Below are 123,703 nucleotides of genomic sequence, written 5' to 3' on the forward strand. Positions count from 1 at the left end.
GGGTTAAAAAAAACTTTCTGGGGGGGGGCGTGCCCGGAAGCGGATGAGAGTGGCGGCATAGGCACAGAGCTCCGCTCCTGACTGCTCGATAAAACGGTTTAACGACCAGTACACGGCGACCTACTCACCCACGATGCGCACTAAAGGACCCTCGAAAGCTGCAGGGAAGCAATCGGCCCCTGCCACCCGTCCGCCGAGCACCCTGGACTCGTTTTTGGCGTCCGCGCCACAGGCCGGCGCATCCAAGATGGCGCCGACTCCCGGGAGAAGAGCGCGGAGAGCCTCTGACCCAGGATCCCCTCTTCTATACCAGCATCCGGAACCTCCAGAAAGGGTCACCCGGAGAGATGAAGAGGAGGCGGACTGGATATTGGCTACTCCAGAGGTGCTGCGGGATGGAGGCCTTCGTCCTGACGCTGCCCCGTTCCAGCCCCCTCTGACTACGTCATCAGGTACAGGCCGCCAGGCCCAGCAGCCACCAAGTCTTGGCCAGGACCGGCTTCCCGCTGCTCCTGTTGTGCTACAGGGTCCCGAGCACACCCCGACTAATGTGCCCAAGCCACAGCGGCAACCTCTGAAGCCCACAGGCCCTGCAACTACTGCCACTCCGGGTACCTCCCAGCCCTCCCCGGCCCAGAAAGATGCTGATCGGTTTCTGCACGTGGCGAAATCACCTCAGCGCGACTGTATGGACTGGTGGTCCTCCCAATCCTCTGCCTCAGACAGAGATGAGCAAGGGGGCTTGGCTGATAAAAATTGGTCCCGTTTTCTGCAAAATATGCCGACTAAGGAGGACTTTCGCTTATTAATCACAGAGGTCAGAGAGGTCTGTAAAGCCGAAACAGCTATGGTTAGACAAGATCTGCATTCCATGACACAGCGTATGGAAACTTTGGAAACAGATCATGATGATACACGTTATTATATTAAGGACCTGCAGTCTGCTGTTAGTGCGCAACACCAGGATCTATGCGAGTATCAGAGGCACCTAAAAGACCTCGATAATAGGGGACGTAGGCACAACATAAGGGTCTGAACAATACCGTGATCCAGACCTAAAATCGATTCTAGAGACACTTTTCAACAACATCTTGGGGGCGCCTAGTGACCATAAGATTCAACTAGATCGTGCTCATAGGGCCTTGAGACCTAAAGATGCCTCTCCCCTTCCGCGCGATGTGATCTGCTGTGTGACAGACTATACTCTAATGGAAGCTATTATTAACAAGGCTAGAGATATCCGAGACATTGACTTTGAGGGAACACCCATCCAACTTCTATTAGATCTTTCCTGGGTGACACTCCAAAAATGGAGGCGGCTCCGTCCCTTGCTGCAAATGCTTCGTGACTCTAATATACCGTACAGGTGGGGCTTCCCGTTCAGCCTGAATGCCCGGAGAGATGGGAGATCTGCCACCGTTCGCTCTGCTGATGATCTGGAAAAGTTCTGCGAGTTCTGCTCCCACATGCAAGATGTTGCCTCCCCCTCCCCCGCCTGTTTGGACACCCGTGCGGAATAAGAAAAGGAGACCTGCCCCGTCCTCTTCTCCTGCTAGGTCAAGGAGAAAGGACTCTCCGTCCCTATGAGAAATCTCCCGTGAAATCGGACAGTGTGCCCTTCAGATCTGTCTGCACTTACTTGCCATCTTGTAGTTAGACTTTATTCACCGGATATACCTTGAATATATACCACATACTCTGTTGTAATGTTGCATACCAAGCAGTTGCCGAGTGGTGACAATAGAGATGTTCTGTTCAAGAGTGATATTCCTTTGCTCTCTGTGCCTTTTCATTTCCACTTTCACCTTTTTTTCTCTTTTCTTTTTCTCAAACCTCTGGTCTGTTTCTGGCTCTACCCCCTGATCGACTGCTGAGTATATTACCATTCACCCCTATGGCTCAGCCGTGCGGGTGGGGTTTTCACTATTTTATTCTCCTATGTTTCCTCTCTCAGCAGTTCTTAGTAGGGTCCTGGTGGCCCTGCTGGATTATGGCTAGTTTCTTTTATGTTATGTTTTATGTTTGGTCCTTGTCTTGTCTGCCCCCCCCCCCCCTCTTGTGTTCCCTGATTATAGTTTATTGTAGGACTCAGTTCAGTGATGTTTTTTTTATTTCTCCAAAACAGGATGAAGGCAGTCTGGCCGTATGTTTGCTGTCCGGGTTTTGCTGCCATATTTCTCCCCGCTTTGTGATAGGGGCTCGCTGGGACCCCGACACAGATCCCCTCTTGCTCTGCGTGGCAGAGCCCAGGTATTTTACTATTCTAACCACCCCTACATTGCCCTGTCATGGTGCGCTTCCTGACACTTAATGTAAAAGGCCTCAATTCAAACCTGAAATGGCGCATGCTACTCAGGGAACTGACGCAAAAGCAGGTGGACATTGCTTTCGTACAGGAGACACACCATGACAGCTCTGGATCTTTTAAATTTTCCCTGCATAAGTTCCCCACTATCATATCAGCTCATACCGATCGAAAAAAAGCAGGGGTCGCTATTATGTTTAGTCGCATGTGCCCGTTCCTTTAAGAAACAACAGTTTTAGACCCTCAAGGGCGCTACATTATTCTGACTGGGAAACTAGAGTGGTCGCAAGTGACATTGTGTAATATATATGCCCCAAACGACCGCCAAATTCCCTTTTTGCGACAAATACTCGCTAAATTGGCTAAATTACCTCCCTCTGTCCTCCTTATGGGAGGTGACTTTAATATTCCACCCTCGGAGGCGATGGACCGCCTCGCACTGCCCCCCTCAACCCCTCTGAAATCCACGATCCGTCTCTCTACTGAGCTACAGAAATTAATCCGCACTCATCAATTGTTTGATTTATGGCGCACCTCTCACCCCTCTGATAAAGAGTATACCTTCTTTTCTCACCCCCATTCCACCCACACACGAATAGACCTCTTCTTAGGGAATATTCTAGGGCTCCGCTCGGCCACATCCTCTGAAATACACCCTATTACATGGTCAGATCACGCCCCGGTGTCTCTTGACCTTACACTATTGTGGCGACCACGGAGGATCTGTCACTGGAGGTTAAATGAATCCTTACTAAAACACCCCCCACACAAGGAGATACTGGCTACGGGTCTACGGGACTATTTTAATCTGAATAAGGATAGTGTCTCCTCCCCTTCTGTGCTTTGGGAGGCTCATAAAGCGGTCTTTAGGGGCAACTGTATATCCCTCTCCCCTCATATTAAAAAGAATGCTGCTTTACAGGCTGAGTTATGCTCCTCCCAACTGAAGGTCAAGGAGTCCCTACTATTTCAGAAACCCACTATCCCTCTGCTCCGAGAGGTGGTGGCTTTGCGGAATCAGCTTAAAGGGGTATTCCCCCAAAAATTATTTTTGCATTAATACGCTGCCCACCCGTAGCTTTCCATCTTTCCAATATAAAGTTATTACGGATTCTGCACAGTTTTTCTGTTACCCAGCTGCACTCACCGCCACGGATTGCATAGAATCATCAGACCTCAGTCCACACCGACACGCTCCCTGCTCCTGGCCCCCACCCTTCGTGTCGGCATCACGTGTCCTCAGTCCCAGCACAGTGAAGTGACTGAGAACACTGATGGGGCGGCTGCTGTTACAGAGGGAGACAGTGATCAGCGCAGCTATGACAGCATCCCTCTCTAACAGCAGCCAGGGCCGGGACAAAGGGTAGGCCAAGGTAGGCGATGGCCTAGGGCGCCATCTAGTGGTAATATACAAGGGGCGCAATTGTGGTCTCTGAATTTTTTTTTTAACTACTGGCTACTGTATTCTGCCTCCTGGTGGCTGCCCCTGCGCGCTCACATTCCACCAGCGCCCTCATATCCCCCTCACCTGCAGCAGCATCAGCTCTGAAGCTGCTGTGGGGCTCACATGCCAACGGGCAGGCCGGGATCCGGCCGCCAGCAGCGCCCTCTGCAGGACACAAGATCTAACCCCCACACACACACCTAACATGTGCGGGGGAGCAGGCTCTAGTCCCGCGGCGGCAGTCATAGCCGCTCCTCCTCCTGACTACTACTCCGGATCCTTCAGACTCCAGGAGAAGGAAGACGCTGGGGAGGAAGGTGAATATGCTGCTGGGCCTCCTCACCACTTACTGCCTGGCTGCACTAACAGGCTGCCTCACCCTGCCATCTAGGGTCCTGCTCCCTCCACATCACATGTTTCCTGCTCTGCTCTCATACACAGACAGACAGGCACACAGAGGAGGTGGGGGGAGGGGCGTAAGAACCCGGTGCCGGCTCCAGGAAGGAGATGGAAGCAGGAGGAAGCAAGGAGCTGCTGAAAGTAAAGTTTCCTTATGATAAGTGTGTGTGTGTGTGTGTTTGAGCTGTGTGTGTGTGTGTGTGTGAGTGAAGTGTGTGTGTGTGTGTGTGTGTGAGAGTTGTGTGTGTGTGTGTGTGTGTGTGTGTGTGAGCTGTGTGTGTGAACTGTGTGTGTGTGAGCTGTGTGTGTGTGAACTGTGTGTGAACTGTGTGTGTGTGTGTGTGTGTGTGAGCTGTATGTGTGTGTGAGCTGTGTGTGTGTGTGAGCTGTGTGTGTGAACTGTGTGTGTGTGTGTGTGTGAGCAGTGTGTGTGAACTGTGTGTGAGCTCTGTGTGTGTGTGTGCCTGTCAGTCTGTGTATGAGAATTGTGGATGTAAATATGACTACTACAACCACCATCATCTCCCTGGTAGCTGAAGTGTGTTACATGACTACAATCCCCATCATCCCCCTGATAGCTGAAGTGTGTGTTACATTACTACAATCCCCATCATCCGCTTATAGCTGGTGTTCCATGACTACAACCCCCATCATGTCCCTAATAGTATGTGTGTGTTTCATGACTACAATCCCCATCATCCCCCTGATAGCAGTGTGTGTTACATGACTACAGTCGTCATCATCCCATTGATAGCTGAAGTGTTACATGAATACAATCCCCATCGTCCCCCTGATATCTGAAGTGTTATTGTCCATACTACAAAATGATCACCTTCCTGATCACGCACGGTAAACAGAGCAAGCGCAGAAACCCAACAAATTTAGTACCACACAAAAACGTTGGAGGAGGCAGTGGTACAGTACATGAGGGGGAGGCAGTGGTGTGTGTGTGTGTGTGTGTGTGTGTGTGTGTGAAGTGGGTTTATTCTAAATGGGAATGCTGGAATGTGTGTGTGTGTGTGTATTCTATATAGGAATGCTGCACATCAAGTGGGACTATTCTACATGGGGATGCTACACATCAGGGAGGCCTATTCTATTTGGTGATGCTTCACGGGGGGGGCATATATTATATGGGGATGCTGCACAGCAGGAGGGGTTATTCTATATGTGGAAGCTGCATGGCGGACCCACATACTATGGAGACTGCTGCACAGGGGGCCTATACTATACAGGTGCACAGAAGGGGTCCATATTTTATACAGGCACAGAGGGGGTCTAATACTATGCAGGCGTAGAGAAGAGGTCTATACTACATAGGAGTACAGAGGGGACTATATTACTATATATGTGTTGGAGCAAGGATCCTAAAGTGTCTCTCTGGCAGATTCTGCAAAGAGGAATCGTGGCTCAGGGTGAGTGGAAAAGAAAAAGAATAATGTAATGTAATTTGTAATGCACAAAGTGGTATGCTGGGAGTTGTTGTGTCGGGAGGTTGCTGCTGCACAACTACAACTCCCAGCATACCTTCTTGTGCACAAATAGGTATGCTGGAGGTTGTAGTGCACAAGAAGGTATGTTGGGAGTTGTAGGGCGCTGTATTAAGTATCGAAATGGTATTGAGTATCAAAAGTTATGAAGCACTTTATTGATGTCGAAGATACCTCTTATTGTTTGCACTAGCTACAGGGGAAAAAACTATTTACATTAATTTATGATCATGCTATACTAAGTGTGTTTAAAAGTGTGTATACATGTCTTTTTTATGCAGATACAGTATATACGGGGTTTTTTTTTGTCTTTTTTCGGGGGGGGGGGGGGGGCGGGGGCCACGTGCCCCTGCCCTGGCCATTAACCCCTTAACCTCCAGCTGCCTCCATCACCCCCTACTGCCCTCACAGTCATGTCCGGGCTGCCACTAGGCTGCGCCCGTTCGCGCCCTCCCTTGAACTGGTGTATTGCAGATTACGGGGGTGTAAACTTACCCATACACCCCATACCTAAGGTAGCTCCCGCCCTCCACCGAAAACAGACACTGATACCCATTAAATTGGAAAATTGGCCACAGCAGCCTCTTTATTAAATATACAAATGTCCAACCAGAACAATTAACAATGAAAATCAAACTTTATATGTATAACATATATATAACTCTAACCATACCCTGGGAGGTAGAGGATGGCACTTCTGGCAGTATGAAAAACAAGTTCCCATGTCGCAACGCGCCGACTCAGGGAGGGGCAAATGTGCCACAATACTGCCAACCCCGTTCCAAGGACCATGTGATAACCACTGCCTGAGCAGTAACCAGTAGCAACCCCTCCCCGCTTCCACGCCCTGTAACCAACAAGGGGTTGCTACTCCTCCAAGTTACATCCAAACTCCTCCTTAATCTGCGCCATCCCCGACCTCCCCTCCGCCACAGCGAGCAAGCCCGACACCTTGAGCTTGCGAGTCCCGCCACACCTTGACTCCTTTCTCGATCCCATCCTGCAGATCGGAAGTCCATAAATCAAAACCCACCTCATTCAGGTGAACGCCATCACCGTCCATGAAACCCCAGCCCGGCACTTCGAGTTCCCTGTGCCGCACCACAATGCCCCCATTGCGTGCAACAAACCGAGACACCTCCCGGTTCACTCTGCCCCGAGCTCTATTCAGCCTGTCCACAGACCGAGCGTGCCTCCATACAAATCGAGCCACCATCTCCGACCATACTACTATCAGGCCCGGGAACATTGACCATAGACGGAGCATGTCATTTTTAATATCCCTGATCAGGTCCCGTGAGGAACGCACACCGAGGTCATTACCCCCCACGTGCAACACCAACACGTCAGGCGACCTGTCCAATCGGGAGTAAAAATTAATTTCTGGCAAAACGCCGCTCCATAACAAGCCCCCGATTCCCATCCATCGGACACTCACGTCCCCCCGAAGGAAACCCAACTGCCTGCCTTCGGGCCTAACCTCCACTCTGGCTGCCCCCCGACGGACGTAGGAATGGCCCAGGATCCACACCAAGCAGGCATCTTAAAAACAAAAAAGGAAGGCAAAACACATAACAATGACCCACCACCCAGGCAACACAGAAACTCACAACAACTCCAAACGCACATAAGATCTGAACCTCTCAGACTCCCAACTCCCAATCTGACGCACCATCTGCTCCCCCAACCCCCATCGTACCGCCTCAGTTGCTGCGCCAATGCGAAAAGAGTGAGAGGCAAACTCTCGCAGGGAACCCCAGCCTGTCCAGTCCGCCGCGGAAAACGGCAATAAATTGAAAGCGCGACAACGAGCGCCCATCACGATGTATCAAAAAGGAACCGTCCGGCAAGTCGGGACGAACTGCCAAAAAACGTTGGACGCAGCGAACCGGACAGGCCACCGACCCCGGCCCCGCATACAACATAATACGCTTCCCCCTCCCCGCCTGATCGGTCTTTGACCGCCGCAAAAAACAAGACACACAATCAATCCCCAACACAACATCCCCAAACTGCAGGTCCCCACTCGCAGCACAAGAGTGGCTGACCAGCTCCCCCACCCGGAACGCCCAAAAAAACGCCAACGCAAACGCCGCTCCAAAAAGCACCGCCTCATACTCACTGCTACACCTATCACCCAACACCCCAAATAATTTAACCAACAAGTCAAAGGACACAGGCCTCCTGCCATCTCGCGCTACCCTGGACTTCCTATACCCTATCACTGCTTGCCTTACCACAAAATCCATGGTAGCATCCCCGACCCCAAACCACTTGAACCAATAAGCCAAACCCGCCAGCTTCTTAACCAACCCCGCCACTGACACGCCCTCTTCAAATGCTATCCCCACAAAGCACAACAAAGCCGGCACTAAATCCCCATGGAGACCATCCACATCCAAACCGCTGCAAAAATTCCGCCACTCGCGCCACACCGCCTCACGTCCCCTCCAAGTCCCCTCTGTCACTGAACGCTCCATCAAGGAAAAAGCCGTCCGGAGACCACTTCCCACAGCAGGGCGGGAACTGGCTTCCCCTGCCGCTCCGCCTCCGGGGCCAACCGTCGAAAATGCTCCCACTGAAAACGAGAAAGGGAGTCTGCAATCGAATTACTCACTCCTGGCACATGCCGTGCAGACACCCACGCGTTCAGTTCTAAACCCTTCCAAACCAAACATCGCAACAGATTCACCACTGGGGGGGAAGAAGCCGACAAACTGTTCACCGCTTGCACCACAGCCATATTGTCACAGCAAAAACTAACACGCTTGTTCCGGAACCGTTCACCCCAAACATACAAGGCCGCCACAATCGGAAACAACTCCAACAGGGCCAAGTTCCGCACCAAACCCGCCTCCACCCAGGCCTCCGGCCACTGCCCTGCGAACCATTCACCACCAAAGTACGCCCCATATCCCAAGGCCCCCGATGCATCCGTAAACAATTCCAGGTCCGCATTCTCGACCCAGTCTTCCATCCACACAGACCGCCCATTGTAGTGATCCAAAAATCGCGCCCACACCAGCAAATCCGCCCGATGAGCCGCTGACAACCGAACAAAATGCAACGGCGACCGCACCCCCGCCGTCGCCTGCGCCATCCGCCGGCAAAAAATTCTGCCCATGGGCATTATGCGGCATGCAAAATTGAGCTTACCCAAAAGCGACTGCAACTGCCGCAGGCGCACCTTCCGCAGGCCCAGAAACCCACGTACCAACCCCCTGAGCTCCTCCAGTTTGTCCCCTGGCAGCCGGCATTCCATTGCCACCGAATCCAACTCAATGCCGAGAAATCGCATCACAGTAGCCGGGCCCTCCGTCTTATCCGGAGCCAATGGAATGCCAAACCTGCCCGCAATTTGCTCAACCGAGTGTAACAAAACTGAACAGACCGAAGAACCAGCCGGACCGATGCACAAAAAATCGTCGAGGTAGTGCAAAATGGACTGCAGACCCGTCTCCCTGCGAACTACCCACTCCACGAAAGTGCTAAATGTCTCAAAATAAGAGCACGAAATTGAGCACCCCATGGGCAGGCAGCAATCCACATAAAAACCGTCTCCCCACCTGCAACCCAACAGATGAAAACAATCGGGATGTACGGGCAGCAGTCGAAAAGCCGCCTCGATGTCGGTCTTAGCCATCAAAGCGCCCGGTCCGCAACGCCGCAACCAATCCACCGCCCTGTCGAATGATACGTATGAGACCGAGCAAAGCTCTTGCTCGATCCCGTCGTTTACCGATCCCCCCTGCCGGATAGGATAAGTGGTGTATCAAACGAAACTTATTAGGTTCCTTCTTAGGAACCAAACCCAAAGGAGAGACCCGCAGGTGAGGCCACGGCGGTTCCGCAAACGGCCCCGCCATACGCCCCAGAGCCACCTCCTTATTCAATTTTTCGCCCACCACATCAGGCCGCAACCGCGCGGATTTTAGATTAGCCGGGCGAAAAACGGGGGCCTCAGGCAAATATGGGATGCGGAAACCCCACCGAAACCCGTCCCACAAGAGCCGTGCTGCCTCCTGAACCGGGTACTCATTTAGAAAAGGAAGCATCGCCTCTAGGTTCACCGGCGTCCGCCCCTTTACTCCCAGACTCAGCGGCACGCCCCCCTTTGTGTTTTTTAAAGCACTTGGACTGCGGATGACTCCCGCCGCAAGTTCCGCATTCGTGCTTGAACTTGCAGGTGGACCCAAACCTGCAATGCCCCTCATTAAACTGCCAGCAACACCCCGGGCGCTGGCTGGCCGAAGTCCCGGCAGTAGCTGCTGAGCCCTCGGCCCCCCCGCGAAACGGCTGCGACGGCGCCCGCGGGGCCGACATGAGCCGCATCCACAAGGCAATATCCTTGTGGTCCCAGCGCAACGATGGTCTAACCGCCTTACGCTGTCTAAACTGTTCGTCGTACCGTAACCATGCCGTGCCACCGTAGACCCGATAAGCCTCGCTTACCGAATCCAGGTAGCAGAACAAGGCCGAACAGTTCTGCGGAGCCCTCTCCCCCACTACACTCGCCAGGATGGAAAACGCTTGGAGCCAGTTGGTGAATGTCCGCGGGATCAGCCGATACCGCCGCTTCTCCTCCTCCTCCTTCTTGCTCTCGTCTGGCTTACCCTTGTCCAAGTTAAACTTTTCCAAGGGTAAGAGAGAAAAGATCTCCACATACTCGTCCCGCCATATCTTTTCCCGTACGTCCTGCTTCAGGTGGGCCCCCAAGGGCCCCTCAAAGCACACATATACTTCGCCTCTCGCCCTATCGTCCAAATGCAACGCCGCCCCCCCACTCGTCGCGCCAGTGCTACCGCTCGCCGCCACAGCCACCGTTCCCCCCGCCGACGATGAGGGCCCCCCCGCAGAGCCACCCACCGCCCCCAGTGGCCCTAAAGCTAAAGCCGCGACTGGCGCAGCGCCACTACCCAACCACGCCGCCACTGGCGACCCCTGGCTCGCTTGCGCCGCAGCACCTTGCCCAACCAGCTCACTCACCCCACTCAGGAACCGCATCACCAGCTCACCCATACCCCCAAACGGACTCCCCCCCGACTCACACCGTCCCCCAGCCCCTGGCACGACCCCACCACTCACACCAGACAAAACAGGGGACAAGACAGCAGGCACCACAGACATAGAGGGTAACTCACCGGGCTGACTCATGGCGGGTGCCCGAACAGCCGCGACGGCGGATCCACGAACTGCTGCAGACCGGGCGCTGATCTCTCCCTCCTCAATCTCCTCCATCTCAGCTTCAGACGAAGAGGCCCCCACCTCACCGGATGCAGCTACAGCTCCAGGGCCCCCCCTGCCACCCTGAGCAGCCTTCCGAGCAGGGCCGGCGACGACAGGGGAGCTGGCCGCAGATGGCTTGTGTGCAGGACTGCCCCGGGCCCGGGACAGTCTGGCCTCCCCCCGCTGGACTCTCGACGTCGCCCCCCCGGCCCCCGCAGTGCGGGACCTCGCTCCAGGCCCGCGGCGGGCCCCGCACTCTCTCCCCCGATCTTCCATCCTTCTTAGGGGCCTAACCCCAGGCCTCACGCGCCGGGCCGCCCCCCGCTGCTGCCGGGATGAGGGGCCGGCCGCATCACTTCCGGTTCCGGCCGCCGGGCAGGAGGAGGAGGAAGCTGCAGTTGGGGCCTCCCCTCCCGCTCCGGACCTACGCCGCGCTGCGGGATTCCTCCCAGCCGACCCCCCAGGCCGAGGAGGTGAGGACCGGCCGGGAGACGCTGGAGGGTCCTGGGAAGGGCTCCCTACACGGCGGGAGCGGCGGGGCATATCGGGGCTGAGCCGCTCCGGCGGGCGCCGGCGGCGTGCTTGCGGGCGAGCCTGAGAGGGGCCTGCCTCCCCCCCCGCTTCCCCTATTGCTGTACCTAGCTGCTCCTGCAGCCAAGCCGCCCCATGTTGCGCCGCTGCCTCCCTGAAGAAGGCCAACATCTGGTCTCGCTCCATCCCGTCAGGAGAAGATTGCAGCAGCCTGACGTCCGTTCGCTGGTCCGGATAAGGAGCAAGTGAGTAACTCCTCCCCTCCCCTCCTTTTACATCCCATCCAAAAACCCTCCCCCTGTCTCCTCTAATTGGCTACCCCCATCTAACCACCCGACTTTAACCCCCCCCCCTATCCCAACTGACATACAGCCACGTGCCCCTGCCCTGGCCATTAACCCCTTAACCTCCAGCTGCCTCCATCACCCCCTACTGCCCTCACAGTCATGTCCGGGCTGCCACTAGGCTGCGCCCGTTCGCGCCCTCCCTAAAAGGGAGTACTGCATTATGATCCTAGTCGCATTGCCACCATATTCTCGGAGTATTATTTATCTCTATACTCTCTTCCTGATTCGCTACCGGATGATCCTGCCTCCCGTGCAGCCCTGTTATGAGACTATCTTGAGGAACGCCAACTCCCCCGAATCTCGGCGGACGACCTTAGCTCCCTGAATGGGCCTATCTCTAAGGGAGGAATTGGCTGACGTCCTGAAGGGACTCCCCAATGGGAAGTCCCCGGGACCTGATGGTCTTCCTTACTTGTATTATAAGGAGTTTTCCCCGTTACTAAAATCCTACCTCCTTTCCATGTTTAACTCATTCCTCACAGATAACCCCATTCCATCCACTATGCTGGCTTCATTCATCACTGTAGTCCCTAAAGAGGTTAAAGACCCCTCTGATCCTGCAAGCTACAGGCCTATATCGTTGCTGAACTCAGATCTGAAAATATTCACTAAGATTTTGGCCCTAAGGCTGGGGGTGCTCCTGCTGGGCCTGGTACATGCGGATCAAGTGGGTTTTGTTCTCCAACGCCAAGCGGGGGACAACACTAGGAGGACGATTGACTTAATTGAGGTGTTGAACAGGACAGAAGCGCAGGGGCTGCTGTTAAGTCTCGATGCTGAGAAAGCATTTGATAGGCTGAGTTGGCCCTTTTTATTTAAGACTCTGGAGAGTTATGAAATCTCTGGTCCTTTTCTGAGGGCGGTGAGGTCCCTGTACTCCTCTCCTATGGCACATGTTAAATTGCCCCATGCTACCTCCACATCTATCCCTATTAGGAACGGGACAAGGCAGGGGTGCCCCCTGTCACCCCTTTTATTTGTTTTAAGTATAGAATCCCTAGCAGCACATGTCCGCTTATCCCAAGATGTCCAGGGGGTGCGAGTGAGGGACAGAGAATTCAAACTGTCCCTTTTTGCGGATGACGTCCTCCTTACACTCACTAACCCGCTTATCTCCCTCCCTAACTTGCACTCACTGATTGACTCTTATGGCGCCCTCTCTGGATATAAAATAAACTCCAACAAAACTGAAGCCCTAGCGGTTAATCTTCCCTCTGCCATGATAACATCCCTTAAAGCGGCCTTCCCATATAGATGGACAGATGGCTCCATCCGTTACCTTGGTGTGAAGGTTAGCTCCACGTACCGCAGTTTGTATGGTAACAACTTTCCCCATTTCTTCCAAGAGGTTAAAACGCAACTGGATAAATGGTCTTCTCTGCCCTTATCTTTTTTGGGTCGCATCAGTGCTGTTAAAATGACAATTTTACCCTGTTTTCTTTATCTTGTGGAAACACTGCCCATCCCTATCCCCCGTATGACCCTGCGTAGATTCCAGAGAGATATCTTAAAGGTTTATTTGGCGTCAGGGGCGCCACAGGATCTCTCAAGATGTCTTCTTTGCCAGTAGGACGAATGGAGGCCTGGCGGTACCTAATGTTTATAAATATTACTTGGCTGTCCACCTAAGGAGAATCCCCTTCTGGACCTCTCTTTTGTCCTATAACAAATGGACCGAAATTGAAAAACTATGGATAGCACCCATACACCCTTGTGAACTTGTTTGGTCACCTGGCCCTCCCGAGCCTCCTCTTGCCTTGCTGGGTCCTATGAAACATACTAGAGACGTTTGGCTGTCGACGGGAACAACACATTCCCAAAAATCTGCCCCCTCATTGCTCACACCCTTTCTATACACTAGCTTAGTGGAGGGGAGTTGCACTAGAGATCCTATTGCACCATGGCAAGATGCACGACTGTTTTATTACACTGATATAGTGGATCCCTTTACTAGGAAGGTCCTTCCTTTCTCCACTCTTAGACAGCGTAGGCGCCTTCCTTTGAGGGCGGCCCATTTTCATGAGTCAATCTCTTACATAGCCTCGGAAATTACGAATCATAGATCCTTCCGTAAGCCTACGCCCTTTGAACAGCTCTGTAAGAGCAGTCCCTCTACAAAAGGGCTGATAACTTCTATATATTCCTTACTTAAATCACCACCTACCAATACTGAGGTGAAACATCCCTATATGAGTAAATGGGAAGCCTACCTGCATAGACCTATCTCCAAGAAATTATGGGAAATAATATGGTCCCAGGCATCTAAGTCGTCCACCTGTGTTTCCTATAGAGAAAACCAATATAAACTCCTCTTTCATTGGTACCACACCCCTGACCTTCTCCACAAAATATACCCTGCCACCCCCTTGACTTGTTGGAGGTGCCTTACGAGAATAGGGACTTTACCCCACATTTTCTGGGATTGCTCTGCCCTGCAGCCCTACTGGAAGGGTAGTCAAGGTCTTAGCGGTAGTGATTGGGAAACTTCTTCCTCTGGATCCCTTACACTATCTCCTTAATGTACCGCCCAAAGGTATGCGTAGGCATACGGCTAGACTGCTTCTCCACATCCTGACGGCAGCCAAATGCCTTATTGCTAAATACTGGAAGCAACAGAATATACCTACGGCTGTGGAACTGTTTAACCGCATTCAAGAGATTAGGCGTATGGAGTATATGTCGGCGCAGCAGGAAAACCGAATAGAGATCTTTAACAAAATTTGGACAGACTGGGATTCATATTGAGATACCTCCCGGACTGCTTAGTCTCTCCTTGTTCAGTACGTTCGGAGATTTTCCCCTTATACGATACTTGTCTTTGTTTGTCTTGGTTTTCCCCCCGTTGCCTATTTTCATTGTAATCTATGGGTCCAGTTTTGGGTTAATAGTCCTTCTGCCATTTTGTTAGTAAGGCTCTACCTTACCTCCAGATGGACAATCTATTAAGTGTTCAGCTTCCACTGACTTGAGGGTCCCTTTGGGGTCTCCCAATGCCCGGTGGGCATGCAATATTAAGGGCCCCGCTGTCAGTATTAACCTTGCTGGACCTTTCTTCAGCTATATTTTGAGATGTTTCTGTTAGAGATTGGCTACTGTTGGACAAAAGTGTTATGTTATTTTCGTTTCTTCTGTTATAAAAACTGAAAATAAACAATTATTTAAAAAAAAAAAATTCTGGATGTGGTTTTGCAGAGTGTGCGGGGTGCAGTTTCTGAAATGGAGTGCTTTGTGGGACTTTCTAACATACAGTTAGAACCTGAACAGGTCCCTAAAATAATCTGATTTTGAAATTTTACTGAAAATTTGGAAATTTGCTGGTAATGTTTTAAGCTTTCTATTGTCTAAAAAAAATGAAATATAGTTTAATAAATGCCGCCAACATAAAGTAGACATAATGCTTATGCTATTTAATATATAATTTATGTGGCATAACCATTTTCTGTACAAGCAGAAAAGTTTCAAAGTTGGAAAAATGCAATTTTTCCCAATTTTTTGTTATTTTTTATTTTTTTTTTTCATGAAGATTTGTTATAAGTATCGACTCCAATTTACCAGCAATGTGAAGTACCATATGTCACGAGAAAACAATCTCAGAATCAGACGGATAGGTAAAAGCATTGCCAAGTTATTAATGAATAAAGTGACACAGGTCATATTCATAAAATTTGCCTCGGTCCTTAAGGCCATTTTAGGCCCGGTCCTTAAGGGGTTAAACATTACGAAGAAGTCAACAAAACCTGTAAAAATGTAATAAAAGCAGCAAAAAATCACAATGAAGTGCAGGTGGCCATAAATAGCAAAATAAACTCCAAAATTCTTAAATATTAATGCAACCAAGGTCAGAGCATGTAGGACCCCTAAATAATGGTGACGGCGAGTTAATAACTGGGAATCAGGAGAAAGCTGAGTTATTTAATGAGCTCTTTAGCTTCGTATATACAAAAGAAGAGGATGGAGCTGAGGGGGGCGGGGCCAGTGCTGAGGTGGGCAGGGCCAGTGCTGCTAACATGTGTAGAACACTAAACTGGCTTACTATAGAAATGGTCCAAGATAAATTAAACTCAATGTAACCAAAGCTCCAGGGCCCGATGGATTACTTTGGTGACTGGTATTGTGCTGAGTGACTGGTGTAAGGCAAATGTAGTGCAAATCTTCAAAAAGGGCTCTAGGTCTTCTCCAGGTAACTATACACCAGTAAACTTAACGTCCATTGTCGGGAAACTTTTTGAGGGGCTTATAAGGGACTACATCCAGGAATATGTAGTAGGTAATAGTATTATACAGTAAGTGATAACCAGCATGGTTTTACTACAGATAGAAGCTGTCAAACCAACCTAATATGTTTCTATGAAGAGGTGAGTAGAAGCCTGGATAGGGGGGCGGCTGTAGATATAGTGTACCTAAATTTTGCAAAAGCCTTTGACACAGTCACTCATGGGTATCTGATGGGCAAGTTAAGATCTATGAATAGGGAAGTTTAGTCTTTAACTGGATTGAAAACTGGCTTAATAATACCCATAGAGTAGTGGTTAATGATTCCTATTCTGAATGGTCCCCGGTCATAAGTGATGTACCCCAATGGTCAGTACTGGGCTTCCTTCTGTTTAAGTTGTTTATTAATAATATTGAGGATGGAATTAACAGCAATGTTTCTATCTTTGCAAATGACACCAAACTCTGAAGTACAATATAGTCTATGGAGAATGTGCAGATTTTACAGGCTGACTAAGACACACTGAGTGTTTGGGCATCTACTTGGAAAATGGGGCACCAGGGCATGGACTCTTGGGACAGGGAAATAATTTTACTGCTTTGTATGAGGTCTCAGAGAAGATCATCACGGCCAATACTGCAGTACCGGCCGGATGACCTTTAGTGCTGCTGAATTCTGATGCAGGTACATCCGTGCTCACACAAATCAGAATACCCCAATGCACACTATGGAGCAAGTGTCCGGAGCCGCTCGCTCCACTGTGTGCACTGACAGGGTTTTCTGTGGCTGCTATTCAATGAATAGAAGCTGCAGAAAACTGTCATTTTAGTTTCTCGCAGTGCTGCTTGGGATCCCAGCTGGAGTGTATACTATGGGGAAATTTATTAAAAAGCCAAAATGCCTTTTTTAGGCGCAGATGGACCCAATTGGCGTAAAAATATTTGTAAATGGTCTGCTTGAAAATATTTTATTCGCATCAGGCCCATCTGCGCCTCCTGCGCCAGTGAGGAGGGGGCGTTACTGGGGGTGCGGAAGCACGCAAAGGCTGCATATATAGTTTTTCCGGCTGTAAAATAATATTAAACCTACGCCAGCTCTGAGCTGGTACAGGTTTTACTTTGTTCGCACAGATGGGCTCCGTGCACTCGGGATTTATGTGGAGGCAGTGCGCCTATACATAAATCTTCTGAGCTCCGGAGCTGCGGGGGACATTTGTAAGCCCAGCGTAAAAACGCGGGACTTAATAAATGTCCCCTTATGTGTATACACTCCGGGCCGGGGTTCCTCAGAAGGCAGCACTACGTAAGTGCCGTAGAAATCACGGCTGTTGTAACAACGGTTGTGATTACTATGGAACTTATGTAGTGTGAACATAGCCTTATAAAGCTTTGGTGCAGCCTCATCTGGAGTATGCTGTTCAGTTTTGGAAACCGATTCATAGAAAAAATTCATAATAAAAAATATAGAGCTGAAAAAGGTACAAAGGAGGGCAACTAAACTAATAAGGGGAATGGAGCATCTTAGTTATGAGGATAGATTAATAGAATTAATTTAGTTTAGTCTCGAGAAGAGGGGAGATATGATACATTTATTTAAATATATAAATGGCCCCTACAAGAAATATGGGGAAAAGATGTTCCAGGTAAAACCCCCTCAAAGGACAAGAGGGCACTGCCTCCGCCTGGAGAAAAAAAGGTTCAATCTCCGGAGGCGACAAGCCTTCTTTACCATGAGAACTGTGAATCTGTGGAACAGTCCACCACAGGATCTGGTCACAGCAAAAACAGTGGAGGGCCTCAAAATAGGCTTTAACAAGTTTTCAATAACAAAATGACATTAATGCATATGTATAAAACATATCCTTCATCCCTCCCCCTTCACTCCATCCATCCCCTCCTCGATTGAACTTGATGGACATGTGTCTTTTTTAAACCATACTAACTATGTAAGGCTATGTTCACACAATGTATATTTTCGTAAAACCACGGCCATTGTACAACGGCCGTGATTATTTCGAAAATATATATTACCTTGCTGTCTATGGTATCCTGGCTGGAGCGTATACACATAGTATACCCTCCGTCAGGGATCCCAAGCGGCGCGGCAAACAAGCTCGATTTCAGGGGTGCCAACAACCTGATCAGGATTTGTGAGGGAAACAAATAGAAGACCGCTTTTAACATCGCAGAGCAAGCTTTCACTAAGTTAAAGTCCGTGTTTGCTTCTACTGCCATTCTGACTTGCCCAGACCCTACCAGGGCATTGTCCTTGGAAGTGGATGCTTCTTTGGTGGTAGCTGGATCCATCCTTAAGCAGAAGGACTGTCTGGGAAGATTCAAACTTGCGGCTTCTTCTCGAAGACCTTTTCTCCGGCCGAGAGTAATTATACCATTGGAGATTTGGAGCTGTTAGCGATCACGTTGGCTCTAGAAGAGTGGCATCACCTTCTGGAAATGGCAAGACATCCAATTAACATCTTCAGGGACCACAAGAATCTTCTTTACCTCCAGTCAGCCCAGTGACTTAATCCCAGGCAGGGAAGGTGGTCCCTCTTCTTCTCCCGTTTCAATTTCGTCATTCACTTTTATCCAACAGAAAAGAATATGAAAGCCAATGCACTCTCTCAAGCCTCTGATGTTGTCGGTCAGGAGACTCTCCTCTTCATATCATACCACAAGAATGTCTGACGCTAGTGGCCACCTCAGATCTTTAGAAGCTCCCCCCTGGCAAGATCTATGTGGGGGCCAAGTCTTTGTAAAGACTTCAAGGACTTTGTGGCCTCTGTGCCCAAAAGAAGGCCTCTTGACTAAAGCCAGACGGTCTACTTTGGGCTCTGCCCATTCCAGATCGTCCTTGGGCACATATTGCCATGGACTTCGCTACCAACCTCTGTCATCTGAGTGGTCACAGATTAGTTTTCGAAGATGTCTCATTTTGTGCCTCTGCCCAGTTTACCTTCCGCTGCTTGTCTGGCAAGCCTTTTCCTCCAACATGTCTTCCATCTGCATGGCCCGCCTCAACATATTGTTTCTGACCAAGGACAGCAATTTGTTTCCAATCTTTGGCATGCTCTTTGTTCCCAGCTCCAGGTGAAGTTCTACTTTTCCTTGGCCTATCAACCTGAGACCAACGGGCAAGTAAGCAGAGTAAACCAGGTCCTGGGGAATTATCTCCACCATTTTGTCTCAGCACGTCAGGACAACTGGTCTTGTCTTCTTTCCTGGGCAAAATTCTCCTATAATCATCTGCACTCAAGTTTGATTGGTATGTCACCATTCTTCATCGTTGTCTCTGCCACCCTTTTTAGAGGTACCTGCCGTGGATTACCTGGTCAAAGATTTTGCCTCCTTTTGGGAACAGACACACCAATCCCAGTTGCAGGCCACAGATTAGATGGAGTCCTAGGTGGACAAAAAGAGGCGATCACCCTCCTGGATGACCTTTGGACAGGGTGACAAAATCTTGTCGTCCGCTAAGTACATGCTTCTGAAATTTGCAAGTTGGGACCATTCACGGCCCTGAAGCACATCAACCCTACAAGCTCCGTCTGCCTCCCACCATGCGGATTTCGAACACCTTCCACGTCTCTCTTCTAAAACCGGTGGTCCTTAGCGGCCCATTCGGTCCTTACCGTCAACAGTCTCATCTGATGTCTACGCTGTTAAGGACATTCTGGCCTTGAAGATGGTTAGAGGGAGACTGTTTTTTCTGGTGGACTGGACAGGTTTCGATCCTGAAGAAAGGTCCTGGAAGCCTAAAGTGTGCTTATCGAGAACTTCTTACAAGCAAGAAGGAGGGGATGCCAATGGGGGGTAGTGTCACGGCTGCGGCAGCGTCCTGTGCTCTTGCCCGCTGACACAACTTCTCCCCCTACGCTTCTCTGTTGGCGGGCGCTGGACCCCAGGTGCAGGGGCCTGGCACCGCCATCTCTTTGGCCCAGCTCAACACTTCTCTCTCCTCTGCCGCCGCCTAGGGCGCGCACGCCCATTCAGGTAAATTTTAAGAAGTACATTGCTAAATGGTGGTTTAACACTGACACTCCTCTATGACCCCTCTGTAGGGGCCTTTGCATGCTTCCCGTGATTCCTGCCCGCGGTTCATGCCCTTTGCCTACTATTCCTGGTTTCTGATGCCTCTGGTTCAAGCTTGTGTCTGCTATCCTGTTTCCAGCCATGAGTTCTGCTATGTGTCTTCAGCAGCACCTCACCCGCTGGCAAGCCAAGCCAGGGGTAGCAACCTGGAGGTCACCTGCCACAGCAAGTCCATCCCACCTTGCGGTGGGCACTGGTGAAGACCAGCATCCCTTTAGACTCCACTTCACTCCTGGTGCGGCTTAGGCCATCGCTAGTGGTGATACAGTGTATTCATAACTCCAGTCATTACAACACGTTATACAGCCACTGCCAAAAAAATTTTTCACATTCCTGATTTTGGAAAAGGTTACAAAGGGCTTATTGGAATGCTAAGAGCTTCAACAGTGGAAGTAAAGTGTAAACAAGCAGTTCAGGCAAACAAGCATGTGTTTAAACCCCTTAACGACCGCGGGCGTATATTTACGCCCTGCGGTCGTTAAGGATGTTCAGAGCGGGGCCGCGCGGCGGCCGCCCTCTGAACCGCAGCGGTCCCGGCTGCCGCTTGCAGCCCGGGACTGCAGGTATTAGCGGGCACGGTCCGATCGCCGTGCCCGTTAATACAGTAATCGGATGCAGCTGTCAAAGTTGACAGCTGCATCCGATTACCGTTTGCAGCGTCATCCCTGGTGTCTAGTGGGGAGATCGCTCCTCCGGGACGTTGTCCCGGAGGAGCGATCTCCGTTTCTGAAGCCAGCCGGGGACCGCTCCAAGATGGCGCCGTCCCCGGCTCGGCACTCGTTTACTTCCGGCTGCAGCAGCCGGAAGTAAACGAGTGCCTATCTCATGGATCTCTGCAGCATATCTATGCTGCAGAGATCTCTATGAGAGATCAAAGCACTTATACTAGAAGTTTCCTAGGGGGGCTTCTAGTATAAGTGTAAAAGTAAAAAAAAAAGTGTTGTTATTAATAAAAAGCCCCCTCCCCTAATAAAAGTCTGAATCCCCCCCTTTTCCCAGGTTATTAATAAAAGTAAATAAATAAACAAACATGTTTGGTATCGCCGCGTGCGTAATCGCCCGAACTATTAATTAATCACATTCCTGATCTCGCACGGTAAACTGCGTAAGCGCCAAAAAATCCCAAAGTGCAAAATTGCGCATTTTTGGTCGCATCAAATCAAGAAAAATGTCAATAAAAAGCGATCAAAAAGTCGTATATCAAGGTATCAATAGAAAGAACACATCATGGTGCAAAAAATGACACCTCACACAGCCCCATAGACCAAAGGATAAAAGTGCTAAAAGCCTGGGAATGGAGCGATTTTAACCCTTTGAGGACCAGGCCCAAAATGACCCAGTGGACCGCGCAAATTTTGATCTTAGTGTTTTCGTTTTCCCCTCCTCCCCTTCTAAGAGCTCTAGCACTCTCAGTTTTCTATCTACAAGCCATGTAAGTGCTTGTTTTTTACAGGAATAGTTGTACTGTGTAATGGCGTCATTCATTTTACCATAACATGTATGATGGAATTCCAAATATATTATTTATGAAGATATAAATAGGTGAAATCGTAAATAAGAATGCAATATGGTAACGTTTGGGGGGTTCCTGTGTCTACGTAATGCAATATATGGTAACAGCGACATGAGACTATTATTCTATAGGTCAGCCGGAACACAACCATATGCAGGTTACACAGATTCTCTGATGTTATATATGTATTTTTTAATTAAATCCTTTTTTTTGGCAATTAAATATTAATAAAATGGGCCTATTGTGACGCTTATAACGGTTTTATTTTTTCACCTACGGGGCTGTATGGGGTGGCATTTTTTCCGCCATGATCTCTAGTTTTTATTAATACCAAATTTGTGAAGATCGGACGTTTTGATCACTTTTTATTGATTTTTTTAATATATAATGTAACATAAAATCAGTAATCTGCGCACTTTTTCCCCTCTTTTCGTGTACGCCGCTAACCGATCACAATGACGCTTGTTATATTTTAATAGATCGGACAATTATGCACGCTACGGTATATTATGTGTTTATCTATTTATTTATTTTTATATGTTTTATTTATATAATGGGAAAGGGCGGTGATTTTAGACTTTTATTGGGGGAGGGGCTTTGGGGTAGTGTAATAGTGATTTGAACTTTTTTTTTTTTACACTTTTGAAGTCCCTTTGGGGGACTTCTACATTCACTACTTTGATTTTTACACTGATCATTGCTATGCCATAGGCATAGCATTGATCAGTGTTATCAGCGATCTGCTCATTGAGCCTGCCTGTGCAGGCTCAGTGTAGCAGATCGCCGATCGGACCGCACGGAGGCAGGTAAGAGACCTCCGGCAGTCCGTTTCAACGATCCGGCCCCCACCTGCTATGAAGCGCGCTCCGCTCCCGAGCACGCTTCATAGCGGGAGAAACACCCAGGACGTAAGGTTACATCATGGGTCGTCTGGGGACAGACTTCCATGACGTAACCCTACGTCCAGGGTCGTCTAGGGGTTAAGGAACTTATATTTGTAAACAATGGTTTTAATTTTTTACAGGCCATCAGATACAAGAAAAGTTATACTTGTTAAATATCATTTTAATCGTAACGACTTGTGGAACATATATAACAAGTCAGTTTAAACCCAGGGCGAACGGCGTAAAAACACATATCCACTAAAAACACAAAATGTGTTGTTGTTTTTTTCAATTTCACCACACATTGAATTTTTTCCTGCTTTTGCAGTGTACTTTATGCAAAAATTCAGGCTGTCAGTGCAAAGTACAATTAGTGGCGCAAAAAATAAGGGCTCATGTGGGTTTCTAGGTGAAAAAATGCAACTGCTATGGCCTTTTATGCACAAGGAGGAAAAAACGAAAACACAAAAATCAAAATTGCCCCGGTCCTTAAGGGGTTAAGAGGAAGTAAGTAAGCTTCTTCTAGGATCTTTATTTTCCAAAACCTTATTCCTGTTGGTACTGAGTTCTGCTGTGGAGTTTTCGATTTTATCCCCCCTCCTGTAAAGAAACTGCTGGATTTTTTTCTTTTCTCTGGTTGCACAATTATACATAGCCTGTGTGATTCCCCTCTCTCTCCCTGATCACAGCATCTGGCTGTAATTTACCCCTCCACACCTTATAGAGAACACAGGAATGCTCAGCCATGCCAAATGTTCTTGTGTATGGGGAGGGGGGGGGAGGGGGTTGACAGAAGGAAAACTGAAGGCCGAATGATGATTCGACTGTCAGTTATTGAAGATGTATAGGAACCTTTAGTCTGTACTACATATGTACTACTGCTGACATATGGCATCATCACTAGAGATGAGCGAACCTGGAGCATGCTCGAGTCGATCCGAACTCAAACTTTCGGTATTCGATTAGCGGTGGCTGCTGAACTTGGATAAAGCCCTAAGCCTATGTGGAAATCATGGATATAGTCATTGGCTGTATCCATGTTTTCCAGACAACCTTAGAGCTTTATCCAAGTTCAGCAGCCCCAGCTAATCAAATACTGAACGTTCGGGTTCGGATCGACTCAAACCCGAACCCGGTTTGCTCATCTCTAATCATAACCTTTCTGCAAATACTATTTGGTTTAGTATCAGAAATCTACTTCTGACATATGGCATCATAACCTTTCTGCAAATACTATTTGGTTTAGTATCAGAAATCTTATATATAATGAGGAAACAGAACAAAGGGAATTATCTCATCCCACTATTTTGCACTATAGATTTTTTTTTTATTTTTGACTAAGAAAGGGTAAAAGAAAAGTGGCACTCATCCAATTTAAAAATGTGAATGCTCAGCATATCCATTCCATTTAAGCTTTGTTTGCTCTAAAATATTTGGTCAGATGCCACTTCCTTCTGCAACTTTTAGACTGTAAAGTCCAGTACAGAAGGATTGCTTAGCCTTAGCTCGGGATCTAACTTACTCCGTGTTCTTTTCTGTAGTTCATAAAGAATATTGCAAAAATGGAGACAGCCTTTACCGACAAAGATACTTATCAAGATATCTTTGATCCAGAAGGATACTTAAATACTTATTATAACCCTAAATCCGGAATTCTTGTGGTCGATGGATTTCTAGATTTTGCACTAAAGAAGCTTCATGAGTCTTTCACTACAAGTAAGTTCAATGAATGTTATTATATTGGTGTAATTTATAAGTTGGTCAAAATCCTAATTATACAAACTGTACCATGCCTGTAGTTTATCGGCTAATTTGTTCTGTTGATAATTGCACCAGGAGATATTGCCTGGGTCAGTAAAACCCATAAAGTAATGATTAAGGGCTAGCAATAATGTAGTACTGGGACTCTCTTAGTATGCTGTGTGATCACACAAATAGTAAGACATTGCTAGAGTCATTGCTAATGTTTCTACTTGTATCTAAACATGTTAGATAATAATTTGCTACAGTACTCCCCTTCTTCAGGAGTAATAAGAATAAAAAGTAAGGAATAAAAGCTTGTTCTAAGTGAATAGTGTTGAGCTGTAATACCACTCTTGGACAACTTTTAAATCTGGACAAAATGGACAAAAATACATTCCAATTCCACCAACCAGTGCAACTTGTAACTTCAAACATCAATGGGATAATTTATACTATCTTTTGTCTATAGGAGGTGTAAAGGGTAAAACATTGATTGATATTGGGCATGGACCTACCATTTTTCAGGACCTCTCAGCTTGTGAAGCTTTTGATGAGATCATTGGTGCCGACTATACTGATCGCAACCGAGAATACTATGAAAGAAGCCTGAGAAATGAACCTGGAACATTTGACTGGACCAACGTGATTCAAAAAGTCTGTGACATGGAAGGGAAAGGGTACGTTCAATGAATCTATTATCTTAGACTCAATAAAAAAAATATTAAAAGGAAAATGTCACACTGAACACTCATACAATCTGAGAGCAGTATGTTATAGAACATAAATGGGTTGATTTAATTTGTGTGTGTTTGTGGGGGGGGAGCAACATTTTTAATTTATTCATGTAAATTCTTGCTCTCTCTGGGACGAGGAGTCCAGTTGGTAGTCCTAGTCATTGACTGGCAGTGACATCTTTACGCTTCGGGGCCTATTCCACAGAGCGATAATCGGCTGAATCGGCCTGATTCGGCCGATTATTGCTCCAGGAAATAGAGACAATGATCAGCCGATGTCATCGGTTGATCGTTTATTTAGAGTCAAACCTAAAATCATTAGGCACCGACTGCGCATGGGCAACCGACGATTCCACAAGCACAATACTTTACCTAATCATGTTGCAGGGCTTCTCCTGCACTCCTTCTTCCTCCCAGTCGCGCGCGCACTAGCAGCTCAGACCACTCAGCCAATCACTGGCAAGGACTGCCGCGGCCAGTGATTGGCTGAGCGGTCTGTCAGCTCAGACAGGCCGCACCAAAGCTGCTGCTGCATGCAGGACTGGGAGGAAGAAGGAGCACAGAAGAAGCCCTGCAACATGGTTAGGTAAAGCATTGTGTTTAAACCAGGGCTACAAGGACATTGTTAACAATGTCCCTGCAGCCCTCACTAAACGATTATCGGGCCGTGTAATAGGCCCAGTAAACAAGCGCCAATTTAGCAGATCAGAGCTCATTTACATTATTGATCGGGCCCCCATCTGCCCATGGAATAGGAACCTTACTCATGCAAATAGACTGTCACTCATTAAGTCACGCAGAAGCGTGCACTCTGCCTCTTCATCTCCCTCTTAGTGCTAAAGTAGCAGTCGACTGAATTATAATTATATGTACCGGAAGTTACATAGCGCTCTATTATAATTCCATCCACCGTTACTTTGCATCTGCACCTTCATTCTAACATTTGGTGGGAGTCCCCCGGACCCCGATACAAACCTCTGACATGTCATTATGACATATCAGAAGTTTGTTTAAATGATAGGTACCCGTTAAATAATATGTTAATTTTGAGTTTACCGTAATCTTTCTGTGACAGGACATCAGTGGAAGAGAAGAAAGAGAAGCTTAAAAACACAGTGAAGAAAACTCTGAAATGTGATGTCCTCAAGAGCCACCCACTAGAGCCATTGGTTTTGCCCAAGGTTGACTGCGTGATAACTCTTGGCTGTCTGGAGTGTGCTTGCAGTGATCTGGACACCTATCGAAATGTTCTTAAAAATGTCTCTTCTTTGTTAAAAATAGGAGGTCACATAATCATAACTGAGATTCTTAACTGTAGCTCATACTTATCAGGAGGTAAAAGGTTCTCATGTCTGGTGCTAACAGAGGAGTTTATGAGAAGTGCAATGACAGAGACGGGTTTTGAGATTGTAGATCTGGAAGTCATCTACAGAAAGTATGACAAGGATCAGTTTGAGCTTTGCAACCATGACTCAAGTTTGTTTGTTCTGGCTCGCAAGGTAAGAGAGGTTTAGTTTAGTGGGAAAAAGGGGTATTCCAGTACATTAGAATACCCCTTTAATCTTATCCTACATGGACCTTCAAACCCATATTGGATTCAACTGAGGATTCGGATCAGGTGGAGTTAAGTGGCAATGCATAATATCACCACTTACCTTCATAGGCCATACAGTAAGTACTGGTGCCTAGCATATCGGGTAACATGGAAACTACCTATTGTTCAGTTAACATGGGGGACATGTATCCATTTAGGATTAATGGCTTCAGTAATTTACCATATAGCTGCCCACTCCAGACTGTGGTGCCCTATGTTAGAACTTTATCTATGTGCTGTACAGGAGGCATACACAGAACACTCATTGGGCCACTTATCGCAGGTAATCCACTACCAACACACGGGCCTACATAAGTCCCGACACATCTGATGGTGACCGTGCATCCTTACTGAAATCTCTTCTAGTTGGAAGTTGGCATAGATTTCTGTTACAATTTATGCCTGTTTGTGAGGTATACTTAAGTAAATCTGATGCACTTGTGATGCCAATACCTCGCCTCATGTTGCCAAGCTTTGACCACTTGGTAAGCTTAGCACAAAGTGTCAAAAAGCAACAAGATTTTTTTTGCAATCACTTTGCACAAAAAATGTTGTGACTTTTTGACAAGTACCAAGCGTTTTGTACCAAAATTTGCAACCTCTTCCCTAAGTATGCCCTGCTTCCCTAAGGGGCCTGCAGGGGGTGTGGCAAGGCGGGGAGAAGGCGCGGTCTACTCTGCGCCTACAAGCATGCTAAAAATCCACACCTAAACTGGTGTAGGACTCTGTGACTGCCCTATGACAGCCTCAGATTCACCAGATTTACTAAGAGGCATACGCCTTATTAAATCTGGCGTGAGGTATGGGGGCAGGGCTTTGTGTTGGATCAGTGTACCTCCAAGCCAAATTTAAAAATGCCACCCATGTGTATAGATATTGGGATATATTTACCAAGACTGGCCTACTCGTACCCCCCCCTCTTTCCCATAGCCAAATTTACTAAGCATGCCACTTAGTGCTGGCCAGCCCTGCACCTGGCCCAGGCATTACGCAGAAATCTGCATCTGCTCAGGGCAGGTTTAGATTTTTGCCTGGTTTACGTCTGGAATTTTTTTGTCTCTAACACAATCATCAACTTTTAGAACTGATTAATTTCTTACTAGGAAATGTATGTTATCATTGTCACCTGTCAGTTGTTATATATTTTAGGTGATTGGTATATATACACATATATGGTATATCTTATAATATATATGATAACATGTAATACTGCACAAATTACTACATCTAAAATAAAGCATACAGAAGATTGCTGCTGGAGACTCTGCTCTGAGAGAGGTTCCCTTTTACATATTCTATGGTCGTGCCCAGTTATTATTTCATATTGGCAAAAATGCAGAGACCTCTTGCAATCAGTAATACCTATTCCCCTTTCCTGGTCCCCCCAATTTGCTTTACTGTTAATTAATATGGAGAGCCTACCACAACGTTTTAGACCCTTTAGTTGTAAATTCCTGATTATATCAAAAATCGTATTGGTCAGGCATTGGAAAAACCCTGGATCTCCTAAACTGAACGAAGTTATTGACTCCATCAATAATACCTTTATCTATGAACGTATCATTGCCTTGGGCTCAATACGATACTACAAATTTGTAGAGGAATGGTCCCCATGGATGAACTCCACTCATTGCATAAACCCTCCTCCATAGGTAGACTCAGAATTTACTATTTATACCCTCTCTAACGCATGACATATAATATTTCAACAATATCCTAATATTGTTGCGCCAGATAAGACCTTATTAACCGATGCTCAACAATAACTTCTTACTGCATACCACTGTTGGCTATACAGCCATTGTTTTTTTTTTTCTGTTTTATGTTTTCACTGTAACTAATTTGTTCATTCAAAGACATGTAACGAAATCTATTAACCACTGATTCTATGAAAGAACTACTCTAAATCTAAGAGATGTACCACATCTTTGTATGTAAACTTGTGAACTGAAATTTATGTTATAGTAAGATTGTACCTCTCTGCTCAATATTCTCAAAATATTCTCAAACTATTGAAACTAAAATAAAGCATACATTTTATATGGCAATTGGATTTTCTTGCATGTTTAAGAAAAAAAAAAAAAAAGGTTTGCCAAAAACAAAAAAGACCTTCCTTTAGAATCATTCATTAGAGATTATGCCAAATACAATTGTGTAGTTATTGAGTCTCACAAGATACTACTGCATCCTCGGTTATTTAAGATCTAGTAAACACAGAAGCGTTTGAAAGTTTATGAACCCATCAGAATTACAAAACTTTTTCAACCCACCTACTGCTAGGCTGCTGCTAGGTTTGTACCTGGCTGCATATGAAAAAGAGAGCGACGTCAACTCTTTTCTTATTACACTTCATTTATTTTAAATATACTGCAGTACCGGCCAGGATGATCTTTCTGAGACCAGCCAATCTGTGACCCGGCCATGTAAGTGTGAACATAGCCTATATCTGTATATAGTGCAACATAGAGTCTTATTAAAGGATAATGTAGAGGTTCCCTTGTATGTCTTAGTGATAACTATTTTATTTGATGGGCCACTTATGGGTTTGCAACAGTACCATCTTGACACCTTCTATCCCTCTGACACGTTGCAGCTTTATTCTCATAATGCCTCTGACGTTGCGATATCCAGCGAGTCCAGTGAGTGATAAATCGGTAACATAAACCTTTGTGTATTCCTATGTGATGCAACTTCAACCTTTCTCCTTGTGATTAGGTTATCACTGTGAGTTTTTATCAGCAGGAGACAGGGAAGCTGCATCTCATAGGAATACAGTGGACTCTCAGCATACAGCAGATTGCAGAAACAGGCAGTGTAATTAAAGGGAACCAATCACGTTAAAGATGGCTATTAAGCTCAGGATGTGTGCTGGTAAACCACTCAGCACCCTTCCCATGCATGTCCTTATATCCCCTGTCCAGTGGCAGAACCCGATCCTGAAATGGATTGGGCCCCCTGACCAGACACTAGCAGCACTCGGCCGCCGAGCGGGCCTCCCGGGTGCTGCAAATGCCCAGCTGCAATGTGCCCGGCGTCCCCCGTCCGGAGGCCCCTCCCTGTCAGCGTCCCCTGCGTCCGTCCGGCATCCCCTGCGTCCCCCTGTCCAGCATAACATGCAGCCCCCACCTCCATCCAGCATACCTTGCAGCCCCGCCCCTGTACGGTATCTCCTGTGTCCCCCGACCGGCGGTCCAGTGCCCTCTGTGGCTCCCGTCCTGCGACCCCACCATCATCCAGCGGCCCCAGCCCCCCTCCCCCTCACATAGTGTGTCCCCAGCAGCCCCAGCCCCCCTACCACACAGTGTGGCCCCAGCCCCCCCACACACACACATAGTATGTCCCCAGCAGCCCCAGCCCCCCCACACACACACATAGTATGTCCCCAGCAGCCCCAGCCCCCCACACACACATAGTATGTCCCCAGCAGCCCCAGCCCCCCCACACACACATAGTATGTCCCCAGCAGCCCCAGCCCCCCCACACACACATAGTATGTCCCCAGCAGCCCCAGCCCCCCCCACACACACATAGTATGTCCCCAGCAGACCCAGCCTGCCCCCCTCCCACAGTGTGTCCCCAGGAGCACCCACCCTCCATACAGTGTCCCCAAAGTCCCCCTCCCCCGCAGTGTCCCAGGGACAACTCCCCCCCCCCCCCAGTGTCCCAGCATCACCCCCACCCTTCCCCACAGTGTCCCAGGGACAACTCCCCACCACCCCTGCATTGTCCTGAAGCCAATACCCACCCACACCCCCACAGTGTCCCAGGGCCAATCCCCCAGCCTGTATTACCCCCCCCCCCCCCCAGACTCAGACCATCACCCCCCCCCCCCCAGACCAGAGAGAAGAGGAAGGCGGGTAGAGCAGACACACAGGACGAAGCAGGAACCAGGACAGGTGAGATTACCGCCAGAAAATTACAACCCCCACTATGTCCTGCTAACAGTGCATGGTGGGAGTTGTAGTTTTGCAGCCTGTGGACATTCAAGTTGCAGAACTACAACCCCATCATGCCCTATTGGCAGTTCATAGTAGGGGATTTACAGGACTACATCTCCCAGCATGGTGTGTGGTAATGTACAGGACTACATCTCCCAGCATGGTGTGGGGGTAATATACAGGACTACATCTCCCAGCATGGTGTGTGGTAATATACAGGACTACATCCCCCAGCATGGTGTGTGGTAATATACAGGACTACATCTCCCAGCACGGTGTGGGGGTAATATACAGGATTACATCTCCCAGCACGGTGTGGGGTTAATATACAGGACTACATCTCCCAGCATGGTGTGGGGTAATATACAGGACTACATCTCCCAGCACGGTGTGGGGGTAAGATACAGGACTACATCTCCCAGCATGGTGTGTGGGGTAATATACAGGACTACATCCCCCAGCATGGTGTGTGTGGTAATATACAGGACTACATCTCCCAGCACGGTGTGTGTGGTAATATACAGGACTACATCTCCCAGCATGGTGTGTGGTAATATACAGGACTACATCCCCCAGCATGGTGTGTGTGGTAATATACAGGACTACATCTCCCAGCATGCAGTGTGGTAATATACAGGACTATATCTCCCAGCATGGTGTGTGGTAATATACAGGACTACATCTCCGAGCATGGTGTGTGGTAATATACAGGACTACATCTCCCAGCAAGGTGTGGGGGTATTATACAGGACTACATCTCCCAGCATGGTGTGTGAGGTAATATATGGGACTACATCTCCCAGCATGGTGTGTGAGGTAATATACAGGACTACATCTCCCAGCATGGTGTGTGGTAATATACAGGACTACATCTCACAGCATGATGTGTGGTAATATACAGGACCACATCTCCCAGCATGGTGTGTGGTAATATACAGGACTACATCTCCCAGCATGCTGTGTGGGGTAATATACAGGACTACATCTCCCAGCACGGTGTGTGTGGTAATATACAGGACTACATCTCCCAGTATGGTGTGTGGTAATATACAGGACTACATCTCCCAGCATGGTGTGTGGGGTAATATACTGGACTACATCTCCCAGCACGGTGTGTGTGGTAATATACAGGACTACATCTCCCAGTATGGTGTGTGGTAATATACAGGACTATATCTCCCAGCATGGTGTGTGAGGTAATATACAGGACTACATCTCCCAGCATGGTGTGTGGTAATATACAGGACTACATCTCACAGCATGATGTGTGGTAATATACAGGACTACATCTCCCAGCATGGTGTGTGGTAATATACAGGACTACATCTCCCAGCATGCTGTGTGGGGTAATATACAGGACTACATCTCCCAGCACGGTGTGTGTGGTAATATACAGGACTACATCTCCCAGTATGGTGTGTGGTAATATACAGGACTACATCTCCCAGCATGGTGTGTGGGGTAATATAGAGGACTATATCTCCCAGCATGGTGTGTGGTAATATACAGGACTATATCTCCCAGCATGGTGTGTGGGGGTAATATACAGGACTACATCTCCCAGCATGGTGTGTGGTAATATACAGGACTACATCTCCCAGCATGCTGTGTGGTAATATACAGGACTACATCTCCCAGCATGGTGTGTGGGGAAATATACTGGACTACATCTCAGCATGGTGTGTGGTAATATACAGGACTACATCTCCCAGCATGGTGTGTGGTAATATACGGGACTACATCTCCCAGCATGGTGTGGGGTAATATACAGGACTACATCTCCCAGCATGGTGTGTGGTAATATACAGGACTACATCTCCCAGCATGGTGTGTGGTAATATACAGGACTACATCTCCCAGCATGCTGTGTGGGGTAATATAGAGGACTATATCTCCCAGCATGGTGTGTGTGGTAATATACAGGACTACATCTCCCAACATGGTGTGTGTGGTAATATACGGGACTACATCTCCCAGCATGGTGTGTAGGGTAATATACAGGACTACATCTTCCAGCATGGTGTGTGGTAATATACAGGACTACATCTCCCAGCATGCAGTGTGGTAATATACAGGACTACATCTCCCAGCATGGTCTGTGGGATAATATGCAGGACAACATCACATAATAGGAGTTGTAGTTCTGCAACAGATGATGACAGTGTACACAAGGGGGAGACGGTGACACAGTACACTAGCGGCCATATGGGTACATGTAGGGCTCACAACACGTTGCCGGAGGCAGCTGTGTACCTCCAGCCATAAGAGCCTCCACACATACAGTAATTATCTTGCCTGACGCAGCGTTTCTTCGTTCTTACAGCTGGGTGGGCCAGTTGAGGATGTTGGGCAAGGGGGGGGCCCCATTCAGTTTTTTGCTATAGGGCCCCATGAATCCTAGTTACACCCCTGCCCCTGTCCCTGCAAAGGAAAACTTATAAACTTACTTTTACAGATTTATCCTTCAATAAAATTATTAGTAGAAGGGCTACAAAAACATTAAATTTCAGGAAGGCTAATTTCCAAAAACTAAGAGAGGACCTTGGGAACATAGACTGGGACAATGCCTTCAGAAATAAAAGTACACAAGAAAAATGGGACATATTTAAGAGCATCCTGGGTAAATTGTGTGAACGACACATTCCATATGGGAATAAACGTAGTAGAAATAAGAGAAATCCAATGTGGTTAACTACAGCTGTAAGGGGTGCAATAAATGATAAGAAACAAGCATTCAGACAACTAAAACAAGAAGGTAGTGGAGAAGCATTGAGCAACTATAGACAGAAGAATAGAATGTGTAAAACGCAAATAAAAGAAGCAAAAATAGTAACTGAAAGAAGGATAGCCACTGAAAGTAAAACAAATCCCAAAATGTTCTTCACCAATATAAATAACAAAAGACTTAAAACCGAAAATGTTGGTCCCCTCAAAAATAATCTGGGTGTAATGGTGGAGGGGGAAGAGGAAAAGGCCAATCTACTAAATACATTCTTCTCTACTGTATTCACAGAGGAGAATCCCATAACAGACGACATGACTAGGGATAATATAAATCCTCCCATAAATCTCACCTGCCTAACACAACAAGAAGTGGGGAAACGCCTTAAAAACATTAAAATCCATAAGTCACCGGGCCCAGAAGGTATCCATCCTAGAGTTTTGCAAGAATTAAATACTGTGTTGGACAGACCGTTATTCCTATTATTTAAAGATTCTATTACGACAGGGATTGTTCCACAGGACTGGCGCATAGCTAATGTGGTACCAATATTCAAGAAGGGGTCAAGGAGTGATCCTGGAAACTACAGGCCCGTAAGTCTAACATCTATAGTAGGTAAAGTATTTGAGGGGATTGTAAGAGATGCTATACTAGAGTATCGTAATGAAAATAATCTTATGACGCAGCACCAGCATGGATTTATGAGGGATCGGTCCTGTCAGACTAATCTGATCGGCTTCTATGAAGAGGTAAGTTATAGACTGGACCTGGGGGAGGCTGTGGATGTTGTGTATCTGGACTTTTCAAAGGCATTTGATACTGTGCCGCATGAAAGGTTGGTCTACAAAATGAGGATGCTGGGACTCGGGGAAAACGTATGCAAATGGGTAAGTAACTGGTTGTGTGATAGAAAACAGAGAGTGGCCATTGATGGAACATATTCAGATTGGGTTTTAGTTACTTGTGGGGTACCACAGGGGTCAGTGTTGGGTCCACTTCTTTTTAATATTTTTTATTAATGATCTTGTAGAGGGGCTACAGAGTAGAATCTCCATTTTTGCAGATGATACTAAACTGGGTAAAGTAATCAGTACAGAGGAGGATAATATCATATTACAGAGGGATTTGGAGAAGCTAGAGGCTTGGGCGGAGAAATGGCAAATGAAGTTTAATGTGGATAAATGTAAGGTTATGCATTTGGGCCATAGAAATAATAAGTACAGTTATGTGCTAAATAATAAAACACTGGGTAAAACTACTTCCGAAAAGGACCTGGGGGTATTGGTGGACAGTAAACTCAACTTTAGTGATCAGTGCCAGGCAGTAGCTGCCAAGGCTAATAAAATAATGGGGTGCATCAAAAGAGGTATAGATGCTAAAGATGAGAACATAGTTTATCCTCTTTATAAATCACTAGTCAGACCACATATGGAATACTGTGTACAGTTCTGGGCACCGGTATATAAGAAGGACACAGCTGAACTAGAGCGGGTGCAGAGGAGGGCAACAAAGGTCATTAAGGGAATGGGTGGGTTACAGTACCAGGACAGGTTATCACGCTTGGGGTTATTTACGCTAGAAAAAAGACGTCTTAGGGGCGATCTGATCACAACGTACAAATATATGAATGGACAGTACAGAGATCTTTGTAGTGGTCTTTTTACTCCTAGATCTGTAACAATGACAAGGGGGCATCCTCTACGTCTAGAAGAAAGAAGATTTCATCATCAGCATCGACGCGGGTTCTTTACTGTACGAGCGGTAAGACTGTGGACCTCTCTGCCACATGATGTTGTCATGGCTGATTCATTAAATAAGTTCAAGGGAGGCCTGGATGCTTTTCTTGAACAATATAATATTACAAGTTATGGGCATTAGATTTCTGGTGATACGTTGATCCGGGGATTGTTCTGGTTGCATTGCAGTCGGGGGGAGGTGGGGGGGAGTTTCTCCCTGTGGTGGGGCGGTTGTCTTCTGCCCCATAGGGGTTTTTCGCCTTCCTGGATCAACACAGTAGGATTTTCCTAGGTTGAACCTGATGGACTCTTGTCTTCTTTCAACCTTATTTACTATGTTACTATGTTACTATGGTAATAATCCCCAAGTAGTCATCTGGGCGTTGGGCTGTGGAACGGTCCCCTGGGTGGTTCGGCGTGGTAGTGTGAGGGGCATGATTCAAACTCCAGTGAAGCTGTGACGTCCTCCAGAGGTGTGCCGTAGGGTCCAGCAGCGCGCCGGCGTTCTCATCATGCTGCCTACAGCACAGAATGGGACTTGCTGTACTGCACATGTGCGTTGTGACAAAGTCGGTGCCCCGCTGGACACTACAGCACGCCTCTGGAGGACGTCACAGGTTCACTGGAGTTTGAATCACGCCCCTCACACCCAGCCTCGGACTGGGCCACAGGGGAGCCAGGGAAACCCCTGGTGGGCCCCTCCCCCATCCTCCCTGTTGGTGGGCCCCTGCAGAGCCGGCATCCAGGCAGAGCTGTGACAGCCTGTAGTAACACTGGCACTACGCAGGGGGCAGTCAGTGTGTGCAGCTGTCATCTGACTGGGCCCTGGGTGATTTTTCCCAGCCAGATGACAGCCAGTGCCAGGGCCCCCTGCAACAGGCAAATACCATGGGCAGCTCTGCTTGGGCCCTCAATGGACCCAAGCACGCTGGTCCCCATCTCCCTACCATAGAGGTGTCAGGATGTGCAGAAGGAGCAGGACGTTGCACAGGTCACATGTCAGGGGCTGTGGCTGCTCACCTCCTCACCCTGCTGGCCTGCAGTCACCTCCTGTCTGCTGATAAGAAGTGTGGCATGGTCCAGCAGAAGTCAGAGGTCACAGAGGTCAGCTCCCTGTTACCCCCCTCCTCTACTGTCCGAGGTCCCAGGAGTCTGAAGAGGAAAAAGCTCCAAGTATACAGCCAAGTATACAGCCAGGTAAGCTTCCATTCTCAGTGGTCAGGCACTATATTGTTTTCTATAACGCGTCTTTTCTTTGCATTCTAAGTAAATCACATTCATTTATTTTATATATTTGATCTATGAACATTCCTCTTGGGCAGCCCTAAATTTTCGGGAGTACCTTCTATTTTTGTTTATTTTCTCTCTCCAATATCTACTATATGGGAGCAAAGAGGATGCCTATACTGTATAAGCAAGAAGATTAAAATGTTTGTCTGGCAGATGACGAGTTGTGGCTGGAAGAAGTCTATATGCTGGCCAAGGCCAAAGAGAAAAAGAGATAGAAAAGTGAACTACTCTGATCAGAGAACATGAGGGGCATGATTAGATCGCCGAACTGCCCAGGGGACCGTGACTACCTTCCCACAGCCTTACGCCCAGATGACTATTTGGGGGTTATTCAGTCAATAATCAGGAAATCGCCAAGTGTCAATCCTCAAACCGGTATTCACACAGGCACTTGTTAACCCTGTTCACAGTCCAATAATCACGTCATACCAGTATATCCTTCAATATTGCAATTTTACAAAAAATACAAGAAACACTTGTTTTCCAAAGGTAACATTCACCCTTTGTGCAGAGTTCAGACAGTTGCGATGCAATGCGGAGGCGGCACAATCTCTTCAGCTCAGCCGAGCTTCACATGGGAAAATCCACCGGGATGATCAGCGTTGGAACAATGCTGCTAGTCTGCGACGTTTCGAGTCCAATCTCTTTGTCAAGCATGAGTTACTTGGGGGTTATTACCATACAGTGCGCCAATCTGTAAAATTAAGTTTATATGTTTTCCTTTGCAGGGACAGGGGATATAGGGACATGTATGGGAAGTGTGCTGAGGGGTTTATCAGCACACTTCCTGAGCTTAATAGCCATTTTAACATGATTGCTTCCCTTTAAGTTTTATAACTATGCAACTATGCAAAAGAAAGAAGACGGTCAGCACATACAAAAATGATTAAAAAAAATTTCCTGGGTACATGATGTTTATGGCTGCAGAACAGATGCAAAAAAAACAACAGCACTCTAAAATTGTTAAGGCACATAAATACAAAATATATAACATTTTAATCTACATTACTGCTGTATTTATTATAGAAGTAAACTTGAGGCACTTAACACAGGTTTGATCAAATAGTCCCCCCCCCCCCCCCCATCCACTATACTCACCTCTCACAGACTATTAAATACAAAATAATAATATAGTAGGCGCCAACATTTACATACCATAACATAAATATAGCAGTAAGGTAGTTAAAATGTTTTTATTTTCTTTGTATATTCTTAGTGTCCTTAGCGTTTTTGTGTGCTATTAGGAACATTGCCTCAGATTTACTAATGTGTCTGTGCCAGAATTTTGGCTGAAAAAGTGGCGCACAGAATTTTTCTCCACATTTATTATGCATTTTGGACACGTTTCCACCAATTACAGACACTTTTTTGCCTTGTACGAAAAAGGGGCGGAGTTTATGCACAACTAGAGCATGGTCAAGTTTGCACTAAAAACTGCACTTAAATATGGCTGAAATAGATGATTTCTCCATTTTGGCTAGGTGGTGTAGGCACCGTAGCTCTAGCAGAATTCTATTACTAAGTAAATGATAAGGGGCAAATAAGGACTTTCCAGGTAACACAGCCAAGTCGTGAGCTTCTTTATTACAATATTATACTACACTGAGCAGAGAAAGAAGAGGGGCAGAGGTAAGAGACACCAAGACACTAATAATATGCCTATATCTATTTGACATATTTTGGTATATCAAAATGTACACTAACTCCTGATCAGAGATGAGTGAATCTGGCTTCACTTCTGCAGAGACTGGTTTGTTTTTGCTTCCTCTCATAGTGAATACTATCCTCAGATTGCACTTTTCCTTCCACCAAAACTAACTCCTCCTACAGGGGCCAAATTAAACCCTCCTGTGAGTGGTGGGGCTGAGAGTGTGTGTGTGTGAGTGAGAAGAGATAGAAGAGAACCAGCACCTGGGATTGGTCTGCATATAACACATGATACAAACAATTTAACCCTTCCACTCCTTCAGCTGTGCAATAGGTTGACTAGAGAAAGTAGTGACACTTAGTGGGGAAAACACAATAATACGTCTCCCACCCATGTGAACCTGAGGGAGTGACTTACTAAGGTGCCATAGACAGCACCCAGTGGTGGGACACAAACTATACTCAACCACCTGACAGAGCCCTAGTTCTCTAGCTACCGGGTTAACGATCTAGTTGGGCAGAAGGTGGTCATATATGCAAAGATGATATATACAGTATAAGTGAGTACAAGGGTTTCTTCTTTTAAGTAACTACACTACAATAAAGTACTGAGCTAACTAGACAAGAGCCCCCACACTACCCTCGCTACACCAAGACTTATTCTACTTCTTCACCTCTACCTAAAATCTACCTTAAGTAATGTCTTTTTTGCACTAGTGCCTGTGAGTGGTCCTGTTCCTGTATTTTAGTTTATAGCACTGAAGCCCTCTACAGTAAAGATTCAACTCTTGTTTATGTGCTGGACTCAGTTTACTTGTGCCACACCCGCACCCACACACCCCACTACCGTTCTACCAAGCACCGTTGCCCGTGTTAATGGGGGTGGGTACTGTCACTCCTGGCCCACCGTGCCTAAGCCACAACATCTGCATACATCTGCAAACAATTCTTCATGCTTCAGCTGAAAAACATGCTATGTTATTTAGTGAGTGAAGCAAAAAGAGGGCTTGCCTTGGCTTTGTTCCAGGAAACACAGTCAAGTCATGCGCTTGTTTGCTATAGTTATATATCTGCACTGACCGCAGAAAGAAGAACAGAGGTAAGAGACACAAAACTAACATTATGCCTATAACAATCTGCCACTACATATAACCTATGACCTTTGGAGGTGTAATACTGCGTGACCAGAAAATAAATAAATATCATGGAGTTTTGCAGTGTACACACACTTTGCAGTGCTAACAGTTTGTGCTATATCCTGAAGAAGACATAGGGCAAACTACAGGCCACAGTCCATTCCCTTCCTCCTTTTATCTGGTTAAAGCTGAGGATAAGAAGGAGAAACGTGCACAAACATATTCCGCCTCCTCGGTCTTTATGACTCTGTACCACAGTCTGCACTGACAGACATTCTTTTCTACTCTGGTGTCTTTGCTGGCTGGCCGCCCCTCTGCATGGATTCAGGATCGAAGTCTTGGTGGGTAGAAAAAATAAAACGCAACAGTGCATGACATAGCTATACTAACATATCATCAGCTTAGGGGAAACTTTACAGCAGTTGATGGGCTGGACTGAGTAGTTTTTTTAACGGCCTTATAAATATTCTAGTCAGGCTTGGTTGATATGTGTAAGAGTCTTTGCTATGTAAAAGGGAACACAGGAAAATATGTCATTTGGGACCATTTCACGTTACATTTATGGCCTATCCATCCACAGGATAGGAAATAAAAATTAGATATGATGTACAGGTGTAACATACATCCAGGCAGTGTCGGACTGTGGTATCTGGGGCCCAAAAGAGGAAATGATCCTGGGGTCCCACCAATGAAGAACCAGTGAGAAACGACAGTGTTTGCGCAGGTTCTAAAGCTGGGGGCCCACTGGAGGATCCTCTGGTGGGCCAGTCTAACACTGCACCCAGGCTCTTGCTGTAATGGTCAGGATCTAAGCTAGCTATGATCCCTGCTATTGCACCCCCTGAATGTCATGATAAATAGAGAGAGGGATTCCTCCAGGATTTTATAGTCAGCTTGTTAGTAATGCACTGCACTACATAAAACATACATGAGATGAGTTTAAAAATGTTGTACTGGCAAGTCCAGTACAAGAGCAAGGACACCTGTCAAAGAAAAGGGTCCCTGTTCCTATTTTTAAGTATTGCTTAGTTGTTGGTAAGACACTGCTCCTGCTTGGTCTTCATTAGCCAAGAGGACTGAAGTGCAAGGACCTGTGTCTGTACTTAGATCAGTGACTGTTGTAAAAAGTATCAGAGACCTATACCAGCAATCACTGGTACAGTGCCAGATTATGCCAGGACTGCCAAAGAGGTGCAAAGAGGTAGACGTTTTGTAAGGCGATTTGCTACTGATCTGGACTGTTCCTGTCACAGACAGAGGTGGCAGTAGAGAGCACTGTGTCAGACTGCAAAGAATACACAACTTCCTGCAGGACAAACGGCAGGTGATAAGTACTGGAATACTTTTAAATAGACATCATTTACAAATCTGTATAACTTTCTGGTGCCAGTTGGAAAAAAAAGTGACATAAAAATGTTCTACCACCATGGACCACTCTGGCCACCACAGATTTCTCTGAACACTGAGACAATGTGCCTCCTGAATGGTCCTCTAAATAGAACAGCAGAGTAAATACAGATCTTTGGTGCACCTCATGGATTTCTTACATTATGAGCAAACTGAAATTGGGTTAAAGCACAAAGAATATAATGAATTATTTTAAATGCAGGATTATATTCTGAAGAACCTAAGTGACAGTCATCCTAAGAATAAAGCGGCATGGAGACTCCCTTTACCTCTCAGCAAACCTACATAGATGAGTTCAGTCCTTTAGATTACCTCCAGACATATTATGTATCAAAGGATGGAAGTACACTTGATGAATGGACGGAATTTGTCGTGAGGAACCTTCATGAGACATTCGCTGCAGGTAAATAATATAAATGATGGATCTAGGTTGAACTTAAGTAGTTGATCTATTAGCAGAGCCGTCGGGTTGGAAAAAAATCGAATTGTTTATCTGTATGGCTGTAGTTTATTTTTTAGTTTGCTGATGTAAAGGAAAATTCCAGTCACTGATGACAAGCAGAGATTCTTGATAGGCCTAACCTGCACAGTTAGGCCATGTTCACACAAGGTAAGTTCAGTATTAACCACAGCAGTTGTTGCCGAGTTTCAACAATGTCCATGACTAATGCTGAACTTACACTGTGCTGCAGCTAGAGGGAATCTTGGCCAGAGTGTATACATAGTATACACTCCGGCCAGGATTGCTAGCGGCCACACAAACTGATGCACCCACATGCACCCGAATTTATTAGTAGTGAAGATCATCCAGCCGGTACTGAGCTTCAGTAACACCGGCCGTTCTGTGATCCGGCCGGGTCACAGAACGGCCGGTGTTATACATAGTGTGAACATGGCTTTACACTGTAACAAATCAAAAGATGTGTGCAAAGGACACGTTCAAGGCAGGTTTACAGCCTTCCAAAGTAAAATAGATACAGTGGTACCTCAGTTCTCAAACTGGTCAGAAATCAAACTGTATTTTCAAGGAAAGTTTGCTTTGGTTCTCAAGCTCTTGCTCGGTTCTCAAACACTTTTCAGGCCCCCAGTCTTGAAGTACAGTAATACCGTGGTATTCAAATGAAAATTTGCCTGGAAGTAATGTTCAGAATTCAAACTTTGCTCGGTATCTGAACGTTTTTGCGAGTGTGGATGGTGGGTTGTACCTGGTGAGTTTAGCACTGATGAGGCTTCACATACAGTACAGTGCTAAATTCACACAACGTAACTTTTCAATAAATAACGTCCGTTGCAACACCGGCCGCTATTTATTGAAAATTAAGTCTATAGGGACCAAGCCCAAAATGACCCAGTGGATGGCACCAATTTTCTTTTTTGCGTTTTTGTTTTTTCCTCCTCCCCTTCAAAGAGCTCTAGCACTTTCAGTTTTCTATCTACAAGGCCATGTAATGGCTTGTTTGTTACAGGAATAGTTGTACTATGTAATGGCGTCTTTCATTTTACCATAACATGTATGATGGAATCCCAAAATATTATTAATGAAAATATAAATTGGTTAAATCGTAAAAAAAGAATGCAATATGGTAACTTTTGAGGGGTTCCTGTGTCTACGTATACCACTATACAGTAAAAGTGACATGATACCATTATTCTATAGGTCAGTCCGAACACAGCCACTTGCAGGTTCACATAGATTTTCAAATGTTATATATATTTTTTTTATGAAATCCTTTTTTTTGCAATTAATTATTAATAAAATGGCCCTATTGTGACGCTTATAACGGTTTTAGTTTTTCACCTACAGGGCTGCATGGGGTGTCATTTTTTACACCATGATCTTTAGTTTTTATTAATACTATATTTGTGTAGATCGGACGTTTTGATCACTTTTTTATAAAAATGTTTTATATATACGATGTAAAAAAAAAAATCTGCAATCCTGGCACTATTTTCCCTCTTTTCGTTTAAGCCATTCGCCGTACGCGATGACGATTGTTATATTTTAATAGATCATGCCGAGATGAGTGTTGAGCAGCTCTGTGTCCTGGGTGTAGAGTCTTTGCTATGTGACCATCACAGGACAAATACTACAGGGGGATAGCTACATAGGGGATCCTCTTTACTGGGCAGGCTAAAAACTAGGGGATGGGAGGCTACCTACTGTACATGGATGCACGGAGGGGCCCAACTTCTATATGGAGGTACAGAAAATATATAGCACAGGGTTACCCTATTACTATTTGGAGGCACATATGGGGAAAAATTGGTTATTTACCCAGGTGATCGCTAGATCTTCCGGGCAGCCCTTAGAAGGTAGCGGGGGACTGCTGCCTCTGTTCCTGTTATGCCCCTATTCCACGGGTCGTTAGAGGATTAAACGAGCGCTGTCAGCGCTCGTTTGCTCCTCGTTCCCCGCTCGCTGCCGCCGCTATTCAACGCGGCGGCAGCGAGCGGGTGACTGCGGGAGGGGGCGGCGGGGAGCTGCGGGGGGGGGGGGCTGCCCGGGTGATCGCTAATCGTCCGGGCAGCCCATAGGATATAGCAGTGTCTGCTGCCGACGCTCCTATTCAACGGAGCGACGGCAGCAGATCGCTGCTATATCAGTCGCTTGTTTTTCAACATGTTGAAAAACAAGCGACTGCAACGGATCGTTGCACTCTATTCCACGGGATGATTATTGTCCGTAGCGGCCGATATCGGCCGAATACGGACAATAATCGTTCCGTGGAATAGGGCCTTTACTTATTGCTGCTATCGTGATCGTTTATTTTTCACTACGTTGTCTTCTATTACATGAGCCAATGTCGTCCGAATGGCCCGGTAATCGCTTTGTGTAATAGGACCTTAAGGCTCTGTCGATCAAGGGCCCACATAAATCTGGAACCGGCCCTGTCTACTATACAGTTAGATTACTTAGTGAAAGATTATTGCTAACCCCACTTAGATTCCTAGGACACGGATTCCTGATACTGTATATGTCCCTTTTTCACCGTCTTTCACCTAAAACATAATAATGTACCAACAGCCGTCATTGCACTGATAGACGGCCAAACAAAGGAATGATAGACGTAATTTTTTATTTTCAAAAACATAGGAAAAACGTGTGAAAATAGCCAAAAAGTCATATTTAGATTTATTACATTTACAATAAAATTTCAGTAACTTACGTATTGTACATTGCTGCTAGGGGTAGCACTGCTGAATATTTTCTTTGTGTCCCTTTACTTTTGCATTAATATTGCAGCTATTTTATCTTCTAAGGTGGAGTGAGAGGAGATACTGTGATAGATTTTGGCGCTGGACCCACCATTTATCACCTTCTCTCTGCTTGTGAAGTGTTTGATAAAATCATCACCTCAGATTTCCTGGCGCAAAACCGAGCTGAACTTGAGAAATGGCTGAAGAAGGATCCCAAGGCTTTTGACTGGACACCAGTTATAAAATATGTATGCGAGCTGGAAGGAAACAGGTAATAAAATGGTTCCTTAGATAGTGTTTTGTTGCAAGTGGTAGCTGCACCTGCAAAGATGAGACTTTTAGGCTCCTATTGTGTTGCTCCACCAATATACTGTATACCCCTTGTTCAAGATGGATAGGAGATGTGGCCTCCTCCCACAACAGAGTTTTTAATGATTTACGCCTACTTGCAGTTGGAACTCATGATACAAATCTACACCAGTATTGGAACAGGTGTAGATTTTTTTCTTCAATGCCTGCACCAGGCGCTGGGACAGCAAGCTGTACTAAGAGGCATACATCTCTTAGTAAATCTGGATGGGGGACAGGGGGAGGGGCTTTATTTAAGACTAACATACTTGTCTGCCACTCTTGATAAATGTTCCCCTAATGCATCTTTACCATATAGCATCAGTGTTTGCTATGCCCTTATAACAATATTTTTAGCACATAAACAGAAGTGGTAATGAAGTAATGTATATGTTTTGCCATTAGATGTCAGTAGTACTGTATGTATATTCATGTATATAAGTCACACAGCTGTAGTCATGTACTAATTGTGCTGCAGCCTGTCATTAACCCTTTAAATGCTGCGATCGCATTGCGATAGCGGCATTTAAGTGTAAGTGATAGGAGTAGCTCCTGTCACTTACCGATCAGTGCCGTGGGTGCCAATTGCTATTCGGACGACGGAGGTCTCTTACCTTCCTTAGTGCGGTCTGGCCAGCGTTCCGCTCATAGAGTCTGCCACAGGCAGAGTCTATGTGCGAAGCACCGATGACAGTTATCAATGCTATGCCTATTGCATAGCATTGAACAGTGCATGCAATCTATTGATTGCATGTAAAAAGTGGTTAAAAAAAAGTAAAAATGTTTTTAAAAAATACCCCAAAATACCTATTCCAAAATACCTAGGGGGTGATAAAAATAAATATGTTATATACCATCGCGTATATAATTGTCCGATCTGATAACATTTTTTGTTACATTGCATATATTAAAAATATTAATAAAAATTGATCAAAACGTCCGATCTACACAAGTACTAGAGATCATGGCGCAAAAAATTACCATTTTATTAATAATTAATTGCGAAAAAAATAAATGATTTCATAAAAAAAAAAATAAAACATTCGAGAATCTGTGTAAATCTGCATATTGTTGTGTTCGGCCGGCCTACAGAATAGCGGTATCATGTCACTTTTACTGTTAAGTCCCTTGTGTAGACAAAGGAACCCCCTAAAAGTTACAATATTGCATTTTATTTTATAAATAATATTTTTGGGGTTCCATCATAAATGTTATGGTAGATTGAAAGCTGCCATTACAAAGTACACATGTTGCTGAAAGAAACAAGCCCTCACATGGCCCTATAGATAGAAAAATACAGGTGCTAGAGCTCTTAGAAGGAGAGCAAACGAAAAATGCAAAAATGAAAACTGGCACGGTCCTATGGGTCATTTTAGGCTGGGTCATGAAGGGGTTAAACAAGAAGTCCAACAAATTGATAAAAAGTAAACAGGCAGCTGATCCGGGGTCCTGTTGACAGCCACCAGTGTCCTGCATCTCTTCTAGCTCCAACCTCATGGCCCGGCTGAATGATTGCCCACTCAGCCAATCAGTGACTTGGGTGGACACTGCCCCAGTCACTGACTGGCTGGTTGGGCAATTGCTGAGCTGGTCTGTGAAGGTGCAGAAGGGAGCGCCAGGTATGTGACGTACCAGGACTCCAGCCAAAGATGAGAGCTGCCAGCTGTCAACAGGGAGTGGTACAACGGAGGCAGGAGGACTTACTTGTTTATTATTTTGTTACACCCCTCTGTCTTTTATACTGTTTTTTAAAAAAAAGGGTTGTTTTTTTTCCCCACTGCAGCTTTGATAATAGTGGCCAATATTAGATCTGTAGAGAACCAATTTCCAATGACAAAAAGTGAATCCCCACTGATTTGATATTAATAGATAGGCCATCAGTATTACAGTGCTGGAAAACCACTTTAAAACGGCTATACATTTATTAATATGGGGTAAAAAAAATTATACTTTTACATATTTTAGGGAGAATTATCAACAAAAGGCAGAGAAACTCCGCAGTAAGGTGAAAGAAGTCCTGAAATGTGATGCTCTGAAAAGAAACCCTTATCACCCCGTCGTTCTGCAACCTGCTGACTGTCTTCTTACATGTCTCTGTCTTGAAGCCCCTTGCGAAGACGTAAAATCATTCTGTAATGTTCTGAAAAATTTTAAGGATTTGATTAAACCCGGAGGTCACTTACTGATTTTAAGTGTACTAAAATCTTCATTTTACTATGTGGGTGACAAGTATTTTACCACTATGTGTGCAACTAGAGAGGAGATCGAAGAAGCTTTTAAAGAGGCAGGTTATGAAATTGCAAAAGCTGTGTATGGTCCGCGTAATGATAAATCAAGGCCGGATATTACTGACTATGATGGTCACTATTACATTCATGCCCGAAAACCAAAGTAAAGTGAACTCTCCAGTCTTTCTAGCAAGTGCCTTACTTCCATACCTACATATACTTAAACGTTAGATACATAAATAATTTTTTAGAGATTGCTTGTTTGCACATTACAGAAATGGGCAGCTTTATAATGTAGCACAAAGCAGTTTGAGAGTAGAAAAGTTGCTGGTAACAGCCACAAAATCATAAACTTTGAACTCTTTTCCAAGTGAATAAAGATCATCCTCAGGTCATGTTCAAGTGCCTTTATGCAATTTGGCATACAGTTAAAGGGAACCATTCAACACATTTGTGCTGATTGGGCTCCCAGAACAGCTGCATGCACCTCGCAGCCGGGTCTCCTGTGGTGTCGGGGGGCCGGGCTCCGTGGGCTTCATGTACAGTGAAATGCATTTTAATTCAACACTTAAGGCGGCGGAAGAGCTGTGAACTAGTCATCTGGGCTGTGACTAGTCATGGCTCTCTGTCCTGTCAGCATGCTTTACCGGGTGAGTGACAGGCAAGGAGACCAGTTAGCAGCCGCTAATCACCCCACAGAGCGCACTGACAGGACAGAGAGCCCTAACCAGTCACAGCACAGATGACTTGTTCTCATCTCTCTCTCCGCCTCAGGTGTGGAATTAGGCGTAGTTCACACACAGTAAGAGACTGTCCGTTACGCTACCCCGTCACGGAACGGCTGGTCTCTGTCCGGATCAACCCGGCCGGTACTTAAGTACCAGCTGGGTGATCTTTCCGGCCGTGGAGCTCTGATGAAGGCGCATCAGCATGCGCCCGCATCAGAGCTTCCCATAGCCCACAGTGAAGCAAGCGTCCAGAGCCGCTTGCTTCACTGTGTGAACTGACATTTTTTTCCGGCGCCGCATGGGATCGCAGCCGGAGCGTATACGATCCCATTGAAAATAAGGCTATGTTCCACCCCTCAAAACTACAGCCGTAGTTCTGCGGCGAGAACTACGGCCGTAGTTTTACATAGTGTGAATATAGCCTTAAAATGTATTTTACCATATGTTTGCATGCCTAGTGTCTTTTTTGATTTCATGTTGTTATGGAAACCTTCAATAGAAAAATAATGAAAATAAAATAAAATGGTTCAAAAAATAAACTTTTTAGGCCTCATTTACTAAGATTGTCTGGTTTTCAACAATCCTACACGTAAACATTTGAGTTTCCCAAACCGATCGATTTATTGATGTGTATCATGGTTTGGTAAATCTGTTGACTAAACTAAAACCGTCCCTCCAGCCTGATTTTTAGAATATAAAAAAAGGTTGTTTGATACAAAGTCAGTTATGGCGGGTTTAACCCCTTAAGGCAGGAGGCTGGGCCTTAAGGCAGGAGGCCGTAAATGTACACCCTGCCGCGGTCCTGGGCTATGGAGCGGGCTCACAAGCTGAACTCGCCCCATTGCGGGTGAGGACCAGCTGCTATCTGCAGCCAGGCCCTCACCCTCAATGGCGGCTAACCGCAATCTCTCGGCCGCCACAATTAACCCCGCGGTGCGTCGCGGCGTTTAAGTGTAAGTGACAGAAGCATTTCCTGTCACTTATCGATCGTTAGAAAACCTAGTAAACATGCGTAACGCTGTTTTCAAACCGACCTATAGAATAAAGAAAAAATGCCAGTTTTACTGTAAAGTGCATTACCTAAACATTGATCCCACCCAAAATTTGCCCCATAAATCCATATTGATAATGATATTTTGGGGGTTTTGTCATTCATTTTATGGCAGATTGAAAAAGGCTATTAAAAGTACACCTGCCCCTGAAAAAACAAGCCCTCACATGGCCCTGAAAGTGAAAAAATAAAATTATGTTATGGGTCTTAAAAGACAAGGAGGAAAAAACGAAAACGCAAGTGACAATTGGCCTTAAAGCTATTTCAGGCCCGGTCTTTAAGGGGTTAATAAGGATATACCTGGGTCACTCCTCCGTTTGGCGCCATTGTAGTTGCCACGTGGGACTACGTTATTTTTTAGTTTGGGACCCACACGTATTAGGAATAGAGATGAGCGAGCATGCTCGTCCGAGCTTGGTACTTCAAGTATTAGGGTACTTGTTAATTGGACGAGCACTTCGCGATAATCGAAACAATGGCATCTTCCTCTTCCTGCATGTTTGGCGGCTTTTTTTCAGCCAATCATCAAGCAGGAGTGTCTTTGGGAGCTCGTAGCATCATGTGGAAACCCTACATGTCGATAGTAGCGATTGGCTGGCCAGATCAGATGACCTGGGCATATAAGAATCAGGTCCCGCGGTGTTCGTGTCAGACGCAGGCTGGAAGAGATTAGGGAGAGAGCTGCTGTCTGTCAGGAAAAGCGTTAGGCAGGGAATTAGTGTGCAGTTAGGCAGGAATCCGACACGAAGAACCCAACAGTTCTTCTAAGGGCTTAACATTTTTAAAACATTTTTTTTGCTACTCCTGGCTGCTGGTTTGGACTTGTAGTGCAGCCGTCAGTAGTCAATTTGTCCTGTTGCTGACATTCTCTTGGCTGGCTGGGAATTGTCACATCAATTCTTTTGGCGGAATCAGCCGGCCCATAGAATGGTGTCTATGGAGCCAGCGGAAAAGCGCGCGGCCTTGAGCGCGTACAGGCGACGGAATTCCGCTGAATTTATCTGCGAGAATTCTGTAGTCTGAACCCACCCTTACAGTGGGAAGGGTAGAATGATCCAATTTGTCCTCCAAAACATGTTTCAACACAGGAAAGACAAGGATGCAGACGGATAAATTGCATTGCACAAGTCTTGTCTAACTCCCATACACTGAATAGTTATACTAAATTGCATAATTCGATTGGGAAACATCTAGCATTGCACAATAAAGATGTCTAGAACAAACACTGCCTCCAGTTTAGTGTAAACATTGAATATCATGGGCTCCAACATAGCCAGATTCTTCTCTCCAATAGGACAAAATACATAGATCTGCATTCAAGTGTACATTAAATATCATATATAGCCTTGGTGCAGATCACATCACTATTATTAGTCATATAAAAGTCAAATTTGCTGCTGAACAGTAAATACATTGACTAGAAAAAAGCCAAATTTACCAGCACAGGAAGGTACAGGTGAAGTATTGGATTCTCAATGTTAGATGGGACAGTAGTTAGATACAGTTGTTGAGAGGAAACATGGATTTGTTGTGCTTAGGAAGGAAAACTATACAAATGTAATATTATTGGTAACAGACAGCATAGGAGAGTACTCTATAAGGCTATGTAATACCTATAGATAATGCACTATGGGGTACCTGGGAGCCACCAATTATAAACCAGTAAGAAACAACATGCTGACCCATTTCCATCATAGATTTCAACTGTATCTGTGATGCTCCCCTGCAATGCTTTAGTAAATGGTGATAACATAAAAAAGTATAGTCATGGTTGTGTTCAACCTCAAGTCCCCCAGCAGGTCATGATTTGAGGATGCCCAATACAGAGGATTGCCAACATATCTTGAGGACTACAGACTGTCAGTAAATGATGGGGGTTGTTATGTTTACAGCTACAACTCCCAGCATGTACTGAAGGTCTGTAGCTGTTGTAGTTGGAGGGTCATACGTGCATTGTACACCGGATGCTTTGTGGAAGATCGGAAAAGCGTTAATAGGGGATATAAAAAAATAAATATATAATATGTCAACATATTATGACCATACATATCACCATATCGTTAGTCACATTATTACTAACCAAATCCAGTAAACCAAGACCAATATTTCCAATAATACCAGTACATAAGTAACAAATATAGTGATTAATACCACTATACCAGTACTAAATAATATTCACTTTACAAAAACCAGTATCCCCCTATACACTAATCCATATAGAACTAGATACAAATGGTAGAAAGGTTCCGCTTACCACATAAGTGATTATATTACAGTTACATCCAGTGACTCACAGGAGGTGTCGTCATCTCTGATCTGATCATTTTTTCGCCATCTGATCTGACTGTCATGAAGACTTCTCCTGGTGACAATTTGTCTCTGTAGAATCTACCAGACAAACATTTTAGGTTCTTTCCTCAAGCATCATCATTACCTCTTTACAAATGCAATATCTTTTGTGTTATTCAACAAATAGCAGTGCCCATTTTGTGCCCGCATTTAGTAGTTAGGTTCCTTTGTGCCCTCATACAGTAGTTAAAAAATACAAATAGCAAAAACTTTTTCTGGAGCGGTACCATTCCTAACTGTGAATATACTGTATACTGAAAAACCTAAAGTCAACCTTCCAATTGGTGAGTGGCAAAACCTCACCGATCCACAACCGACTACGCTCAAATTAATTTCAAACCAGGTTTGCTTCGATCCCTCTGGATCGGCTTTTTTATCCTTCACCCGTATGTATAAAAATTCACAAAATACCAAAATCAGGAGAGTAAACTGATAATCCAGTGTACTAATAAAAAACATATGAAATCTCTGCTACTCACACAACGGAGGAGAGTTGGGCCATACACCCCCCCACCCTTGATGCTCGATACTTCATCACACCCGCAGAATGTAACTCTTTGATCCGCGATTTCCACTCTGTGGGGTGAGTGCAAAGGACTCCAATGTGCAAAGGTCAGTAATTTTATTTATCGCAATCCAAAGTGTATCGGGGGATGTGGAATTGTCCAGTCTATTAAAATATAACAATATTATTCCTGCATGGTAAACGGCAGAAACAAAAAGAGGAGAGAAAAACACCAGGATTGCTGATTTAAAATTATATATATATCAGAAAAATATTAATAAAAAGTGATCATGGTGCAAAAAATTACACCCCCAACCAGCCCTTTTAAGTGAAAAAATAAAAGCTTTATGGCTCTTAGAAGGTGAGGAGAAACACTACTTCAATTTGACCTGGACATCTGTGCATCAATAACCTTTGATCATGAAGGGATTAATATAAGGTATTATGAGGCCAGGTGCATTATATAACTATTTCTATTTGAAACATGATATAATCATTAGAAGGATACTAATCTGAGGCTTCATATTACATGACTAGGTTTATAACAAGCCGTGAGATTTGAAACACAATCTGCTCTGACATCATAGGATCCCAGCCATAAATAGGATGACTTTCCCCAGAACGGCAAGATCCACCACAAGAGCAGGGGGCACTATGAATCCACCATTCACCAAACAGGAAACTTACATTAAGGAATTCAGTTCCATTGATTACTATAACACTTACTATGCTCCAGGGAAAGGTGTTCTTTTTGGAGAATGGACTGATTTTGTTTTGAAAAATCTTCATGAAACTTTTACTTCAGGTAAATATAATAACCCTACAGGAGCCACCCCCTGGCCCGGTCCTTCCCAGAGGGATATCTGGCTAGTCCTGTGTTTCAAGACTCTTAAATAAGGCTCCACAGGCTTTTTTTTTGCATATTCATGTTTCCCAGGGAGCAATGCACGTAGGATTTCACTGCATTGAGCGCTTTAACCAGCACCCGGCAGTGTTATGGCTGGTCTTCCTGAGATCAGTGATCTGTTTCTCTTATAAACCTGTAATGGAAACAGACAAGATACAATTTCTCCTAATAGAAATTTTCATACTTTAATTCACCTAGGTATCTTCCACACCAAGAAAGTGGTAACCACTAGTAATCCTCCACTTCCTGGGACTAACAAAATTTTGTTCTGTATGTGTCTATATTATTCAGTATATCAGTGCTTCAGTACTAGGTTATGTTCACACAATGGATTTCTTATGAAAAGAATGGTTGTTTTTTTTCAATTAAAACAATGTCTGTTCTTGTCATAGAGAAATGTGTTACATTGAAGTCAATGCAAACAGCGGCCGTTGTTCACACAGTGTATTGAACAACAGCTGTTGTTTGCTGTGGAGGTGGAAAAAATTGACATGTCAATTATCTCCGGAGTTGTGCATTGATTTAAATGCAATTTTCAACAGCCATTGTTTATGAGTGGCAACCAACGGCCATTGTCTGTACCTTGTGTGAACATAGCCCTATAGTATGTTCACAGTTACAGTTTACAATGTGTTCTTGTATATTGATTTGCATGTAGCTACATTACTCTATTGGATTTTCCAATATTTAATTTACCATACTTATAAGTTGTACATATATTTACCCAAACCTTTACGGGGCTTTTTCGCCGCCTTCTTGCCCCACAGAAAACCCCTTTAAAGATGCTTTCAGTGACTTTTTTATTGATGGCCTATCATCAGGATGGGTGATGGGTAATCACACCTTTGCTTGAATACTTCCTGCCAGGTTCCCTTGCAGATTAAATTTGATCACTGATGGGTCCTATAAGAATTTTTTTAATAGGCAACCAATAATAGAGTTGTCTTACCCACAAAACCCTTTTTTTAAACAATAGTGGCTGCAGGGAAATGTAACTGAAGCAAGAAGGACAGGAACATTCTGGGAGTGAGAGCATTTCTTAAAGACTGGTTATCCTGGTTTGCAGGGAGGGTCCCAGGTGGGGCATTATCTCCTATGATGTCGATTAGCTTTAACTATATTGATAATGCAAGCAACTACAAAACATTATAAGATATACGATTACTATATCTTATTAATAGACCAGCATATTACTGCTCTGAGCAACTTCTAAGTGACTCTACAGTATGTGGCCTCCCTGTACATGAGCCTGATGTGCATATGGCCTAAAGGGCCTATTACATGGCCCGATTTTTGGGTGCAAGCGAGCGCAGACCTGTCAAGTCAGCGCTCACTTGCTCCTTTTTCCCCGCTCGCTGACTGTGCTATTACACGCACTGACAGCAAGCAGGTAAGAGGGGGTGGGTCATAGGGAGCTGCCAGGGGCTGCCCAGGCAATCTTTAGATCATCTAGGGAGCCCATATGAGATAGCAGCGGTCTGCTGCCTTCGCTCCTATTATGTGGAGCGACAGCCAGCAGACCCCCGCTATCGGCATTGTTTGCTTTGAACTATGTTTTAAGGCACTATTACACCAAGCGATTATCGGCGGCTAATCGCTTTGTGTAATAGCTAGTGTTAAAAGGCAACAATCAGTCGACATGTCGGCTGATCGTTCTTTGTAGGAAGCAAACAATCACTCCATGTAAGAGGCTCTCCAATGGGTAGCCCCCCTGGAAATAACTGCACCCGTCCTTACCCTATCGGAGCTTGTAATAGCGCTGGTGGATAGTGGGGAGGATGAGCAAGCAAGCGCTCACCAGACAGGTCGGCACTCGCTTACTCCCAAAAATCAGGCCATTCTTTATATTAATTCTATTCTTGTTTTCAAATGTGTTTTATCACCAAGGAAATGTGAAAGGAGACATACTAATCGACTTTGGAGCCGGGCCCACAATATACCATCTGCTCTCTGCTTGTGAAGTGTTTAACAACATTATAACCTCTGATTTCCTTGAGCAAAACCGGATTCAGCTAGAGAAGTGGCTGAGAAAAGACCCAGATGCCTTAGACTGGACCCATGTTGTCAAATGTGTTTGTGAATTGGAAAGTAACAGGTACATAAAAGAGAAAACTATAAAAATGTTAATAAAACGTTAAAGATTTAAGTGCATGGATGGACTGGCTTTCTGGCTTGGTACAAGTTGGCCCCCATATCACTCTGTGCTATACCTCTGTATGAATGAACTTTCTTATGGAACTATACAGTAGATGGAATTCATCATGTTCTTTAGATGTCATATTATAGACGTATTCTCCCATAGAAGCACTGCTTATTGGGATAGCTCTGCAATATCGTCCTGTATGAAGACATCACATGGTTGAACACAGATTAACCCCTTAAGGACCCATGACGTAACAGTATGTCATGGAATCCTGTCACTTAAGGACCTATGACGTACCTGTACGCCAGTGGGTCCGACAGCACTATGAAGTGAGCTCATGAGCTGAGCTCACTTCATAGCATGTGGGGACTCACTTTTAATGACGAGCCGCTGCGGCACTTACATCAGTGACAGGAGCTGCAGCTCCTGTCACTGTCCAATCGGTTCCGAGCATTCTATCTGACTGCTGGAGGTCTCTTACCTTTCTCCCGGCATTCAGATCGGCAATCGAGTCTGCTACAGGTAGGCTTTATGCAATGATCGCAGATAACACTAATCAATGCTATGCTGTGACATAGCAGTGATCAATGTTAAAAAAGTAATGTAAAAATGTTAAAGACCCCTAGGGGGACATAAAACGTGTAAAAAAAAAATTCAAACGTTTTAAAAAATTTAAACATTTTAAAAAAACATCATAGCCCCTCCTCCAATAAAAGTTTAAATCACCCCTCTTTCCCATTTTATAAATAAAACACATATAAAAAAGTAAAAAAAAATATATATATATAATATACCGTAGCGTACGTAATCGCCCCAATCTAATAAAATAAATCAATAATGTTCCCACATGGAGAACGGCGTAAACAAAAAGCGTTAAAAAATGCCAGGATTGATGATTTTCATTACATTTTATTTATGCCTCATCTACATAAATATGGTACTAAAAAAAACTAGCAATCATGGAACAAAAAAATGACACCCTATTCAGCCTTGTACGTGAAAAAATAAAAGCATTATAAGAGTGACAATAGGTTAATTGTAATCACACCTATTTGCAAAAAAAAGATTTAGCTGTTAATAAAAATAGTAAAACGTTAGAAAAGCTGTAAACATGCATATTGTTGTATTTAGACTGACCTATAGAATAAAGATATCATGTCAGTTTTACCGTAAAGTGTATCACGTAAACACAGAAACCCCTCAAAATTTGCAGAATTATATTTTTTTTCCCAATTACACCCCATAAATGATACTTCTGGGCACACCTAGCACACCTCGGGGCACACCTACCAAATAAAGTTTGACAAAATACCGAAACAAAACGTAATTCAGTAACTCACAGGTGACGTCTTCTTTGATCTGAGGCGATCGCTCTCCGTTTCCTCTCCATCTGGCCCAGACCACCATGATGATTTCTTCCAGCTACAATTCATCTGTTCAGGACCTGTCAGACAAACATCTTAGGCTCCGCACATTTCCAGCAACTTCCTTCCCTTTTTACCACCCATAGGCTCCTATACAGTAGTAACTCCACTGTTTGGTGTCATGTGCAGTAAAGTAAGGAGGTTTGTGGGTCCCGTGCTGTGCCCCCCATATAGTAATAATGTCCCCATGCTGTGCCCTCTATATAGTAATCATGCCCTCTGCCCCCATAGAAATGCCCCCTGCTCTCCCTCAGCACAAGAAAATAAAAAAATAAAATCATACTCACTAATCCGGGCGGGGGACGCGTCCTCTTCTCCCTTGTGTGCGCCTTGTGGATCCACCAGCAGGCGTGATGACGTCATCGCTCTGCGCCTGTTGGTGAGAGCGCATCCCCAGAGTTGAGACTAGAATGGAGTTGCTAGAAGGAGGTCGTCCCCCTGGAGTCTGTATTCTAGCTTGTTCACCATAGAGCAGGCTAGAATGGAGTTACCATCAGGAGACATTACATGAGGTATACCAGGGGAAACTACAACTCCCAGCATGGACAGCTTGTTATTATGGGAGATCAGAGGACATTACAGGAGGAGATATAATAGGACTGCAACTCCCAGCGTTTCCAGCCTGTTATTATGGGAGATCAGAGGACATTACAGGAGGAGATATAATAGGACTACAACTCCCAGCATGGACAGCCTGTTATTATGGGAGATCAGAGACCATTACAGAAGGAGATATTGGAGGAGGACTAAAACTCACAGCATACAGAGGTAAGGTATAAGTAAGTCCCACCCCCTCATGTCACATGACAATGATCACAGGTCCTTCATCCACCTGCATCCTCTCCCGTTCTCAGCCCCGCCCCCTTATGACGTCACCACAGGTCCTTCCCCAGCCCCTCCAGCCCGAACTTGGGGTCGGCAGCACCGACCGGGAGTCGGTGATGCGGCGGGCGTCTGGCTCACTGCTCGGGCAAGTGTCGGGGGCCCCTTGGGCGGCTGTGGGCCCGGCACTTGCCCGAGTATGCCGGGTGCTGACGCCGGCCCTGCTTTGGGGGTTCCATCATGCATGGTATGGTAATTTGAAAGGCGCCTTTTCAAAGTACAACTGTTTCTAAAAAATAAAAAGTCCTCACATGGTGGTGGAAAAATAAAAGAGTTATAGCTCTTAGAAGGCGAGGAGGAAAAAACAAAAACACAAAATTGAAAATTGTTGCGTCCTTAAAGGGGTTATCCAGTGCTACAAAAGCATGACCATTTTCTTCCAGAGACAGCATGACTCTTGTCTCCAGTTCAGGTGTGGTTTGCAATTAAGCTCTATTCACTTCAATGAAAAGGAGTTACAAAACCTGCACCCAAACTGGAGACAAGATATATGTTCAATAATGTTCAATAATCCCCCCTTCTGGAGACTAACAATTTGTTTTATACTTGTTACTATCTTATCAGTCTGCTTCCTGATTTCTCAGTTTTCTGCTTTCTGCTTAAGTTACAGAAAACAGTGTCTGAGCTTTTCTCTCTGTCCCCACTCTGAACTCACTTCTTCCTTTGTTGACACTCATGTAATCAGCATCCCTGGCCAGTTGTCTCTGTACTTTGCATTATGCAGTTAGAATATATGAGATTAAAGGTTCTTTTAGACAGCGCAATCTTCAGCCATCCATGGCTACAAACAAGCGCCAATGAGCTAGATCAGTACCAACAATTAATCGACTGGCCGGGCCACATGAACAATCCCTGTATCATTTGTGCGTCCATTTCAAAACATTGCTTTGCTGTACATCCTCTGTTTACTTAGAGAGATGTGTGGCCAAGAAATGATAATTTATACTGCTGCAAAAAATTGCCATCATCAGTTTTACCGCTCCTCGGCTGATTGCTGACACTTTTATTACAGACTATTGGACGAATGAGCATTTCTAGCAACTCTTCTTGCCGATAATCAGCCTGTGTATATACAAGATTGTACTTTATGAAATGAATAGAACTAATTACAGACATATCCAATGACTTTTCTTGACAGTGATAACTGGGAGAAAAAGGAAGCCACACTAAGGAGAAAAGTAACAAAAGTGTTGAAGTGTGATGCACTTGTGGAGAAGCCTTATTATCCTGTCGCCATGCCAGAAGCTGACTGTCTAATAAGCTGCCTCTGCCTAGAAGCCCCATGTAAAGACCTGGAAGCCTTCACCAATACACTAAAAAATTTTAAGGCGCTACTTAAAACTGGAGGTCACATTGTAATTCAGAGTGTTCTTAAGTGCACATTCTACTTTGTTGGTAACAAATGGTTTTCTTGTCTGTACTTAACTAAAGATGACCTGGAAAAAGCATTTTATGAGGCCGGCTATGACATTGTAAGCGTAAAAGTGACTCCAAGGTCTGATAAGTCAGGGATGGACATCAGTGATTATGATAGTTTTTATTTTGTGCATGCTCGTAAACCTTAGAATCAAGACAAATGAACACTTGGGTTAATCTTAGGGAGGTTTTCTGATATTGTATAACAAGAGATTAATGGCTGCATAAATAAAAAGTTTTAGAATACTCTACTTTTAGCTCTTCACCAATTTTAAAGACATTTGTCTGCAGTCAGTTCATCTTAGGGTCCTTACTTTTTCTTTTCCTATTCTTTATATGGGACACATTTGTGAGCATGCTGAGTTGCGAGTAACAGGTATCGTGTATATCTCTGGTATCTACTGTATATACTGGTGACACGTCTTACTGTACTGCTGTCTGTGATGATAAGAAGCGCATTAAATGGAAATGATCTGTACATAACAGAAGGCTTAGTTTTAAGCCTATAGGGGTCAAAATTAAAAAAAAAAAATGCACGACTTTAGAATTATTTCATAATATAGATTATAATAAAACAAAAAATAACCAAATCACACTTGTGTTTTTTTCTGGAAAAAAAAAATATATATTTTTAATATAACTTGAGATGAGCGACTCTACAGTAAGAACGAAGTAAAGCACTTCCCATTGGGCTGCAGGTTTTAAAGTCTTCTCCTCTCTGTGCCGCTCCTCCCCGGGTGCTGATGAAAGATGGATCCAGTCCTGGGAAACTGGGAGAAGTTTCCCAGGACTGGATCCATCTTTTCCCAGCACCCTGGCAGAAGCATCAGGGAGCGGAGCATTTTTTTAATTAAAAATATATGCCACTTTTTGGAGTGGAAAAGTCACAAAATTTAGCGCAACCGCATAGCTGCGCAAAATTTAGCGACTTTTCCAGAACATACACAAATCATATCATGATTTATCATGTGCGACTAACTAAGTAATCGCACATGGGTCGCAGACTGACTCCACAATAGAGGTGGTGTATTTCACCACCTAATGTGGAGCCGGTATACTCCGTGGGTCGGGTGCAGTGCACCTGGTCCACGGAGTGTAAGGGGTTAAGTAGTGATGTAGCAGCATCACTACTTACCCTCTAGGCCTGGACAGTAAGGAGGGGTGCATTGCACAGTGCAAGAGCAGGGAGTCCCCTCATTAAGCCGGGATTCCCAGCCCTATGGGGTTTCCCACCCAGAAGCAGAAAGCAGTCTGCTTCTGAGCGGGATATTTGAAATCCCTGCACAGAAGTTAAAGTCTGGGAACCAGACTGTTCTAGCAACAGCAATAAAGGGGGTTAATTGCCCCCTTACTTGCTGGGGCAGATGCAGTGTGCTCTCCATGGGGGGGGGGGGGGTAGGGGCTGGGGGTTACCTGCTGCTTCCTTGCTAGCAGTCCCGTAAGCCCCGCCCCCGACAATGGTTAGCCCTGTCTCCTGTACTGGCCACGGTTGTGTTTTCTTTTATAACTTAAAAACTTAGTAGTGAAAGCTGTCTGATAGATGGAATTCATTACTAAGTTGGGACTTAGTGTTAGCCAGAATAAAATGGCTAGCACTTACCCCCCCATTATTACCCCAGTACTCAATGCCACCAGGGGTACTGGGAAGAGCCAGTAGTCCCAAAGCAGCAAAATTGGCACTTCTGGAGTAGACAGTAGTAGGCTGGTATTATTAGGCTGGGGAGGGCCAAAATAAATGGCCACCCTGGTATGACTGTGCTGCTGCTGTTTAGTTTAAAAATGTAATCCTTTCCATAACCAGCCAGGTTAAAAACAAAGAAGCAGCAGCCTAGTAGTACCAGGGTGGGAAGGGCCATTTATTTTGGCCCTCCCCAGCCTAATAATACCAGCTTGCTACATCCCAGTCCAGGAGCGCCAATTTTGATGCCCCAGGACTACTGGCACCTGGCTCTTCTCAATACCCCTAGTGGCATTGGGTACTGGGGTAATAATGTGGGGGTTAGTGTTAGCCATTTTATGGCTAAGTAATGGATTCTGTCTATCAGGCTTCTGGCTTCCACAACTAAGTCTGTAAAGTAATGAAAGAAAACACAATGCACCTAGATTTTTTTTTTATTCAAATGAAAAAAAACCCACACCCCTTGTTGACCATTTTATTGAACATTAAAGTCTGCTGGTCTTCAACGTAGTCCAAACGAATCCGATGTAATCTTCTGCATGCCAGTATCTGAAAAAGAAGAAAATACTCAAAATGCTCATTACCTAGGAGGCACACCAGGGCCAATGAGACTAGAGACAATTCTAAGACCATTTAGAGACAATTCTAAGCCAAACAAATCAGCACCATAGAAAAAAGACCAGGCTTATCCCTGATAGTAAATTGCACTTTAAATAGACCAGTCTATTCTTGCCATAGCAGAAATAGACCACACGTAAAAAAAATCCCCTGTTGATAAATCTCCCCAAAAGTGCTTTGCTTCGTTCCTACTGTAGATTCTCTCATCTCTAAATATAACAACTTTTTTTGTGACTAATAGCCCTATTTCACAGGTCGTCAGAGGAGCAAACGAGCGCTCTTAGCGCTCGTTTGCTCCTCGTTCCCCGCTCGGGGAGGGGCGGCGGGGAGCTGCGGGGGGGCTGCCCGGGTGATCGCTAGATCGTCCGGGCATCCCATAGGATACAGCAGTGTCTGCTGCCGATGCTCCTATTCAACGGAGCGACAGCAGCAGATCGCTGCTATATCAGTCGCTTGTTTTTCAACATGTTGAAAAACAAGCGACTGCAAGGATCAGCCGACATGAACGATGTCGGCTGATCGTTGCCCTCTATTCCACGGGACGATTATCGTTCGTAGCGGCCGATATCGGCCGAATACGGACGATAATCGTTCCGTGGAATAGGGCCTTCATTCTATTTAAAAGCAATTCAAGATGTCCAACTGCATTGATTGGTGGTTTTCAAGGTTTAATCATTGTGCACCTAGTACAAAATGTTTCAGCCGCAAGTGGCATTTGTCAAGTATATAAGATAATATAAGGGCACTTGCTGACGAAACATTGTGTTTTACTGGGTGCACAATAGGCTTTGAAAACCTCCGATCGATTCTGGTGGATTTCTTGGATTGTTGTTACAGTAACCTACTCGGTGGATTGTGAACACATAGAGGGAAAGTTATCAAGCAAAAAAGTTGTATTTGTTGGCGTAAAACGGCCAGATGCGGGGGTGTGGAGGGGGCGGGACAGGGGAACCTACACTGGTTCTGAGCTGGCGTAGGTTTCAAAGTTTTCGCATGGAGAGGCTCCGTGAAATCGGGATTTATGTAGAGGCAATGCACCTCTACATAAATCCCCTGAGCTCCCGAGCTACAGGGACATTTTTACGCCCCACGTAAAAAAATTAATAATAAACTTAATAAATGTCCTACATAGTGTGCATGAATCTGATAAATGATTACTGGGATTCTGTTTTTTTCTTTTTTTTTTTCATGCATTTTAAGGCCATGTTCACACATGGCAAAACATTCGCCGTTCTGTGACACGGCCATGTTGCAGAATAGGCGCTGTCTGAGATGTTCAACCTGGCCGATACTGCAGCATCTGCCGGGTGAACATCACTTCATCTTGGGAGTGCCCAAACTCCAATTGGGCATAGCAAAAAATGTAGAGTACAACTGGGAGCCATACTTTACATTGCATGCCCAGTCTATGGCAGTTTTCTGTATGGCTGCATGGAGTGGAGTGTGTATACCATAGGGGTTAATTCAATCGGCCACTGTAATTAAACAACGGCCATTGTTGCAAACCTTCAGCAAAGGCTGTTGTTTAATAAAAAAATAAAAATACATAGTGTATTTTGGCCTAAAACTCTGGAAAGCTATGTAAATGGGCCCATTAGTGAGTTCTCTAACCAAACAAATGACTTCATTTATACTCATACTCATCATGGGCAACAGCATATCTCTAACTAATCATTATGGCTTTACTAGAAGAAGAAAATTACACTGAATCCACTTATCCACATGACTTATTTTAGGGGTATACCGACCATCCAGCAAAACCTAAGTCCATTAGGTGTTTAATAATTTTTGGCAGGAAAAATAGCATTTTATTGTTGGCACCAAAATGAGGTGAACCCTTTTTTTTTTTTAATTTCATCGACACCCGTTTTAACAATAATCATCTTTGGGCTGAAGTCTCCGCTGCGAGGGTTCATCCCTAAACATCTCCCTCATCCACTCCCTCCTACTCTCAACCTACCTTGAGCCTAAATTAGCTGGCACGGCAACAGGACCCGTGCCGGCTAATAGAGGAGCTCTCCGGCTGCAGATATCAGCCGGGAGCGGCGCCGTTCAGAGTGGGGTCCCCTCTCTGAACTCCCCCCACGGCACCATGATGTATCAGATACGTCATGGGTCGCTAAGGGGTTAAAGGGGTTATCCAGCACTACAAAAACATGGGCACTTTTCCCCCTACTGTTGTTGTCTCCAGTTCAGGTGCAGTTTGCAATTAAGCTCCATTTACTTTAATGGAATTGAGTTTTAAAACCGCACCCAAACTGGAGACAACAGTAGGGGGAAAGTGGCCATGTCTTTGTAGCGCTGGATAACCCCTTTAAAGCCTTATCTATATAGAAAGGAACCTCAACCTCCTACTTCCTCCTTAACCACTGACTGCACCTGTAGGGCAGGAAGCATTAAATCAATTACAATAATAAAATCATTTACCAAAATCCCCTTATATTATCATGTCAGTGTTACTAAGCAACAAACACTATAGCTACAAAACCATACATTTATATTGCTGGCTTTTCTGTAGGGCCATCCATTGAAACCAATTGTAATAGTTTGAAGTTCCCCAACAGTTCACCTGCCTGCTAGTGAATTATTGCAACATGTCTCTTATTGACCATACACATGTTACCGGTTGGCCTGATTCTAAACTGCTGGACTTTGGCCTATTTCATACAAGACTTTTAGCTTAGATATGTTTATTTAATAGCTTGTCAGTGTTGCCAGACCTGGAGAGTATTGCTATGATTTCCCAATGTGGGTGAGATTCTGTCCACATTACTGCAATTCAGTTCTCCAGGGGGTCATGGAGAGGAGAGGACAGCATACAAGGGAGGCACTTATTAAGGTTATGTTGTACTATACAGTAAAAAAAAAATAAAAAAAATAGGAAACCCTTTTTTTCCCTGTAAAAATACACTCTTCAATTGAACACTTGTACACTGTTTCCCATCTTCAAACTCGAGCTGACTGAAGTCAAGACTTCTTCACCTTTTTTCGGGCCACTATTCCAGACGTGTAATGCGTGTTGCACAACGCTTGTATGGATGTCTGTGATGCGACTATGACGATGCATACGAGCCACCTCCACTACTATCTTTGTTGCGCTAGAACTGATAGGCCTTCTGATGAGCCAACTTGTAGGTATGAGATAGCCAAGATGATTGTCTATAAAATTACGGTAGTCTTAAGGCTAGAGTTATTAGAGGAATGAATCTGCCGTACTTTTGGTTCTTCCATTCGGCAAGTTCGGTCATCACTGACTGTTACCCATGTGCTTGTCAGTGTAATTATTTTGTTCTGGTAATATCCAAGGAACAAATTTTAACTTGGTTTAAGAGCATCGCTTTGGTTTAAGAGGGTGGGAAGGGGAGTGGGGTCAGGGCATGGTCTGCATAGCAGGGTCTACAGCACTGTACTCTGATCCAGGAAGTCTCCCTCACCTTCCAAATCATGGCAGATCCACTTCAGGCTTGGGATTGTATCAAGAGACCGGACTGTTTAGGTAAATATTTTCATAGCTGTTACCTCTCTCTCCCGGACAGAGAGTGCTGCAAAGCTGTGCTCACATAAACCCTGCTCATTCCTTCATGCTCCCTGCTGTCTTTGTCAGCCCTTTTTTTTCTCATCCTCTCCATTCCTGTTATATTGTGCCTGCACTCACAATCAGCTATACACACTGCTGCTATAATATACCTGCACTTACACTCAGCTATACACACTGCTGCTATAATGTGCCTGCACTTACACTCAGCCATCCACACTGCTGTATAGAAAAGTTTCTGTCGCTGTCCTCCTGCACAGCTCTAAGATTCTCACTTCCTGATTGGTCCATGCCGAACACACATCCCTTCCCCATTGCTGTCATGTGACCACACAGACCTCTGACAGCAGCCCTGCTTCTCTATTCTAGCCTGTTGTACTATGCTACTGCATTGTGGGGATCTGCAGTTCCATCCTGTATCTACAAACTGCTGCTATATTTTCAGGTTTATGCACTTACTCTACATTATACACCACATGCTGATCGCTATACTGTACAGTAACTTATAATATGACATATTCCGTTTTCTAAATGTTTGTTTCATCTGTTCTACATGTTATTCAGAATAAAAAGTCATTATTTTTGGAGTGTGGAGCCAATTGTCTGCATTTCAATTATTTATTGTGGGAAAATTTGCTTTGGTTTAAGAGTGATTTGAATTACAAGCAAGGTCCCTGGACGAATTATGCTTGTAATCCAAGGCACCACTGTATTTATATATGTGATAATAGATAGACAACTGTGATAAAGAGAATCTCTTTTAAGGGGTACATTAGAAGTAATGAGTGGTCTCACCCTGGCTGTAGTATTATTAGGGAGTAGTGTTCCATTTATTACTGCAACCCATTCATTGGGTATACAGGTATATCAGTTCTTGTGCATACATAACTGCTATGTTAACCCTTAGAGGATCAGGCCGATTAAAATGTTTGTGTTTTTTTTTCCTCCTTGTGCTAAATAGGCCATAGCACTTGCATTTTTTCACCTAGAAACCCACATGAGCCCTTATTTTTTGCACCACTAATTGTACTTTGCAATGACAGGCTTTTTTTTTATAAAGTACACTGCAAAAGCAGAAAAAAAATTAAATGTGTGGTGAAATTGAATTTTATTTGAAGGACTTTTGTTTTTACACCATTCGTCCTGGGGTAAAACTGACTAGTTATTCATGTTCCTCAAGTCGTTACGATTACAACGATATATAACATGTTTAACTTTTCTTTTATCTGGTGGCTTTTTAAAAATTCAAACCATTGTTAACAAATATATGTTTCTTAAAATCGCTGTATTCCCAGGCTTATAGCGCTTTTATCCTTTGGTCTATGGGGCTGTGTGAGGTGTAATTTTTTGTGCCATGATGTGTTCTTTGTATCGGTACCTTGATTGCGAATATACGACTTTTTGATCACTTTTTATTGCAATTTTTCAGGATTTGATGCGACCAAAAATGCGCAATTTTGCACTTAGAGATTTTTTTGCACTAACGCCGTTTACCGTGCGAGATCAGAAGTGTGATAAGTTAATATTTTGGGCGATTACGCATGTTGCGATACAAAACATCTAATAGCCGCAGTCCCGGGCTACAAGCAGCACCCGGGACCGTGGCGGTTCAGAGCGAGGCTGCCGAGCGGCCCCACTCTGAAGTCCCCTAGGCAACCCAGTACGGGTATGCCCAGTGTCGTCTAGGGGTTGGTTCTCCATTTTCCATGACTAATTGAAATCTGGCACATTGTCTTGGCAAAAGTATATATACTGCAGGTGCCTATTCTATTTATTTTAAAAACAATAAAAAAAGGCTTTAGGGCAGTCCCAGATATTAAGATGCTTGGTAATATGTGCTGAGGTTGTGTTATAAGAACACTTATTTTTAAAAACAGCCAATGTATGTTACACATCGCCCTTACAGGTATATTGCTTTATATGGTCTCCCATGATAGAGAGATTATGCCATACTTAGGTTATCATTGGGAAACAACCGCTTTAAAACATGAAACTGATAGATCTTCTGTACATTCCAATACATCTGAACACAGAGTATTATTTACACAGCAACGATCAGGGATGTAGTCATTGGGGGTGCAGGGATGGCAATCACAAATGGGATCGGAGAAGTCCCAAGGTTTCTAAAAAAGGTACCAGTCAATGGCACATGGTAGGTGGATAGCCTGTTGCAGATTTTGCCTTAGGACACATGAGTATCAAGTCACCCCTATGACTGAACTAGAATGAACTAAGATGAACCTTCATGTATCACTGTGCCCATCAGCAATGGATTGCTCAAGACTCTTTGGAAAGTTGGCAAAAAGAGTTAATATAGTATACTCATCAGAACAAATTGTTCAGCGAATCAGAAAAGATGAAAGAAAAAAAAAATGACAATAAAGCCAAGTCACAAGACAGTTGTTTTTACAGTCTAGAGAAAACAGAGGAGCAAAGGTAAGAGAGTCCGAGAGCAGAGGTAAGAGAGTCCGAGAGCAGAGGTAAGAGAGTCCGAGAGCAGAGGTAAGAGAGTCCGAGAGCACAGGTAAGAGAGTCCGAGAGCAGAGGTAAGAGAGTCCGAGAGCAGAGGTAAGAGAGTCCGAGAGCAGAGGTAAGAGAGTCCGAGAGCACAGGTAAGAGATAGATGTTTATAAGAAGTTTGAGGAATTTACTTAGGGTGCCAAGGGAAGTCCAATAATGTCAAGGTAAAACCACAAAAAAAGTTTCGACCTGATGAATTGATGATTTATATCAATTTCAAAAAGGGTAGAAGGAAAAAAAATGGGGAAATGATCATTGGATGCCAGAAACCTCCACTGTTTATTCCCCAGTATTAGCTCTACATTTTGTCAATTGTTTTCTGTTTGACAGACAATTTTTCTTTCACCACGATTCACTTTAGTTTCAGCTTTACTAAATCTGTAATCAATAACCAAGTAGTTTATTGCAAACAGGAAAGAAACAATACATCGGCTTGGAAATACTGTTCCCTGTAGTGGCTTATAAAGATGTCCCTGATGTTTGTCTCAGTGTATGTAGAATAGTACCCATGGTTTACCAACCATGGACATCCCATCAGCAATAGAGATGAGCGAAGCTTGAACACTTGGGTTTGTCTAGACCTGAACTCTCTGCATTTGATTACCAGTGGCTGAAGATGTTAGATGCAGCCTTATAGAACTGGAAAACATGGATATGGCCTATGGCTGTATCCATGTCTTCAAGGCAGCCTTAGGGTTGCATCCAACTCCTAGATAGATAGATAGATAAGTCTTGGTGCTGTGTGTAAAACAGGAACTTTTTACACATTGAAGTATATACAGCAGTTATCCAATAGCATTACCTGAACATTAACTAATGTGGCAATATGGAAACCCTTTATGTCTCTCCATCTATTTTGGTTTAAACCATTGACAAAATACATACAATTCTGGCTATGTTTTGTGACTTTTTGAAACAATTCATTCTGTATGGGGAATAAATGTAATTTACTTGTAATGTACTATTTTTTTTTTACTGTAACTAGTGATGTTCAGCGTATTCCTGATACAAAACACTGCATGACCACTGTATGGCTGTATAGAGGCATACAGCCAGTTATCTCAGTGTAGAAAATCATTAGGAAGCAGTCTGGGTGGTCTGATACTGTTGGGCTGACCTGACTGAGGACTATAGGATGCAGCCACTTTTAGCAAGATATTTTCTTGCTGAAAGGGCAAAAAAATATGATGTGTATATAAATAATTAGTGCTGTTACCCAAAGTAATCACTAATTTGTGATTGTGATTAATGTTGTTTTTAAAATTAATTTTAATTTAATTTAAATTTTAATATTAAAATACTCCAGCCAATAAATATATAAATTGCCCCTCTTATGGGACTAGACTGATATGGCTATAAAATCAAGTTGACTGGTGCCAAATTCCCACTGGAACCAGTAAATGAAGTGGGTGATGCATATGCTGACAATAGACCTGCAGGTTACCATCAGAATAGACATTACACTTGGGGAAGCTGTCTGTATTAGTAGAGCAGCAGCCACAACACCTTGTAGCAGAGCGAGGAGAGATTGACAGTTCATTCTTCTACAGGTCGCCACATCTGTAGCTCTACTGACACAGACGGTGTATTCTCTCTACTCTGGAAAGCAGGAGAGTCTTTTTATGAGGATTTGCTACTGGTCTGGACAGTTCCTGTTATGAACAGTGGTGGCAGCAGAGAGCACTGTGTCAGACTGGAAAGAATACACCACTTCCTGCAGGATATACAGCAGCTGATAAGTATTGAAATACTTGAGATTTTTTAATAGAAGTAAATTACAAATCTTTGGCACCAGTTGATTTAAAAAAAAATGTTTTGGCGAACTTCCCCTTTACCATCTACTGGGCAGCTCCACATCCTTGACAATGTTGTAGTGACCCTTAGATTACACTAGGGTCCTTCGGTCAACTCTAAGCCACATGTGACATACATCTGTAATTTCATTGCTATTGAGTTAGTGGGACTACAAGTACCAGCTGACACCGTCCACTGTGTACTCTCCCAGGTCAATGTAAAAGTCTTTTCCCTGACAGAGCAGACATTTTAAAGGGTTATCTGTGATGCAAGAAAACCATCTAACAAACAGGTGAACAGACTTGGTAAAAGTTTGAGAGCCTAAAACTCCAGGGCTTATAGTAATAGAGTTTATTAGCTGGTAACACTATTTGCTTTATAATGTACTGTATAGGATTTGCTTCTGATAAAGGGGTTAATGTCATTATTTTACATGCAGGTCTACTTCAGAAGCATCTCCATCTATCAGGTATTCTGCGTACAGCCCTGAGGAGGAAACATCATGACCACCAGCGCTACCTCTCAGCAGGTCTACCAAGATGAATTTAGTTCCAAAGGCTACTTACAGCTATCGTATGCAGAAGGGGGACTCCTTTATGGAGAGTGGACAGATTTTATATTAAGGAATCTGCATGAAACTTTCACTAGCGGTAAGTAATACAGTTATTTCAACACATACCGTTTTTCTTGAAAAATTATTTTTTTCTGGAAACAAAAAAGGGTAAATGCGACAGATGAAAAACGTCATCAAACACATTACATTGTAGGGGTAGCTGCACATGTACCGGATCTGCAGCGGGTTTCATTTGCAGCGAACTCTGCTGTGGATCCATTGCCAGTTATTTTCTATGAGAATACATACTCGTAGTATGTAAGTTAACCCCCTGTTAGCCAGAGCATACTGTACCTGTTCCACGCTCCGGCTTGCTTTGGGGGTTCCTGGAGTCTGCACGTCCCGCTCAGCCAATCAGTGGCTGCTGCAGGGAGATTAGTTACTACAGCAGCTTGAGGCCTTCCTAAGACTTTTGTCTGTCATAGTCTTGTGCAGGCTGTACTAGCAGAGTGCCAATCTAACTGAACAATAGCATTGCATTGATCAGTATAAGCAAAAGAAGAGCCCATGGAGTTCCTCTTATTGATGAGTATAAATAATCTAATGCCACTCGCATATAAGTGATATCGGATAATACTTCTCAGGAATAAATTTAATATTTTGTATGTATTTGTTTGATTTTATTCTCTTTAGCTACCTTGTTGCTTAAGATGGTCTGACAGATTTGAGTACATACTGTATCTACAAATGGTCTTTACCCATGCTTAACAGTTCTATGTTTATTTCTGAATCCCCCTTATACCTATGTAAGATTATTTTTTTTACATATTCCCATAAAATTCCTTAGTAAGGCTGTGTTCATACTTGTTTTTTTTCATGCGTTTTTGCAAAAAATGGATGCATTTGTGTGCATCCATTTTGATTTGTTTTTCTATTGACTTCCATAATAAAAAAAAAGAAAATGCATTTTTATTTTTTTTACGTACGTTAAAATCAGATCAGCTACGATTTTATGTGCCTTAAAAAAAAAACAGATGCGTTTTTTCTTTGTAATGGAAGTCAAAACGGATGCACACAAATACATCCATTTTTTCTGATGTTTTTTGCAAAAACGTATAATAAAAAAAAACGTAGTGTGAACCCAGCCTTATCTAATATTACAATGTTGTATTATGTTTTTAGGTGGAGTAAGAGGAGAGATCCTGCTTGATATTGGCACTGGAGCCTCCATTTATCATCTCCTTTCAGCTTGTGAAGTGTTTGATAAAATCATTGTCTCAGATTTGGTGGATCAAAACTGCGCTGAATTTCGAAAATGGCTGAAAAAGGATCCGGAGGCTTTTGACTGGACTCACATTATCAAATATGTCTGTGAGCTGGAAGGAAATAGGTAAGGGTTGCTTTTTTATATTTACACCAACATAAGACATTAGAAATAATAATAACAACAACAACAATAATAATAATAATAATTAAAAAAAATATAATTAATAATAACAAATGAATCGGACTAACTATATTATTTCAACATGCAATGAACTTTGTGCCGGACTCGTGCTGATACACAAATACACCAATCTGATCACGCACTGCTGCAATTTAAATCATGGAAAAGCCATGAAGCAAAAATTTACACCAGTGATGGGATGATATGGCATGTGTTACATTACCTAAATTCCCTTTATAGCATGGGAAGACTTTAAGTATTGGAAATTTAAGTAAATTACAAATATATATAACTTTCTGAAACCAGTTGATTTAAAAAAATAAAAAAATTTTGCTGGATAACCGCTATAACATATGACTCTGCAGTGGAAAAATAGAAAAAATTGGATCTTAGAACTTAAAAAGAAAGAAAACATAATAAAAAAAAAATCTAAATTTAGAAGGTCAGGAAGAAGTATCCATACCTGGGATAAACATACTGTCAGGATGGTATCTTTGCGGAGCGTCATGTGTCCCTCTGCTCATGCTGTGCGGCCGAGAAGGTGCTGATTTTCTTGCATTCTGTTTCTGTGTTTTGTTTTGTATGTGTGAACACTGGTTATTTGCTCACCTTGAGAGACACACCCGACTTTACCTGCTGAGTTCTGTCTGGCCATGTCATGGTTAATCTGTGTTTGGGTTCTGCTGTGACTGACAGGTCATCCTGCCAGTGGATCTGTCTTGTTCTCAGGTGTCTGTGCTTGGAGATCAGGGGGATGGTCCAATTACATTCTGGACCAGAACCCTGGCCTCCTATATAACTACCTCAGTCTGGGATATCTTTGCCGGATATTGAGCTTGTCTCTGCCTGGTTCTGTGTTTCTATTCTTGCTCTGTTGATTCTGACCCTGCTTTGCCTTTCTGACCATTCTTGTTTGCTGCCTGCCCCTGACCATACTGCCTGTATATTGACTTTGCCTTCGGATTGTGATTTTGTACTTTTGCTGCCCGTTTGTTGTGACCCGGACTGTTGACCATTCGTTATTGTGTTTTGTCTGTCTGTCTTGTCCTTGTGTCCCACCTAGCCAGCGCAGGGACTGCCGCCCAGTTGCTCGCCGCCATTTTAGGGCGGATTGTGGCAAATAGGTAGAGGACAGTGGGCGGGGCTGAGCTTAGGGCTCACTGTTTGTCTTGTCCTGCTGTCCGGTTCCTGACAGAATATCCGGCCCATACAATATTTTTTTAACTCCTTACCTGTGGCCAGTAATGGACTCAGCACAGGAGTTATCTGCCCGCTTTGAGGGTCTTGCTACCCTCGTTTCTGAGCTGGCCAAGCAAGTCCAGCTATTGGCCCAGCAGCTACCAGCTACCACTCCTGCCACCCCAGTGGTCACGCTCAAGGAGCCTGACAAGTGTTCAGGGGACCTGAACACATCTTTGACATTCAAAGAAGCTTGGGTTAGTCACCCCACCCCTAGCTCCCTTGAAGAGGCCATTTCCCTGGCAATTACAATTGATCGCACGCTAAGACTAAGCCATGACCACCCCTGTGTCATTGATGTTCCTTCCTCTGTCCCCTCTAAACCTTTGCCTTCTATGTCTCGTCCTCTGGTCACCATAGAGGAACCTTCAGCACTGGGCAAAATTAAAAGATCCCTGGCCCGTAAAGAACACAGAAGGCTGAACGGACTATGTTTTTATTGCGGTGAATGTGGACACTTCATCAGCTTTTGTACCAAGCGTCCTGCAAGGCCAGATCATCAGCGTCCAGGTGACTACCAGGAAGGTCATCTGGGCGCCCAGGTGGGTGTAGTTAGTGTGTGTCCCGCCGAGGATACCAAGTCTGCTGATTTGTGTAAGGTGGAAATTGGCTCTGTATATCCTGGTGATTGTGCCATATCTGTGTCTTCATGTAATGCTGAAATTGGCTCTGTGTCTGGTACCGATTTGAGCGGTTATGGGAGATCTGTCAGGAGACCAGTTGTCCATCACTTGGAGTCTGATTCTGATGAATGGGAGACGGACGATGAGATCTCTAGCGATGTTGAGACATGTATTGTAAGAGGTCCGTTTCCTCCCAGGTCTGGTTCGTCTGGTGAGGGTCCTGAGGCCCCTCATAAAAGGGGGGGTACTGTCAGGATGGTATCTTTGCGGAGCGTCATGTGTCCCTCTGCTCATGCTGTGCGGCCGAGAAGGCGCTGATTTTCTTGCATTCTGTTTCTGTGTTTTGTTTTGTATGTGTGAACACTGGTTATTTGCTCACCTTGAGAGACACACCCGACTTTACCTGCTGAGTTCTGTCTGGCCATGTCATGGTTAATCTGTGTTTGGGTTCTGCTGTGACTGACAGGTCATCCTGCCAGTGGATCTGTCTTGTTCTCAGGTGTCTGTGCTTGGAGATCAGGGGGATGGTCCAATTACATTCTGGACCAGAATCCTGGCCTCCTATATAACTAACCCAGTCTGTGCTCTCATTGCCGGATATTGAGCTTGTCTCTGCCTGGTTCTGTGTTTCTATTCTTGCTCTGTTGATTCTGACCCTGCTTTGCCTTTCTGACCATTCTTGTTTGCTGCCTGCCCCTGACCATACTGCCTGTATATTGACTTTGCCTTCGGATTGTGATTTTGTACTTTTGCTGCCCGTTTGTTGTGACCCGGACTGTTGACCATTCGTTATTGTGTTTTGTCTGTCTGTCTTGTCCTTGTGTCCCACCTAGCCAGCGCAGGGACTGCCGCCCAGTTGCTCGCCGCCATTTTAGGGCGGATTGTGGCAAATAGGTAGAGGACAGTGGGCGGGGCTGAGCTTAGGGCTCACTGTTTGTCTTGTCCTGCTGTCCGGTTCCTGACACATACATTCAGAAAAAAAGAAAAAAAAAGGGGAAGATTAGATAGACCAGGTGACCTCTTTCTGTTGCTTCAGTCTGTTTTTTTACTCTGGTATCAGCTATTTCAGTAACATATAAACAACAGTTTATTTCATGTTGTGTGTTTAAAGGGAGAATTATGAAGAAAAGGCTGAGAAGCTCCGCAGTAAGGTGAAAGAAGTCCTGAAATGTGATGCTCTGAAGAAGAACCCCTTTGATCCTGTGGTTGTGCCACCAGCTGATTGTCTCCTCTCTTGTCTCTGTCTGGAAACTGCATGTACTGACATAACGTCATACTGTGATGTTCTGAAAAACTTCAAGGACTTGGTAAAACCTGATGGTCACATTTTGATTTCCTGTACGCTTAATGCGTCTTTTTACCATGCTGGTAACAAGCGTTTTAGTCTAATGACCTCAAAGAAGGGAGATTTGGAGATGGCTTTCAAAGACGCTGGTTACCAGATCGAAAAGGCTGCGTATGCAACACGTACTGATAAATCAAAGATGCATATTGCTGATTATGGTGGCTTCTATTTTATTCATGCCCGTAAACCAAAGTGAGGGCCTGTTGAATGGTCTTCTTTAGGCCTGACATATTGGGGCAACAGCTTGGTCTTTTATGTCTATCTGGGTGCTAAGTACACTTTCTGGGTCTTAGTCATCATCGCGTTTCTGTTCCTGTCTGGTGTGCGGCGCCATCTTTTAAATGTTTATAATTGTGTTCTAATGTATTGAACCTTGTATTAAAAATTTATTTTTTTATATATTTTATTAAAAATTGGAAAGTACACAGTGAGCAGTCCGACTGCTGTCTGTAAAGTTCATCCTGGCCGGTACAGAAGTGCCGGACGGATAAAGGACACTTCTTTTGATTTGGAATGCGGGCACAATCAAGTGCAGCACTTTACATTGTCTGCACAGTCAGTTTTGTGCAACCACTATTCACTGAATAGTGGCCGCACAAAACAAACTTGTCAGTTTTCTCTGCGGCAGAATGGAATCCCGGCCGGAGTGTATACACTTCGGCCGGGATTCCATAGGACACAATGTTTTTTTAATTTTCAATAAATAGCGGGAGGTGTGGCAATGCTGTTATTTTTTTAAAAGTTACAATGTGTAAACGTAAAATAAAAAGTGACACCAATAGAAATTTCAATAGTTAATGTTCACAGCTAAACCTATCACTTCCCTGGAGAATAACCATGCCTATCACTTCCCTGTATGATAACCATGTACAGGTCACAGAGCGTGCTCACAAAACTGGCCTGTACTAACAGCAGGTTCTGGAGATGGCTGCCCCCATAATAATGTACTAAAAATAAAATTACAAAAATTACAATCAGGAAATATAAACAGATCGGAAAATGGAACCTTTTTATTATCTCGTCCTAAATTTAGATTAAAAGTGGTGACACGTTCACTTTTCAGTGTCCGTATAGCATGTCACATTTTGTTGAATATGATTCTTGAGAAATTAAAATCCTTAAAGCGAATCTGTCACCACCTGAGAGCTTACCAAGCTAGCGGTACCGCTGGATAAAGATCTTTCACAGCATTCAGAAGATACCTTTGTTGACTTTGTCTGTTTTTGTTTTCATAAAGGAAAAAAACACCAAATTGTTGTGATTTTAATCCAGCCTGCTCCTGGACTCTACTGAGCACTTGTGAATACAATGTTTGGTACTTGTAGTTCTCCAGCCCACATTACAGATCCTCTTTCACTGTTCCTCACCAGACACTTGTCAGTCCTCCTGTGGTGTCTCCGTGTAACCTGTTGAACGCTCCCACTGCCATGCCATGTCTCGACAATGATAGCCTACAGACTCATGTAACCAGTGCACATATGCAGGGCATATGGGGGTCTTTTTGAAAGCTATCTGATAGCTACCCTGCATCTGGACCCTCTGGGTGATTTACAGGAAACATGTTTTCTATTAGGCTTCTCTGGATTTTTTACATGTAGTATGATACAAAAAAAAAGTTGACAAAGATGTATCAAGCTGCCTTAAAATCTTCACTTTCAGGTTTTTTTTTCCCCACGGCAAACCAATTACAACTCAGGTTTTTCTTTTTTTTCCCACAGCAACCAATCACAGCTCAGAGAATAGTCCAGAGAGGCTTTAATAAAGTTAAACCTGAGGTGGGAATAGTTTCCATAAAAAAAAAAACAGACATAAAAATTCTGCATCTGCAGATATTACTCAGACTTTGGTTAACATCTATGAACTCTTTCCAGGAAACATGTACATTGAACATTATTGTATTTTTCTTGACTACGCTATAAGGCTATGTTCACACTATGCAAAACTACGGCTGAAGTTCTCGCCGCAGAACTACAGCCGTAGTTTTGCGGTGTGTAACATAGCCTTATGTTCAATGGGATCCCGGCAGGAGCGTATAACACATCGTATACGCTACTGACAGGTCAGTTTTCTGCAGCCGAAATTCACTGAATTCCTGTCAGTTCACTGAATTCCTGTCACTGAAGACCTGTCAGTTCACACAGTGAAGCAAGCGGCTCCGGCTGCTTGCTTCACTGTGGGCTATGGGAAGCTCTGATGCGGGCGCGCGCTGATGCGCCCGGATCGGAGCTCCGCGGCCGGAAGGATCACCCGACTGGTGTCACGGAACGGCCGGGTGTTCACGCCATGTGAACATAGCCTCTAAAACTGTAAAACCTTTCATGTCATGCTTGGTTTAAACCAATTTATTATTTATTGTAACAAAATGTGAACTACCATTATATATATTTCTTTTGTCATGATGCCGAAAGTTCAATAAAAATATTTGGGAAGAAAAAAAAACAGACAGATTGGGTTTTAAGCAGCTTGATAAATGTTTTAATGCTGAGTATAAAAGGATTTAATAAACTGGAATTATAAGGGACCACTACGATTCCTGCCCTTATAAAGTGAATTAAAGTCGTATACTGTATGTAATGTTCTGCATTTTTTAAATGTGAACTAAGGAATACTGACCTACCCCAGGCCCCTGGGACTCCTGGTCTCCTGCTGGCAAATGTAATACCTGGCTCCATAGAATAGCAATATGTAGGATTCTATTAGAATAATTTATATATACTATGGGAAATTAGCGTTGTGGATAAACAGTGCAAAAACCAGTCAGAGACATTGACATAGAAGTTCTGTTCAAATAGGATTTCTCCTGTTCTTTATTATGGTGAAAAATGAGTATACAAAAACACATCACAACCTCTGATCATCTGACCAGCAGAACACAGAATTTGGAAATTTATTATAACTCAAACCTGACTTGTACTTCTTAATACCTTAAAGTGTCACTGTCGTTAAATTTTTTTTTTGCAGAAATCAATAGTCCAGGCGATTTTAAGAAACTTTGTAATTGGGGTTTATTAGCTAAATCTGACATTATCTGCATGTAAAAAGCCTTTCCCCAGGTCCCCCCCCCCCCCCCCCCCCCCTCCTCTCCTTTCTGCTGTCCACTCCTCAGAATCAGAAAATCTGGACAGTTTTTTTATCTCTTTCATCAGTTGGATCCTGTCTGGTCTATGAAGAGGGGAGGGGGGAGGAGGAAGGAGCAAGATTAGCTGGCAGCTGAGAGGGAGAACAAAGGATTGCTCAGCAGGGGGGCTATTCAGAGCCCTAATTAGTGGTCAGATAGCTCCATGGTGCCTGTCAGAGGAGAGAGCCGGGATGTGAATGTAAATTAACTCTTTGTTGTCCTGTTTTTGCTGCCTTTACTTTCTCTCTCCACAGAAAAAGCATGAAGACAGGGAGAGCTTTAAACTGCTTTTTCATGATAAAAATGCATTTTTCGGCTAATACACCCAATTACAAAGTTTCTTAAAATCGCCTGTACTATTGATTTCTGCAATCAAATTTTAACGACAGTGACACTTTAATGTTGCCTCTTGCTTACTGGTGTTACAGCCTCTTGGTCCTTTCTGAGAAGGTGTGTATTTTACATGAGCCGATTATTGGCCAGGAGCGTTGCTAGAAATGACAGCGATTAGCTGAGAAGCAGGAAAATGCCGGATCTTCAGCTGATTGCATCTTTTGAACTGGGTTTAAAATTTATTGTTATCTGTCGCACGTCTCCCTGTTTAAACGGGATGGGCGGCCAATAACAAAGTAAAACTGACAGGACAGGTATGCATATATCCATGCTATCAGTTTCTAGATCCCATGAGTAGTGCATACATACCTTCTGCGCTGCTGTGTGATCTGGCATCCTGCTCTCCCGACCTGCTCTCCAACTACAGCTGTATCTTCAGGCCATCACCTCGTCCATAATGATTGACAGCTGGAGGAGGCAGGGCCAAAGATAAGGCGGGGCCAGAGAGCAGGACGGAAGAGCAAGAGAGTGGAATGCCAGGTCACACAGCAGAGCAGAAGGTATGTATGCAGTGCTTGTGGGATATGGAAACTGAAGTACAGATATATATATATATTTGTGATGTCAGTTTCCTTTGCCACATGAATGATACAAGGATCATTCATGAAGCCTGATTGCTCAAATAATTGGGACATGTAAAAGCATTGCAAACGCTCACCTGCGCTCGTTTACGGCCACCGTGGTCAAGAAATCTTCAAGTGTGGAAGGACTCTTAGATTAAAAACAGGGGAACTTCATTTCCCTAAGCATGTCACTCATAAGGGGAACTGGTTGCAGTAGAACTTTATAGGTGCTTTATGGCAAAAGAAGTGAATACATATGCATTCAAAAAATTTTATTTCCACAATTTTTTTGTTTTATTTTTACTTCATCAAACAGACTATTACCATGCATTACAGACACCGCCATATACTGCTTATACAAGAAAAAACTCAGACAAAGTAAGGATGGTTAAGGAGAAATTTATTGTATGTGTGTGTGTATGATTTGTGATTGTTACCTCCCATCACTCACGGAGAGCGTACAGCAACACACAGGACAGGAAAAACCCCCTGTGGAGGAAACCTGCAGGGAAGCCATGGCCACTGTATTGCCCTTCCTCTGGCATACTAAGGGAGGATAACACTATTAATCATCAATTATTTAGTTGGGGCTGTGTAGAGAGAGTGTATGTGTTAATTTGTGTCAGTGTGTGTGACTTTTAAAGGGGTTTTCTACACGAAAGGTACTGACGAGCTATCCACCGGAATGCTCATTAGTCACTGAATTACCGACACCCGGCACCAACGTCATTCAGTTGTTCAGTGACCCCACTACACAGTAATCAGTCTGTCTTAGTTCAATGTGGTCTGGTGACCATATGTAACTGCAGCTCAGGGGACATTTAAGTGAATAGGAGCTGAGCTGCAGTTTCACATTGTCACTGCTACACAGTAACCAGAGACAAACCTCATTCACTGTGCAGTGTGGGCTGCTCAGCTGATCAGTGCAGGTGCCGAGTGTTGGCACCTCGCCGATCAGTGACTGATGGGCTATCCTGTTGATAGCTCATCAGTACATTTTTCCTGGAAAACCCCTTTAAAAGTACTGTGTTGGTGTGTTGGAGGGTAAAGGGAATGATGTGTGTGTGCATGCGTGTTCTACCTTACCTGCTTCTTTTGGGTCATCTGTCATGGTCTTCTTAGTCGAGGATCTCAATCGATGTCCCGGGGTCCACTGCTGTTTCGATCTGGCTTATGATGTTACCAACCACTTTCCACTGACATGGATGCAAAATGATGTTCCTGCAGCGTGCGCATGAATATGGGTAACCCCATGGGCCTTGCACTTCGAACTCCCATGCGCTCCTCCTCCACCAACGAATGGCCCAGCTGTGATGGGGACGCCTCTGTCGGATCCATGCCCAGTGGAAAGGGTCCTGTGCCATAATCTGGAATCAAATAATTTATGATTGAATCATCTTTTCATGAAGGATTCATAATCATAGACTACACTTCTGGCTATACATATTTTTTTGATTACTAACCTCTTCACACGTAGTCTGGTCAATCCAAGCTCTGAAGTCCATCCGGTAAAGCAAATAGTTCCGTTGGTCGTGCAGCTCTTCCTTCCGCCATTCCCAGGATCTTCCTAAGGCCCACGCGTAGATCTCGTATCTGAAGTCCTCATCTTCTTCAAACTGGTTCGCTAGATAACTGAAGAAGAGAAAGTGAAGTCATGGTTTACTATATACTTCCATATCAGTGTAAAAGAATCTTGTCTGGATTTAATAATAGTAACAATGTGAAATTATGTTGATATGAACCTATATGGTACAAATGCTACATGCTAAAATCTATAGGCTTTTTATGCTTTCTCTGCATATAAATATTAAAATACCCTTTCACCTTTCTCCTATGTAATAAACATAATTGTTTTACAAACTATGATGGAAAAGCTGACTTAAAGCATCAGATTTACAATTACTTGACAGCATTCCCTTAGACATATACACATGAATAAACTCACAGGGATGCAAAAAAGTACTCTTTATACTCCTCGATGGTCAGTCCAGCTCTCTTGAAGTACGCGAGGGTCATTGCTAGCAGATACTAGTAAGAGAAGAAGGGAGTTATGTTTTAGCTATATGTGGTGATTATATGTCTATGTGTAATATTACAGGACCATCATCTTCACACACCCAATTCACCCAAGCAGTATATAAGTACCTTGTCCGAGATCCGTAGGCAGATGTCCTTGGCCAAAAACAGTTGGATGTCCTCGTCGTCTAAGAAACAAGTTGAAAAAAAGATAGTTTCAGTCCAAAACTGTTTTTAAATGACAAGAAGATGAATGGACGATACGTATTTCTGTCCCTTTGATTGTTGTCAGGGAACAGCACAGTGCAAGCAGCTGTGTCTCTATCTGTTCCTGTTGCTCAGCTCTGTTTAGATGGCGGGAAATGTAGAACATAAAGCAGTGATGCTAACAAGCAGGACCGGCATAAGCTATGGGGGAACCAAATAGGTAAGTAACCTTTTTTACTTTTACAGTTAAAAATTTACTTTTATTTGTATTAATAAGAATAATATTTTTATGAGAATGATATGCTCATGTGTTTTTTTGGTATAGTATATTACTATGAGTCTTCCTGTCATTGTGGGAATATGTGACAGCATACTTTGTGTAGATATGTGATGTAGTATTTTATATATTTTGATATTTTGCTGTCCAGTGGAACAACTGTGTCTTACATTTCTGTGTAGGGATTTTACCTTCAAGTCCCAGCCCGAACACAGGTAAGCAGACCTCGACTAACATTATCATGTATCCCTATCATGCTGTAAGTTTGGATCCTTAGGCCTGTGGATGGGCTGGGACTTGCAGCTGTAATATGGATACCAAAATCTGTCTGTATTATAATACTCTGAACCTGGCCTAATGGGCATGATGATTAGACTGTGTTCAGAACACAAATGTGGACACAAACACACATGTTCACACATTTACATAATTACATCCTAATACATTATCTGGACTCTGCAGTTTTCTCTGAATTGTTTGTCTGGGCTTTGTCATGTGATCAGCATTACCGGGCTTTATCATAGATGTTTCTCTTATTATGAATAAACCTGATAATGCTGATCACATAGTAAGGTCCACACAGTCAATTTAGGTAAAGTTAATCAATTAGGCTCTAATTATGTAAAGAAAGGAATGAAAATGTGAATGTTTGAACATTGGCCAAGGCCCAGCATGGCAGAGCTTTCGGCTATGTTCACACATTTGGCCTCCGGCATCTGGGCATCCCACACTGCCAATCAATGCGCTGCAGCCGGACAGTGCACTTATTGGCTGAGCGGGGCATCCAGGGGCCGAGAGCCACAGAACGAGCTGGAGCACAGACTGGGTATTGTATGCACCGGGCCACGGGGGTTAAGAGGGCTGACACTTACATACTTACATACATACGAGTATGTAATACTATTAAAACTGACAGGAGGGGACTCACAGCAGATTTTTCTGCGAACTCGCAGCATGAAATCCATAGCAATTCTGTTACATGTGAAGCAACTCTAAGTGTGCATTCACACATACCAGATCTGCAGCAGATTTGATGGCGCATATTTTAAGTTGCAGTTTTCATGCTGCAGATTTCATTGTTCCTAAATGATTAAACACATCATGGAATCTGCTACAGATGCTTTATGTTTGAATTGACCCTAAGGGTAGTTTCACACCTAACAGATCTGCAGCGGATCTCAGGCTGCGAATTTGCAGCGCGACCCGCTGTGAATCCATGCCCTATACCCTCTATGGCAGACAAACACGCAGCAGGGATGTACATCCCACTGGGAGAGCGTCTGCAGCCCGCCCCGTTAACCCCTCCGCCGCCGGAGCTGATACTGCTCCTGATCCCAGCCCCGGCCTCTTCCGGCTTGTTTCGCTTGTTCCCGGAACATCCCGCTCCCGCCACAGCGCACTGATTGGCTGAGCGGGACATGAAGACGTTGGGACCCTCGAGTCAAGCAGGGGGGGGGGTTAACGGGGCGGGCTGCAGACATTCTCCCAGCGGGATGTACATCCCGCTGCAAGTTTGTCTGCCATAGAGGGTATAGGGCACGGATCCGCAGCGGGTCGCGCTGCAAATTCGCAGCGTGAGATCCGCTGCGGATCCGTTAGGTTTGAAACTACCCTAAGGGTGCCTTCACACCTAGAGACTCGCACCGTAAATTACGCTGCGAGTCGTCTAGGTCCTGGCAGATCACTTTCACTACATACACGCAGCGGTCTGAATGACCGCTACGTGTATGTAATTCTGCCGGCCCCTTAACCCCTTCAGCTGCCGCCCGCCTAGCGCTTCCACTCCACTGTATACATTACCTCACGGGGTCCCGGCGCACTGCTCTCAGTGTATTGCCCAGCCGCAGCCACTGATTGGCCGGGCAGGAGAGCAGTACGCCGGGACCCCGTGCAGAGAGGACAGGTAATGTATACAGAGCAGGAGCGGGAGGCAGGCGGAAGCTGAAGGGGTTAAGGGGCCGGCAGAATTACATACATGCAGCGGTCGTTCAGAACGCTGCGTGTATCTAGTGAAAGTGATCTGCCAGGACCTAGACGACTCGCAGCGTAATTTACGCTGCGAGTCGCTAGGTGTGAAGGCACCCTAAAGCAGAAAAACGACAATGGATTGTCTGGTCTTGATCATTGGGAGGGGCAGGGAATTTTACCAAGCAGGTTCAGGAATGCAGCTATTTCTTCTGGCTGCAGGTCGGGGTCCTTCCTCCTCTTCATGATGGTGGTCATTGATCTGTTATATAAGAAATAGATTTTACTGTCAGAATTCCAGCGATACAAGATGCAACATAGCATAGGCATATAAGAATAAGTGAACAATTTATTTAAAAATAAAAAATCCATTGTAATGTAAGGAGAATATATGACCTGTCTTTGGCTAAGAGGAAGTAACAGTTATATAATAGATGAGTGTTGTGCTGTGAATAGTATAGGAGATGAGGTGTAATGCAGTAAGTGAGGATTTGCAGCGATACAAAATCTTGTACTTACGTCTCCTCTTCATAAAGGTCGATCAGTTCTCTCTTCCTCTTCCTCGCCATCTTTTAAAATGGAAAAAGGAATATCATATTATATTATAATATTATATATATTATAATATTAAAAAAGGAATATTGCCATGAATATGTGGGAACATGGATTCTGAAGAAGATATTACATGTTATTTTGGCATGAATTTGCACTATGAGCACTGTGCTTGTATTATAACACAGTATAGCTTTAGGCTCAAATGCTGCCATGGTGCCTGAAGGGACCCTGAAGCCTCCCAATACACAAGAAAACACATGTATTATAAGCGCATGGTATATGTTTTTTTTACTTTTTTTTTTTGGGGGGGGGGGGGGGGCACCAAGAGCACCAAGTTACAAATCTTTTGAATTGGTTTTTATACTCCTGGACGAATAAAAAGTTAGGTGGTGTTGCAATAGCATCACCATTTACCTACTGTGGACATACGGTATGTATCAGTGCGTTGCACACTGCTCCTTATTGCGGCAGTGGCACAATTGTACAGCAGTGTCAAATCTTCCCAACTCACCAAGGATAATGCAGAAACCTTAAGCAGCTGCTAAATGGCATGAAGTCGCAGTTTTATTTAAAAAAAAAAAAAAAAAAAGATACATTTGTTTAATAAAAACAATGTATTTCTAGGTCCAAGAAATGCATTGTTTTTATGAGACGAATAAATAAAATTTTATCCTGGATCATCTGTTACTACATGCCGTTTAATGTTAAGCATATACGCATATACTCACCACAGGTGATCGGTGTCCCGCGCAATGGCTTCGTTCTGGTCCCGTGGGGCCGTTCAAATCATGCTCACATCACCTGCTACTGTGACCCCACATCTGTCTCCTGTGATGGAAGGCCGTAAGTCATGCTTTCCAATGCATTCTTTATGGGAGAGCGTGACTTCCGGCCTTCAATCACAGGAGACAGAAGAGGGGTCACAGGAGAGGATGACGTGAGCGTGCACCGGGACACTAATCTCCTGGGGTGATTAAAGCGAATGTATTGTTTTTTCATTTGCTCAAGCGCCTGGCTGGCAAAGTGAGCTGGCCCAGCAGCAGTGCAGACAGGGCCATATTTACCACTAGGCACCTGTGGTCCAGTGCCTAGGGAAGCACCTTGCGTGGGGGCAGCACCAGGGAGCAGGGGGAAGGAAACAGCTTTTTTTTTAGTTTTTATTTTCTCAGTCTCCCATCTCCCGTTCAGAGTGGACAGTAAATCTGGTGTCTTTTCGAGGGGGAGGGGGGTTATGGTGGTATTGGTCAGGTCAGGTGTGGTGGGGCGGTGTTAAATATGATGCCTGGAGCTATCAGTTACCAATCCTGTGGTGAACATTTGTTCATGTTTTAAGCAGTTAAAAACCATGAAAGACATGATTCAGACAATGTGGAGAAATGCATGTGGCCAAAACCAGGCTCCCAATTCTCCATGATGCTAACTGGTGCGTAAAGATGGGGCGGCCTTAGGTTTAGTGCCTAGGGTGTGTGTGTGTGTGTTGTCCACCGCTGTAGAAACAGAAAAACAGAAGAAAAATCTACAATATATGAGATTAGTTACCTGGAACTGAAGTCGTCTCTTCTAAGCATAAACAAAAACAGTAAAGAAATGGTTATTATAAGTCCTTTATTCTAAGAGAAATAATGTAAATAATAAATTCCGTGACACTGGCACCCCCTTTTTGCATTATGACTTCTCTACTCTAAATATTGCCGTTTTCATACCTTATTTTATATCATACGTTAGGGTGTTTGTTCCAGTAAAAAGAGATCTGGGGACTGTGCTTAAAGGACAACTCCCACGGGACCCCCCCCCCCCCAAAAAAAAAAAAACACAGACACACACAGACACCATATTCACCATCCCTCCGGTGACGATCGCCACTCGATTCGCCCGCTGTCCGCCTCTCCATCGCCGCCGTCCATCGATGTCCCTGATGTCCAGGGAACGAAAAAGGCTGCCTGTGCGCTTGCGCACCGGCAGCCTTTTCATTGGCTGGAGCGCATCACATGGCTTCCAGCAAGCTCAGCCAATCAGGGCACATGCGCACCAGCAGCCTTTTCCATCCCATTCAATTTTCATGAAGACGCAGAGGAGGAAGAAGACCCGGACCGCCCCTCGGCTCTGACGTCGTCGTCACCAGATTCCGCCCGGGAGAAGAGGACCGTGACGACCGTAATAGGTAATGTATACATTCTTTAACTTCCGGAGGGGGGGGGGGGGGGGGGTCGGGGGTCCGAAAGTGGGGGAAGGGGGCCAGACCAGGTATTTAACCACATTACAAAGTTATATAACTTTGTTATGTGTGTTAAATAAGCAAAGTAAATTTTTCCTGGGAGTTGTCCTTTGATGCTAGAGTACCCCTTTAATTCTAGTGTATCCTGGGTCCCATATTACCATGTTTCACATGCACCCATCAGGTCCAAAACATCCAAGTTCTAATGAAAATGTTCTGTGTTTATATTCTGTGTAATGTGTGATATAATACGGACCCTAAAATGCATCTATATTCTGGTCATTTAAGAACAGTTCTGACCTGATCAGTGAGATAATATATAACTATTATATCCAGTGATTTACAGGGACGTCGTCTCTGATTATAGATGTTCCTTTTTCCTTTTCGGAAGGATAGGACAATATCTAATGACATCTTTGTCCCCTAATTTTTTTCAAACTTCCACATGCTCTAGAGCTAAATAGCACACATCCTTGTATACTGCCACCCTGCTGCTGGTGCCCATACTGGGCCCTACAGCAGCCCTATCCACAAATAAACTAAATCCCAGGGGCAGTAAATGACCAAATAACCAGTTGCCAAAATTAACATTAAAACATTTATTTTTATTTTTTTTTTGATGAAATAAAGATGCATTTGTGTGTATCTGTTTTGACCCGTTTTTCTATTGACTGCCATTACAAAAAAAAAGATCAAAATGATTTTCACAATCACGGTATGACAGTGCTATTTTTGCAAACATTCCGCCAAAATCGCGCCAAAAAAAACTTTATTTTACTGTGAATTGCAAAATAGCACTAATGAACTCTAATGAATGCTATGTGTGTGTACATAGCCTAATATACTGTATAATACTAAGTCACATAAAGAACAATGGAGGAGATATACAGTATTGTATATTGCAATATTATATAACAATGGGATTATAATATAATATAATAATGGTATTGCTCTCTTATAATAAGAATGTCCTCTGTTGCCCATAGCAACCAATCAAAGCTCATCTTTAATTATACCAGATCTCATTAATATAGGAAAGCTGACCTGTGATTGGTTGCTATGGGCAACAAAGAATATTATTACTATAACTCTGCTTGAGCAATCGCCCCCAAATTCTTTATAATTATAGATAACCATATAATAATAATTTATCCTAATCATAAGTGTTGGGATTTATTCTTTATTACTATGGCGCTCCAGTGTGCTGTTTATATGTAAGAGACATTTTATAGATATGCTAATTATCCTGTTTGGTGAACTTGGGGCGTCCTTCACCCCAGCCCGCTCCTCTGCTAGTATTCTTTATTCGTTAGGGGGTGATGAGAAGCGGGCAGTGGTAAAGGACGCCCCCAGTGCACCAAACAGGATAATCTGCATATCTATAAAATCTGACATATTAACAGCACACTGGAGCGCCATAATAGAGGGACCATGGACGTCTTTGTATAATGCCCTACTGGCTGCCCAAACCTACCGATAGATTCCCTATAATAATTGTTCTGGATATTACTATAATGTATAATTACTACATCACCAAAAAGATAAGAACTGAATCACAATTGCACAAAAGAGTTAAAAAATTTTTTTATTATTAATGAATAAAAACACAATGAAAACATTAATAGAAAGAACAGTGAGCCATGACTGTTTACACGTAAACCAGTAACAAGGGGGACTCAGAGTGGGGGAGCACTTACTATGGTGCAAATAACATATCACATAAAGTGCAGTACAATAGCAGCATAGTACATGAGGTAATACATAACAGCAGGATTACAGGGAAGCACAGACATCAAACTGCAGGTGCAGAACAGAACATCTGACTACATACTCTTTCAGACCGATGCGAGTATGTAATGCAGCCACTCCCTTAACCCCTTCAGCTCCCACTCGTTTGCAGCGCTATCTGTATATACATTACGGGGTTCTGGCGTCCTGCTCTCCCGCCCAGCCAATCAGTGTGCCGAGTGCCGAGCCACAGCCACTGATTGGCTGGGCGGGAGAGTAGGACAGACAGCGGGGGAGCCTAGCGGGAGCTGAAGGGGTTAAGGGGGCGGCTGCATTACATACTCGCAGTGGTCTTTCAGACCGCTAACTCGTAGCGGATCTCGCTGCAAAACTCGCTGCGAAATTTCCACTGCAAGTCGGTACGTGTGAAGGCACCCTAAAATACATAACAAGGAGATAATAGCACTGTATTACAGTAACAATGTCCTCTGTTGCCCATAGCAACCAATCACAGCTCATATTTAATTATACTAGAGCTCATTAATATAGGAAAACTTAGCAGTGATTGGTTGCTATGGGCAACAGGGGACATTATTACTATAAAAGACGCTATGGAAGAGATAGATTACAGTTTCTTATAATAATAATGTCCTATCTTAATCATAGCAACCAATCACAGATCTGCATTCATTACACCAGAGCTCATTAATATAGGAAAGCTGAGCTGTGATTGGTTGCTATGGGCAACAAAGAAGATTATTATTGTAAATGACCCAATGGGGAGATATATTGCACTTTCTTACAGTAATAATGTCCTCTGTTGCCCATAGCAACCAATCACAGCTCTGCTTTCATTATAGCAGAGCCCATTAGTATAGGAAAGCTGAGCTGGGATTGGTTGCTATGGGCAACCAAGGACAATATTATTGTAAAACAGCTTGATCAATCTCCCACAATTACTTTCATAGTTACATATAACAATAGAATAATAATAATGGGGATAAACATTACAAAAAATCACCAGGAGAATTGTGCTGCTACTTTACCTCTGAAGACTTGTAGACGGTTGGTGATGTCTCTCAGGTCGCGCTGATGTACAGTCGGGTCTCCTCTTCCTCCGCAGAATACAGGAAATACTCACAAAGTCGCAAAATCAGGAACAAAATGAAGCCGGTCTGTTCTCCAAAGGAGCAATCGCTGACTGGCAACAGTTGATGTTGTTTGTTTATCTTTCCATCGAAATCCTGCGATCCTATTGGCTGATGCCAACGACAACCAGATCCTGTGATCCTATTGGCTGATGCCTGCAGCGCTAAGATCCTGCGATCCTATTGGCTGATTGCACCTATTATGGCCATTCTACCCATCAATGTCTATGGCAAAGACCACAGTAATGTCATGCAGCATTTATATTATAAGACTTTTCAGTTACAGCCAGAACCTGAGGATATCCTTATATTTTTTTCTCCTTGTGTCTGTAGTGGGAGCTGCCATGTTTATCTATAAGTTTCTTTGGCTAATTTAGAATAAGCAAGGGCAAAGGTCATGTCTCCAAGCATTGCCTAATGTGCAACAGGTTTCCAAAACTGATGCCTGGAGGTATATAACATTGATCTGTTATGTTATATTCATTTTGGGGTCTCATTGCCTGAAAATTTTTCTTTAAACTGTTTTGGAGAATTCCTGTTCCTACAATTAGCATAAACACCTTGGACCTTCTTGTACAACATCACATCCTCTCCTTCAGCCACTCCTCGAGAAAGTACTGACCAAATGCATTGGAGGGTGCGGTGGAGGGGCGGCATGTGTGCTGGCTATGACTCCTAGGGGTGCTACGGTCAGAGGCTGTTCTATTAAATAGCTAAAGGGCAACTGAGCCTCTATTTTCGATAAGTTTTGTTATTTACCTCTAGGCCACTATTGTATATATTTGATGCACTATGCCCTTTATTTTGTGATGTTATGATGATTGATTCGATAGGAGTCCTATGGTCATCTAGAGTCATTCTGTTGTCCCATTTCGGTTTTCTGTATTACTCTATATATCTTTTATATCTATATGTCCAGGTGTGTTAATGTTTTTATGGGATTATATGGGAGTCATTAATAAAAGTTTAATCATTTACATGAATTTGGTGTTATGTGGGTCTTATTAGGGGCTATTTTGGTTGTTCAACATCAGATATTGACCTTACAAATATATATTGGGCTGAATGGGAACAAATTCCCATAGACAAACTCCAATATCCTGTGCAATATGACACTTATATGTAGTAGGAGAAACTGCAATTATCATCCAGAAGAGTAAACTGTAAACATGGAACTACTTATAGCCTAAAATTTGGATTTAAGAACGAAAGGGGGAAAAAAAGGGGGGAGGATAAAATACTGCATCTCTTTTAAGGGATAAGTGAAAAGAGGACAGTGGCACAGCTATAGGGGGTGCAGAGGTATGGTGCGATGCGGGGTAATTTACCTCTAAGACTAACAAAAGGGGGCTTTTACACACTCAGGATAACTTTAACCACCAACTCCTCTGTACGAAACATTGATACATCTAACAAATGAAGAGATTATTTTTAAAAAGAAATTGTTGTGCTATGCAGACTGTCAAAAATGGGCTCTGTACCCACTCAGGATAACTTTAATCACCAACTCCTGTTCGAAACATTGATTCATCTAACAAATGAAGAGATTATTAAAAAAAAAATATTCTGCAATGCATACTGTCAAAAATGTGTCAGGCAGACTTCACAGATTGCCGATTGAACTGATCAATGCTATGCTAGGCAATGGAATAGCATTGATCAGTATATGAAATCTAATCATTACATATTTAACTGTAAAAAAAAAAAAAGTGTTAAAAATAGTCTAAAAGGAAAAAGTTTTTAAATAAAAAAAAAACTGATAAAATGAGCCACAATTAAAGATAAAATTACCTCCTTTACTATTATAAAAATAAATATATGTAAAATATGAAAAAATATATAATATATAGAGATGAGCGAACCGGGTTCGTGTTCGAGTCGATCTGAACCCGAACATTCGGTATTTGATTAGCTGGGGCTGCTGAACTTGGATAAAGCTCTAAGGTTGTCTGTAAAACATGGATACAGCCAATGACTATATCCATGTTTTTCACATAGCCTTAGGGCTTTATCCAACTTCAGCAGCCACCGCTAATCAAATGCCGAAAGTTCGGGTTTACTGCCCACTCTGCTGGGGGCTCTTGTGGCCACAGGTTGTATCATACCTCCCAACCGTCCCGGATCAAGCGGGACAGTCCCGATTTGGGGGTGATGTCCCGCTGTCCCGGAACGGCCCCCCTGTGTCCCGCAGGCGTCACTGAAGCCATCTGACAGTGTGAGCGGCTCCTGCAGCTGCTGACAGTGTCAGCTTCTGGAGCAGCCGGCCGGATACACAGCTCAGCTGCTGCCCCGGAAGCTCTCTGCTCCAGCCCCGCGGTACCTGCATCCCTCTTCTCTCCTCTTATCTCCCGTGTGCTGCCGCGGCTTTTGGTGACGTCACAGTTCAGGGACAGGCCAGAGAAGATGAAAGCAGATACCGTGGGGCTGGAGCTGTGAGCTGCGGGGGCAGGGGGCTGTGTGTGACGCTGCCTGCTCCTCTCCTACTTTGTCCCTGATCTGTGACCAGCTGGGATCTGACTAGGTGAGTATATGTTGTTTTTATTATTTTCTGTCAGGGATGGGTCTTCAGTGGGATTAACTGGGGAGGGGGGGTTACTACAGGGGGATTAACTGGGGAGGGGGGGTTACTACAGTGGGATTAACTGGGGAGGGGGGTTACTACAGGGGGATTAACTGGGGGAGGGGGGGTTACTACAATAGGATTAACTGGGGAGGGGGGATTACTACAATAGCATTAACTGGGGGAGGGGGGATAACTACAATAGCATTAACTGGGGGAGGGGGGATTACTACAGTGGGATTAACTGGGGGAGGGGGGATTACTACAGTGGGATTAACTGAGGGAGGGGGGATTACTACAATAGCATTAACTGGGGGAGGGGGGATTACTACAATAGCATTAACTGGGGGAGGGGGGATTACTACAGTGGGATTAACTGGGGGAGGGGGGATTACTACAGTGGGATTAACTGGGGGAGGGGGGTTACTACAGTGGGATTAACTGGGGGAGGGGGGATTACTACAATAGGATTAACTGGGGAGGGGGGATAACTACAGTGTGTCCTGGGGGAGGGGGGATTACTACAGTGTGTCCTGGGGGAGGGGGGATTACTACAGTGTGTTCTATGGGGAGGGGGGTTACTACAGTGTGTCCTGGGGGGAGGGGGGTAACTACAGTGTGTTTTAGGGGGAGGGGGGATTACTACAGTGTGTTCTAGGGGGAGGGGGGGTTACTACAGTGTGTCCTGGGGGGAGGGGGGTAACTACAGTGTGTTCTAGGGGGAGGGGGGATTACTACAGTGTGTTCTAGGGGAGGGGGGATTACTACAGTGTGTTCTAGGGGGAGGGGGATTACTACAGTGTGTTCTAGGGGGAGGGGGGATTACTACAGTGTGTTCTAGGGGGAGGGGGGATTACTACAGTGTGTTCTAGGGGGAGGGGGGTTACTACAGTTGGACCTTTGGGGAGATGGGGGTTACTACAATGGGATATGGGGCACAGAGAGTTACTGTGAAGCAGATGAGGATTATACTGGAGACAGGAGCCTAAAATGTTTGTCTCGCAGATGGCCGGAGAGGTTTTCAAGATGGCCGTGCATGATGGCAAAGAACCACAAAAGTTATCAACAAGAGAAGACGTCCCATGTGAGTGACTGAATAACTGCACTATAATCACCTATAAGGTCTGCAGGTGTACAGCCTCATCTACTGCTATATGGTCAGTGCTGAGGGAGAGGACTGCTCTGTGAATAGTGGATGTTATGCAGTAATAGTATGGGGGGGATAAGTCACTATGCGGTGAAGATCTGGTGGTAAAATTTGTTTACTATATAATGGTAATAGGCAATGGGGGCGTGTCCATAGGGGCGTGGCACATTGCCGTGACTGTCCCTCTTTCCTCCGAGCAAAAGTTGGGAGGTATGGTTGTATCATGCCTCCGGCCACTAGAGGTTGCCTCTCACCGTTAGCGCTGCAGAGCACAGATTAGTGTCACTATGAGCCTGCAGAGAAAGGTAGTGGGTTACTGCAGGGGAGGTAATGTATAGTTTGTGTATATTAATATATTATCTAAAGTGGGAGGGGGACACAGATGGTCCTGGGACCCGTCCTGTCAGCCTGGGCCCACACAAGTAGTTTCAGCAGGTTAATGTTGTCTGCAAAAGCTATTGCTTTTGCAGACAACCTTAACACAGGTCTGCGGTACTCCCTCTATACGGCATCAGTACCTGGCAGAGAGAGCTGGTGTCGAGGAGGAGCATGGGCTGCTTGGGTGCAGGGAGGGGGTGGGGCACATGACCTGCATTAGCCTGGAGGGAGGGAGAGCACAGCAGTGGTGAGTGCTCATGGAGGCCCAGGGAAGGGTTCTGTCAGGTTTCCCTCAGCAATGCAGGGAGTTTATCCCCCTTTTCCTTTCCCAGCTCTCAGTGCCCCCTGTGCTAATCCCCCTCCTTCCCCAGCTCTCAGTGCCCCCATGCTTATCCCCCCTCCTACCCCAGCTCTCAATGCCCCCTGTGCTTATCCCCCCTCCTACCCCAGCTCTCAGTGCCCCCTGTGCTTATCCCCCCTCCTCCCCCAGCTCTCAGTGCCCCCTGTGCTTATCCCCTCTCCTTCCCCGGCTCTCAGTGCCCCCTGTGCTTATCCCCCTTCCTTCTCCAGCTCTCAGTGCTCCCTGTGCTTATCCCCCCTCCTTCCCCAGCTCTCAGTGCCCCCTGTGCTTATCTCCCCTCCTTCCACAGCTCTCAGTACTCCCTGTGCGTATCCCCCCTCCTTCTCCTGCTCTCAGTGCCCCCTGTGCTTATCCCCCCTCCTTTCCCAGCTCTCATTGCCCCCTGTGCTTATCCTCCCTCCTTCCCCAGCTCTCAGTGCCCCCTGTGCTTACCCCCCCCCCCTCCTTCCCCAGCTCTCAGTGCCCCCTGTGCATATCCCCCCTCCTTCCCCAGCGCTCAGTGCCCCCTTTGCTTATCCCCCCTCCTTCGCCAGCTCTCAGTGCCCCCTGTGCTTATCCCCCCTCCTCCCCCAGCTCTCAGTGCCCCCTGTGCTTATCCCCCCTTCTTCCCCAGCTCTGTGCCCCCTGTGCTTATCCCCCTTCTCCTTCCCCAGCTCTGTGCCCCCTGTGCTTATCCCCCTTCTCCTTCCCCAGCTCTCAGTGCTCCATGTGCTTATCCCCCTTCTCCTTCCCCAGCTCTCAGTGCTCCCTGTGCTTATCCCCTCTCCTTCCCCAGCTCTCAGTGCCCCCTGTGCTTATCCCCCCTCCTCCCCCAGCTCTCAGTGCCCCCTGTGCTTATCCCCCTCCTACCCCAGCTCTCAGTGCCCCCTGTGCTTATCCCCCCTCCTCCCCCAGCTCTCAGTGCCCCCTGTGCTTATCTCCCCTCCTTCCCCAGCTCTCAGTACTCCCTGTGCGTATCCCCCCTCCTTCCCCAGCTTTCAGTACCCCCTGTCCCATTGTAATAGACCCATATTACTGTAATGTCCTATTAGTCACAGGATTGTGATCTCCATATGTTCTGTTTTGTTGCTGATGTGATGTAAACTATGTGCAGCTGTGCTGTGTAATGTACCAGTATGTCACCTCTGATGTGCACTATATCCCAGCCTTCCTATATTGATACATCCAGCAGAGGTGACATACTGGTACATTACACAGCACAGCTGCACATAGTTTACATCACATCAACAACAAAACAGAACAGGGATCACAATCCTGTTACCAATAGGACATCTAAGGTGCGTTCACAAATACATGATCTGCAGCAGATTTGATGGCCCAGATTTGATTTGCTTTGAATGTGCAACTTCAAATCTGTGCCATCAAATCTGCTGCGGATCCAGTACGTGTGAACGCACCCTTACTGTAATATGGGTCTCTTATATTGCAGGAAATGAAGTCTTGAAAAAAGTAAAAAATAGGATAGATAGATAGATAGATAGATAGATAGATAGATAGATAATAGATAGATAGATAGATAGATAGATAGATAGATAGATAGATAGATAGGAGATTATGTGGGGCACAAAGAGGTCTAACGTCTATATGGAGACACAGAGAAGACCTATATGAAGAAACAGAGAGGGACTACACTTAAAAGAGGGGGGCTAATACTATATGGGGTTTTAGAGGGAACTTTGCTAGTATATAGGGGGCATAGAGCACTGTTGCTGTAATGTGCAATACACATAGCGAGTTTGCTGTGAAATGAGGATAATTCTCTGGCGGGGAGGCTAACTATTTGCCTGGTAGATCCTGTGACGACAAGTCATGACCAATGAAGTCCTCATGATGGCTTGGGCAGATGGAGTGGAAAAGGAAAAGCAAACAACTTCTATGATTGTGCAGAGAAGATGCCTCTTGTAAGTTCTTGTATGTAACTGCAAGGACTGCAGAACCCGTGTACAGCTGTATCTACCTCTATATGGTCACTGCTTAGGTAGATATTATTCACTGACCATATAGTGGCATTATCCACTAACTGTATGGTGATTATGGCGTGACAATGTTGTTTGTCCTGTATATACAGATATCATTGCTAATACAGAGCCGTAGTGCTTCAAAAAGTTTCCGCTGCCGGTATGATATTGAGACATTATGCCAGGCGGGGAATGAATCCATCATTTACCTTAATGTCTGTAAGGTCAGCAAATTTGCAGACGTCTGAATGTAGCCTTATTGTAGCTAGTAGAAGTGCCATGTACTAGACATGTCTGCTAATCACAACCCCACAGTGCAGGAGGTATGTGGCTGGCTGGAGGCTACCGCTCTGGTGTTTTTGCTGGCCACCATTCACGCAATACTGTACTGTCAGAGCCGCCCTGTAGAGGTCCTGCAGGTAATATAGGTGCATGTGCTGTGTGCAGGGGGATTGTAAAGCAAGATGGACATGGCAATAGGGTATAGACATGCCACTGCATTATAGGGGATGCACTGTATACTGTAGATCATATACACTATTTTACAGGTATATATAGTTAGTGTGCATTGTATATACATGGAGAATCACATATGAATAAATGAGATCTACTTTGACCATAAATGTGGAACAGACAGTAAATATTACATTCACTTCATAGGGTATAAGACTATGTTCACACAATGGGAAAAAGACAGCTGTAAAAAAAAAAAAAAAAAAACCCAGACGTAAACATAGTCTAGCAGAGTACATGGGTCACATCAGTCGGCTAGATGGAGAATGGAGCTCACTGCTGGGCATTTTACCTATTTATAACTAGTCATAACAGAGGGTTTCAGAACTGAGAGCTGGTGCAATCTAAACTTTTGACATGCCTGGACCACTTTCACCTGTGTAACTCTTATTTTTCAGTTTATGGGGCTGTGTGAAGGTTAATGGTTTGCACTGTAATTGGTAGTCTTTATTTGTGCTAAACACTGGTTTTTCTACTTCTTAGCTTCCACATCTTGTTAAATAAGAGGAGTAGGAAGAGGATAGATTGTGGATTTTGGACTGCTCATTACATCGGACGAGTGATTATAAAATAGTGGGAGGCCTCCACCAAACTTTTTGCCCAGGGCCTCCACCAACCTTAATCCGGCCCTGGTCTAACTAGTGGGAGAAGATTGTGGACTCAGCACGGCTATAATAATTGAAACAATCACTATTGCCCACTGACCAGAGAACTCACACAAGAGAACAGCACCATATCCTCTAATTCAAGTGAAATATTTTGTATTGATAATTTTTGGTTTAGAGGTTAAAGTGGGGAGCCGAGACTCATTGGCCCAAGTATATGAGGCATCTGGATGCAACGTGTATGATGAGTGGGTTTTAGCAGGGTTGACGACTGCTGCAGCAGTATAGCATCATAGATATATCATATATGAAAATCTTTTTGGTTACACTGTGAAATTAGTAATTAACTATTATGGAGGGTTATACTCTGTATGTCAGTATTCTACATCTTGGGAAGAGTGATCTGTTCAATAAGCTGTGCAATAAACAGAAAATTGACACAAGAGGGAGAGGATTATATTTATACGAAAACTGTATGTAAGGATAAGAGATGCAATCTGCTTAGAATATATATATACAGTGGTGCCTTGGATTACGAGCATAACTGGTTCCCGGGACCATGCTTGTAATCCAAATCCACTCTTATACCAAAGCAAATTTTCCCATAAGAAATCATAGAAATGCAGAGAATTTGGTTCCACACCCCAAAAATAATGATTTAATATTCTGAATAACATGTAAAACAAATGAAGCAAACATTCAGAAACAGCAGAATATGTAATATTATAAGTTACTGTACAGTAATGGAGAGGATGGGAAACACAAGGGCTGACAGAGACTGCAGGGAGCATGAAGGAATGAGCAGCGCAGATGTGGACACAGTATAGCAGCACTCTCTGTCCGGGGAGAGAGGGGTTACAGCTATGGAGAGATTACCCCACAGTCCTATCCCCTGATGTAAGCCCCAGCCTGAAGTGGATCTGCTATGATTTGGAAGGTGAGGGAGACTTCCTGGGTCAAAGTACATGTTGACCCCGCTATGCAGGCCATGCCCCTCCCCCACTCGCGCTCCCATTCAGTACAGGGAGTTCTTAAACCAAAGCAATACCCAATATACAGTCCACTGAAAATAATCTAGATTCTGAAGAGCTCTTGGACCACACAATGCAGTTGGGGTCAGAAGGCAGTTCAAAAGATCAAGAGGCCAAAGAGGATCATTTAGTCTGCTCTGTCGCCCAATTGCTGATGCCCTCAGAGGAGGATCAAGAAGCTGGTCTGTCGTTTGAGATCCAGAGCTGTCTGCAATGCCTGAAAGTGCCTGTGGCTTCTAGCGCAGTTTGAGGAAGTAGACTGTCAGATAGAGGAAGTCACCTGTCACCTGTGACGATGATGATGATGACATTGCGGATCTAACGTGGTCTTTGGAGCGACAGCTGCTGAGGGCATCATCAGTGGAGGATGAGGAGTATGAGGTAGTTACAGTGCAGGTCCCACCTAAGAAAGGGAGAGGACGGTCGCAAAAGTCCGCTTATATTACTGCGCCAGCCGTGATCAGTGGTGGCAGTGGGCAGACCGGTAGTAGGTTTTCGGCGTCTAAGAGGTCCCGAACCTGTGAAGCCTGGGCCTTTTTTGATCAAGCCTCTGATACTCCGACTGAAGTGATATGTCGTATTTGCCGGCAGCACGTCAGTAGAGGAAAAAATGAAAAGTGTTTAAGTACAGCGAGCATGAACAGGCATGGCACATGCAGGGAAAGCATGAATTGCTGTGGAATAGTCCTGTTGGCCGCTCCCCACCGCCACCAACACGGATGACACCTTCGCCTACCACCAGTGCGACCTGAACGCCATACAACTGCAAGTCCGGCAGACAGCCTTCTGTGTACCAGGTGTGGGAGCATAAGAAATGCTTTCACCCCAACCATCCCAAACCCAAAAAACTTAATGTCGGCATTGCCAGGCTGTTGGCTTTGGAAATGTTGCCTTTCCACCTGGTGGACACAGATGGCTTCTGCCACGTTCTGGCCCTGGCATGTGTCTGACCCTGCCCTGGCCCAGCACATTGCAGAAAATATCTCAAGCGCATTGGCTGCATCTGTGTCTACCAAGGTCCATCTGACTACAGAAACATGGACCAGTAAGCACGGTCAAGGTCACAGCTAGCGTTCTAAGTGTTTTAACTGAATATATTTTTGAAAAATACACCTGTATGAACGTAATGCGCACTACATACTGTATATCCTCTTTTTTAAATGCCTCTTTCTCTCTTGCTACCTGATTTAGTTGAACCGCAACCTCCGTGTTTCCCGCTGGGCTGTTCTCATTGCCACCAATGGTACTAATTTATCCTGAGTGTGTACAGAGCCCATTTTTTACAGTCTGCATTGCAGATCCACTTTTTAAAAAAATAATCTCATCATTTGTTAGATGTATGTTCTTTAACCCTTTAAGGACATGGCCCATTTTCGTTTTTACGTTTTCGGTTTTTCCTCCTTGTGTTTAAAAGGTCATAGCACTTGCATTTTTCCACCTAGAAACCCACATGACCCCTTATTTTTTGCGTCACTAATTGTACTTTGCAATTACAGGCTGAATTTTTGCATAAAGTACACTGCGAAACCAGAAAAAAATTCGAAGTGTGGTGAAATTGAAAAAAAAAACGCATTTCTTTTATTTGGGGGAAATGTGTTTTTACGCCATTCACCCTGGGGTAAAACTGACTTGTTATGCATGTTCCTCAAGTCGTTACGATTAAAACGATATATAACATGTATAACTTATATTGTATCTGATGGCCTGTAAAAAATTCAAACCGTTGTTAACCAATATACGTTCCTTAAAATCGCTCCATTCCCAGGCTTATAGCGCTTTTATCCTTTGGTCTATGGGGCTGTGCGAGGTGTCATTTTTTGCGCCATGATTTGATCTTTCTATCGGTACCTTGATTGCCCATATACGTCTTTTTGATCGCTTTTTATTACATTTTTTCTGGATTTGATGCGACCAAAAATGCGCAATTTTGCACTTTGGGATTTTTTTTGCGCTGACGCCGTTTACCATACGAGATCAGGAATGTGATTAATTAATAGTTCGGGCGATTACGCACGCGGCGATAGCAAACATGTTTATTTATTTATTTATTTGTTTACTTTTATTTAAAACCTGGGAAAAGGGGGGTGATTCAGACTTTTATTAGGGGAGGGGGCTTTTTACTATTAACAACACTTTTTTTTTTTTTTTTTACACATATACTAGAAGCCCCCATGGGGGACTTCTAGTATATACACTGTGATCTCTCATTGAGATCTCTGCAGCATAGATATGCTGCAGAGATCCATGGGATCGGCACTCGTTTGCTTTCGGCTGCTGCAGCCGAAAACGAACGAGTGCCGAGCCGAGGACGGCGCCATCTTGGACGCGTCCCCGGCCGGCATCAGTAACGGAGATCGCTCCTCCGGGACAAGGTCCCGGAGGAGCGATCTCCCCCACTAGACACCAGGGAAACGTTGCCTCCGGTAATCGGAGGCAGCTGTCAACTTTGCCAGCTGCCTCCGATTAGCTAATTAGCGGGCACGGCGATTAGACCGTGCCCGCTAATAGCGGCGGTCCCGGGCTACACGCGGCACCCGGGATCGCGGCACTTCAAAGCGGGGCCGCCGCGCGGCCCCGCTTTGAAGTGCAAGTGAGGACATAGGACGTACCGGTACGTCCTATGTCCTTAAGAGGTTAAGCCAAATTTTAGGCTATGAGTTCTTCCATGTTTACAGTTTACTTTTCTGGAGGAAAATTACAGTTTCTCCTACATATAGGTGTCAAAATTAACCCGAACCTCTCATATTGAGGGGTGTGCTCTGCCTTCCTTTCATTTTTTAGCTCTTTCAAAGGCAGAAGCCAGCAACTCGGTAAAGGCCACTTTATTGGCTGTTTTTTTAGTCTTCGATTTTAAATCAAATAAAAAGAACAGACAGTGAAAATGCAGCATGATCATAGTGATGCTTTAACCCCTTGCCTCCGCAGCCTGTTTTGGCCTTAATGCCCAGGGCCTATTTTTAAAATCTGAACTGTCTCTCTTTATGTAGCGATAACTCCGCAGTCCTTTTAACTATCACGGTTATTATGAGATAGTTTTTTTGTGACATATTCCTCTTTATGTTTGTGGTATACTTTGGTTGATACACTCAGTAGTTTTTTGTAAAAAACACATTTGCGCAAAAAATTGAAAAATTTACATTTCTTTATATTCAAAAATCTCTTTTCCTAAGAAAGATAGTCATGCCACATGAACTAATTATTAATGCAACATCTACAACATGTCTGCTTTATGGTGACGTCATTTGGTGAACGTCCTTTTACTTGTTAGGATGTTAGAGGGCTTCAAAATTTTGTAGCGATTTTTCTAATTTTCATAAATATTTCAGGTTTGATTTTATTAGGGACCAGTTCAGTTCTAAAGTGGATTTGTGGGGCCTGTATATTAGTTACCCCCATAAATCTCTCCACTGTAAAAACTGCACCTCTCTAAGTATTCAAAGTAACATTTCATAAGTTTATTAACTTTTTAGGTGTTTCACACAAATTTAAGAAAGTTGGATGAGAAATTTAAAATTTTCATTTTCTTTTTTTGGCAGATATTCTATTTTAATACATTTTTTCCTCTTACACAGCAAATACTAACTGAGAAATGCAACTCAATATTTATTCTCCTTATTCCAGTGTTTCTATAAATCCCCCATATGTGGCCGCAGTGCGTCACCTGACTCAACCACAGGCCGCAGACATGACAGGGACCTGGGGAATTTCGGGGCCTTTTCTTATTTCTTATTTCCATCTATACCATTCTAAGGGACATGTGACACCCTGATCATTTTTTATTACATTTTTCATGAGGTGGTATGAATAAAAAACTATTTAGCAGCTGTTTTTCACCATTTTTTTGTACACCATTTACTATACGTCACATATGACATGTTATCTTTCTTCGATAATCTCTTCATCTGTTGGATGTATCGATGTTTCTTACAGAGGAGTTTGTGGTTGATTTTATCCTGAGTGGGTACAGAGCCCATTTTTGACAGTCTGCATTGTAGATCCACTCCTTTTTCAATAATCTTATCATCTGTTAGATGTATGTTCTTAAGGTCAAATTTTAGGCTATGAGTTCTTCCATGTTTACAGTTTACTGTTCTGGATGATAATTACAGTTTCTCCTACATATAGGTGTCAAAATTAACCTGGATATCTCCCATTGAGGCGTGTCCTCTGCCTTCATTTCATTTTGTAGCTCTTTCAAAGGCAGAAGCCAGCAGCTCGGTAACAACCACTTTATCTGCGTTTTTAAATCTTCGATTTCAAATCACATCAAAAGAACAGACAGTGAAAATGCAGCATGGTCATAGTGATGCTTGAGCATAGTGATTGCTGTGCTTTGCAAATTGAATACTCCCAAGGGCCACAAAATCAATTTTTGTTTTTAGGTCAAAAACCTAAAACCTAAAAGCCTTCACTATGCCATACCTTTACTATGCGCTTCTTCTACCTTTACTGTGTTCTTGTTGTTTTTTTATAACATTATCAGTGGAATCCGTTTCATTCCTGCCTAGTTCTTCTTTGGTTCCTTTTAGGTTGTTATTTTTCATGGACTGTCTGCATTTATTATTTGCTTATCTTGATTGCACCAATACGAAGGGACTTGGATGATGTGCATTGGTCCTGTTGACGAGATCTCCAATAGATTTCAAGCCATTTCAAGTCATTACACCCATGGGCATTAGTTATCGCCGTACATGTTATCTGAATGCAGCCTGTCCGGCTAACCTTTCTTGTTACTTTTCCTGTTACTCTTGTGTGTGTCTTATATATCTGATTGTTATAAAACTGAAAATTTTCAAAAAAAAAGTATTTAAAAAAAAAAAAAAAGCCTTCTCTTAGATACTCTTTAAGGCCCCGTTCCCACTGAGCAAAACTAGCAGAATTCCGCGGCGGGAAAGCCGTTAGCCTCCCGCTCATAATGGGAGTCTATGGGAGGAGCACGCTCATGCTCTATCCGTGCTGAAGAATGAACATGTTCCCGGAATTCCGCTAGTTTTGCTCAGTGGGAACGAGGCCTAAAGGATTTAAGGCGTGAACATTCAAATTACAGGGTCTCTTACATGGTTTCTATGACAACCCCACCACTGTAGAATGTGTCTGACCAAATAACACACACGCAATGACAGTTAGCAAAAGTAAAAACAGGAGATGGCTGGAAACAGCCGTACCCGAATGATAACCAGCGCTGCCCAACAAAGTATTCAGGAGTAGAGTGAGAGTAAAAAATTTAAACATTTATTAAATAATGCATTGATTTCTGAAAAATGACATTTAAATGACAGTTACGCTTTAAAAAAAAAAAAATCACTGCCAAAATCAGATTTTTATGCATTGTCCATGATGAGTATGGATATAGTTTAGGAACACACACAGGCATTATGGCAGGGTCCTTAAATGAATACCAAATGTGTCATCAATCATAAAACTCAGCACCTTTGCCATCCAAATTCCAATTGTGGAAACCATAATAGACACAGCGGGGCAGATTGTGGAAGCTTACATAAGATGTCATGTGCTGGATTCAACGAATCAGAAAGGGTAAAAGAAAACTTCAATCATAACAAAGCCAAGTGATGAGCTAGTTTAATATCAAATATACACAGAGCAGAGAAGGAAGAGGAGCAGGTAAGAGACACCGACACATTATTACTGATCATTATGCTAGAAGACAACCAGCCAGGAAATAAGGGGTTAACATTTTATCATTACATTACTACAATGACAGCTATTTTATATTATACTGGGAAAATGTTTTTTTATCATGATATTTAGGACGTTGTCCAACGCCTTCATGGCGACAGGATGAAGCGGGGCAACTGCATCAATTTGGATATTTGCAAAAACCCTACTGAGCTTCTCAAAGATAGTTCTTTTGGAGATAAAACCTACTGTTCACTGTCAATCAGATCCAGAGCAACCACAGCAACCTTCCATACTAAGACCTTTGTAATAATTGCGTAATCTGAATTAAGCAAGGAGATTGGCCTGTACAATTCTATTTTGTCAGGGGTTCTTATTTTTCTTTATTAACAGAACAATTTTACCCTCACATACAGAGCCTGGGAGGGTGTTAGTTAGTCAGTTTTCTGATGTGTTAAAGTGTTAGAAGCAAAAAACATGGTAAAGCATGGGGTTTGAGCATCTCCAAGGTTTTCCAGTTCCAGATAGGCAGTGGGTTATACCTACCAAGAGTAGTCCATGGAAAGACAACTGGTAACAAGGTCATTGACATTCAAAGATCAATGGTGGACATAAGACAGACAGTAGGTCTGGTCTCATCTCACAGAAGATTTGTTATTTGTTGTTTTTTTTTTTTTGTTTTTTTTTTACATTGAAAATCTATTTCTGAAGCATCTAATAGATATTCTACGGACATTATTGAAGATAGAACATCATGGCCATTACCATCACCTCTCAGCAGACCTATATTGATGAATTTAGCCCGAGAGATTACTTACAGACATACTATGTGCCAGGAGGAGGTCTCCTTGTTGGAGAATGGACAGATTTTGCACAACGAAACCTACATGACACATTCACTAAAGGTAAGAGATATTAGTTTATTGAAAATATGATATTTAGTGTAATTAGTCCAACCCAAAGCATCCATTCACGGAATAGGTAAGAAGTGTTAAATTAGTGGGGGTCTACCTGCTGAGACTCCCCCAACCCCTCAGATATGAGATTGCAGTTGGGAGGAGTGTAAATGAAGCAATAGTCCAGCATGTATCCTGCAGCTTGGTCTATGTTAGTAATAAACAGCCAGCAGATCAAGATATCTGTAATATTTAAACATAATGGGTTGGAATTTTATATTCACTACTGTTTTACACCTTTCTTTCTTGCAATAATGACATTTTAAATGTTTAAAGGGGTTATCCGGTAGTAGAAAAAGAAAAGCTACTTTCTGGCAAAAACAGTACCACCCCTTCCCCAGGTTGTGTGTGGTATTAAATGTCATTAACTCCATTAACTTTAAGGCTATGTTCACACAACGTATGAGACCGGCCGTTCCGTGGCCCCAGCCGGGTCACGGAACGGCTGGTCTCTGGCCAGATCATCTTAAGTACCGGCCGGGTCATCTTTCCGGCCGCAGAGCTCTGATGCGGGCGCATCAGCGTGCGCCCGCATTAGAGCTTACCATAGCACACAGTGAAGCAAGCAGCCGGAGCCGCTCGCTTCACTGTATGAACTGACAGTGCTTTCTGCGGCCGGAATTCACTGAAAACTGACCTGTCAGTTATTTGCGGGGCCGCACAGATCCCGGCCGGAGCGTATACGATGCGTGTACGCTCCGGCCGGGATCCCATTGCTTAATAGGCTGTGTTCCGCTGCACAAAAACTACGGCCTTTGTTGCCATCAGCAACAACGGCCGTAGTTTTACGTAGTGTGAACAAAGCCTAAAAGTGGAATTCTCTTCTCTGCAAATATATTTATACTTGTAGGACTTGTCAAGTTGCATGTATATATATATATATATATATATATATATATATATATATATATATATACATACACATCTACATTATAGCTATATATGCCCCAGACAACCAGCTGATACCAGAAGAGAATGTGGATAATCCCTTTTACGTTATCTTCTAGATATCTTAGGGTCCTATTACACAGGCCAATGAAGGCCCGATCAATGTTGTAAATGAGCGCCGATCTGCTAGGTCGGCATTCGTTCTCTGGGCCTATTAAACGGCCTAATAATCGTTTAGCAAGGGCTGCACGGATATCGTTAGTGATGTTCGTGCAGCCCTTGTCCCAACAGTTAATATTTTACCTGTCTCTGTGTTCTCCTGCGCTCTGTATGCATCCTGAACCCATGCGCTGCAGCTTTAGAGCGGCCTGTCTGAGCTGAGCAGTCCCAGCCAGTGACTGTCTGAGAGGCCTGTCTGACCTGCTCTGAAGATGCAGCATGCGGTGCCAGGGCGCATACACAGAGCAAGAGAAGACCAGGAGCGTGGACAGGTAAAGTATTAACTGTTTGGGCAATCCTCAGCCATCGACCGACATAGTGATGCGTGGTCTACGGCAGAAGATTTTAGGTCTGGGTCTGATTGTTGTCTGTATTACACAGAGCAATAACCAGACGAATCAGTCCGGGGCAGAAATGTTGTATTCCTAATAATAACTCTAACCTGATATTTTGAATTTATTATTTTTTAAGGTGGAGTAAGAGGAGAGACGCTGCTCGATTTTGGCACTGGAGCCTCCATTTATCACCTTCTCTCTGCTTGTGAAGTGTTTGATAAAATCATTGTCTCAGATTTACTTGAGAAAAGCCGCACTGAATTCCAAAAGTGGCTCAAGAAGGATCCGGACGCTTTTGACTGGACTCACATTATTGAATTTGCCTGCAAGCTGGAAGGAAATAGGTATTGATTCTGATTTCAATTTTACACCAAATGAATGCTGTACATGACATATAATGGCTCACATTTACTATGGCCACTGTGCCAGATTTGTATCCTTAAAGGCTCCAGAATTGTGGGACACGGCAATCATGATCCATTTATTAAGCAAAGTGCACCAAACAAAACAGAAACTGCCTTCACCTGACAATAGGGAATGGTTTATTAGGAAAGGGGCGTGGTCCAGATTTAAAGGGGCACGTTTTTACCACTCTTTTTAGATCAAAGCAAAAGCCCACAAAATTGTACTAAAGTGAAAACATAAGCCTGAATGCATTTGAAGACTTTTCATGTTAGTATCCAATTAGGATTAGACAATTTTAGTAACTCTGCCCTAATGTGTGTGAGTAGGTTATATCTGGTAAGGTATATTATCCCTGTAATGCCCACAGCTGCTGCCATATGACAAGAAGGGAACAGGAAGTCAAGGACAGTGGGCCCCAAAGCTAGACCCACCCAGTTGCCCCTACCTTCTTGCCACAACTACCATAAGTGGTAGTGGACAACTTGGCAATGTGCCCTCTCTGTGTCAAAGGTGTAACACAAAACACAGACAAGATAAAGAAAAACAGAAGGTAAACAAGCCAAGGGTCAAAACCTATTGGGCAACAAAGTACAAAATCAGAACTGGGAGAATAGTCAAGAGAAATAGTAGAAGGTCAGAATATACAAGGTATGAAAGACAGGAGAAACACCAGCACGCTTAAAAGAGACTAATAGCAAGCAGAGGAATCTGGGCTAAGCAGTTGTTTATAGGATGTCAAGAGCCCGGTGTGATTGGACCGATCCCTGACATCCCAGCCACAAACAGAAAAGAACAGGAGAGATAAGTGGAAGGGAAAGATGTAAATCACAAAAGCTTAACTGTCTAAAGGCCAGAGGAAGAAAAATGGGCATGGTGGAGATTCAGTTACCACAACACAGAGTAATAAGGTGTTTCCAGGAAAATAAGACAGTGCCTTATATTATTTTTTACTCCAAAACAGGCACAATGTCTTATTTTCGGGGTATGTCGGGGGAGAGACCCCCCCCCACACACACACACACCCCGACTGAGGGGAGAGAAAAACACATTCCCCCTTAGACCTCCACGGAATACTCATATCCTGGTGGGACGGGCATCGGCCTTGTGCATCAGGATGTCCGTCGAAGTTATGCGTCGGGACGTGCAGGCGTTGTGCGTCAGCATTGTGGGTCGTGATGTGCGGAGGACGTTGGGGGCCATGGACCAAGCTGCCTGCAGTGCCTGCATTAAAGCTCCACGAGGAGCTAGAGTATGTCAGAGGGGCTCCTTCTATATTCAGTCAGTGCCCATCAAAGTGCTAAACAAGAATACAGGAATGTACATTGTGATGCGGATAGTACGAAACCAGTAACTGTATCATTACAATAACATACATATCACATTGTATAACTTTTTTTTTTATCTGTTTAAGGGAGACTTGTGAAGAAAAGGCTGAGAAGCTCCGCAGTAAGGTGACAGAATATCTGAAATGTGATGCTCTGAAGAAAAACCCCTATGACCCTGTGGTTGTGCCACCAGCTGATTGTCTCCTCTCTTGTCTCTGTCTTGAAACCCCATGTAAGGACATAAAGACATACTGCAATGTTCTGAAAAACTTCAAAGACTTGATAAAACCTGGAGGTCACCTATTAATTTTAAGTGGCCTGAATGCTACTTTTTATTCTGTTGGTCAAAAGTATTTTTCTGGAATGACTACAAGAAAGGAAGAGCTGGAGATGGCATTTAAGGAAGCTGGTTACCAAATTGTAAATGCCGTGTATACACCGCGTGCTGATAAATCAAGAATGGATGTTTGCGATTTTGACACTAAATATTTTATTCATGCTCTGAAACCAAAGTAATACCAATTCTTTAGCCCACCATATCTTGGAATTGCTAAAATATATCTGCATGCTTTAGCTTGTAAACATAACACAAAATTGGTGTGTATGATTTGGTGTTGAGAACAGTCTGAAAACTTAATAAAATTTACGCTCCAAAACTAATACTTGTCAAGCTGTGTTTCAGTCTATACAGAACTGCTGTATACTTTACACATCATTAGGGAACGGCAGCTAGATTAGCCAGCACTTTCTCTTTTTTGGGTGTAGCTATTAAAAAGTTCTGGTGGCCAGAAAAAAAAACAATGTGTGAACAACTATAATGACCGTTTGTCATGAATGGAACTTTGGCGCAGTCCTCGGTGCGTAAGTTACGACCGAGACTGCAATTTTGGCCATAATCTTCCATTTATTCTGTCTTTTGTTTGCCTTGTTTTTGCCCTGTCTGAACTGTGTCTTATTTCTTCTGGTCTGTTAATTGTTTTCCCTGCCCCACCCGTGTCTGTGCTGCTAGGTTTCCTCTGGTCATGTAACAGTTAACCTGCCTTGCCTCAGTGATTGACAGCTGGTCCCTCCAATCATCCTCTGTACTTGGTTCCTGGTCTCCTATTTAAGTTAGCTGTTTCTGCCTGTGCCTTGCCGGTTATTGACTTAGTCTCTGCCTGCTTGTGTGTTCTGTTTTCTGGTTTCTCCTGACTCCTGCTTAGTTTCTTTTGACCTCCCTTGCTTGCTGCCTGCCCCCGACCTTATTGCCTGTTATTTGACTACTCTTTTGGATCCTGATTTTGTACCTTTGCTGCCAGACTGTTGTGACCCGGATTGCTGACCATTCTTATTGTGTTTGTTCATTTTGTCTTGTCTATTGTTTCACGTATCCAGGCCAGGGATCGCCGCCAAGTTGTCCACTGCCATTTTAGGGCAGATTGCGGCAATTAGGTAGGGACAGTGAGAGGGGCTGAGCTCAGGGCTCACTGTCTCTGTGTGTTTGGTGTGACACCGTTATTCTATGCATTGTGTTGAAGAGCGGCTGTTTTTGCATCAGCTTTCTATGGGAATCATTGAAATTGAAAACAAATGGTGACTCTTATTTTAACAAAACAGACAGTGTGTGAACATATGTGTAAATAAAAATATAGCGCACGCAGCAATCTCCAATATGGTATTACATTGGGAATAATAACATTGTTGTTTAACAATAAACAAGTAGACTGCAAATGGATGATTCAAAAACAATTCTTAAGTAAAATACGAGTCCGGCAAGACACTGTAACTGATTGGCTCCAGGGTTCACTCTATATACATCTTTTATTTCAGACACTCACTCCGTATCTTTACCTCTCTCTCTAGAGCCAAAAACTGCATTCTATCCCAGTAAGTATCTTCCATGTCAAAAAATATTGATCGCAGTGTGTCTCACTACTGAAACCCGCTGTGATCAGGAGATATAGTTGAGATTGTGGCAGCAGGGCAATTCAATCCATGGCCGTCAGGACAGGGAAGCTGGTTTTGGAAATAGTAAAATATAATTACCTTTCCCAACTAGTACAGGAAGCAACAAGAGGGGGGTGGGCTTCTGGAGCTGATCTTAACCTATAGGCCAGACAGAATATCAAAAATAGAGGTGGGGGGTCACCTAGGTTTAATTATCCTTCAATAAAATGATTAATAGAGGGGCAACAAAATCTTTAAATTTCAGGAAGGCTAATTTCCAAAAACTAAGAGAGGACCTTGGGGACATAGATGGGACAATGCCTTCAGAAATAAAAGTACACAAGATAAAAGGGACATATTTGAGAGCATCCTGAGTAGATTGTGTAAATGACGCATACCATATGGGAATAAAAGTAGTAGAAATAGGAGAAATCCAATGTGGTTAACTGTGGTCAGCTGTTAAGAATGCAATAAATGATAAGAAACAAGCATTCAGACTACCAAAACAAGAAGGTAGTGGGGAAGCATTGAGCAACTATAGACAGAAGAATAGAATGTGTAAAAAAACAAATAAAAGAAGCAAAAATTGGAACAGAAAGAAGGATAGCCACAGAAAGTAAAAAGAATCCCAAAATGTTCTTCACCTATATAAATAATAAAACACTTAAAACTGAACAAAGAACAATAGCATTGCATTTATCAGTATACAAAGGCGTAAGTTCCCTATAGGACCAAGGGAGCTATTGAATCCACAAAGTGCAGAGTGTAGATAGCAAAAACACACAGACGCTAAGCATCTGTTGTACAATAAATTCGCAATGAAACCGCATGAATAATAGCGGCAAAAATGCGAACTAATGAATAAACCGAAAGAATAAATTTATTAAAATGTGACACATTTCGGCACTGCAATGTCACAGTGCCTTTCTCAAGCATCTTGAGAAAGGCATTGTGACATTGTAGTGCTGAAATGCGTCACTACAATAAATAAGACCCCGGTAGGGGCGCCGCCTTTCCATAAGCCCTCCTCGTGATGACGCCCATGTGTGGATAAAACTAGTTGAGGGGCTATGCGGCTTGTATTTTAAGATTCATTGCACCATTAGCCTAGACTAGATAGCGTGATTGTAAGAGAGACTGCAGCTGCTAATGACTATATAAGCTATAAGAGCATAAGAGATACTTGATACAGCCATTGATGTAGCGTATTTTTAATGAGCACAATTGTGACATACCACTTCTTAGTTGAAAGCCAATAAAAGCTATGCTTTATTTCCTGGAAGGTCCTACTGGATGTGATTTGGGCTATTGGCCCTTATTTGTTTGCTATTAGTCCATGAAATTCCTTTGTAACCTGATATTAAAATGTATTATCTCTTTAGCTAAAGTAAGTGGAGAGACCCTCCCTGATATTGGTACTGGTTAGTGATGAGCGAGCATGCTCGTCTAAGCTTGGTACTCAATCAAGCATTAGGGTACTCGATGGTATTCGATACTCGGACGAGCATCTCGCGTACTCGAGAAAATCTCGTCATCCGTTTCCTGTAAGTTTGGGCGCTATTTCTCAGCCAATAAACATGCAGGAGACTCTTTGGTACATCCTGCGATCACATGAGACCCATACATGTCGATAGCAGTGATTGGTTGGCCAGATCAGATGACCCTGCCATATAAAAAGCGCAGTACTCGCTTCAGACGCATGCTGTGAGAGATCAGGGACAGAGCTGCTGCTTCTCAGGGAGAGTGTCAGTGTAGGATTTAGCGTTCCAGTAGGCAGGGTATATACTAGCAATACAAACAAACAGCCCTTCAGGGCTTCAAATCGTTTTTTAATAGTATTACTACAGACTGCTGGCTGGGACTTGCAGTGCTGCTACCACGATTTAACCAGCACACTGTGGTGATCGGCTGCTGGCAGAAAGGGGGCATTAGGTGTTGCATACAGACCCCTAAGAAGTGCTCAGTGTACTCTTTTTTGATTTTGGGCCTGCTGTACTACATTGGATTGCTGGGATTTGTAGTACACCTGCATAGAACTTCACTGCTCATTGGACGGGGGTATCACAGCGTGTATCTAGGTCCAGCCAGTACCAGATAGTACCATACAGCCCCCCCTAAACTAGTGGGTACTACACTGTATTGTTGGGATTTGTAGTACACCTTTATAAAACTTCACTGCTCATTGTAAGGGGGTATCACAGCGTGTATCTAGGTCCAGCCAGTACCAGATTGTATCGCACAGCCCCCCAAAAATTGTGGGACCACAAGTATTTTTCCCTGATTTCTGTATTTCATACGCAAGGCCTATCTAAGTTCAATCACATCACAACTGCTCTCACAGAGTAAAGGGTGTGTCAGAGAGTGTGTATAGGTCCAGCCACTACCAGATTGTATCGCACAGTCCCCCAACACTAGTGGGTACTACAAGTATTTTTCCTGATTTCTGTATTTCATACGGAAGGCCTATCTAAGTTCCATACTGTGCAGTGTCCATAAAATGGTGAACCCCAGGGGTAAAAGTCGAGGGCGTGGGTGTGGGGTTCCAAGTGATGCAGTTGCCAGAGGCCGTGGTTCAAGGCAGGGTGACACAGCAGCAAATGTTGAGGAGGTAGCAGTGGCACACCGCAGACATCCACTCCCTAAGATCTTTGCCCAACTTACGGGGTCTCATGGTAGACCAATATTGAAACCACAGCAGTGTGAACAGGTGATCACGTAGGTAGCAGATAATGTGTCCAGTCCAGAAACTTATCCACCACCCAATCTTCCACGCAGTCCACCCACGCTACCCAAGGGAGTGGAACCCTTGCTCCTTTAGCTCAGCCTCCTTCCCCATAGCCTGGCCCCTCCAGGGAAAGAAGGGATTCAGATCCACCACCATGCTTCCAGGAACTCTTTTCTGGACCCTTCCCTGAGTCATGGCAACCGGAGCAGTCGATCTGTCCTGATGCCCAAACTATGCAGCTCACGCAGTCAGTGGGTAATGAGAGTGGGGACTTGCAAGCGGGGTTGGAAGAGGTGTCTGATAATAACAATGAGACCCGATTGTCAGACAGTGAAGCTGTTGTCATGGATGTAACTCAAAGTGAGGAGGAGAGTGAGGAAATGGAGGAAGAGCTGGTGGATGAGGACGAGGTTACTGACCCGAGCTGGGTGGATAAGCCTAGTGAAGACCGTGCTTCTGAGGGGGAGGCAAGTTCTCCCACAGGACCGGTTGGAAGAGGAAGAGTGGTGGACAGAGGGAGAAGCAGGGGCAGAGCGAGTAAATCAGCAACTGTTTCACGAAGTCAAACTCCCGTGGCCAGGCCTAGATGTTCCCAAGTCTGGAGTTTATTTAAAGAGACTGCGGATGACCGACAGACTGTAGTGTGCAACGTGTGCCACGCCAGGGTCAGCAGGGGAGCCACCACTACCAGCCTAACCACTACCAGCATGCGCAGGAATATGAGTGCTAAACACCCCACTCAGTGGAACCAAGGCCGTTCAGTGACTGCAAGTCGCACCCCTGCTCCTTCCCCTGTGTCACGTGCTGGCTCTGTCAGTCCCCCCACCCAGGCCCCAGGCACGAGGGCCTCCCGCCTTACATGCACCCCTTCAACTCCACTATGCTCCACACCCTCCAGCAAGGTGTCCAAGCGCAGCATTCAACTGTCCCTGCAGCAGACCTTTAAATGGAAGCGCTAATACACTGCCACTCACCGCATGCACAAGCCCTAAATGTGCACATAGGCAAACTGCTGAGCTTGGAGATGCTGCCCTATCGGCTGGTAGAGACAGAGGCTTTTAGGAACCTCATGGCGGTGGCTGTCCCTCGGTACTCTGTCCCCAGCCGCCACTACTTTTCACGGTGTGCCGTCCCAGCCCTACATCATCTGTGCCCTGACAAGGTCCACCTAACCACGGACACATGGACAAGTGCTGGCGGGCAGGGACACTATATCTCCCTGACGGCACATTGGGTCAACTTGGAGGAGGCTGGGACAGAGTCTGACCCTGGTTCCGCTCATGTGCTGCCCACACCGAGGATTGCGGGGCCAACCTCGGTTGCGGTCATGAGTTGTACACCTCTTTCTCCTCCTCTTCTTCATCCTCTTCTTCCTCCATTTCGTGTGTCAAGCCACAACTGGCTATTGGACCATGGAGTCCTGGCTTGGTATGGGCGCAGATGCTCAGGGAACCACAAGCCCCGTTGGGGCTTGACACAAGATTGCCTATCGTACGTCTCCTCTGATGTACCCCGGCAGGAGCTGCGGTGTCTCTCTTGTTCTATGTGCTGTATAGAGTTGTGTCTAATTTCGCACAACTCCACTAGGTGAGTGCAACACAACATCCCTGCCTATCTGTATTCTTTTTTTTAAAACTTATTACACCAGGAGGCGCCCCCGCCCTCTCTCTTTTCTCCTCCATTTCGTAGCATCAGCAGTGCGGTGGGTAAGCGCCAACAGGCGGTGTTGAAACTGCTAAGCTTAGGCGACAAGAGGCACACGGCCCAGGAGCTGTTGCAGGGCATCACAGCGCAGTGAGATTTTTAACTCGCGCCACGGAGCCTCAAACCAGGCATGGTTGTGTGTGACAACGGGCGGAACCTGGTGGCGGCTCTGCAATTCGGCAGCCTCACACATGTACCATGCCTGGCCCATGTGTTCAACCTAGTGGTACAGCGGTTCCTTAAGACCTACCCCAATTTGGCTGACTTGCTCACCAAGGTGCGGCGCATCTGTGCGCATTTACGCAAGTCAACCACGGATGCTGCCACCCTTAGGGCAGTGCAAAGGCGCTTGCTACTGCCAGCTCACAGACTGCTGTGCGACGTGCCCATGAGGTGGAATTCCACCTTCCAGATGGTAGCCAGGGTTTACCAGCAACACAGAGCCATTGTGGAATGCTAGATGTCAACCTCTGTGCAAAGCGGTAGTCAGGTCAGTCAGCTACCTCAAATCTACAATGAGGAGTGGACGTGGATGTCTGCTATCTGTCAGGTACTGGGCCCCTTTGAGGAGTCAACACAGATGGTCAGCAATGCCGCCTCACCATTCCGCTGCTGTGTCTGCTTCAATGCTCCCTGCTCAGCCTGAAGTCTGACACTTTGCCTTCGTCTCAGGAGACGGGTGAAGAACAGCCCCTGCTAGATAGCCAGACCACCCTGTCCCTGACGTCAGTTTCTCACCACGGAGTAGAGGATGAGGAGGATGAAGAAGAGGAGGAAGAGGAGCAGGCTGCTGCCTCCATTGAAGAGGGTACCCATGCTCAATCCTTAGTTGTTGAGCGTGTATGGCCAGAAGAGGAGGATTTGGTGGAGGAGGAGGAGGAAATTGAGGCTAGTGAGGAGAGGGATTTCTTGCGTGTTGGGACCCTGGCGCACATGGCTGACTTTATGTTAGGCCCTCGGGTTAAAACATTTTTTGACAACACAGATTACTGGGTGTTCACCCTCCTGGACCCTCAGTACAAACAGAACTTTTCCACTCTCATTCCTGCCGAGGAACGCAGTATGAGAGTGAATCAATATCAACAGGCTCTGGAGCAGAAGCTGAAAATGTACTTCCCATCTGACACCACTAGCGCCATAGTACGTAGTTCTGTGGGCCAAAGAGCGGGGGAGAGGAGCGGTGGAGCAGGCAGCTTGTCAAGAGGAAGGGGAACACTCTCCAAGGCCTTTGACAGTTTCATGGCACCCCAGCAAGACTATGTCAACCGTCCCCAGTCTAGACAGAGTAGGGGGAAAGCCTTCAGGAAGATTGTGAGGGAGTACCTTGCTGACCATACCAACGTCCTTCCCGATCACTCTGCTACCTACAACTACTGGGTTTCAAAGCTGGATACGTGGCCCGAACTGGCGCTTTACACCTTGAAGGTGCTGGCCTGCTCTGCCGCTAGCGTGTTGTCAGAGCGGGTCTTCAGTGCAGCTGGTGCCATCATCACTGATAAGCGCACCTGCTTGTCATCTGACACCGCTGACAGGCTGACGTTTATAAAAATGAACAAATAAAATGGGAAAAGGGGGGTGATTCATACGTTTATTAGGGAGGGTTTTTTTTATTGATGAAAACACTTTTTTATTTTGATATATACAGTCATTTGAAGTCCAATATAATAGAATACCAAGACGGGATAAGCTTCATTACGTCGCTGAGGCCCGGCCCGGTAAGATGAAGGGATCCCCCCTCCGCGATCACATCGCGGGGGTGGGGGGTTGGATTCTGCACTAGACACCAGGGATGGGCTGCATTTAACACTGTTAACAGTGTTAATTAGCAGGAGCGGCAATCGGAACCGCTCCTGCTAATAGCCCCGGTCCCGTCAGGATCGCGGCAGTTCAGAACGGGGTCGCGGCGCGGCCCCGCTCTGAACTCCTCTTACGGGCATATGCCGTATGGGTACGGCATATGTCCCTAAGAGGTTAAGGGTTAAATAAGTTTCAGGAAGATATAACTGAACACAAGAAGAAGGGGCACAATCTGTTATTTTAGGAAACATGAGAAAATATTACTTCACTGAAAGAGTAGTAGATGCTTTGAAGAAACAGTCAGTAAATTTAACTCCTTGCCAACCCATTATGTACAGTACCAACTTCGCATTGGTCAGGTGAAGGAGTATGGCACGGGCTCCATAGCTTAGCTTAGACCATACCTGGCGGATATTAGCTGCAATCTGCAAATCACTTACCAATGACTGACAGAGATCATTATGATACCAGTTATTTAATTGTTTAGGTGCAGCAAACAATAGCGATCATATAATCTAAACAGTGTTTGACATATTTGGTATTGATGAACTATTAAATTATTATATTCCTGATGCTACACAGTCAACTTCCACAGGTGGTAATATAAGTTATAGAAGTCAAAACATGGCAATGCACTTTTTTTTTTTTAATACTAAGATAAACTAAAGTGACATATTGTTAGGACTCAGGCCATGCGTTCGGCTCGGCATCCATAGCAGCCATAATGGTTTTCATGTTTTCACCTACTCTGCTCTGTTATTCCGTAATGTAACAGAGGCCAGGGTTTTACTCCCCTGGCTGATCAGCATAGGTGTTGTGTGTGTTCACTAACTGTTGACTGACAGCTGACTCACCAGTTAGCTGTCGGTATCTGGGCAGGACCTGGAGCCTTAGCCCCAATCAAGTCTGAGGCTGGGACTCCAGGAACCATAAGTATCAGCCCTGAGCTCCCATTCTTTGCCTGCGATAGAACCAGGTAATCCTAGTGATTATTGACCTAGCGTTACTGACTTTGCACTTCTGTTTACCTGACCTTTTGGCTTGGACCCCGACTAATCTTTGGATCATGATTCTGTACTGTTATTGACTGTCTGTTACTGACTCTGACCTCTGACCTCCCCTTTTGCCTCTTTTGTCTCTGTTTTGTGTATTTCACTTGCATCAGGTTAGGGAACGCCATCCAGTTATCCGCAGCTGTGTCAGTTCAGTGTCAATTCTAGGGCTGCACTGATCTTTGTCATCCCAGACCCCCTACCAGACACATATACAGTGGTGCCTTGGATTACGAGCATAATGCGTTCCGGGATCATGCTTGTAATCCAAATCCACTCTTAAACCAAAGCAAATTTTCCCATAAGAAATCATAGAAATGCAGACAATTGGTTCCCCACCCCAAAAATATTGTTTTTTATTCTGAATAACATGTAAAACAGATGAAACAAACATTTATAAACAGCTGAATGTGATAATATAAGATACTGTACAGTACAGCAATCATCATGTGGCGTATAATGTATAGTAACCGCATAAACCTGATAACACAGCAGCAGTTTGTACAGTAGATAGAGGATGGAGCTGCAGATCCCCATAATGCAGTAGCACAACAGACTAGAATAGAGAGGCAGGGCTGCTGTCAGAGGTCTGTGTGGTCACATGAGATCAATGGAGAAGGGGTGTATGTTGAGCATGGACCAATCAGGACTGACAGAGACTGCAGGACATATGTTGACACATACATGCAGCGCTCTCTGTCCAGGGAGAGAGGGGTTAAATCTATTGACAGATTACATTCACAGTCCTGTCCCCTGATGTAAGCCCCAGCCTGAAGTGGATCTGCTATGATTTGGAAGGTGAGGGAGACTTCCTGGGTCAGAGTACGGTTTGCCACATTCACTGAACTTTAATGTGAAGTTTAGGTTCTTCCAAAGTCAATGGGCTGAAGATTCAGAAGACCCAGAGTAGGACACAAGGGGAGCGTGGACAGGTGAGAAAACCCATTTTTTAGATGTGTGGCCACCATCTTTCAGAACTTGTCTGAATTTTGGAAAAAGTTTGGTTCAATAACAAACCAAATTGTTGCTACTGAAACAAACTTTTTCCAATTTCGGAATAAACCCACGCTCCCCTTGTGTCCTCCTCTGGGTCTTCTGAGTCTTCAACCGTCTTCAGCCCATTCAGTTTGGGAGATCCTGAACTTTACATTAAAGTTTAGTGAATGTGCCGAACTTTTGAAAAGTTTGTTTATCTCTAATGGTAAAATAAAGAGTTCCAGAGTTAAAGAGTATAACATATCCTATAAAAAAAAAAAAGTTAACATATAGCAATGGCTCTGCAGTAGTAAAATAAAATGTATTGGATGTTAGAACGTGAAAAGAAAGAAAACATACTGAAACATCTAAATTTGGAAGGTGAGGAAGAAGTATCCATGCCTGGAATAAATATCCATCCATCTGTTTTTTTTTTTTTTTTTTTTACTCTGGTATCAGCTATCTAAGTAACATATTGACAAGCAGTTTATTTCAAGTTGTGTGGTTAAAGGGAGAATTATGAGGAAAAGGCTGAGAAGTAGGGATGAGCGAACCGAACCGTTGCGAACCAGATTCGTTACGAACTTTGCAAAAAGTTTGTGACAAAGTTCGTTAAAATCGCAATGGCGTCGCAAAACTGTACTTTAATCAGAGAATAGAACAGGCTACAAGGGATTATTACTCCTATAATCCTTTGTATCCTGTTATTATTTGAATATCAAGGTGTGTGATGTCACTCCAGGAACAGGAAGTGCCTGAGTGTCCATGCTCTTTCTCATTGTGTGTCTAGACGGCAGAGAGAGAGGAGGCGTACGTTAGGAAGAGAGGAAAAACACATAGATTACATATCAAAACAACTGGATAAGTACAGGGAGCGATAGAGAAGGAGTATATATTGTTTGTGAGAGAAGCCGGAGAGAGGAAGATAAAAAAAAAAAAAAAATCGCAAGATCCAGGGAAAGCTTGATAAGCTCATACATAGTGAAAGAGGCTGAGAAATCAAGAGTTAGGTAGTGAGAGGGAGAGATAGCCATCTAACTCAAAAATCGTGATATCTAGGGAGAGATAGGGAGATAAAAAAAAGAAATAGGGAGAGAAAAGTGAGAAGAGTCACTCAGGAGTCAGGACATGTAGCATTGAACCAGCTACTGTTCCGTGACAGAGAGGAGACGCTAGACGTTTGTTTGTGATCAGCTGTTGTAGGTGACGCTAAGTCAGCGCCTCACAAAAGCTGTCCGTTTGTGCTCTGCTGGTTGCCATTAACCCCGGCTAGCTGCCTGCAACCAAAAAAGTTTAAAAAAAACCTTAAAAAAAAATAAAAAATTGGTTTGTTTGTTTGTTTGTGATCAGCTGTTGTATTTGAGGCGAATCAATCAACTGCTGCCTCCTCCTGCTCTTCTAGTAGTCTCTTTTTAATTATATTGGCCTGTAATCGATCAACTGCTGCCTCATCCTCCTCAAGTAGCCTCTCCTCGATAATACTGGCCTGGAATCAATCAACTGCTGCCTCCTCCTGCTCTTCTAGTAGTCTCTTTTTAATTAGACTGGCCTGTAATCAATAAACTGCTGCCTCATCCTCCTCAAGTAGCCTCTCCTCCATAATACTGGCCTGTAATCGATAAACTGCTGCCTCATCCTCCTCAAGTAGCCTCTCTTCAATAATACTGGCCTGGAATCGATCAACTGCTGCCTCATCCTCCTCAAGTAGCCTCTCCTCGATAAGACTCGCCTGGACTCAATCAACTGCTGCCTCCTCCTCCTCAATTAGCCTCTCCTCCATAATACTGGCCTGGAATCAATCAACTGCTGCCTCATCTTCCTCAAGTAGCCTCTCCTCCATAATACTGGCCTGGAATCGATCAACTGCTGCCTCCTCCTCAAGTAGCCTCTCCTCAATAATACTGGACTGGAATCAATCAACTGCTGCCTCCTCCTGCTGCTCAACTTCATTATTTTTTTAAAAAAATTTTCCCACTTTTTTTCATTGTAATATCAACTGCAACTAAACGAAACTATACCCTATCACACTCCCACTATTGTAGCTGCAATTATTCAGTCGTTAGAGCAAGGTTAGTTTTCGGTTCGAAAGTTCGCCGGATCGAACCGAACCGAACTTTTCAAAAGTTAGCTCATCTCTACTGAGAAGCTCCGCAATAAGGTGAAAGAAGTCCTGAAATGTGATGCTATGAAGAAGAACCCCTTTGATCCTGTGGTTGTGCCACCAGCTGATTGTCTCCTCTCTTGTCTCTGGAAACTGCATGTACTGACATAACGTCATACTGTGATGTTCTAAAAAATTTCAAGGACAGGATGAAACCTGATGGTCACATTTTGATTTCCTGTACGCTGAATGCTACTAAGCGTTTAAGTCTAATGTCCTCAAAGGAGGAAGAGTTGGAGATGGTTTTCAAAGAAGCTGGTTACCAGATCAAAAAGGTTGTGTATGCAACACGTACTAATAAATCAAAGATATATATTGGTGATTATGGCGGCTTCTAGTTTATTCATGCCCGTGAACCAAAGTGAGGGCCTGTTGAATGGTCTTCTTTAGGCCTGACATATCAGGGCAACAACTTAGTCTTTCATGTCTGACTGGGTTTTGATAAGGCCAGCGATACGATTTTACCTACCTGCACCGTACCTGTATGACTACATATATATACGCCTCTTGCTTCGAAGTTCCAGCACATTAGAGAGTCCATGATAGGGTTAACTTATAGTTGGACCATTTCTTACCTTGGAAAACTTCTGATATGACACTAGAAAGAATGTTTTGTCTCAAGAACTATTTCCCTAAGAGACATGTTTATCAGCGTTCAAGGCCGTTCTCAGAGGAAAGTTGACTGTCTGTTACAGTGGGAATAATGTGAAAGTATCATTGCACAGAATGTATTGTTCTAACCTTTTTGAATAATAATAATGAATACTAATATAGATGCCATTGCGCATGACTGAATATCTAAATCACTAGCACCGCCTCATCTATGTCTTATTAGCATTTGTTACCACCCTATATTTTATCTGTCTATAAAATGTGATTACCATAATAAAACTTGGGCCATTTTCTCCAGGCTTATTATCATGATACATTGTCTTATCTGTGTCCATGACGTATAAGTGACGAGCTGGTAATACTGCAGGATTCCAACTCTAGATATAATTTAAAAACCATCCTTTACCTGGGTTTTTGGCTTCTCTCCATAGAGAGAGGTCAACATATAAATTTAACCTTAACATTTGGCGCCCTTGGCAGGGACTCAGCCTCTTGCAAACTAGAACGCAGACAGACGGGATGCGGTGATTTATCCGTCATCGGACGCGCAGATATAACTGGCCAGGTAAGAAAGACTTTCCTTTCTTACGTACTATCTGTGCCTCAGGGGAACGGATCTAATCAGATTCCCGTCACACCTGCGTTCTCTATATATGTTTGTAAAGCTGAGTCTATTTGTTAGACAAAGAACTCTGTAACCCAGGATAGGACAAGGTTAAAGTGCTGCATTGCCGTCGCAAACTGTTGTGTGATTGAGATAAGCTGTTGCTGTATTTATGCTGAATTAAGGAAAGGGATTGCCGAACATGATCACTTCTGCGTCCTTACGGGGAGGCTGTGATTAATGCTTAACCCTTGTAATACAGCATGGCATCGAGAACAGCTGCGAGGTCACAGACAGTAGGCATATAACTTTTGGAGTGAACGGGTTCCTGATAAGTGATATCTGTCTCGAGCAGCGGGAACAATACTTGTATTGATCCCATTATTTGTGCTTGTACTGTGGTAGAGAGCAGGTCAGAAGATCTGTGACTTACCCCCTTGCCCCCTAGGAGGAATTAGCAACGAGGGACAGTAGGTTGCTGTAGTGCGTCGCCATAGTGTGTCACTGTGACGGCTGGGCCTATAGCGGCTGTGCTTGTTAAAACCTAAGGTTTAGGTTTCGTTCCCCAATACGCTACCTAGGGATTAGCTGAGCAAGGATGAGACAGTTATTCACTAAAAGAAGGGATCCCCAGTCTCCACAAGAAGTTTATGTGAAGCTGATGTGAAGCTAAGGAAGATAGTTAGCGATGGGCATGAGAAGATGCAGTGCAAGATCTAGAACAGATCTTTAGGAGGTTTGATATGAAGGCAGATGCATGCCTTAGCCCCACCAACCTCTGGCTCTCTGACCAACACCTGGGAAACTCCTCACACTCCTGTGCACACTTATTTTTGCCTTGTGGGTAGGTAACCAGACTTACATGTAACATGCAGGGCAAATGGGTCCTTGGAATTTCCAGGAACATTAGGGGTTAATCGAAGTACTATCCCTAAGGGGGAATCAAGGATTAGAGTTCTAAGAGGGGAGGGTGTGGAGTAGATAGATGAGAGCCAGAGGGTCAGACAGAAGGAAAACATTCAGGATAATGGGTGGGAAGCACAGGTCCAGCTGGGTGGACATGTCATGTGCCGGTGACCAGCAATATCTAGATAAGACAGAATATTGTAGTGTGTGTGGCAGACCCAAGCCACATCATTATGTTACATCATTGTACCCAGTTTATATCTGTATACAAACCCCAGATCCTGCAAAAAGCCAACCTACCTCCAATGGTGGCGTATAGACCCTTTGCTCTGCAGGAATCTTCCCCTTTGTCGGCTGTTGAAGTAGTTACTTTGATTTAAAGTGCCCCTTACCTGATAGTAAGACCAATGCCTTTGTGGAGGTGGGCAGCCTAACCTCAAATAGTGTACATTGCCATGTAAGTGTCTAAGTACAAAGCCACGTACTCAGACAAGGAGAACAGTCCAGCTCATTGCTAGATACAGTACTGAGAGAGCTGAAGAGGTTAATTAATGCTGCGTAGTGAAGCAGCATACAAAGTACATAATGTGTGTTATTTGTTATGTTTTGTACAAGGCCATCAACCAGCTCTGAGGGCTGCAGATCACATGCAAGCAGCATTAGAAAAAAAAAAAGAATCAGAGCTGTTAGTGTAATGTAATGTACGCTCCTACATTATATACTGTTGTATTTCAGCCAGGTTTACTAAGCTGGTGTTCCCCTTTGGAAGTATGTTACGTGTTACAAAATGTTGATCATTTTCTGTTGTCCCGACCGTGGAACATTTGCTTATTTGTGTACGCCACTTTTCTGTAATCAGCCCTCAAAGATGGCGACTGAAAGCCAACCACTCCCACATATCATCCACGTCTGTATTATAATTGTGACGTCTCAAAACCATGCCCTAAGCCAACACCCCTATATCCGGTTATCTAGTCCGGTGGCCATTTTAACTCCTGGCATTTCTGTCCTCCGCCCATATTGCTTAGTGTCACTGAGGGGCGGGCACAGGACTCTCCGATAGAGTCTAACAACTGTTTTGCACATTTATTAATGAATATTATTACCTGATGGAGAAGAAAGTTAGATAAAGGTTTGTTGAAGGGAAAAGCAATGAGACTGTTTGAAGGAGCTTGGTCTATTAGACCTATTATTGTATAAGATTGTTATACGGGAGTGTCAGTAGGAGTCAGAGAGAAAAAGTACGTTTTATTAGGAATGTCAAGAGAAAAGTGATAATTGGTAAAGATCAAATGCAGAATTTTGTGCACTTATTAAGAACCCAATGGTGTAAGAGCCTGTAGTAACTTATTACTGTAACTTACACATTTGTATTTAAAAAGTATGTTGTAGGTATATATATATGTATCCCAATATATATTGTAAGCAGATTTTCTTTAAGTGTGTGTCCCCAACGTATGATATTTCAAAGAAGAAGTAGTTTACTACAGTAAAATATATATATTTCTAAGGAGTAGTAACTTACTACTGTAATATATATATTTCTATGTAACTTTATTTAACAAGTGTTTATATATATATATATATATATATATGTGTATATATGTGTACACATCTATCCTAATAAGTTCTACGCAAATTGTTTTTTTTTATTCTACTAAGTTATAAGTATGTGTGTCACTGTCCAAGGTTACAGTCTGGTGTATAGGAGCACATCTGATATCTTCTGTAACTTCAAGGATGTTTAGAAAAAAAAAAAAAAAAAACTTCCAAGAAGTTTTAACTCTTGTATCTATGATTTTACTGCTCACTGCTCAAGGTTAGAAGTGAGGTACAGAGCGTTCTGCTTACTGATAAGAGACGCTTACTGGAGGAATGGATTTATTTCAGCTAATGATGGTACAAATTAAGCTGAAGGTTCTGACAAAAAGAATTATTCTATATATTGTATGTTTTACATTTCATCTTTAAGGTGTGTTTTATTAAATTTTTTTTCAAAAGAAGGTTAATATGGGACGAGTGTACAATGTTTAATTATTTTTATTTGTTATTTTTAGGGGTAACAGTTTTGTGATGATTATAGCAAACTGGCTCATGACTATATTTATATATTGTCTTATCACTAGTAAAGCCACACCCATATCCATGGCTCCAGTCTGCACTCCTTATGCCCCGCAATATATATATATCTTGTGCTAAGTGCATTGAATCCAGCATATCTGTTGACTCTTGATGTGGATTCAAATGGGAGAGGGGAAAGAGGTGAATGGAAATGGGAGTAGCCCATTTTGATATTTAAAAAAAAATAAAAATAAAAAAAATTTAAACCCCGTACAAACTTTATATTTTTGAATAAGGATGTTTTTGTTACTTATTGTGTTTGATATTTTAAATTGTGAAAGATGAAAATGTAATTGAAAGCCCAAATATTAATGAAAGTTTAAAAGTTGTTTATTGTAGATTATCCCAGACTTTTCAAAGATGGATGACACAAGACGCAAGGATATATGGTGACCGCCATGCAGAGTGATGTTCCACTGCAGAAACCGCTCCTGCCATAAGCTGGAGGTGAGGACAATCACTGAGACATGTAAGATGGTTGGAGGTGACTGTGCAGATGTCTATATGAAGCCCACTATTATGGGTTAATTGGCAAATTAGAGATTTGTTTGGTCCCTGGGCTTACCAAAAACACTTCAAAGAAGCGTTCAAAAAAACTGTTCAAAGAAGAAGAAAAGCTGCCATAGAGCGGCTGACGCAACGTTCACGCAGACAAACCCTGATGCCTAAATGGTGATGGATGAAGCTGGTGATGCGGTGGTTTCTGTGCTCTTCCCAAGGTAACAGCGTACAAAGCGTACAAGGGAATGGGGAGATGTTTCCGGTCTCTTCCTGAGGTAACCGCACATAGTGTACAGGTGGAGGAGGAGATGTGGATCTGTTTGTTTTTAAGTCTTTTCCAGAGACAATCAGCAACAAGCTGTGAGACCAGCGGATGGAGAGGAGGTACAGGGTAAAGATGGCATCCAATAACTATTTGCCGACAGCCTTGTATCCCACTGTAAGTTATCTGACAAAACCAGCAGAAGGAAGCCATGTGTAATGTGATGTAGTATCCTCACATTGGGCGGCCCAGGGGACAACAAATATAGCAGAGAGGGTTGTGTACGGCTGTATTGTCTACACCTGTCATAACCTACTGTAAGTAACACCGTAAAGTGCCTGTCTGCATAGTCTGTCATCTTCCTGCCTGTTTCAGGGAATGTAAGTGGACGTCATCCACCTGCCACAGGTGGCCTATATAGGTATGTCCTTGTCTGTACTGGTGTCTTCTTTACAGGTCAGCCAAAGCTATGGGAGACAACAAAGCCAATGTCTGAGGTGATACCAGTGGCCTTAAAAGAAGCGATATAACTGAGTGTCTGTAAAGAGGCCTGTCAGTCAAAAGATAGGTTTAAGGATAAAGGATCCATGCCAATGCTACTATTACAAAAAGGATCATATGATATATATTATTCTCATAAAAAGGCTTTGAAACCTTAGGTGATGTATGGTTTACACTTTGCTTTTATTTCTATGGTGGTTATTTTATGTGTAATATGTAATGATCTCAGTGAGACAAGAGACAATTCAGTAGGATCCAAATATTATATCGGTAATAAGCGCCCAGTTACTTCATATTATTGGTGTATTTATTATACTATATGATTATTTACAGGAAGAGATGTGACCAGTCATTAGACCTGTGTGATCTAATCATAAAGATGTTTTCTAGGTACAAAATGAAGTAAAAAGACTAAAAAGAAGTGGAATTTTG

The 123,703-nt window shown here is 44.2% G+C and overlaps 6 protein-coding genes across 11 annotated transcripts; 5 read left to right on the forward strand and 1 right to left on the reverse strand.

The window, feature by feature from the left end:
• The first annotated feature begins 23,892 nt into the window (after nt 1–23,892).
• Nucleotides 23,893–28,554, forward strand: LOC138768588 (indolethylamine N-methyltransferase-like). The gene is made up of 3 exons (XM_069946523.1): nt 23,893–24,159; nt 24,656–24,863; nt 25,996–28,554. Exons 1-3 carry the CDS (start codon nt 24,006–24,008, stop codon nt 26,432–26,434), a joined length of 801 nt encoding a protein of 266 aa, XP_069802624.1. The 5' UTR covers nt 23,893–24,005; the 3' UTR covers nt 26,435–28,554.
• A 10,371-nt stretch (nt 28,555–38,925) lies between these two features.
• LOC138768537 (nicotinamide N-methyltransferase-like) lies at nt 38,926–47,425 on the forward strand. 2 transcript variants are annotated; one of them, XM_069946419.1, is made up of 4 exons: nt 38,926–38,946; nt 40,593–40,793; nt 43,652–43,859; nt 45,902–47,425. In XM_069946419.1, the coding sequence occupies exons 2-4, from the start codon at nt 40,643–40,645 to the stop codon at nt 46,329–46,331; spliced, it is 789 nt and encodes a 262-aa protein (XP_069802520.1). In that variant the 5' UTR covers nt 38,926–38,946; nt 40,593–40,642; the 3' UTR covers nt 46,332–47,425. The 2 variants fall into 2 exon arrangements, with proteins under 2 accessions (XP_069802520.1, XP_069802519.1); XM_069946418.1 differs by lacking the exon at nt 38,926–38,946 and adding an exon at nt 39,207–39,324.
• A 3,844-nt stretch (nt 47,426–51,269) lies between these two features.
• Nucleotides 51,270–58,128, forward strand: LOC138768536 (indolethylamine N-methyltransferase-like). The gene is made up of 3 exons (XM_069946417.1): nt 51,270–51,602; nt 53,592–53,799; nt 57,292–58,128. The coding sequence occupies exons 1-3, from the start codon at nt 51,404–51,406 to the stop codon at nt 57,716–57,718; spliced, it is 834 nt and encodes a 277-aa protein (XP_069802518.1). The 5' UTR covers nt 51,270–51,403; the 3' UTR covers nt 57,719–58,128.
• A 7,650-nt stretch (nt 58,129–65,778) lies between these two features.
• LOC138769432 (nicotinamide N-methyltransferase-like) lies at nt 65,779–73,335 on the forward strand. Of its 4 annotated transcripts, none has more exons than XM_069947911.1 (4): nt 65,779–65,836; nt 68,154–68,364; nt 69,450–69,657; nt 72,688–73,335. In XM_069947911.1, exons 2-4 carry the CDS (start codon nt 68,217–68,219, stop codon nt 73,115–73,117), a joined length of 786 nt encoding a protein of 261 aa, XP_069804012.1. In that variant the 5' UTR covers nt 65,779–65,836; nt 68,154–68,216; the 3' UTR covers nt 73,118–73,335. The 4 variants fall into 4 exon arrangements, with proteins under 4 accessions (XP_069804012.1, XP_069804014.1, XP_069804015.1 ...); XM_069947913.1 differs by lacking the exon at nt 65,779–65,836 and adding an exon at nt 65,843–66,012; XM_069947914.1 differs by lacking the exon at nt 65,779–65,836 and adding an exon at nt 65,967–65,990.
• Nucleotides 73,336–77,305: 3,970 nt separating this feature from the next.
• LOC138768989 (speedy protein 1-A-like) lies at nt 77,306–87,185 on the reverse strand. Of its 2 annotated transcripts, XM_069947114.1 has the most exons (8): nt 87,005–87,185; nt 83,555–83,575; nt 81,980–82,029; nt 81,643–81,722; nt 79,141–79,199; nt 78,941–79,023; nt 78,459–78,627; nt 77,306–78,362 (listed from the first exon to the last, which is right to left on the reverse strand). In XM_069947114.1, exons 3-8 carry the CDS (start codon nt 82,027–82,029, stop codon nt 78,114–78,116), a joined length of 690 nt encoding a protein of 229 aa, XP_069803215.1. In that variant the 5' UTR covers nt 83,555–83,575; nt 87,005–87,185; the 3' UTR covers nt 77,306–78,113. The 2 variants fall into 2 exon arrangements, with proteins under 2 accessions (XP_069803215.1, XP_069803216.1); XM_069947115.1 differs by lacking the exon at nt 83,555–83,575.
• Nucleotides 87,186–101,258: 14,073 nt separating this feature from the next.
• Nucleotides 101,259–106,062, forward strand: LOC138768988 (nicotinamide N-methyltransferase-like). The gene is made up of 4 exons (XM_069947113.1): nt 101,259–101,281; nt 102,008–102,201; nt 103,831–104,038; nt 105,511–106,062. The coding sequence occupies exons 2-4, from the start codon at nt 102,051–102,053 to the stop codon at nt 105,938–105,940; spliced, it is 789 nt and encodes a 262-aa protein (XP_069803214.1). The 5' UTR covers nt 101,259–101,281; nt 102,008–102,050; the 3' UTR covers nt 105,941–106,062.
• Nucleotides 106,063–123,703: the final 17,641 nt, after the last annotated feature.

Source organism: Dendropsophus ebraccatus, chromosome 12 (assembly GCF_027789765.1).
Source record: "Dendropsophus ebraccatus isolate aDenEbr1 chromosome 12, aDenEbr1.pat, whole genome shotgun sequence".
NCBI classification, from domain to species: Eukaryota; Metazoa; Chordata; class Amphibia; order Anura; family Hylidae; genus Dendropsophus; species Dendropsophus ebraccatus.

Coding starts and splice junctions, on each gene's coding strand:
- LOC138768988 (XM_069947113.1), top strand. CDS start 102,051: ATGGCCATTACCATCACCTCTCAGCAGACCTATATTGATGAATTTAGC. Junction 102,202..103,830: donor ACATGACACATTCACTAAAG/GTAAGAGATATT, acceptor TTATTTTTTAAG/GTGGAGTAAGAGGAGAGACG. Junction 104,039..105,510: donor TGCAAGCTGGAAGGAAATAG/GTATTGATTCTG, acceptor TATCTGTTTAAG/GGAGACTTGTGAAGAAAAGG.
- LOC138768588 (XM_069946523.1), top strand. CDS start 24,006: ATGGAGACAGCCTTTACCGACAAAGATACTTATCAAGATATCTTTGAT. Junction 24,160..24,655: donor TCATGAGTCTTTCACTACAA/GTAAGTTCAATG, acceptor TTTTGTCTATAG/GAGGTGTAAAGGGTAAAACA. Junction 24,864..25,995: donor TGTGACATGGAAGGGAAAGG/GTACGTTCAATG, acceptor TTTCTGTGACAG/GACATCAGTGGAAGAGAAGA.
- LOC138768536 (XM_069946417.1), top strand. CDS start 51,404: ATGACTTTCCCCAGAACGGCAAGATCCACCACAAGAGCAGGGGGCACT. Junction 51,603..53,591: donor TCATGAAACTTTTACTTCAG/GTAAATATAATA, acceptor TTTATCACCAAG/GAAATGTGAAAGGAGACATA. Junction 53,800..57,291: donor TGTGAATTGGAAAGTAACAG/GTACATAAAAGA, acceptor TTTTCTTGACAG/TGATAACTGGGAGAAAAAGG.
- LOC138769432 (XM_069947911.1), top strand. CDS start 68,217: ATGACCACCAGCGCTACCTCTCAGCAGGTCTACCAAGATGAATTTAGT. Junction 68,365..69,449: donor GCATGAAACTTTCACTAGCG/GTAAGTAATACA, acceptor TTATGTTTTTAG/GTGGAGTAAGAGGAGAGATC. Junction 69,658..72,687: donor TGTGAGCTGGAAGGAAATAG/GTAAGGGTTGCT, acceptor GTGTGTTTAAAG/GGAGAATTATGAAGAAAAGG.
- LOC138768989 (XM_069947115.1), bottom strand. CDS start 82,029: ATGGCGAGGAAGAGGAAGAGAGAACTGATCGACCTTTATGAAGAGGAG. Junction 81,723..81,979: donor GACCTTTATGAAGAGGAGAC/GTAAGTACAAGA, acceptor CTTATATAACAG/ATCAATGACCACCATCATGA. Junction 79,024..79,140: donor GCCTACGGATCTCGGACAAG/GTACTTATATAC, acceptor TTCTCTTACTAG/TATCTGCTAGCAATGACCCT.
- LOC138768537 (XM_069946419.1), top strand. CDS start 40,643: ATGGAGACTCCCTTTACCTCTCAGCAAACCTACATAGATGAGTTCAGT. Junction 40,794..43,651: donor TCATGAGACATTCGCTGCAG/GTAAATAATATA, acceptor TTATCTTCTAAG/GTGGAGTGAGAGGAGATACT. Junction 43,860..45,901: donor TGCGAGCTGGAAGGAAACAG/GTAATAAAATGG, acceptor TACATATTTTAG/GGAGAATTATCAACAAAAGG.